Here is a 144,179-nt window from a genome sequence, read left to right on the forward strand (position 1 = left end):
GAGAGCTGTGGTGAGCCACCAAAACAAATGTGGAGGGCCACGTCTGTAGCCCTCGAGCAGTCTTGATGGCCACAGCACGAAACGAGAATCTCCAAGAAATGCCAAAGCCACAAGCACTAAAAAATCTCTTATCCCTGGCAAGGTTTGGATAACCCAGAGCTTGTCCCTGGATTATATACAGGGCTTGTGGTACAGATAAGCACAGTAGAACCCACCCAGCCTTAGATAGACCTCCTGCCTTTCTAATTGATATCCCTGGGTTTCTCATTGGAGATCTTTAACAAGACACATGCCTATGTAATGTGCTGTCTTCAGAGCAGGGGTTTCATGCCTGTCAGCAGTGTGTCCTGAGCCTGGGATAGTGCAGTATTTCTGTAGTAATGTTGACCGTACATTTGCATGATGTTGCCCTCAGGTCGTAGGATACCCTCCGCTGGGTTCCAGTGCGTGAGCTTCCTGCTACTGGCCGAGCAGCACTGCCAACTGCCCACGGCATCCCCTCGTATAAACGTGGTTGGCGACAAGGGGGCAGTTAAAGGTTGATGCCCCCAGCAGCAGCCAGGCTCAGGGTGCTAAGGGAATGAGACCAAGGCGTCCTGGGGCAGTGTCACCACGCACCTTTGTCCCTGCCAAGCCAGGCTGTTTCTGCACTGAAGCGCACGGCGCACAGGTAAAAACACAACATCAACATGTAGGGCGTTAGTTGCTAATTGATTTAAGGATCTGGTCCAACTGTTTCTTGTATGTAGGTGTGTAGTGCTGTAGGTACATCACTGTAGGAGATGGGGAGAGATGGGGAGTGCTGTTTGCACACTAACACAGACACATGGCACTGATATTGACAGAAACACAGCTTGTAGTGAAAGTCATAATGCCAGATAGCAATAACTATCTATCCAAAGACAGTAGAGCAGGAGCAGGCAGCCAGGATCTTGAAATGCTGGTACTGCAAGTGCACTGAAATGCCTGCTTCTCCATCATCTCAACACGTCAGGGAAAGGAAATGCAATTAACCAACAATTAACATTACTAAAGTCAAGTATAAACTGGCTCCATCACTCTGTTCTCCTCCCCACCAATGTCTGATGTGTTGGGAGTGTACTGATGCACTTTGGCTGCTGTTGCATTGTCCAGGTGGGGCTGCACATTGGTGGTGTTGGAGGGGAGTCCCCATTACCTGTAAAGTGTCCATAAAAGCACTATATAAGCATAAGGATTATTATTATTATTATTATTATTATTATTATTATTATTATTATTATTATTATTATTATTATTATTAAGCCCACAATCAGATACGTTCTCATGGTTTGTTAAAAGAAATTGGTTCTCTTCTAAATAAAAAGGTTATTCCTTTTCTCCCGAATTCTCCAACCACGCATAACAGACAACCTGGGCGTATAAAGAACTCTGACTCATTTGCACCTCTTGTCACTTCTGGATACGTCTTGGTGGTGTAATTTATCAAAGCAGCCCAGTGCAGTCTGACAGAGCCGCAGCTGCTAACTGCTGTGAGAAAGTGCTGAAGCCCCAGCTTTTTCCCGATCTGCATACATGACCTGTGAATGAGGTTAAAAGCCAAAATTTCTGCTGCTCTGCAAGGCACTCAATAATAAATTACGGATCTGAATCTGCCTTTGTTCTGCTTAGTAATTCACTATTTACAAAGAATCAGAGGCCAATATCTGTCGGTCACCTCTTAAAATCTATTTGTGTTTTTGTGTATCAGTACCAAAATAATCTAGTTTTGGATCCTTTTTTCAAGTCATAAATCAAAGGAAATGGTCTAATTTATGATAAGGATTTAAAGAATCACTTCATTCAATGCAAGTTTTCTTCTTTTTTTAAGTCTTCCAGCCTATTTTTGCCCTTTAAAGACTGAATCATCGACAATAAGTCTTAGATGTGATAGCAGTACATATGCATGACTGATCTACATCAAAGGGGTGTTCAGAGGACGCTACATGGCAACTATCAATCCAACACCTTCTTCATCACTCTGAATGGGCTGATGAAGGGGTGTGTCAATGTGGAAATAAAATGACTCACAAAACACAAACAGAAGTAGTCTGCTTAATACATGTCATCAGCAAATGCACAGGCATATATATTTTAAAAACTAAAGGCATCTTCGTAGGTGAATATTGTAGGGTTTAATGCAAAACTAGGGACTAAAACTCTGTGATGTGAGCAGATTAGTTTATTACGTTATGCTGTGTTGTTCCATCAGTCTGAAGTTGTATTTCCACTGTACCGTTACGCCATACCCTCTACGCAAATTTTACCGTACCCTGAGGAAATTCATTCTGCTGCGATCCTGTTGTATCATTCCTTGAGAGTTAAAATAGATTCCAGCCTGTGACCTCCAGTATTGAATCTGTCCATGACAAACAGGCAGGAGAGTCTGGCATGGGTGACATTTGCTCGGATTGACAGCAGCTTTCCAAGCCCAGGCAGAGAATATTTAACAGCAGTAATAAATCAAACACACTGCAAAGACCCAAGTGGAAATATAAAGGCTATCAACAGGCTAATGTGCACTGCGGCACGAGCATTTCAACACACTGCAGGCCAGCTTTTTTTTTTCCACTCACTCATTTTTTTGCGGTGCTGTAACGAAGTGCTGCTATGAGGTGGAATGGGTCTGTGAAGTGTTTGGAACTGATGTTAAACCACCTCAGAAAGAGACACCGGTGGGTCGCCGGCCTTCAATTATGAAATGATCTCCAATGTATACAATAAATAAATTGGAATCTGTCGACCTGGAGGACAAGGGTGTCCGAACAGATCATGACTCACCGTGCTGACTGGGCAGGCTGGTGAGGACTGAATCTCTTCTCTCTCAATAGCACTCTACTGAGAAAACTATCCATGGCCTTTACTGTATGAAGACATATGGTTGTGTGCATGAACTGTTCACAAAACTGCAAAGACATCATTATAGAGATTATACAGACCTGGACAATAACCATATAAGGGGATAGGAAAGTGTGCACATGAGAGGAGGCTGTGTGGTCCACCTACAGTAGCTCCTATGTTTGCTAGCAAGTTGATAGAAGTTGATCCAACTGTTTGATCCACCCCAATTATATGGAAAAGCAACTAGTGAGCAAGATACAGCAGACCATTGTGCTCTTTTCCCATTTCAGAGGCAGGTCGGTGAGATATCCTAGTGTTACTTTATACATACAGTACAAGCACATGTTTGAAGTATTTAATATGACAAGAGTGAGGGGGCAAGGAAGATACATTTACAACCAGATTCACCCATAATGTGCAACAAAATGCAAAATGACCAAAACTTCTTTAGTTCTTTCTAAGAACCATCAGCATGACATTGTAGGCTTCAGTGCCATGAAATCATGCTGTTTGAACTGTGTTCTGCTTTTTGGCTGGTACTCAGCCTGGATGAGTGGACGTCCCCGTAAAACCCTATGTGTTACATCTCTGTATATCCATGACTGAGGTCACACAAACTGGGAGCTGCTCCGGGTTCCAGTGAAGCGTAGTAAGGACCCTATGCAGACGGTATAATCCGGAAGTAAGTGGAGAAGGACAACAGGGAAAAGACGTTGAGGATCAGACAGGGGGGTGTGACGATGGTGATTAGGTGCTCGGGAGGCGTGGTGAAGGCAAACAATCCAGACATTCCAAAGGGGGAATCCAGGATGGAGTCCAGAGTCCAGGAACTGGGGGATCCATCTGAGACAGACAAAGTTTAAATCCAGAATGGGATCCAGAACAGGAACAGGGAGTTAAACACAAGATACCGAGGCCAGGCGCTCCGAGCCCAGGGCTCAGATGGTCAGGATGCCGTGATGAAGCCTGTGCTGTCGGGTCTCTCCTGGACCCGCTGGTAGGGGAGCTTCTGGGCGTCCGTCTTCCAATGCAGAGCGGGAAATAGCGGGAGCACCAGGCTTAAATAATAACAAGGGACAGGTGCACATAATCAACTAAAATCCGAAAGGGTTGGAGCGCCTTTAAGAGGAGGGATGACAATCGTGACACAAACCTAAATTACAGTCACTGCCAGGAGCTGACAGAACCAGAACTAATTTGGATATATAATGTTAATGTTCTGTGCTTTGTTAGGAGACAGGGGGTAATTTAAGACCTAAGGAAACAATCAATTGAAGGGAAAATAAATGCAATAATTCAATAAATATAGATGTGACTCTTCTCATTTTTAAGCAAGCCTAGGTCTATTGTGAAGCTCATTTACCAGGGATTGGAGAGGCATGGCATCCTCTTTGCTGACAAAACAGGTTGTGACAATCCAGAAAGTGCCTGAATTGCAGCTCAGGGCAGCAAATAAAATCTGTAATTCCAGAGCGTGGAACGTGACAGGCAGAAAATGTCACAGACAGACAGAGCTTCAGCCCTGCAGTCTGCACACAGCCCAGGGGACCAGCTCTTCAGAACCACTCTGCTAATGTCTGAAACAGGAGGAGAGAGGAAAATACATGACAATTCCAAAACAATGTATATTTTTTTAAACTAAGTGAAAGAATGCCACAGCGCAAAAGGCCTTCAAAGTATTAAGAAAAATAACAAAGCCCAATGCAGGTCCTTGCATTCATTTCCAAATCCCCTAACCCAAAAAAGAAAGCAACCCCCTCTTCATACTGCACATGCCTGGAAGCTATTGTTAACATACAGTACATACGTGTGTACAGTATGTATGGTAATACTCTTCTATAATCATGTTCTTGCATACAGCATAATCTTGCTCTTAATGTTCCATTATTGGACCATTTGTGAAATGGGGCCCGACCCCAAAACTGTTTTTTTTTTTTATTTTGTGATTCCCGCACACTGACGAAATGCAAGAGGAGGAGCATTAAACACACAAAAAATACATTGAAACTAATTGGTGTCGGTGGTGGGGGAACTTCAGACCCAGTTGGGTTTTTTTTAAAACACGTGCATGCGCCCTTTGCTCAGTTGACACCGCTGTCAGGTCTCAGACAAAATAAAATAAAAAAAGCATCGCGGAGAAATCCCGGCGGGGTATTCAGATAGACAGGTTTAACTGAACGACAAACCTAGGCTGACGTGTTTGTCTGCAGGGCGAGGGATTCATTATGGTGTTTTGTCAAGGCCATCTGCGGGAAAGCGGAGCGGAGCGGCGCGGCGCGCTCTCGGCCGGGCGGGCGGGCGTGGGACCGCTTCGCGCACGACGGCGCGGCGGAGCTGCCTGGGCTGGCTCGTCGCGAGGGAAAGGCAAAGCCTTGTCATTAAGCCTCTGAAAAGTGCCTTGTTGGCCTTGTCTTTCCAGCTCGCCGATCGCCAGCCTGCGATGATCCTGAATTGAGCGCCTCAGAATCCCCCCCTTCATCAGCACAACCCCGTTTCTGGCGAGGCAGAAAGTGTTTCTTGATAGCCAGGGAAAGGTCACTGGCTTTATCTGATGGTGTCGTCGAGGGTGATAGCTCACCGCGAAGAAACGCAACAAGGGTTAAAATGCTCCTCCGCATCCCGTGTTTCTGCCAGATTTCTCTCAGAATGGTGATTGTGCATGAAATGTTGTAGTACAGCAGCTACCGCACTCCGTGGCCGTGTGTAAACCGGTTGCCAAAGGTATTTAAAAAGACATTTTTCATACTCGAACTCTCCAGCTTTCGTTCCTCGACGAAAAAAAAAACATACAGTATAAGGGCTGAGAAACTGGAAGATGACTAAATGTCTACCCCCTCTCTTTTTCCATCTGTGCAAATCTACTGCTCATCCAACAGTTCAAATCAACACGTGCAGCGATGTTGCTGTAGCTGGGTCGTAGGAGCCGATGCCGGGATAAGAACGCAACCGTACATCGCCCGTCCGTCAGAAATACCACATGACCGCAGCTTTCCCGTGCGTAGAGGCTAAAGGTAATTAATTGGAAATCTGAAAGGTGCCATGAAGTGCAAAACAGGGTCAGGTTTTGATTTAATATGATCTAGGCCACCAGTCTACGCTGCTCTCCCAGCGACGCTGAGAAACAATTTGCTGGCTGATACAGCACAGCTGCTGCAGGTTGAAGGGCTCATCTCCAGCACTGCAGTGAGACCACGGAAAGACACAGTGAGGTTAAAGAATGCAAATGAGCAGAAGAATTCATTTCCAAACACCCCCAGGGAGGCAGACACCTACAGTATAAATGAGACTGTTTGAGATTTCCTTTATATACGTTTTTTTTTTCCTGCATGTAATAAGAGAAATCGACATTAACACCTGGGGCAGTTTCAAGTCTGGTTATCCATTACTGCTCCTTTCTCTGAGTGCAGGAAAAATAACCCAGCAATTTCGAGCCCTGACCCAGCGACAGTGCTGTGAACACCAACCACCACCTCTCCGGCTCAGGGAGGCTTTCTGAAACGGTGTGCTGCTCTCCAGTGCCCAAGTAGCTGTGAATCATCTTTGTGGAGCGTTTTTTCATGGAGAGAGAAAGCAGCACAGCTACACGGCGGCAGGAAAAAGATCAGTTGCCTTTGTGGTTTGTTTTTATTCGGATTTGTGAAAACACAGGCATAGTCTTCCAACTCCAGCTGCCAGCTACACAGCAGCCATACAGTACAGCACAGGCAGCCTCCAGTCTTCCTGGATTCTAGCAGCGATGACCCTTTAACTACAGTATATTCAGAGCATATTCTGATACTCCAGTGGACTAGTAGCAGGGACACCCTAATAATAATAATAACTTTTATTCCGAGTGCGCCTTTCCAAAAACAGGGAAACTGTACATTGTGAATAAAGGAAAGTCAAACAAGTACAATAAAAAGTAAGTGAAGAAAAAAATAAACAGGAGTATACAGGTTGTTTTTTTTAGGCAGACCTTGGTAAAAAGGTAAGTTTTGAGTTTGGATTTGCAGAGAGTTAAAGAAGCGGTCTCTTGGAGCGTCTGAGGAAGGTCATTTCGTAGCACTGGAGCAGAGACGGAAAAGGCACGGTCACCAACAGTCTGTGATTTAGTCCTGGGTACAGCCTGGACCTGTCACGATCGTCATCCCTCCTTTAGAGTGCACTCACAGCTTGTATTGTTTATTGTCAGTACGCGCACCTGTCCCCTGCTCCCCCTCTTCTTATTGAAGTCTGGTGTCTCCGGTGTTCAGGGTTCTGCACTGTAAGACGGCCGCCTACCAGCGGGTCCAGGAGTGGCCCACCGTCCGGACCACCTGAGTCTGGGGCTCGGCGCGCCTGGCCTCGTTATGGTTTTTAACTTCTGTGCTCCTGTTCCTGGTTCCACGTCCCCGTTCCCTTGTTCCTGTTTTTAACTGTTTTTGTCTTGGATGGATCTTCCGGTACCTGGACCCTGGACTGCGCCCCTGTTTGGACTCGTTCGCCTGCGCTCCCCCCACACACCGGACCACTGTCTTCACCGTCCCCCTGTCCGTCACCCCGTCCAGTCTTTCCTGGTGTCCCTCTCCAGTCACTTCCGGATTATACTGTTCCGCTCTACGGGAGTCAGATCCGGCTCCCCTGACAGGACCAGGACCAGGACCAGGACCAGTCTCGACTCAATGGAGCCCACTGGAGGGAGTGTAAACATGGAGGAGGAGCTCCAGACGTACAATGGAGCCAGATTGTTTAGAGCCTTAAAAGTCAGTAACAAGATCTTATATGATATATGTGACTTTATAGGCAACCAATGCAGAGACTTCAGTGTAGGAGTGTCATGCTGCCATGGTCTGGTGTGAGTCAGTCGTCTAGGTGCAGTTTTGAACACACAGCAACTTGATGAGAAGAGAGTTAGGGAGCCCATAGAGTAAAGTGCTGGAGAAGTCAAGCCCTGGTGTTCTAAATGCATGAATCAGGCTCTTGACATTGGACATTGATCGAAATCAACTAGTGCGGGCAATATTTCTAAGGTGAAAGAAAGATGTCTTAATCAGATTTTTCACAGGTGACTCTAAAGACCAGAGGGGATCAGTGTGACTCCCGGATTCCTGACTATGGCTGACGTGTGAATGGGGATTCACCAGCACTGTGCAACCCTTAGATTTCACAACCCGTGGGCTAATCAATTTGTGTCGTGTTTTTAGCTATGTGAATAGTGAGTGACTATATATAAAATCAGCAGTTACAGTTTTATTTTGACTTTGTTCTGCTTCCCCATTAGAGAGAAAAACAGATAGTGCAAAGCAATGTCAAACCAAGCTCACAGGAAGCTAACATCTAGTGAAGACCACCAGCATGATAAAAGTTTTAAGGTTCATCCTAGAAATTCCTCTTTACCCTTATTTCTTGACTACTGCTCTATCCACGCAATCAATTAAGTACACATGTTCTCTGCATTTAAAGAAGCTTATACAAGGCTACAGTTAAACATTTAGTTCATATTCTAGTTCTATTCAATATCTCATGAGCTGAACATTAAATCATGCAGCCTTCAAAATGTCAAAGTAACTAATGTGAGGTTAAAATGAAAAATGAACTCTCTCCTCTCCTCAAAAACCTTTTCCTTTTTTTTCCAGTTTATTTAGGACGTTTCATACAGATCTCTCACAAAATGGTGTAAGAAGTGGTGTAATAAAATGTAGAAACGTGTATGCTTATTATATTTAATTTTATTTTCCTGTGAAACATTTCTAAATATTTTCTTCCTGTATGAGGTGAAATCAAGGCATTCCATTTTATTTTTCCATGTCAGCTGCAAATCAGAATTCAGAAAGCAAAATCTTCACATTTCTGTCATTTCATCCATAGGGTCGTCCCCTATCATGCACACAAGTTAGAATATGGGTTGCTTTTTAGCGAGGAAGGAAAAACACATTAATCTACAGTTCACTTCCTCGAGAGCAGTCCTATAGAAACTGTTCATTCCCAGCCTTGCTGTCTTACTGTATAAAAAAAAAAAACACCAAAGCCAGTCTGGCACCACACAGAGAAATCAGTTACATTATCAAAGACAGGGACACTTGACAGAATTTGAAGGGATCCCCGCTGTTTTCCAAGTGCAAGTCACGGGATTGTAAGGCACCTCAGCAGCAAAGTCGCACTAAAACCGTACCGCATTGCAACCAGACCGCTGAAGCACAGACAAGTGCGTAAAAGGCCAGCGAGGCAAAAATGAGCCACAGCACATCATTGGTACAAGATTAGAAATGCCTACACATGCTGGTTGCTCCTAGCGAGACTTGCCATATCTGTGGCATCTAGATTGAAAAAATCTTCCCTTTTTATTTACGCGAGTCGAACGCGTCACGTGACCCTGTACTGTACGTGGCTACCAGCGCCTGATTGGAATGTCTGAAAGTTTCAAGACGGAGCTTTTACAGTTGAACGGCACTGGAGCTCCGCTTCGTCTATAGGGTGATGGGAGGTCGTTTCTGACTTAATCTGGCATTAAATTGAAATGTAATGATGTGTAAGGCAGTGAGAGAACACATTTCCTCATCTGCACAGTACACAGTCCTTTCTTGCCCTGATGAACTTTGTGCATTAATTGGCCAGCATATGTCTCTTATTCTTTTAACATTTCAGTGATCAGGAGATTAATCCCATCAGCTATTGCCAGAGAAGTACGAATGCCTAGCTAGGAAACGAAGATGTGCAGGACAAAGTGCTTCACATCTCAGGGCTACAATCCTTAGGTCCAATTTTCTGTACATGGGGGCTTTGATGGAGATAATGCATCTCTCAGAATCCCCGCTGAAAAACACTCCTTGATCGACAAGAAAGAATACTGATTAAATCTGATGACGTGGCTTTAAAAAATCCCTAAGAAATGGTCACAGGCAAAGCACTGCACACTTTCAGGAATAAATTAAATGTCATAAATCTGTTTAAAAAAACTCAGAAGCTCTGACCTTGACGTCATGAAGAATCCAGTGCAGAAAATGTAGATTTATTTTAGACATGCAGTGGCTGCATACATTACCTGAATTCGTTGGGAAATAAATGCTTTTCTGTCCTGACAACTGCTCCTTTTGTATCTTGGTTTCAAGGACACATTTCTACTTCTATCTCCACAAAAACCAATTAGTTATTCACAGCAAAGCCTTCTCTCAAAAACGAGAACACAAATACCTGAACCTCAAACTCCTTTCATTTTATTTCATCGATCCAGACACAGTTATTTAGATTAGCTGAAATGGGACCGAAGATTCTTAATATTGAAGCTTTATTGGCATTTTTTTTTTAATTCTGTTATTATTATTTCTCTCAGCTCTATGCTATTCAGGAAGATTTTGTTTTCTTTAAACTCAATCGATACTCTTCAGACAAAGAAATCCAAGCATGAAGGAAAAAGGCATCATATTATCCAAAGTATTCGTGCAGAATCCCTTTTAGCACAAAAACATGCACTCAACGCAGATTTTGGTTGGCAGTGGAAAGTGGGAGTGGAAAAAGTGGGAAACGCAGGAAAATATTTGTTTTTTTATTTTAAGTCATATTGAGAGTGATGATATAGTGGTGAGGGTGGTTGGTACTGCTGCCAAACAGTTCTTGGGTCCCAGTTTTGTTTCTGACCTGTGTCACTTGCTATAAGGAGCTTACGTTTTTTTCACTTGACCACATGCATCATACCAGGTGCTCGGGTTTCCTGCCACAGTCCAAACACATACTGTATAGGTCAATCGGCATCCTTTAATTGCTTCCTGTATGTACGTCCTCTGTGATGGATTGGCTACACCCATCAAGGGTGTATCCTGCCTTGCTTCCATTGTCTCAGTACTGGATTAAGCACTTACTGAAAACAGATGGATGTCATAATGACTTCCAGCATTCTTACATCACCACACGCTGCATGGCCTTTGCGTAACTAACAACTATAAGAATGTACAAGGTTAAAAACAATCCAAGCGAAAAAATGGTTGTGCCTTTAAAAACAACATCCCAGGTTATTCAATTTCACAAATAATAGCAGTTCTTTCTTATTTATTTGCACATCTTGCTAGGGACGATTATTCATCTTTCGTGTCATTTATCATATTAGTAACAGCCTTTGAGTTTGTCACAGTCTCAGAATCCAGGGGAAAGTCAATAGCCGGTCCCTGTTGGCGTTAAAGACAGCACATCCCATATATAATAACATCAAGAGAAGAGCCATCTGGAAATCTGTGCTTGTTTCAGAAATGCATTATATTTCTGAATGGCATGTTTTCCAGAAACAAGAAGTCACGGAATCGGTTCGAATCCAAGAAAGGACTACAAAATCTAAGAACTGTTAACTAAGCAGGGGGAAATTATCTGGGTATACATTCAGGGAAAGAAAGAAAGAAATCCGATGGAGGTTTTACATGCTGCAAGGCTACAAATTGTGCAGCAAGAAAGAAAAAAGATTTTGATTGCACATGTAATGGCATTGTTTTCCTTTTCCTCGTCAAGCAGCCACTGAAAATAATTTGAACCCGTCAAACTCATCTACTGTAGTGTGCAGAAACAATTTTAAAATTAGACTAACCATGTCTGTATGAAAAACAAGCAGCCCAACCAATCCATGCCCTTTTCTGCACGTCATTGTGCGTGGATGTGGGTGTGATCTGTGGGCAATTACTTTACATATGCTTTACAAATGCTTCACGGGCAAGTCATTATGTCATAAATCTAGGTGAGAGTCCGTGATCAATGGCCACTCTTGTACAGCACGCCTGGCCGGGCCTCTGCATAATCATTGAATATCAGTGGCGTTCTAATTGGCTCCAGGTGTGTTTTCTTCTCACAAACCCCTAGTTTGTGCTTTGCCACAATTGGCCTCCCCTCCACGCGGTTCTCACACAGCTCTTTCTGAGGAAGCTGCAGTGGGCACTTACATCCAGTTCCCCAGCAACAGTGCAATGAATGGTGACTCAAGCAGAGGAATGTTTTTTTTCTTTTTTTTTTCTTCCTTGTTCAATGCCGTCGAATTGTAGTTTACAAGGTGACCAAAACACATTTAACCTACCTTAGAGAGGATTCAGCAACAGAGATCTATTGCTGATGTAGCAACAGGAAACACACCAGCGCAACAGAATATTTAAAGGGGCCTTCCTGTCCCAGAAGGCACCAGTCTGTATTCTGGACTGTGAAGTCCACAGAGAAGGCCTTTCTCAGCATAACTGACCTCACAAGAGACAAGCCTTTTGAGGTGCTGTATGTGGCTTTGGTGCATTACTGGATGCAACACCAGACCTGACTCGGTGTCAACTCATTGTCTCAAGAGTTCACAGGCATTTTTTGGTAACACCAACAGGAAGCACAATTAAGGCTGCAAGCGGTAGCTAAACAGCTACATATATTTTATGCGAAGATGCATCAGCTGCTGTTGCCTGAGTGGTGCCATGTCTCCAGAGACATCTGTGAACATTAAATCGATAATATGCTGCAGATGTAATCACTGCTAGAGGTGGCAAACCTCTAGAGTCAACAATGATGTTCACCGCAAAAATCAAGGCAAAAGGAAGCAGTGTCCAGTATCTCTCCCCAGCCATAAAAATATGTTCCATCATTAAGCTCGTTCCAGGAACTTTCTATTTTGTATTTGTGTTCAGAATTGAGCTTTCCCCCCAGTATGGCCTGACAGCTGAAGCCCTGGAGACATACAGTACTGCTCAGAGCGCTTTCTCAGGTAATGGGAAATACAAATTACTACTGGAACACAAATCCTCCCCAATTCAAGAGGTTAGCTCCCTAGTTTTTCACAGTGGGTGGTTGCTGTCCAGAAGTAGTGTCTTGCACCTCAGTGCACAGAGTTTGGTACACACCTGAATATCTCATGTCCTCCTCCTAGTCCCATAATTCCATCACCAGTGAAACCTGTCTGAGCCATCTCCATAGTAACAGTGCCCACTCAGAGGCAGGGGGGGCTGCTCAGACACTGCTTGTCTTTGAGAGGTCTGGAATGACCCTGATTTAAGAGATTAACATTTGTAATTGAAGGGGAAGATGTGATTTGTCTTATCAGAGCTCTTCTGGAAGAGCGCGAAACTGTAGCACACAAGGAAATCTTACCAAGAAACACAGTTTCATCTTTTATTTATTTAATCATTTAGCTAAACTTTTGATTTCTAAATCAACCGTAATTTTCTTTGGAATTCACAATTGTAATAACCTTGAAACTTAACGCTAACACTGCACAGATCCTCCTCTCTCAATTGGTTTTAAGTCCTTCTCCCGTCTGCATCCACACAATTAAATAATTGCTTTGTGTGGTGGTTTAGCTCAGAAAGCATACTCTTTTGTGAACCGGCTGCTCAAGCTGTTTTCGTATCCTTGTCATTTTCCGAGAGGCTTAGCTTTCACTACTGTAGGCCTAACCTTTGACATAGTAGTCATGGATCAAAAATAAAACCTCTGTAGTATCTTATCTGATTTTCTTAAATGAATCAATAAAAACACCAAAGAGAAGAAGAACTCCAGCAATTCGTTCTCAAAAGATGCAACCTTCTGACGTCTCACCACTCTTGGGGAATCTTGCAGTCTCAGTGTCTCTATTTTACCTTCTTTGAAATAAAAAAAAGATACGGCCTCTTTTATATCCCAAAGGTAAAGGTAAGTAGCCCAGCTCAGGAAATGGGAACCCCAGGCTGTGAAGAAGGATTCCTGCTTAAAAACCTTGCATTTCAAGCATTTACCTTAGGCGGTCTCCTGTTTTCTCATTTCCATCTCACTGCCATAAATCTGCCATCCTACTGCTAAGCAATCTAATAAAGCTGTATTTCTGTTATTGCTCAGGCAGAAGTTCATTTATCAGCATTTGGTTTGTTCACAAAACAGATTTTCTGTTTTCCAAACAGATTTTCTAACTGCTTCTTTACTGTGAAAAGGAAAAAAAAATGGTGAGGGTTTTGCATTATTATGACATTTTTAATTATGCTGATATTGTCATGCAAGATGCATGAAGAAAGTGCACACTGGCAGCAAATGGGATGTGTGCTTGACTCGGAAACTGCCTGCAATTAAAAAAAAAACAGTCAGTGCTGAAATAGAAAAGAGCCTGAGCATTTTTTAGATCCTAGTTTAATTCAATCAGAACTGACTAAACACACTGCTCCTGCCTGATGGACACCTTCAGCAAAACCTGCCCTTCTATCAAACCTCTCATTTGCTGTCTTCTCTGAAGAAAGAACAGTATCACTGAAGGAAATAAGACTACTGGGTTTCATAAGAGAAAGAAAAAGCTTTTCCCCAGCGGTCGTGACAGGCAGCAATTTCTTTTTAAGGAAAAGCTCCACAATACTATGTTTTTTTAAAAAAAAAAACTGCTCTGAAATAATTTTTACTTACTTGACTAAGGCCTGCATTTCAAAGGTTAAGAAACATGAGGAAAAGAAACTAGACTTAATTTGCAGTTCTGGAGCTGAAAGGTAAGTGCAGGCAAAGTACTAGTGAAACTGAGACATAAATTGAGAAAGCAATCCCTTTGATGTGCTACTGGACTAAAAATACTTAACACATAAGGCTAAATTTAATCCTGAAACTGAAAATGATCTGTTATTTGCATTCGCAATGCAGTTAATTCTGTAAAGCAGCTGGAAATCGACAGTTTTTCATTCTTACTTACAGTACCTCCCAGTCCATGCTCTTGTAGAAGATCACAACCGAATGGCCCAGTCAAACCACATGGCTTCCACTAACTGGTGGACCTAGCTCATCCACTGTGAAACAAACCCGATGAGGATTACTGAAATGTTTACAAAGGAAGAATATCCTCTACAGGCATCTACAGGCACTTGCTATGCTAGTAAACATCAGCAAGCAAGAAATTAAATAAAATATGGAGACTGATGAATATAAAACATATATAAAATATAAATATATATATATTTAAATATGAAACAACTCCTGACAGCAGATATTCTACAACAGAAGAACAGCTCCAAAGAACAGATATTCCAGACAGATATTCTAGAACTGTGGGTCTTTACTGCAGCCTATATCTCTTTGGATCTCAAAATCTTTTCTCACACCCCTGATCAAAGATTATTGAAGTAGGTTGGTTCTTTAAACCTAGGATACAGCTAACTAAAGAATGAAAGGGAATGTTTCGCAGTAAAATGAAGAACACATGAAGAAATGCTCTTTTTCAGTTTACCTTCAAAGTACCCAGATGTACAAGTGTGTGCTTAATTTGGTTTCAGCGATCAGGCCTGTCTTACCCCCCCAGAGATGGCATCTCACATGCCCAGGGGCCACATGTCTCCCAGGTCAGGAACCTGCTCTAGAGAATTTTATGTGCTTTTCCACACCTTGTGTTTTCAAATGTGACATCCTGGGTATTCTAGGACATTACAGACAGGTTGCAAACAGGCGGAGCACTGAGGTCCCAATGGATTCTTCTGAGCTGCTTTATAATTCAGCCGCTTTTTAAAAACCCAACAGTAGCTCGCAGCAATGGGCCATCATGCGATACATAATAAAACTCACTTACAAGGGCTGAATTAATTGTAAGAGTCTGTGACAGCTATTTATCCAGAGTGGTAATGGAACTGGAAGGCATGTTTCTGACTGCCTGACTGACACATGCACCAGTAAACAAGATCCAGTGCATTACAGCACACTTAAGGCAGCATCTCTGCATCACTGATAAATGCTAACAGGGCGATTCAGAAAGCTTTTTGTCGCTGTTCAAAGGGATTGAAAAAAAAACAAACAAAGCTTTTGTTTTCTCCACTCAAACAAGAGTTGGGTAATTTTTTCAACAGGTTTTTGAAGTGGGAAAAAGAGAAGTTAATTTTGCTCTGCAACTAAGTTCTTTCCCTGTCACCTCTTAAACAGATTCCATAAGTGTGCTGAACACCAGGTGCTCCTATTTAAAATTCTGCGTACAGCAGGAAACTAATTTGTTTTACAAACAGAGGGAGGATGAGAAAGCACTGCGTAGCTTTCAGGTGTTTTGAGACTGTCACTGCTCTTCCTTTTTGTTTTGTCCATACAGTACAGCTAAATCTTTATAAATTATGATTCGGTTTAAAATGCGGGCATACATTTATAGCTGACGAGTGGCTTTATCTATCAGGGCAGCCAGATGGATAAAGCTCATGGATAAAGAATTACAGATCCCAAAGAGAAAATAAAAACCCGACAATTCCAGATCATGTCTGGAGCGATGATGAACAATTCTCTCGAGATGTCTCCCTGCCACACTCAGGGTTATGAAGCGAGGCGTGGGATGATTTCGTTTTCAGTTTGGGAGATTTAGAAGTATGTTTTTCATGACTGATCTGTGAGACCTCCTTGCTTGGCATATTTGTACACAGTTGTTTCAAGCTGAAATATACCTCCTCAGCAATCTCAGATTTCAGCTTAACCTGTTATCCAGGACTCCAGATGAATTTCAGTATTTATAGTGCACAAGAGCACTGGCGTGTGTGTGTGTGGGGTGAGGGGGTTGTGAGCGCCGTCTGGGTGGTTCATTTAAATGAACCAGTCATTTTCAATAATTACCAGAATTCAATACCACCTCAATCAATTTGCGTGGAGCGTGATCGATCCAAAGCACATTTGCAATAAATCTATAAAGATACAAGGTGCAAAACAATAAAGTGCACGTCGATAGTTCTTCTTCTCAGAGATGGTTCGAAACTCCTTAGCTGAACCTGCACAGCATCAGCAGAAGGATTCCTGCTGAAGTATTTTTATATGTGAGCGCTCAGGCAGACCAGCTCTCTTGTTACCCAGTACAGAGTGTTCCACAGTGTGCCCGTTCCTATCCACATTGTCTGTTGGCAGGAATCTACAATGAGTGCATTTGGTGTTGGAGTTCCCAGGGGCTTGGGGGGGGGAATCTTCTGGCACTGATGTGTTGGATCATCCCACAGTTCATAAGGCCCGCAGCAGGGCAGACATTAGCTGAAGCATGGAGGCTTCTTTAAAGCTCTTGGATTTTTCTAAAAACAGAGTGCATCGTTTGCTTTGAGGAAATTCCCCTTCATATTTCCACACAGTTGTTACGAGCTGAAATACCTCCTGAGTTCTAAATCCTCCATGTTTGGAGGCTGCTAATCAAGAGATGCGGTGCATGGAGTTATTACAAGTATATACTTGCTAATTCTTACTCATTTATTTGCCTGAGGCTTTTATCCAAAGCGACTGACATTTGCGCTCATTTATACTGCTGGTTATTTTCCTGGGACAAATGAGGTGACTGGCTTGCTCAAGGGTACGAAAGCAGCATGTCCCCCAGGTTTTGAACCCACAACCTCCCAGTCACGAGTCCTGTAAATAAGACAGAACATACGAGCAGCAGTTCAGTCAGCTACAGTGTTTTTGCACAATAGATCACTAGTGTTCTCCAAATATAGGGAAAAATGGACGTTAAAAAAAAACCCTCCTGTGAAAAAGAAATCTGCTCACAAGATGCATTCAGATACTCCAGGCAGGTTTTTTTTCAATTTTGCTCCACAATTTATGAGTCTGTGCTTGAGACTATCAACTAATACAGTATAGCGAGTGACAGAGATTGCTGGAGGAGGCTGTGCTCCCCTACGCATAAACATAGGTCAAGGAAATAGTCTAACAGCTGAGACGTGCTGTGCCATGCAGTTGATTGCTTCCCCCGCCTTCACAAAGAGACACATGCAAGGAATGAGGTCTTTCGCGGTTTCCAGTAAAAAAAAACTGGAGATGCTGAAATGCAGCATTCAACATTCAAGCACCGGAGAGCATAATGGGAAAGAGGAGGTTCGAGGGGGAAAAAAAAGCCGAATTAGGGCCTTGGTGGATAAACAGCGCAGTTGAAAGAGCACGGGGGATGTGTGGGAGTTGTTAGGCCTGTCACTGAATAAGAGTGATCTCTGCCTCTCCTTGTTTCTCTCAGAGCCGTGTTGTCGAGTTCTCCTGAATGGCTTGCGGACTTCCAGAGCCATCAATTAGCAAATGTGACAACGTCGGCTTCCTAACACTTCCTTTTCTGTTGTATCAAGATATAATTCAGGGAAATCAAAAGGCAGCTTGTTGTGTTCTAAGCATTGACTTCACAGGCATTTGTGCAAATAAATAGTCTAATTTGGAGAAAATAAAGGTTCCTTACTAATTACCCAACCTCCGAAAAACCATAAATTGCAGCACAGGATGAGAGACATCTCCCGCCCCTGGTTTTTCTTTAGAGCTTTGCTGGAGACAATAATTTTTATGGAGATCCTCTTAAAAAATCTGGAATTAAGCTTCTTAAAATTTAGATAATCTACTGTGCATTCCTGTGTCTGCAGAATTCTTCAATCCCTTTGAAAACATACTGGGTTGCTTAAATGGAGTCTCTACTGTATATCGCCCCTGTGCTCTTGGGTGTGTTTGTGTATTCTGCAAGAAGGGGTGATCCTCCCAAGCTGTAGGGCCAGTATCTGGGAAACACTCCAAATCACCAGCACCAGAACCCTTACCAGCTTCCTGGTATACATACTGTACTGTACAGTAGCGAATGCTTAGTTTCCCTTTTATTCAATTTTTCACCAAGGGTGAAAATTTGGATCTGTGTGCTAAAACTCATTTTCCAGGCAGGAGCTCGAGAGTAATTATTGCCTTTTACAGTCGGTGTTTTCCTCAGTATCTCAACCTACTGCCTCTGGATCACGCCTCTGTAAGACTAGCATCACTGGCCTCTGTAGCCGATTGAATCTATTCATTGCAACCACCAAACTTTAAAATATATCACAAATTGCTGTGGTCTTCTTGTACAGTGCTTTGTTTCAGCCTGTCATTCACGGCCCACAAGACTTGCAAACAGGTGTAATTTAGACCAATTAAGTTGTTATATCATGCAATTAAGTCATTAAAAGGTCAGGCAGGAGAGATGCTAGAAGACTGTGGGCACGTCCGAGAGAGAGTTTCACCTGCAGTAAAGTTTTAAAAACAAAAGCTGAGATTTTTTTTTGTCAGAGGCCTCCTGTACCTTTCAGCCCTTAAGCAATCTCCCCAGTTAGTCCTCGCTGAGCATTTATTCAGGAATAAACCGAAACTAAAAACAGTACAACTGGTGTATTCATCAAACAGACTGCTTATTTGTGTCAGGTGGTTTAATGACATCTTGTAAACGTACAGCGTGACCAGTTAAATCTATAAACACCTTCGACGTAGTGTTAAAGCAATATAAAAAGTCCACACGGGGAGCAACAGATATAGGGGTAGAGAAAGAGAAAGCCCTTCACAAAATCAAACGAGCCACTTCTTGAAAGGAAGAAACAATCAGACTTTTCCTCCAGTATGGAAACTAAGCAAAGGGCAACCAAAATGTCTGCTTACTGTAGGTCTTTTCCAGTTTAGAACAAAACCTGGTACTTTGCTCCTGGATTTGAGTTACTCTCAGATTTACAGCATGTGCAGGATCAGGAGCTGTTATCGGTTTCCTTAGGGTGACTCTTTGAAGTTTCCATCGAAGACTTTTCCACTGGCTGTCTGGCAGATGCAGTAGATATTTCTTACTAGTGCATAAAGAGGAAGGGGAAAAGAGCATCTGCTTCTGAAAACAGTCACCTTTCTAGTAAATCCTATCAATTCCTTTAAACTGCTTAGAAAAACGGAGAGGCAATTTAAATAATAATAATGCTTAGGTCCGTGTTAGCTAAAGACAGCACTGCTTTCAAATGACTTTTATAGCACCTTTGAAGGAATGCACCTTCACAAAGAGATGGGCGGTAAAAAAACATTAAGGAGAATGAAAGACACAACCCACTCATAAAACAAAAAGTGAATTAAAGAACAAATACATTTCAACCTTTCACTGAGCAATTAAGGAGATTTACGGGTGTGATACTTCAATAATTAACAAGTTTAATAGGTTAGGCTTTGGATCTGCAAGCCATTTAAAAGCATTGTCTTTATGTCCTGCCTTCTTACAAACTCGAACAATAATAGAAAGAAATGGCAATTTCGTCAGTGCATTGTGATCTGCCAAGTTTGCTCCAGCGCTGACTTAAGTGTGAACAATATCGCTTGTGATAGGTGTTCCTAGGGGCGTGAAGAAGGAAAAATTAAGTCACCGGAGTGCTGTGTTCTCAGGAATTACAGCAATTCTGTAAATAATAATACGCGCAAGAAGACCGGAAAGCTGCCACAGAGGATGCAGGAATGCAGCAAAGCTGATGAACCGTATGCAAAAAGCAATGAATTTCTAATGAACCCATACGGGCTGTGTAAATTCTGACAAATGCGCAGAAGTAAATATGAACTTGATTTCAATGCGGAACGGGGAGCGGTTGTGACAGTGTGACAGGGTCCACATTAAGCTCCTTTGTAACAACCCCTGACAAACAGCAAAGCTCCGACAGCCCACAGCACATCCCAGTAAACCTCTCAGTAACGCGGTTGGACACCGTAAGGAAGCTCATTAATCATCTCGAAAACGCGGTGCCACAACTCCTATCGGGTGCCATGTAAACACATGTGGATTGGCGATCTTAACTGCCACAACTTCGCCTGTTCTTGGGAGGGGCGAATGAGGCAGGTCCCTCAACAGGCGGGGCTGTAAATGATATTAATTGCTCCACTAGGCTATGACAGCAAGATATCTCATACGTGAGAAAGTCGAGATCACCTTGTCTCAGTGTAATTGCCGACAGATACGGCGTGGGTCTTTCTCCATTAATCATGCTAATTCAATTACTTTTACTGAACCTGCTAATCAAGAAATAGATGTACTTAGGGAAAGTCAGAATGCATGTATTAATGACTTTACAATCTGATAATCTACATGTGAACAAAGTTCACAGCTTCTTCCCACATGTTAATCCATTATTTTACTGTTAAAAATGGATGCACTCTTGGATACATTCCTCTATGTTCTAGCATGCTGCCTATTCCCTGCCCTGCACAACCAGACACTGGCACAGAGCTTTCAGATTTCAGAGAAGAGACTGCACTGTCAGGCCTTCAGTATGAAGTACTTTTTACTTTCAGTCTCATCGGAATTATTGAGGGCGACTCCATATCTCAACAGTGGCTGCCACTGTTCCTAAAGAGCCAAAGGGTGTCTTAGTTTTATTTCCACCTGAAAGTTAATTTTACTTAATTATTTTTTCCCTTTTTTGCTCCTCTCTTACCTTTAGATTATCAGTTCCTCTGCCAGCACAGGAAGTAAGAGTTTATCCACACTTATTGGCAGTGTGGACTCACATCATTCCATCCTGGAATGCAGGGCTACCCCCACTCATGCCGGTACAGAAGGGTGGACAGGAGCAAACAGGAAAAAGCACCTTGTTCAAAGATACAGCAGTCATGTCCACAGTGTGGACCCTCTGGTTCGGAGCCAAAAGGCTAATCCACCCTTCGCCGTTCCCAACACATTGTCAGGCCTTCCTGGTGCTTTATTCAAGGTGAGCCCACACCGTTCACGGGGCACCCAAAGCACGTGAGTGGTGGCTGGTGCCACCCGGGTCACTGTTGCATGGCAAAGTGAGGAGCACTTGAGCTGTATCCAAGCCATTCAACCCTGGTGCTTTGTCTGCAAGGTGTCTGGTGCCACCAGGCAACCCTCACTCCCATAGCCCCAGTGTGAGCCATCATCTACAGCTGGACAATAAGGTCCCACCTTCACTCCCTGTATGTGCAACGCCTTGCCAAGCTACTGGAATCCCTGCTTTTTCAATGCCACTTATTCCGCTCTTTATATAATTTCCTTAAAACGATCCTAGATCATTCCAGATCTTCAGCCACTGCAGGAAGGGCTCCAGGTCTCAATTAGAAAAGGGAATGAATGACTACAGAGGAAATAGAGTCGTTTGACTTCTGTGTTTCTTTTGTTTTGTTTTCGACTAAAAAACAGTGATGAGAGTGGACTGAAAATATATTGCCCTTTGATGAGTTAAGCCAGGCGCAGAAAGGAAAGGAAAAAAAGGCTGTTTCTCTGAGGGGACAGGGGAAAGGGGCAGATTAATGGAAACAGTACTTATAATCTTGCCATTGATTTTACGCACTTTTGAAACTCTCCAAGGCACGGGGCTATAAATGACAGATCCTGATCTTATAATGAGCGAGACACATGCCCATTACTTCATCTTGTGTCCCTTCGTGTTTGCAGCATACCTCACTTCGCACTCCATTGGAGAGCAATGAAGCATTTTGGCTTTCAAAATGAAGAGGCTCTGAAATGCATTTTATGTACATTAGCTGCTGTGTTTTATTCGAAAGTTGATGTTTTTTTTATTAATAAAAGATGTTCCTTTTTACAGAGAGATTGTATTTGCTTTCAGAATCTTTCTTAAACCATGTGTGTTTTGTGTCCCGCATATGAGCTGGTGTGCAACTGTGTATCTTTACAGTGAAACATGAATTGAAATGACACACCAAGAAATAACATATTCTACGTTATTGTCTCCAGGAAGCTGAGGTTTTCTCCTTTTTAACGCAGAGCTGTCTAAACACCTCTCTTCAGTTGAATGTTAAGCATGTTAAGCTCATACGCATAATAATAATCTTCAATTGAAAATGCAAATTTGCAGGTTGGTTGTTACACACAAAAAGGTAACTGACTCTTTCTACTGACAAATGTGTTTTTGACAAAACACCTGATTTTTACATGAAAAGTTGTTAACAACACCTGCCCACTCCATACTAAGTTTTTGTGCTATATTGACAAATGTTTCTGCAGTGTCACAGTCCTGCGTTTCGTGACCTAAAACAAAGGAGAATTTTGGATAGCAATTTGGCAATGTTCAGAAGTCACAACAGCACATGAACTTTGGTTATTCAATGGTACAGTATGTATGATAGAGTTGAAAATCTCACATACATCAAACAACATTAAAAAATGGCAAATCTATTTTTTCATAGGTTCCAGTACCTTAATCTTTTTCTTAAAATGGAACAGCTTTTAAATTAATTTCAAGGAGGACAGACCAATTCTTCTAACGGGTAAAAGTCACATTATTGTTTCAATGACTGGAAAGATGTACAACAATTGTGTTCAAACCAACAAAAATCTAGAAACACTTTGATTTGGAATTCAGAGAGCTATATGTGGCACTAGACAAGTATATTTTCGGACAGTTGACATCAGGATGAAAGGTTTTTTTTCAACAGCCTCTTTGGATTAAAAGTTTTTGTTTAGAAAATATATCAGAGATGATCGAATCCTCCAGCTGTGGGAGTAATTCAAAAGGAAATGTTGTCAAATGTAGGTTTACCTGAAATTTCTGTGAAAATATTCTAGCATTCCAAAGATAGCACCTCAAATACATGATTCAAAACCCCGGTGGGTCTAGAAAATAGTCAAATTAGTATTCAGCTGAAAAAAAAACCTGACATTTTGAGATGGATTTCTATGTGAATGCAGTGTTGCTTCACTTTACCACTTTATTTTAACATCTTTGAGTTGTGTGACAAGTTATTTGTGCACAGAGCATTCTGTACATGGACTTAGGATAATTCTGTAGCTTCATACTGAATGTCTATCAAGATTCACGCTTATTTATAATAAATTTATACTGTGTTACTGCTGCAAACACTTATAAATTCTGGTTATTCCTCAAGCATGAAACAAAATAATGAGATACACATTTCAGTGTTCTTTTAAACCAGTTGGAAGGATCTCATCAACAAAGCACAGTCAATGTGTCCAGCCATTGAAAAAGGAATAAGCAAAGTCTGGAATCACAACCTCCACATAAGACAAAACTAAGATAACAAGTTAAAATCCATAACAGGCTTCCAGAGTCGAACGGGGAAACATAAAGACATCCAGTAGCTGCATGATGTGCAGATACAATCACATGCATCTTTAAAAGTTAATATCTGCTTACATTAAGTTCCCCTATTTACGGAGTAATTACATAGCGATATGTACATATGTACTTCTTATAATTACAATATCATGCAATGGTATTCATTGCATAATACAATATTATGTAATTCATGTTATTCTTGTTGTGTACAGTACATGCAATAACTATAACTACACAACTGCTCTAATGAAAAAACAGAGACAATTGTGGAACTTGCATGTACTGGTAAAAAAAAATTATGCTGCAGCTATTCATAACTGTAATTTTGTCGAGGTACATGTACTGTATAATTATTACAATGTACAGTAATACTTGTATACCTATTGTAAAAAATAAGTATATAGCTAAGGTAACATTTTCTATTTCATTTTCTGAATAGAGCCTAGCCCATCACCATGAATACCACAGCCAAACTACTGATCACATTCTGCATGACATTATGTTTTAAGCACTGATTTTAATGTATATTGATTAAGTGTAGACTGAATGTCATAAATCTCACAAAGAAATAAAAGCGAACATTAATTTATAAACATCTCACAACCTCTGGTCAATATTAAGCATTTTGCCATTGCAAAGCCTTGATGTTCTAATTGCAATGACTTCATGTATGTTCAGACTGCAGTCAAACATTATTGCCTGTTTATGCTGCATTACACCTTGGGCTATCTTCACAAATCAGTTGGATTCCAATGGTTTTGACAGCTCACAGAAAGCCTCATGAGGTTTCTAGACCTCTTAGGATCCAGTTATATAAATAAATGCACAGTAAAGAAACTATTAGAGCTATGCAGCTAAAAAAATTCTATCACACACTTTTTTCATCATATTATTTAACAGCAGAAAATCCTTCAGCATTTTTTATCATTACTACTACCATGGTAACCTTAAACAGATTTTTTCAAGTTACATCTTCAAATTATGTATAATGGGATATACTGTATCTTGTCAAGATTTCTTTTCAAAAAACCAAAACACATAACAATCACCCACGAATGAAGACGTTTTATTATGTTAGCAAAAATGATTTGAAAAAAAAACTGTTTTGCTTCACACCATGTGCAGATTGTTATTTTTTTTATCTCTCAATGAAAATGTATAATTTCGGCAGCGTCCCAGACAACTGACGGGACCCCTTTGCAATGCAATATTTCGGAATAAAGAACATGAACAAACCAGCTCGGATTGCACAGAAACTGACCTGCCACCCCTTCACAAATTCCAAATGTCAATTGATGTCATCTGTCTGATTGCTATTGGTACAGTATCTTATGTCTGTTCAATGGAATACTGTAGCTGGTGAGTACTGGGAGTAAGAATTTTACTGGGGCAGGTGGGTCCGACTTTTTATTGATTCGAGACCTTGTGTTTGTTCAACACCGGGACTCTCAGGACGGATTGACGATTTCTGAATGTTTTTAGGTTTAACCTTTCACTCTGACCAAGAAAAAGGATACGAATGCCAGAGGGAATTGGGATGAATGTCTTATAAGGTAAAGGTTAGGGCGTTTGTTTTTTGTGCAAAAGGTAATTTTAACATTTGACTGACATTTTTTTTTACACAAAAAGGTGAGCTTCACATTTACTCGCTTTTCCCCCTCCCACTTACTTTATCTCTTCGACATTTAAGCTGCGCAAGCCCCTGGCCGTCACGTAATCTTCCCGAAGAAGATCCAACAGCTCCATTTCATTTCACAAGCCTTCTTTAAAAGTGAACCCTATTACAAGACTGGAAACTGTGTGTGTTCTGCCGACAGCAGAACACAGAATATGTACGACATGAGTAACCTGATTACAGCTGAAAAAATGGCAATTCATGTGACAGGGCTATTCTTTTCCTATTTATATCGTGGTTTTGTTTCTAACAATAGTGTTTTTCCTTTGCTCTATGCTAATAAAAATAATAACCTCTCAGGCATTATGGAGTTTGAGAGACTGGCTTCTAATTATATGTGCCATCAGGGGAAGCTATTGTTGATCAATGAGATGGATGGCCGGGGTTTTAAGAAATGGTTTCTCTGCAGGAACAATTACAGTGAAACTCATTCAGGGCTTGTGTTGGTTAATGAACTAAGCTTCTTTTGGCTCTTAAATAGTATCAGAAAGCTCTTTGATCTACCATGCAGACAAAGTGCCAGCTTACTCAAAGTCCGTAATTGGTGAAATTAACAAGCTTTCAAGTAAATTAACTATTTTTTGTAAGCCCACACTATTTGTTTGATAGCAAAGATGTGGGAAGACCTTTTTAAATTCATTCTTATTTGTTTTAATCCACCATTAACCTAATTTTTTCAACCACTCTCGAACGCCTCTCCTCTGTGTGACTCAGAGGCACAGACCCCTGTTATGAAAACATATACCAAACAGGTCACTGTAGAATACCGTCGCTGGCAGACATCCTCCAGATGAAAATGCCAAGGATTTGTAAAAGCAAATGTAAGAACTGCATGTTTGGAAAAAAGATCTTAGGTACAGTAAATACTCAAATGGCAGAGAGCCTCACAAAGGTCACTAGAGGTGGTTTTGTCACAGAACTGGAAAAAGAGAAGAAAGCAGAACACAGTGCCCATGATGTCTCATGTTTTAGAGTGCCTTTTGGTGTGTGTTGCCCCTCTATATTGTACAGTATGCGTGCTTGTATTTGTCTCACAGTAAACAAAGCACAAGAGTAACAATAAAGAGAAAGGAGTCAGAAAAGAAAATTTTGTCCAGGAAGATATTACATTCTGTAAATGAACATAAAAATATCAGGGAACATATTCTTGGAGTTAATTCAATTTTATATCCAAAATATCTCCATCTAGTTAAGCAGAGTATTTTCTTTTAGTTTGTAAGTTCAAGTTCCCATTTATTAGTCATTCCAGCCATATAGTGCCATATCGTGCCATATCGTGCCATATCGTTCCTCCTGGTCCACGGTGCAAATACAGGCAGGACACTGACATAAGCATTGTAGGCAGGATACACATAGTGCAAAGTGCAGATAATGCACATGACAAGGCAATACAGTACATCATACAATCTACACACCACACTGGGGGGATTGAAACCCTGCTTCTGGAATTGGGGTGGGTGCAGGTAGATTCCAGGATGTTGAGGAGCCTGACAGCCTGCGGGATGAAGCTGTTCCAGAGTCTGGTGGAGCTGGCCCGTACACTGTGATATCTTTTCTCAGATGGTAGGAGGGCAAAGAGTTTATGGGAGGGGTGGGAGTGGTCTTCTACTATACTGGAGGCCCTATGTAGGCAGCGTTTGTGATAGGTGACAGAAATGGAAGGGAGGGAGGCTCCAATTATCTTTTCAGCTGTTACCACAATCCGTTGAGGACATGATCTATTTATATTGATTTACTCCTGCAATACACAAGGGTAAGAAAACTATTTCAGCATGGGTCCAGAAATAAATAAAACAGCATAGTGGATGAGGTACAGTGAAAACTACAAGTACATAAATGCATATTAATCCATTCAAAAAGCGTTGCACCACAGAACCAGATACGCTCCAGGGCTCAAGAGGACATCCTGCACTAACAGGCTGAAGGGACTGGACATTCTCAGTCTTGAACTGAAAAGATGATGAGGAGAGCTGACAGAAGTATTCAAAGACCTCAAAATAGTGACAAATTAAATCCAGTTGATGCCTTCATATCCAGTGGTGATACACAAAAGGTTGAGGGAGTATGGCCCAAACTACTCAGCCATGATGTAGAAGTGTTTCTTGTGTTTTGAGGGTTAACAGTACAATATGTGGACAACTTCAAATTAGTCGGTGTCTGTTCTTTTACTTTTATATTTGAAGATGTAGTAGCTGGTACTGGAATTCTTGCTTACTTCCCATTTTGTGCTTTGTGGAATGATCACGATGTTCACATTCTTCTTGTGAAAGGTTTCGTTCTAGTATTTCTATTCCTCCTTTTAGAAAAATCAATGCAAATAAAAAGGCATGAATAAACCTCAGGGGGACATTAGTTTCATATTTTTATTTTCAGACTTCTGACATTCAAAGGTTTAAATATATCTCTCTACCACACAGTTCAATGTGCAATGGGTAACAATGGAAATCGGAAGCTCCAAGCCTTCTCATGGGCTCTGGACTGGAGAGTCCGGTGACGATCACAGTTATCCGAATTAGTCTTGGTGACTCAGGTGCACATTACCTTCCATCTTCTCCATTGTGTGCAAGTCACCTGTTTCCCACATGTTCTCTTTATGCAAAGCACACCTTTGCACATCATTAACTCAGAAAAACACAGTAGAAAGCTCTTATTTTTTGCACGCATAGTGGTTCCCCCTGCCAAACTGTAATAATGGAAATTTGTCATTTTCTTAACTGGGGAGCTTGCAGTTTTTAACACAGTATTGTATTAAAGGATACATCAATACAAAGATTGACTTTCTGAGGAATGGATGCAATGGCAAATATGATTTCTGTTGAATTTTTTAGACATCCATGAGGTTTAGGATGACACAGAGCATTATATTGTTTGTTTTTTATTTTTTTTTAAATTACATTGAGACTGCAAGAAATGTCTGAAGAGTTCACATGTTTCTCAGAACAATGGTCTGATTTAAGATTTCTTGCCATATAACAACAGAAGCAAGGTCTTCTCTCAGGAAGAAAGACAAGAAGGTTCTTCACAGAACATCTCAACTTGGTGATGACCCGTGTATGAACATAAACATGCTTTCTTACATGAGCTGTATAAGAACATGAACATGCTTTCCTACATGAGCTGTGTAAGAAAGTGTATTAATAACTCGCAGGGGTTGTTTTGGCTTATTGAACGCAATATTTAAAGATCTATTTTAAATAGCACAATAAAATGAAAAGAAATGACTCTCAGGACAGAAAAGCTTGCTGAAGAGTTCCCTGTCATCTGCTCACACACTACCAGCCCACTGCTATAGAACAGGAGTAAATGCCATAGACATGTGACACATTGTTCCTGTTGGTCTAGATAGCTAATGCTGGGTAAGGTTTAAAAAAAAACACTGCAGAACTTGTACTAAAATTGAAGTATTTCCTGCACAGTGGCTGTAGAAATTCTGTGTTTTTCATTGTGCATGGATAAAAAGGTGTTTCTTCTGCCCATCTTCCACCAATCACAAGCCAGTCTGCTTCATCCTTACCAGAACATACTGCAGTAGATTGAGAATGAAAATGTCTCTAAACCTAAAACAGCTGACTGCACCTAGCCGACAAGAAAAAACTGAACGTGGATGAATGGATTCAGGCCTGAGGAGCTCCGACGTTCCAAATACACAATTAACATTGAAGTTATTTTACTGATCACCTCCATGTCTTCGGGATTTTGCATTTCTTCTTTTTTATCCCCCTAATTGTTACCTCTAGAGTTTTTTGCTTGTCTTACAGTTTAGTATGGCAAGGATTGCAATTGCAATTACCAGTGCATACAGTAGTTGCAACCCTAATTGCAATTCCAAACATATCACTGCAACACTTGTTCAGATTGAGATTGCAGCTGACAATTGTGCTCCATTTACAATTTAATTATAGCTGACCTCTAGTCTGCACTACACAAGAAGATTAGAAAAGTTAGGAATGAGAGGATGACATTCTGCCCTTTGATTACTGGTCTTATTCCAGCTGAATGATTAAAGAACTGCAGTCGGCTATGTATTTTAATCACTTCCTTACAGTGCCAAAGCACTGCGGTCAGCATACCCGCCATTCTCTGTTTAAAGTACGTCCTATGTTATGTATGAATGTCCTAATTAAATATACACATACTGTACATACAGTAGTGATTTTAAAAAACACATTTTATTCGCCTTTTCAGGATTGGGCAAATGAGATTAATTAAATTTAAAAAGCCCTTTGTTAAATCTTTAAAACAATAGATAAAATGGCTGGCCTTGAAGCTTGGAAATAATTAATCTAATCATCTTCCTAATGCCCCTCTAGGCTCTAATTTCTGCAATTTTATTCTTTCCCACCAGGGGCACTGCTTATGATGCAACGGATAGACTTCCCTGGTATTGTGCATCAATCGCCTGCTTCTCTGTGATTTACAAGCTCGAGCCAGCTTCCAAAAGAGCCAAGAACCTCCCTTCAGTTTGGTCATATGAACGTATTCAAATACAGTGGTTGTTTCTCAATTGATTCCTAAAGGACATGCACAGCTTGATAGAACATTCCAATGCAGTACTGCAAAACTGAAAAAACAATCAACCCAGAACTGAAACACAATTAAAACTATAATTTGAAATCTAACTATGTGCAATTGATAATTAATTGTTCCAAAAAGAAGACCTACACATACAGTATGTCAGGCACTGTCTCTCCTCTCATATTCTACAGATACACTATATCTCTTCTCATATTCTTGGGATCTCGCAACCTGCTCATCAATCCCAGGAACTGTGTGGAGCAGAGCTTCCCACCTGATCTCATTAACGTCTGGGTTTTCGCAGCCGAGCTCTCGGTTAAATTACAGACCTGAACCCTCAGCTGAGTAAACTGTTTGCTTACTTAAAGCTTTTAAATTGTTTTAACGGAGTTCGACAGTGGGGAGTAAACTCATGACAACGCCAGGCAAAGTGGTAATCTGGAGACCGCGTTTCCCAGCAGTCTTTGCCCGCAGCTGTGTCTTCTCCATCCTTATGTGGAGGCAGTATGTGTCCTCAGAGCTACAGTACGCTGTTGTTCCCTCATCCAAGGGGGTTTAATGCCAAATCCAAGTCTCCATACGCTAACCAACTCTAGGGCTCAATACTAGTGTAACTGTATTTAGCTCTGTGCAAAGGTGGTCAAACACTCTGCCTGTAAGGATGGGAACTGGATGGAGACAGATATTCTCTTTTTTTACAGTTTCTTTCTTCAGAGTCACATTTCCACCTGCTGCATTCTGTCTCTCCCTTCCTGATCTTCCGCTTTCCTGGTCACGTTACGTATATACCAGCAGGAAACAAAGAAATGTAGATTAACGTAAACCTACAGTGTACAACAAACAGAGAAAGCTGTATAGCTCGAAATATTTTAAACTGCGTAACTAAATAAAACAGCAGTGACACAGGATGTAAGCTTAGACCAGCTTTAACTAGGAGCTATTACAACCTTTTGAACAGTTGGAGACCTTGAGCCAATCACAAACTTTTATCAAGTAACATGAAATCTGCACTCCTCTAAGATCAGAATGTGGTTTTTGAAAGACCTAAGCAAGCAATGTTCCCAATGTTATTAAGAATGCCATGCTTTTAAGTCAGCAATGTATTTGAACAATTTGGGGTTCAGATAAGTGAGAGCTCAACTGGAAAAAAAGACAAACCGTCATTATTGGGAAGTCCGGGTGCAAAGGTTCTGTCCTGGCAATGGAAAAAAGACATTGTATAAAAGCAAGCAGAACTTTTTTTTTTTTTGCCAAAGCTCCACTTATTCTTTACTCTGAACTAGAATGCGATTTGATACTTAATGCAGGGGAGGCAGAACTGTGAAAATATCTGAACACTAATAAGATATGTAGCATGTAACAGTACAGTAACAGAACAGTAACAATGTTACAGAATGGTAACATTGAGGCAGTGTAAACAAGCTGTTGTTACTTTTTGACGATTTTGCAGATGCAGATGCAGGGGGCCCTGGTGACGATGCTGCAAGCATGAAGCAGAAAGAAGAAGCGAAGCTGAAAAGATACCAGAGTGTCATCTCACTGGCTTGGCCTGTCTGATAGGAAGAGATCACAAGTCAGTTGAACCCATTAACTCCGAGCACTTCTTCATATCTGCCAAGCTGCAGAAAATCACTTGGCACAAATATTCACTGCTCAAGTGTCAAGCACTTTCAGCTAGACAAGGATCATTCTGGTGCCAGCTTCCATTTAAAACCTCTTAAGCTTGGGGTTGTCATTACATAGTGGACTTTTCCCATATGCATTACAACAAAAATTTCCTTAAGTGCTTTCTTCTGGGTGCTCACGTTTCTCAAGCTCCCCCCTCCACAGCAGTATAATTCCACAGGCGGTTCTAGTCCTCTGACATGCTCTCTGCTTGGCATACTGTACCTACAGTAAGTGGAAATTGTTCCAAGTCTGTGTACAGTATTTCTGAAGAATAATTTGCAAACTGATTTGTACTAATCAGATGTGAGGATGTAAGGTAAGAGACACACAAAGGTTTCCACAATTGCTTTTTTATTGAGAATTTTGTCATTTCTGAAACACCTCATTTTGATCCACACCATGCTGTTAAATGACAAAGCATTTTTTGACATTTGTGTTCCACTGTGATGTCAAATGAATTTAAGAAAGGTTAAAATGATCAAGGGATCAAATTTGCCCATTATTTTAAGGTTTCCTTCAAGGGAGCCAGCAGCATGGTTTAGAAGCAGTCCTAGTCACAGGTGCCTCTTGCTCACATTCTTAAGTATGTTTCCTTTGATCTTCCAGTTATGCCTTTGTTTTGTAGCAAATATAATCTATCCCTCACTGCAATGATGTCTTGTCAGCCAGTCTCTCTCAGTCCATCTCATTTTTCTGTTTAACTGAAACACGCTAGCACATTACTGCACAGTCTCACTTTCAATTCAAGAGCCCTACAGTAATTACTGAGTTATAAAAGCCCTGCAAAAATCTGTTCTCTTCAGAGGAGATATGGAATTAAACAAGCTGGATACCTTCTTTAATTTATACAGACAGTTAGCTTAATCATAGGCATTCAGGCAGTTAAGCAGATCGCAAAAGGAAAAGCAGATTAACCGACCGTATCTGTGGCAAGTGTACTTAGCTATTAACTTAAACCTAATATCTTGCATTTTGCTCTATTTTATCATATTTAATGAAATAAAGAATAAATATTTGTGGGGGTGAACCTGAAGTGGAGGAAGGGGTAGGATTTCAATCCCAGGCAATGTCATTTGTTTCTCATAAGGTTCACAGTTCTCAGTGCCAGGGCACAAGGGCACAGTCTTTCTTTAAGTACAGTATAGCAGCAATATATGTTTCAGCACCACGGACAGCTCCCATTGCAGTATCGGCAAACATGCTCAGTACATAATAATAATAATAATTGCTTACACTTATATAGCGCTTTTCTGGACACTCCACTCAGTGCTTTACAGGTAATGGGGTCTCCCCTCCACCACCACCAATGTGCAGCCCCACCTGGATGATGCGACGGCAGCCATAGTGCTCCAGAACGCTCACCACACATCAGCTATCCGTGGGGAGGAGAACAAAGTAATGTAGCCAATTCATAGAGGGGATTATTAGGAGGCCATGATTGGTAAGGGCCAATGGGAAATTTGGCCAGGACGCCGGAGTAAGCAATTACATCTGAAAAATGCACGTGACAAAATACATTTTATTCAGAATAAAGTTCAGTGAACACGCAATGGAATGGTGGTGTACCTTAACCATATTCTCCTCAGACTGGTCAGTCTGATTCTGACCCTTGGTTTCCAGCCCAAACTTGTCATTTAGATGACACTAGTGGCTTGAAGGCAAAACACTATAGATTTGGAATAGCAGGTCCTTCCTGAAGTAGCTATCTGTCCTACCAATACCTGTGACCCCACTGGGATAGTTGCTGTTCTCTTCTTGCCCAGGGTCCAATGGAGACACCCAAGTCTGTACTCTGTACTCTGTTAAGGTACCGGGATGACAAGATCCGTTCTGTTCAGAGTCTGCCCTACTCTGGGTTCTCCTCAACTGTTGCAGTGGGCTGCCTCTACCTCTCTCACCTTCTCTGCTAAGTAACCATGTGACCCTGCAAGACCTCATACTGCTGGGGTCTCCTTCACAACCGCCATTGACAAACCAGTTACTCTTCAATACCCCCAATGAAATGAGGAGCATCCACAAGCATCCAGCCATGATATACTTTTATGTGTCTTTCTATTAAATACAGAAAATGCATTTTATACTTATTTAATCATTTCTTAATGTTTTCATCATCATGTGCATTCGACAGCAACCATGGTAGGCATTTGAAGTTTTATTATTTTAAATGGATTGTGTTTAATTTCAGTATTTAACAAGGTTCAAAAGCAGGTCCGTCTGAGGTTATTAATTGTAGTTAAAGATAAGGGAATCTGGCTGACCAATATTAAGGCAAGCATGGAAGTTGGCAACATGAGGATGAATAGAGATACTGGAAAGAAATCAGTAGATCACTGAACCCTGGGGGACGAAGAGAATCACATTGCATGACAGCTGTAAAGAGTTAAAGGAATTGTGGACAGGAAGGCTTCATTCTTTAGAGACTGGTAGATCTGGACTAAGATTCCAATTAAAGGGTTATCTACTTGGAGGCTCTTGACTATACCATATGAAGGAAGATGATCTGGGAAGGAGGCCAGCACTGCGAGACCTAAAGGTATCGAATTAAAGAAGCAAAATAAGAGCATCTCAAAGAGCTCAGTGCGATTGAAAGCCACAGGACATGACCAGATGTCACTGGAGACACCATCTGCTCCACCTGCCAAAAAGTGCAGTGCCCCCTATAGGCAGATTGGTCAACTACAGGTTTATGGAAGACAGTCGCCCTGTGCAGCAAAAGACTGCCAGTGAATGAATGAAATGTACCAAATGATGTAGGCTACATTCAATTAGCTGGTTTTTAATTGGAAAAAAGAATTACATGCTATGGTGAATTACTGCTTACACAAAGCGAATGCACTTAAACAGAGCTCATACAAAAGAAACAGTCTTTGGAATCAATTACTGTCTTACACATTAATTGGTTTGGGGGTTTGGACAAGTTTCTCTCCAGCTCTGGTCTCAAAGCATGAAACATTCCAGATCTGTGGCCAGCCTTTGTGTCAGGCCAATCAGAGTTTTCCCACCGCAGGCTCTTGACAGCACGAGCAAGAATACGACCGCACATTTTCTGTAAAGTGCTTTCAGGATCTCAGGATTTGTAGATAACTCCATCCCCCCTCAGAAGGCCAACTGGAAGCATTTCAGAGAATGTGTGTGTGTGTGTGGGGGGTGGTACTGCAGCCTGTTTTATATATAAAACTGCTTGAATTAAGCAAATAGCTCAAGCATACAAAGAGCCAGATCACATTCCAATATCATTTATATTGTACATGTAAATTTACAAATGGACATGCAGTCCCATGGGCAAGTCCAATCCCAGCATCTACCTTTAATTAAAATACTCATGTATGGTGTTTATGATATGGCCACTATCCATATTCAGCTTGTTAGTGGTTAGCTTTGACAAACATGCCATGACTCATACTTGGCTCATAAAGACATACATGATATGATAACAGGCGTTAATAAAAATTATTCTTTTTCATTTCTTTTCAATTACCATGCATTTAAGGCTGTAATTAGTATTAACCACGACTGAACACTAAGTCACACAGTATTGCCGCTTAAGGCAGAGGCTGCAGCAGGTACGATATTCACCATGCTCATTATTGTCGTTCTTATTACATTCCACAGTGGTGCTCTATACGGCGCAGGAAAAAAAACAGCTCGTTTTTTTTTTTTTAAACACGTTCCTGGCAAGTTTTCTTTTTTTTCTGTGCACAAATATGGATCAACCAGCGCATTTCAAAAGTACAGTAGAATTTCAGCACACGTGACTGAAAGTGTGCCGATTTATATGCAGATACGAGGGCATCCCCTCCCTCTGCACATCGAGATAATGTCTCTCTCTCCCGCCGTCTTTGGGTACAAGCGCGCAAAACTCGACCTTCGTTTTCGCTAAAAAAAAAATCGAACCCTCTGTTCGTTTATTCAGCGTTTTAATAGACGCCGATGATAGATTCTCAAATACGCATCTGATGGGATGGCTCTGAACTAGCTGGGTGACAGGTTCGCCTGGGAATGGGAGCAGTGCCCCGCAGCGACTGCGGTACAGTGTTATTAGGAGAGGAAAGGAGCGCGAGGCTGGGAGTGCCAGGAGAACTTGCGCGCGCTGAGGTGCTCTTCAGCTAGGCTCGCGCTCGCCTTCCAGGGCTGGTCCGACGGACTGCTGCACATCCTTCCCTCTATCCGCCACAGGCTGCGCTCCTCGGCGAGGAATGACGAGGACCGTCATCGGAAACGTTGCGAGCAGATACGCATAGGCTTCGGTGCCTACTGTACATGGGCTTCGCCTTCTTCTGGGATTAAAGAAAACGGGCGCCGGAGATGCATTTGGTTTACAACACACACTGAAAGAAAGAGCACGTCTTCCCCTGGATCTGCCTTCTAATCAACGAGAAATACACTCTGTCCTCTACGTTTGGACTTACAAAAGTTCAAGGTTAATGTCACGATTTGATGAGAGCCTTATCGGAGACGCTGGGCTGTTGTAGCGTTTAAATTCTTTGAACACCCCTGATTCTCAACTTGCATTTTTTTTTTTAATCTTTGACCGTCCTACCCAATACGGAATATATCTTTGTCCCGCTATGGCACTTTCTGTGGTGATTTCTTAAAAGCATCTTTTTATCGTTGTTCTTAACTAGGAGGAGGGTGACTGGCGAAGCATCGCCCGGTTGCACTGAAGCTACTGGACAAGGACAAGGCAACCCGTCCTAGAGACAGAAATGTTTGCAGTTCTCACGCAGCCTGCCGTGTGCAATGATTAACTGAAGCCGACAGCGAGACACGGCTCGGGCGTACATTGCTTTGCTCCTCGTCTTTTCGGGAAGCGAGTTGTTGTGAGAGGCAAGCCTCCGCGGGCAGGTACAGTACGCGCATTTGAATCCCGCCGTGAATCTCAGCATTGTATGCCTCTACAAACCAACTCCGATGCCAGTCCTTCGCTCGCGCCGCGTTACAGCACCCTGCGCTGCTCCCGGCTGCAGCTCTGAGTGGGTACAGGAGAACCTCTCGCTGTAAGAGACGCGTCTAAACTGGGCGCTGTAAAGCAGCCCTCGCTCGACCTGGGGACAGTCCCTGCAGCACGGAGGATCTTCGGGAGTGGGGTGCGGAAGGTAAGCGGCTTGCTTGATTCACGCTGTGCCTGTCTGCGACCGCCAAACTGCAGAAAGAACTCCGCGCTGGTGCCAGCGCGTCTGTTGTCTGTGGTACGCTGGCCTTAATTTAACTGCCCGCGCTCGGCGCTTCACTTTGTAGGAAACCAAAATCGCAATCACCTTGAAAGAGAGACCCCCCTCTGTATGCATCTGTCCTGCAGTTCGGAACAATATTTGTTTTAATGTATGTAGGTTTGTTTTGCGATACGAAAATGTTACGGTTATCCATAATGTGCCCCGATACATAAAGTACAAAGGAGCTAAGAATGGCTGTTTCACAGCACTTACAATAAAGGTAATGTAGAATATCTCATTTTAACCCTTCTTAGCTAATTTTAATATCTTTCCGTGATAATTTACCCCGGAATTTTGTACAGCGATATATTGTAGCTAATTATGAGCTATCTCAAGGATCATTTTTCATGTTTTCTAAGCATATGCTCACTATCTGCTCAAAAATGATATTAAAAAAACAAACGTTTAGAATAACGGAAATTATTTTCGTATACAGCGATCGATCTATAAAAAGGAGAATCAAACTGAGGATCCGGTAAAGTTTTGATGATTAATTTGAATGTATTCGTTTCTGTTGGGCGAGATTCATACATATTTTAAATACATTTTGTAGACAGTGGGTGCATCTTTGTCTTCTTATAGATGTGTGTAGTGCCCTTTGAGTCTGTCCTTCCTTTTTTTCCAAAAATGGGCAAAATAGTTATCTGTGAATTCATGAATACTTGTATGTGTATATTTGGAGTGTCAACTTACAGTTACGTGGTCTTCTCCTTTCGGCCGTACGGTATAGCATACGAAATGGAAGAGAAACGTTTTAGATCTCTAGAGGAAACATTCAATTGAAATGCGTCTTGGAATCAGCAAGAGGCAATGCCTGAATGAGGATCTGGACTCTGTCAGAGATATTGCAGCATAAGGTTTGAGGTACGGTAGTAAAAAAGTGAAGCACTGCTAGTATTCTCTTCATTGTGGTAGTACAGTTCAGCACCAGAGACAGTTCCCGGTCCAGTTGGTGTCTATGGATGTGTTGGACGTGTGATGCCTGTTTTTGGTTGTCTTTTTTATGTGTTCGGGGTTCTCAGTAGTTAAGGAAACGAATGCCTTCAGACAGCTAAAATGTTTGCGCTGGTTTTCGGCTTTCATGTCTCTGTCGGTACCTTTGGGAGCCACATCCTGACTACGTGACAGAATTCGAAGTGATTCATGAATTTACAGCTCCGTTCTGTTCTCTTAGGTAATAGAAACAGATCGAGACCGAAAAAAAAACCCCAGCACGACCAACGCAAAAAAATAATTAATCTCTTAAAGCTGGTTTTGATTCGATTCTTTGGGTCATTTGGCTGGTTGTTAAGCACAAGCAACTTGAATGAATCAATTGTTATCATCACCGTCAAAGGCAGCAGTTAAAAAAATCCAGAAATATGATCCTTTTCTGTAGGCTAGTGGATAGAAATGTATTTATGTTACAAAGCTGTCAAAATCCGTTATTTTGATCAAGAAAGACATAAATGCCATACATTAATTTATACAGATGTCTGCTGATATATACCTTTGTCAATTACATTCAATCCCAAACACACACAAGGGCAGACACATGCATTGACTCAGACAGGCACAAATATCTTATATATTAATGCAAAAGGGTAGTGTTACATTTGTTCTGTTAAACATGAAAGAATTCAATATTAGCATCAAGCAGTCTCCCGCCGTTTGAATTACTGGTAGGGAGGGTCTGCTACTCGAGAATTCACTGGTTCGATCAAAGAAAATGGGGATCAGGAGACTTTGGGACGACAGTAACAGCAGCTGAGCAATAATTACATAATTCCAACATCCAAGATGGAAAAAATCTGGCAGGAAATGTTTCAGCTTTACAGATGAAAAAAGGGAGAGAGAAGACGTTCCAAATTCCCTGAGCCTGGAATCCGTTTATTTTAGTATTTCTTAAGATCTGATTATGGAGTCTCTGAAAATTATTTATGAACTGCATTTGTGGCGGGCCTGACAGGTGTAATAAGACCCTAAGGGCACACCATGCTCAATAAAGATGAAATTATTGTGAAGATATATTTTTTATCTGTCAAGGCTGATCTGGCTCTGCGCCATGTATCCAATGTAAAGCGTATTATCTTCCCAAAGGAGGGCGAATGTTCCTGACGAATGAGCTATTGACTCTGGAATTATACAGCCATACCCTACTTTGTGGGAATGTCCAGACTCAGCTGCTTCTGAAACAGGGAGGCATCTCAAGTGCAATGTGAGCAACTTGTACATTCAACATTATGACAAGTAAATTACAGTGGTTACTGCATGGCAGTAATCTCAAAATCCAATGCAATCCCAAGGCAAAGTCATTCCCTGATATGCTGTATGACTTCACCAGTATTAAATGTATTTGCTTTTTTATTTGTCAGTCGAATTCGATGCAATATATCTCAGCAGAATGTGTGTGTGTGGGTGGGGTTAAGTAAAACAGTATTCTCATTCCACAGCTACAATTGGAGAAATTGGACCACTTACCTGTTCTGACAGGTTTATATTGATACGTGTTTGAACAGCTGCACAGCTCAGTGCTCTTTACAACCAGACAGCCAGCATGAATCTACAGTCTTTCAACAGCAATGGAACAAAAATTGAGACGCAGGTTTTAAAAATCAGAGAAGCAACACTTTGTCTCCTGGCTAACAAATAAGGCTTTTGGACAGTGCATATTGGGTATGACCCATCGCTACAAATCTTCAGGGTGTTTCTTGCAATCATTGGGTTGCCGTTGCTGAAGACTTCCTGTAATCCACACATCTTCTATGTGTCTGGGGTAGTTATATATCAGGTAGGTGTTGACTGTGACTGGGATTCCCAAGTCATCAGAGCACAACTGGCTGAATGCTGAATTTCCAGGCATGTCCCAATGGGTAGTGATTCAGGATTCATCTCCTGGATGTCCTGGGAACTTTTGGGAATCCCCTAGGGGAAGGAAGAAAAAGATGTCTGGTTCTTACTACTCAAGCCTCACGGACTGCAAATTGAAGGATCAAATCCGATCACATATCCTCAGGCTATTCCTATGGTATTAAACTAAAAATAGCGATTCTCTTTCGAGCCACAACTTGCTTACACAAAGTTTCACATACGGTTGGTTCACCACAGAAGGTATCGTACCTCACTTAGAAAGACTGACAGCTAGTGTTGGTGTGAAATGGATAATTGCACAGCTAAATGAAATAGTGGAGACAAATTAATAAATGATTTCATCCGCAGAAAAATACACGTTTGCTCTTTTAATAGTGGTTGTGTGTTTGGGGTTAATCTGATCCAAACCGCAGCAATAATTTACACAAACATGTAATAGAAAATTAATGGAAGCAGGCCTACTAAGCTTTGTTTTTTTTTCACTTGACAAGAAGCACATCATTGCTGTGAAGCCGCCAGGGTTGTAATCATTGCTGCTAACCTTCTGAGTCTGATACGTAACAAATAGTAACTGTCACATTGTTACATAATAATGCCTCAACAATTAGCAAGTCTCTGTAAGGGTGCAGATGAAAAAAGAATCGAGTCCTTTGAAACACCAAACACTTGTTATGAATGAGCCAGCTGTTCTCTGGCTCGTTTTAATTGTAGTTCAGGAGCCCTGCGAAAAACACATGCATTGATCACTCTAGGACACAGCTGCGTACAGGGTGCTGGGGAGATCTGGGGTTTGAGTGATACAAAGGTTCTGTCACCATGAGGCAGTGGTCCTGTCTAGACAACACAGTTTGCCCATAGTTCTGAAGATTGACTGCAAGACCTTTAGAGTCTTACACGGTCAGGCATCTGTCCATCTCTCTGAGCTAATAGGCCACTGCACTCCAGGGCTCACTCAGTCTCCTGAAAGCACTGACCTTCCCCTGCTCCTGAGCTCTTTACTACTAGTTTCAGAGCATGCTCTTACACTGTTGTCTCTAATTTCCTCTCAAAGGATTTCAGACAGGTTTTTGTCTCTACATCTAAGCTACAAAGTAAGACTGTCTCAGTTTTCACAGCATAGTGATAACAAATTCAGGGCAGGTCTCTGTCTGGAGCTGCAGGTGTATAAGATGTATATTGACAAGCAATAAAACTCAGCAACAGATGCCAGGCTTACATGTTAAACCTAATGTTCTTCTGTTACGTGGACAGATAAATAGTTAATGTATCCATAAAATTAACACAGCAGTCGAATATACTAAAATAAAGTTCAAGAAGGATTCACAGTCAGCTCAGAATGACATCAGACAATCTCATTTCTCAAGGAAGAGAGGCAGTCTCTCAGACCTAACTCTGAAGCCTGCAAATTGCTGAGTGCATTTTATGCATGCAATGCAGTAGTGACCAACACTTTTGTGTCAGGAGGAAAGGATATATTTGGATGGAGAACAGATGATCAGCTAAACCGGTGACCAACTACTCGAGTTGTCAAACAGGTCTCGGGGGTGATGCCCTGGTCATCTTAAATAACCTTTACTGCCTCTGAGTTACACAGAAGAGTGACCACTTCATTGTTAAAGCCTTTTCTCATGGTCCCAACCTGATCTGAGATGTTGTGGGGCTGCTGGGGTGGAATAACTTCCAGCATTGCCCAGGTGGGGGCAGCACTAGACATCCACCGTTGTCTAGCTTGACAGGTAAACCCGACTCCATGGGCTGCTGCTAAAGATGAAGTCAAAATTACAATCCAACCAGATTCTCTGGGCAGTGGAGCGCAGCTGGACGCAGTTCCAGAATGATTGCACACATTCTCAAGTCAAGCCGCTGCACTCTGATAAAGCCTTGTTGATGAACTGGGAAGATGAAACGAGCACAGGCTTACAGTGATGCTAACTTCGGGGGGAAAAAATGTACTGTTAATCTTTCCAAATGCTAATTTATCATAAGGATTAGTTAAATGGTGTAGAACCGTGACAGATGTGCTTTATTAAACTAAACAGAAAATAAATGATCCGATGTTTGACACAGCAATAAGATTTGGTGTTCATTACTCCAGCTTATTGGGATTGTTTATTGTAATTCATGAGTGCATCATTGGAAGGAGTAATAAATCCTTACAAATACTTTACCTTTTCAAATGCCATTCCTCGCTGTATGTTATTTTAAGAAATAGGATGAGCCTTGCTGTGTTTTTCAAGATGTTTCAGAGAGAAATTTCCTCCTGTACTGTCTTGCTGTGTTATTAATTAAAGACACTGTTTGGAAGACGTCCTGGATCATCCTACAGCAGTGGTTTAACAGCAACCCCCTTTCAGACCTTTTCAATAACTTACCAAATTCAAAATGAATTCCAACAGAAGAACAGAGAGTCTGACTGAGTACTTTAAGCACTTTCTCTGATCTACAAAGCCATTATTTTTTACATTTCATTCTGTCAGCACTCTCACACAAGTCTGAGCTTTCATGCTTTAATCATTCATTTGTGTCTCCTCTTCCCACTACATGGCTAGGATTGATAACTTCAAATTCCATCATTTTTGAATAATTTGAAATTCATTACCAAAAGGATTAAAGTTCTTCCAACAAAACATGCAGGAAACCTTTCAACATCAAACTTCATCAGTTGGATGAAACGAAAAAAAGATTAACCCAAAAACTGAACGTGTTGCTCGCTCTTATTGCTGTTTGGGAGCATATGTGCATGGCAATTTGAAATCTTTTAATAACCAATCCTTCAGCAGCTTCTGATTCGATACTGCACATCAGCTAAAGCAATAAAGCTCATCGTATTTCCACGGCTAATTAAAAAGATAGTGCAATTAAATAAACTGTAAATACATGATATTCTCGTCGCTGGTTTTAGAACAGTGGTAATCCCTGTGTCACACTGCGCACAAAAGAATCACTAACAGGACTTGATTCTTTAGCTTATGTGAACTGCATTTCCTGAATGCCTCTGGGCAAAATGCATAAGTTATCAGAGTGTTCTTCATGAATCTTTCATTTGAGTGCAATGGAACAGTGAACAAATGCAGCTCAACTAACTTGCTCAGAACATTAATTGGTTCGATTGATCAAACAGTCATTGTCTAGAATGATCACTGTTTTTATGATGGGTCCCGTTTTTTCCAGTGGTCTCATGCTGATTTGTTATCCTAGTAAGAAAATACCCTTACCTTGCAGAATTTCAGCCTTCATTGATCAAGGTTCCACTGAGCAACGTTTGCTACCTGGCAGTTCAAAACAAACCCTTCCTGCCACAGTGCAGGAAGTGTCTCAGCTGCTCCATTGCTTTCACAATTAAATCTCCATGCATGATGCTGCTGTGTTGCACCCTGGAATTCTGTGCAATGCAACTGAACCATGAGAAGAAAACACTGAAAGGTCAGTGGAAAGGAAAGTTCCTTAGGGCTAAAACAAATGGTGTGTCTGTGTATGTGTGGGGAGGGGTCATACTGGCAGAAATTGTACGGATTTCCAAGGCTTTACAAAGAGCTATATAAAATAACTGCATAGCTCAGTCACAGACACGGTGCAGTGATGTGAAACCCTGCATGCAAAATCGCCATCCTGACACCAATTATTAAAAAGAAAAATATCTGATAAAATTCCTAACTGTCCACAGGAGGAACCTCACACACTGAAGAATTCCTCCCGCCTGTTTTGGTGAGGCCCTCCATAGTGCCGCTCTCTCACGGCTTATTTAATCCTATTAGCTACAGCTTTGCGGTTTGACTCTGGGCGTCAGGGAGCAAGACCAAGCTTCAGTATCGGCCATATGTCAGCCCTCCCGGGTGCCCAGTAGCCCTCCGCAGTGGAAGATGTGCAGCGTGCCTGAGAGCTCATCTGTCAGAGCCTGGCTCCTCGAGCTCGCACAGCAGCCCTTCAGACAGAACAGAGCACCGGGACATTCGTCCGTCTCGATATTCTGTCGAGAACGCGAGCGCTGGAGCCTTAACATTTTAACAAATTGTTTGCAATACATTTCCATATCATTAAAGTTGGCTTAAAGGAAGGAGAGGTTATGCTACACAAACAGTGGCAAATTGAGGATTTCTCTTTCTTTCACGTCTGTAGCTCCTTGCACAAAAATCAATCGCAGTTTAACATTTGCGGTGTGAAGATGCTACTTAATTCAAGTCCATACCGCTACAAGCTCAGAAAGATAAATCTGGATCCATACTTTTTAAACCTTGTAGGTCAACACTAAGTACAGACAGTTCTTTTCCTCATATCCCAATCCACTACCGTATTGTAGGTTGTTCCAGAGCGGTGCGGTACATCAAATTTCTAAAACCTGATTTTTTTCATGCTAAAATTATAGCAGCACACTAAAGCACTCCCTGAAGTTGGGTTCAAACCAGCGACTCAGGGAAATGACTGGAACTGCAATTATCAGATGCAGAAGAACCGAACTTACAATGCAGACGTAAGGAACATAATTAAAGTGCAGTTGAAAAAAAGAATTGAAAGAAAAATGTATCACCAAACATTCTAGTTCTTTCTTTCATTTTCCACCTTCTGGTTTCACTAATGCATTTAAAACCAAGAACAGGAGGCATGTCTTTACACAAAGGGCTGTGGGAGTATGGAACACCCAGATGTACTTTTGAAGCCCATTCCCTGGCTTCTTCCCTGATCCCTGGATCAATTAACCAAGAACCACCAAACAGACTAGATGGACCAAATGGCTACCTTTTGTTTGTGACCTAATGTGATATGTGATGTGTTACATTGCTCAGTATATCATCACTTAAAAATCCTTCAAAAACACAGCCTGAGCTGGAAATATGGACCACCTTTTGAATTTGGTCAAAATCTAAATAAATTCAAGTCTGCACTACTGAAAGCTTATGGATGGATAAGTGAATGACCCTTATGCAGAGGATGCAAATATGCTGCCAGCTTGTACATTTCCTTTCATTTAGAACTCAGGTTTCATTTCTGACATTCCCAGAAAGACAGCTCGTTGGAGATGATCTCAGGAAAGGTGTTTGACCTCGACTATTATAAATACCTCTTCTGGCTTCTGCCAAGTTTCCCTGCAGCTTATTTGCAGTCCAGAAGGGAGGTTCAAATGTAAGAAATAAACAGAGCTTGATTGCAGATTTATAATTACTGTAACAGGAGGTTCTAACTTCTACACTGTGCAATTTCGTTTGACCGTGTTTGACGTTTGTAATCATTTAAAGATTTGATCCAAACCAGGCTGTTTAGAACTCCCATTAATTGTCGATGTTGCCCCTAATGGACCTGGCAGAATTATGCTGTCAGGTGCATATTTGCATATTTATTATTCTCTTGAGATTGATGGTTTGTTTGTGAGACATCGCAATCAGATTAACCAACCCTGTTTAAAATTTCCTAGAGAAGGGTGTAGTGTGAGTGATTAAAAACAAAAATTACAAAAGTTTTCCTTGCTTAGTTAAAATACAGGATTCGATCTCTTCACAGCAGCGGGGACATCCTCTCATTAAGAAGAAACAGTAAGGTAACGCAAGCTGCAACCCAGCAAAGTTCACTCCAGCTGGAACAAATGACAACTTGACTTCTTCGCCTTAACAGAAAAGTACTGACAGAAATCTCCCACTGTTATAATGTGATGTCCAGAATGCAAATACATTACGTCCCCTTTGGTGATCTTGGGAAATTAAATGAACAACGGAAGTGTTGAGGTGGAGCTTTTTTGTTGGTTTGTTTCAATGCATAAATTCTGCAAGGAGGCTCTCCAGTTGTGTCTTTAAGTGTACATCATTGAATTTATCGTACATTCTTCTAGGCTTTTATACCTCACTTCATTCCTGCTTTCAGCTGCCAAATGAACAGTGCCAAAATTGTCTCGGTAACGCACTGTAAGACTGCAAAGTTATATAAGGAACTGCTGGAATGTTAAATGAGACTGGGAAAGAGGTCTGATCCTCATTCCTCATTCCTTTTCATTTGCCTTTGTGATGACAGAGAAAAGACATCCTATCAATTAGCAGAAAATAAAAGAATTCAAGTATCTTGTAAGTGCTGCATGCATCCTAAGGAAAACATAATCTACTTCAAATGAAAAATATATATTTTTTTTGTATTTGGAAATAAATAAATGCTCCATACAATATTGTGTTATATATGAAATGATCAACAAATAAATCATGACTCGTGACGTCATCCCTATAGACATAGATATGATCCAGGGCCACGATCAAAGAGAGTTCATCATTTATTCTAGCTCCCAACCTGACATCGAGTCAAATGTCATAACCTCAAAGACCTCAAAGCTCTGGCCCTCCTTTAACAACCAACAAGGGTTTTAGTTCCCATGACAAGCACACTTCACCTTGTCAGAAAGAAATGTCACATGCATTGACATTGCCTGGCTTCCATGTGCTTCCACAGTACACAAACATCGTTTTGTGCTTGCTCCTGGCTGTGCCTCAAGCACATTCCTGCCAAGCTGGACCAAACTCAGAGTTGAAATTGGATTTGAATTCCTGTGTCTTCTCCAATAACTTCAGGGTGGAGCATTGTTGCTTCTTGGAATGAGCTGCTTTCACATACAGTATGAGCCACGATTTATCCAACAGCACAAGAAGGTGCAAACCAAATGTTTCCCATGGACAGATCTGTAGATCAAGTTTGGTGGGAAGGGGGGTATAACACTGCATCCTTGCTGGCTTCCTGCATTTTTTTCAAAACAAGGCCTTTTTCCATTAGTGTGTCTCGACCACGATGCTCTGACGGGCGCAAGTTTTGAAGCTTTCAAAAGCTTCAAACTAAACCCATCTACAGTATGAAAATTCCGAAACAAAGGAGATGCAGCGGCGATTTCGCTGAAAACAACCGAAAGAAAATTCACTATGGAATCCTTCCAGGCAGCCGCAAAAACAAGAATAGAATTTTCCCCTGTTCTGTCTGACACTAAGAAATCCACTCAATGCAGCCAGAAATAGTGTAGGAGGTGTGGAGAGAAGATGATAAAATCCTTTGCCTTTTCTTCAGTCTCAAGCTCTGGGTTTGCATCCAGCTCGTACACCAAGAAGAAGCAGTCTTTAGTTCTAACCAGCGTGGGTCTTCCTGTTATAAACTGTGACCTCCCACCACCTGTGACTCCTGCGGGATCTCACAGCTTTGAAATCTCCCCTTGGCTGAGCTCGAGCAGGCAGCAGATGGGAAGGCTCAGGTCAGCACAAAGGAGGCTCCAGCAGATCTGCCATCTTCTGTGCATGTGGCTCATACTGTAAACACTCCTTCAGTCACGAGTGCTGCATTCGCTATACTTCACTGTGTTTCACTTTGCAGGAAACCATTGAAAGAAATTGCTCTCATCCTGTGACTAATTGTGATGGTTGGTCTAGCAGGTCCTCAAGGGCTGCAGTCCTGCAGATTTAGTTTAGGGGGTTTTATTAAATTGCCATGTGCTTAATAATCAGGAAACATTTGTTGCATTTGTTCAATTTGGCAAAGAACTGGTTCACTCGAGTGGACAAGAACAGGAGGGGCTGGATAAAAAACTGGTCCCACACAGCTCCCCCTCCTACTGTCGTCCTCCAGGACATAGAGCTGCCCAGCTCTCTGCGGACGTGTTGTTCAATCTCAGGTGCAAATGTCAGTGTCAACGTAAGCAGTATTTCTCCATTTTACCATCCTTTTAAATGTCATGAAGGAAAGGCTTCGATTTCTCTCAGGCGGTACCCTGATAAAAGCTCAGTGTGACAGAAACACAATAGGAGGACAGATAAGACCACATCTAATGGAGTTTCTGATTTTCCAGATGTCCTTAATCCTGTGTCCCCTTCCAGCTGGAAAGGCCTGCAGAGCTTTTTCTTTCGGTCATCTCACCCCTTCCTGCTTTCCCCAAAAAAGAAATACCTATAGTGCCTACAGAAGCCTATCCCCATTCCCATGCAGGAAGACCTACCAGTTGATTTGCAAAATTATTACCTTTCTATAGGTTCCAGCCAAGACAATGTGTGTTGTCACCATGATAAGGCACCATGACAGCTCTGCCCTAAGCATAAAGTGTCTGTGTTGGCACATCTCCTGCATGACAGGAACAGTATTGATAATGACACAAAGGTGCTCTGAAAGAACAGCAGCTCCTCTAGTATTCTGCTGGGATTGCTTTTTTTTTTCTCGTTTTCTCTTTACTTTTTCTGCTTTTTCATTTCCCCAAACACCCCCCCCCCCTTTCCCCCGTCGCCCACCCTCGCAATTGTTCCCTTCGCTTTCTTTAAAAGAGAAGACTGGAGAGGAACAATAAGCCTTTCGGTTCTCAGGAAATGTGAGGATGGCTGGTACCGACAGTAACAGAACTCTTACACACCTGAGATAAACTGGCAACTCTTGGGTAGGTGTCAGCTTTAATAACTTTTTATCCTTCCTGCTCGAGTTAGAGCAGTGCAGTCTTGCAAGGTGTTACCACTTGCCTCTAGGCAGAGTGAGACATAAGAACACAAGAAAATAAAAAAGGGCAATAAAAGACAAGAGGCCATGTGACTCATTCAGCTTGTTTAGTTGCAACAAGGTCAACAAATCCATTATGGTCAAGCAAGCTGAAGCAGTTAAAGACATTTGGAGTGTCACAGGAAGCAATGACCCTCTTTTACAAATTTGCCAGTGAGAGTGGTTTGAGCTGGGTGGTTTCACAACACCTCTACTCAGCACCTACAAAGAGTTGCGCATATCGTCTCCAAAATTGTAGGATTCCACCATCCTTGTATGGACTCACTCTCTGGACTGGAACACAAAGCTCCAGCATAAACATGTACTGTACATTGTTGGTGGCTAGTAGCTAGCTGTTCAGGGCATCTCATCCAGCTGTTCCTTGACAGAAGCAATGGTATCGGCTTTGATGACACACTTGGGTAGATTGTTCCAGACCCCACCACCCTCGGCGTAAAACCTGCCTCCTGTTCTCAGTTTTAAATGCCTTTGGCTGTGCCCTCTGGTTCTTTATTCAAAAGTAAAGAGCTTCAATTAGCCTGTCAGGGTAGGACTTTCCTTTGAGCCTCTGAATATAGCTGGTTGCTCTTTTTGTGGACCAAGAACAGCAATATTCAATCGAAACTAGTGAAACTGTCCAATTTGAATACAATGTCCCTTGACTTAAATTCCAAAATATTTCTGTTACTGTATTTTAGCCTCCATTGCATATGTTCCAAGCTCTCTCAGCCATTCTTTCCTTCTCGGCTGTGCTTGCAGTTCAGTAAACTCTGCTTTCCAACCTTTGATTGTCTTTCTTTTCGGATGCAAATCTGCTTATCCCAACAGCGGTGAAGGGTGAAGTGGGGAGCAGCCTCTGTCACTGTGAAGTGCTGATAAACAGCAGGAGCACAGAGAGCAGAGAACCTCCTTGAACTGACAGGGGGCACCGGCGCCCTCCTGCCTCTCAGGACACATACGAAGAGCGCTAAATACCTCCTGTCCTCGTGTTACTGTCGCACAATCCGTAACTCGTATTGTAATTTGCAATTGTTTAATTTATTGCATCCTAATGTTGATCTAATCCCTGTAAATTCTCATCTTTCTACTCTTCTATCCCTCTTAACGAGCACGCGGACAAAGCACTTCATTGCCAACAACACCGTTGTCTGCTGTACTTGATTGATTGATTGGTTGGTTGATTGATTAGTTGATTGATCAGTTGATTGATTGACATGAGGACAGAGTACAGGGTCCACTGCCCCGGAGTCCCGGGTTCTTTAAGTCATGAGCAGACCTCTGGGAAAAAAAAGCTGGTCCAGTCAAGGTAATAATTACCTCCGTCATTTTGATGGAAAAAAACCTACGGACAATCCATGCTCACACCACTAGTCTATAAACTGTAAAAAAATCAAAATCTTATCTACTTCATGACCACAATAGGTATCTCTAATAGCAAAAAATATACGACAATCAAAAAGTCTTCACATTATTACAATAAGGCCATTACTGAACACAATCCCTCTCTCAAATCCCCAAACGCCTGGAAATTACATTTGGTTTTTGCTATGGAATACTTCAAGAAGTACCCAAGCATGTCCGAACGAGGGTTTTATTCTCCAAAAAAAAATGTAATTTATTATTTCTGAATAATTGCCAGTCAGAGCTGAAGGACTTCTTTGATGGTCCTGGTTTTTAATTTCAACTGTTGTCATCCATTCCATTTGTGTGATAATACATCCTTCATAATTTATGAAAGGCCATTTACTTGGTCATGTTGGAGATTTGCAGCCGATGGTATCTGATAAAGCCTGTCAATTCTCTTGCACTGTTTGCCTCAAATTCATTTTCCCTGGTTTAATTTACACTGAGATCAAACGTGAGAGGGGAAGCTGAAGAGTCTTTGCCTGCTGAGTGAGGAAAAGAGACGGGGAGAACTAAAGACATACTGTACAAGTTTAAACTGACAACCTGCCCTTTCCCTCTCTCCTCTCGTGGAGAACTTACACTTCATGTAGAAACAGCAGAAACTGACACGAACTTGTTCCATACCAGGGATCAGGAAGCACGCAGTACAGACACCCACGTGGATAAATTTGGCAAAAAATACATGCAAGCATTTTGTGTTCATAGCTCCAAAGACGCAGGCTCTCAGCCCCCACTAAATGCAAAGGAAAGTGCAGGACGGGCGAAGTTTTTCTGGTTAAAAATAAATGAAGCGCATTCAAAACGCCTGTTTTCTTCCAGAAGGCTTCTCACTGTGCCGATTGTGTTGGAAATGCTGGGATCGCATCAAAAGCACGTTTGAACCAACACCTGCGATGCGGGCTTCTCTGCTACGCTGTAGGTATTTCAAAAGTTTGAAAATATCAAATAGCTGTAACTTGGATTCATCCCCTTAAAAAAAAGCTCTATCGCTCTCTAATGAAGCAAGTGCTTAAAAACTAGAAACGGGGAGTCTGCCTTGGCAGGTGTTTACTGCTTTACTAAGTTTAAAAGCTAAAGATTGGGAGAGAAGACAACCTCAAATCCCATTATTTACCGAAATCCCCCCCCCAATACTCAACACTTTCTAACCCCCTGAGCTCCCTATCGCCTGACTCTCATCCCCCTCCTCCATCTGCATCGTATAGGGGACTTTGAATAATCTAAGACAGTGGAAAAGTTACAATTGAGAGGAAGCTATTTGGCCCATCTTGCTTGTTTCATAGTTAGTAGTTAAGTGTTCCCAGGATCTCATCCAGCTGTTTTTTAAAAGAAGCCAGGGTATGGTTTCAAGAATATAGCTGGGTAGCCAGTTCCACACTCCTGCAACTCTTTGGGTAAAGAAGTGCCTCAAGTTCTCAGGTTTAAATCCACTAGGGCTCTCTAGTTCGTGGTTCTCAGTGGATCTGAGCCACAGGCATGTCTGCAACTAACTCCTGTGCATTCAGCTGTGTGGTATTGTCTGAATCTCCTAAATCCGCAATAAAATATAAGTATAAAACTCATCCATTCAGATTTGTGCTCTGACCTGTCACTTTCAAAGATAAATGAATGTAGAGCTCTGACAAGACACAGGATAAATATGCAGAGACGATTTTATTCAAGCACTGAGAGGAAAAAAGGCCTGACTCTTGACAATATCTGTATTTATTTACTAGTGTTCTCATTTGAAGGCTAAGAAAATACAATTCATTAGCATTAAAGCTGATGCCACACTTTCCACTTCTATTTTTTACCAAAGATGTTTCTAAAACATCCACTTTCATTGGGAAATGACAGGAGTCTAAAGTATGTTTTTATTGGCCACAGATTTTTATCTGCTTTTTTTAGTTCCTATTAAGATGGTATCAAAGAGAACAAAGGTCCAAGATTTCAGATGATATATATATATATGCTTGATCATTTTAAAACATCAAAGATGTTTGTCTTCTCTAAGAATAGTATCTAAATCTTTTGGATTCTTTAATCCGTCACATTTTCAAAATCCATCTGGCTATGGCTATGAAACTCATTAATGGGATTAATGCAAAGGCGTCCATTTTTTGTTATCCAACAAGAAATGAATTTTTACTGTTTGACTTTCAGCAGTGCTGCTGACAAATGGTACAACACAGCAGTTTTAAAGAGTGTTCTGGCGCTCAGGAAGAAAGGTTAAAGGCATGATTGAGTGACATTCTGGTTACTCATTCATTTGGAGTCTGGACTTTATCAAGTGGGAACTATTTAGACGGTGTCAAAATACACTCTGGGGCTACTTCTAATGCACAGGCCACATTTCTTCCTTTTAATTTATTTACATTTACTTGCATGTGCTTGTGATATTTATGAAGCTGACAGAAGAAGGACCTCAAGACTGACTGATGGTTGCACAAGCTGCACAAGGCCACACACTAATCTTCACTACAAAAAACATTATACAGGATGACATCATAGACTTGTACAAGAAATGCCGAAATAATACACATCACACATCAGCTCGCAGCGGGGAGGAGAAGAGATTAATGAGGTCAATTCTTAGATGGGTATTATTAGGAAGCCATGATTGGGAAAGGCCAGCAGGAAATATTGTGCTGTATTGGGACTTACATTACTAGGGGCATGGTGGTATTTAATTACACACCACAAAGCTGTTGTGGCAGCTTTCACTGTGTTTACAAATCCTCCTATTTTTGGTATCTCTGAGAATTTCACTAGTTTACTAACTATGGCAGAAACTAGACCATTGATATAAATTAGGAAGGGCAGTGGTCTCAATACGGATCCCTGAGGTACTCCGCTAATTACTTCCCCCCTAACCTGTACTCACAATTTTCTATCCATTAATCAGTTCTTAATCTAAATAAATTTCCATGAATGCCTACTGCCCTTAATTCAAGAATTAAGTCTAATGAGGACATTTATCAAAGCCTTCTAAAAAACATAGACCATATTGGATGCTGTTTATATCTATTACTTCTGCTGCTTGTTCAGAGAGCTTTAAACCGTTAATCAAGACCTACCATTTCTACCCTACTAAGTATCCCCTAGTGCCATGCACTGGCCAAAATATTGGAAAGTGTCACCTGAAGAACATGTTCAGTCTCCATGATCAGTGTGAACAGCTTGCACAGGAAAAGGATAAGCATTTGCAAGCCTGTTTTGTTTTGAGGATGACACTAGGCTGTGGTTGGGATAATGTTTTGTAAAGGAGCTGTGGGTTCTGTTGTTTTCAAACAGAATTGAGATCCAGAGATTGCTGTGGACTGGAAGGGTGGTAAAGGCCTGCATTGTGCACCTCAAATTAATCACTACAGTCTAACTAAACTGTTCTGGACCCAGGACAGTGCATTCTTTTGATATGGGGTTACTACTATTTTAACCAGTGCATCATACCTGGAATCCATCTTATGGTAGCAGTCTCACTGAATGGTTTATTATCAGTTAATATGGAAACCTTGGAAGTAGATGAGGTTGAATCCAAAATACAAAATCATCCTTTTGTCCTGCTTGTTCCGGCTGGAAAAGCCAGGAAAATGTTTAATATTCCTTGGCTTCTCCACTGGCCAAAAGCAAATTAGGGTAACATACTGTATAAAATAATTCAAATAATACAAATAATGAGCTGAACTCACAGCTACAGGACACACAGCCTACTTCCCCAACATCCTTTATTCATTCATGTTATTAACCTCAATATGGCTTTTGGGTTTTGCCATTCTTCCATCTTTTAGCAGTTCAATATTGATGCATTAAAGTGTCTACTTATTCTTATATATATTCATGTCATACAATTGCTATAGGAATTGAATAGCATTATGCACAGTGGAAAATATAATGTATTTAAAAGTGTCATTCCGTAAATCTGACAGATCTTTGGTGGAAGAGCTCATCATCTGCAATTCACAGACACTCAATCATCCTGTCATTGGTAATAGGAGAGATAAAATAAAGGGAATGTCATCTCCACAGAGAGGGACGTTTCCATACTCACTGTATACATACTGTACAGCTCAGACAGTTCATCTCAAAGATAGAAGTCAGCCCCTTTTTAAGTCTTAATGTAAAGGAAGATTTTAGTATAAAATCCTAAACCATTCTATTTATGGAAGGCTCTGTTTTGGTACCCAAATCATACACTTGTTTTCATAGTCTGTTTTGTTTTTGTAATTAATGACATCACTTTTGTCCTCTATTGTGAAACACTGGATTGTTACAAATTCATCTATTACAAGTCTTTATTGAACATCAATTGAAGCCTAAAAAGGCTAACCTCAAAATGTTGCACAATATTTAAAAATATTAGTGCACTGCAATGGTGCTAGTAAAATCAGGCGGGTTTAAGTAACTGGCAAAAGGTTATACCTCACACGACAGTGTGACCGTGTTTAAAACTGTGCTTTTCTATTGCTCTTTTGCTGCATTATTGCCAAAAATACTGTCCCAGTGCAACCTAAACCTTGCGAAATATTCAAGGCCCAGAAAACACTCCACTTTATCCCAGTGCAAACTGTATATCAGTAAAAACAAGGAGTGGAATATGGAACATTCAAGGCATGACATTTTTTTTTCTCATCTCTCTAGATTTTGCAGTAACAATCCCAAATTTTCAATGCATGAGGATTTTCAAAGACAGCATGCCTGAGTAGGAATTCAATCCCTGGAACATGAGACTATCAGAGCCTGGCGTACTGCACTTTAAGAGGTCAAGGGTACAGTTTGAATAAAAGATTGTTACCATATTGTTCTTCAAACCTTCACAAGCAGGTCAGACAAGTATACACTCAGTGCTTAATAGCTAGATTTACACCCATACTCTTATCTGTGGAGACATTCAGTAGGTCAAGCACAAAGCTCTACGCTTTTGAATTTTTAAAAAGATTGCATCCATTAAGAATGACCACAGAACTTCCCTTTGAAAGGTCAGCCAGAAAACAGCTTCAAAACAGACAAGCACTGTCAGACACTCTCTAAGAGGGGGTGTGCCCATTACTCAGCTTTTTACCTTCGAAACACAAAATCAAGAAATGCAGCAAGATGAAAAAGAAAAAGATCAATAAAAAGTGAGAGATGGATTTTTTTTCTGTGCTCTAAAAAGTAATCATGTTTTTAGTACATAGTTAAAACCAAAAGTCAGCAGAATTTCGGGCTCAAACCTACAGGCTCTTCAAGCTAGAAGGTTTGTGTCTGACAGTATGTGACTCCCTTCTAGATGGAAACTGGTCTGTGTCAGGACTGCAGAGCCTTCAGCAGTGCTGTTACTCATGTATACACAGGGGTTGGGCTGGAGCAATTCATAAGCAACCACTCTACACTGCCCCTGTAATACAAAAAATAAAAATCCATCCATGAATTTTCTAACCACTTCTTCCAATTTGGGGTTGCAGGGGAGCTGGAAACTATCCCAGCAAACAACAGGCACGAGGCAGGATACACCCTGGACAGGACGTTGGTCCATCTTAGGGCGGACATAGACACAAACACAGACACACTCACAGCAGGGCCAGTTTTCCCAGTTAACCTACCAGCATATCTTTGGGAGGAAACCTTAGGAAACTCATGCAAACACAGGGAGAACATACTGTACAAACGCCACTCAGACAACCCCCCAGTGATGATGACCACTGCAATTACAATTACAACAATAAAAATTGCAACTGCTTAAGAAGATATGATGCATTATTATCTGGATCCTCCTTCTGCAGCTCCACAGGGTGAGTAGTGGTTAGGGCCCCGGACTGTGGACGCATTGTAGATCATGTTACTGTAGTTCCCCGGTGGGCCAGGCACCCTTGAGCAAGGAAGCTATGATTCCTTTTGCTCTGGGAAAGGCCCTGCTGTAGGACCTGGTCTCCTGGTCGTATTGGAATTGCACATGTGTTCTCAGTTGACATTGGTCAGCTCATTCAACAAGGGATTATAAAACAGATGCTGGTGCATAAGAATGCACAGGGGTTTGACTGCAGTATAGTATCATTTCAATTTTGAGTGGAAATAAACATGGCTTAGCTGAGGCATTAGAGGAAAAAAGGAAAAAGTGATTCGAGAGGCCCTGTTTTAATGTGAATATCAATAATCTGATGAGTTGTTAATATCAGGATTGTCCTTGTCCAGTTTGTTCTCTTACTACCTGGATGTGAGGAGATGTAAGGACATTAGCGACATAATCCCTCAGCACTTACTGCATTCAATTGATTTTATCGTCCATTTTTTATTGTTTTCTGTGGCTGTTAACGAATGAAAAAACCCAGATACATTCTCTTCCATTCCCTACACAGTGCAAGCACAAGCGCTTTTACACTTCCAGAGATTGCAAGTGAAGACCTAGAATAAAAAATGCATGAATCTATCTATATCAAAGCAGGGGCATGCTGTTGATTACTCAGGGATTATATTGCACCACCATCATGTCTCCATTAAAAAAGATCTCCTGGGCATTTATACAGCCAAAAAAAGTATTTTAGAAATTGCCAGTTATGTTTTTGCCTTACACTTCTCACTAAAAGAAAATTGGGTACTATTGGCATGAAACAGTTATAATTCTTTATACCATTGCAATTTCGGCACAACAAACATAAATCCCAAGACTCTAGGGCGTAGTTTGTAATTTTTTTTTCCTAAGTCCACAGTCCTATCTCTCTTGATTACAAATTTGTAAGTCATTTGTAAATCCCAACCCCCGGCTTCCAGTTTGGCAGCGGTTTTTCTCCCAAAGGACATAATGAAAGACAGTTTTGTTCTTACATTATCTTTTGAACAAGGGGATCGTTTTGTTTTTAGAGCCTGAAGTTCGACAAGACAAGACAAAGGAAGAAGAGCTGTTTGTGGAGCAATCTAAAATTGTGTTCTACATGGAATATACAGTATAAATAATAATAAACTTGATATGCTATAGTGACACATGGCAGCCATCCTGCACTGCCAACCCCCCTGTACACCAGCTCAGATCAAGATGTGAGGATTAAGGGGGAACTGTAGGAAGGCCAGATTGTGCGAGAGCAGAGTGGAATTCAGCCAGCACACCAGGCCTAACACTCCTACTCTTATAAACAGGGTCAAGGCATGTTGAATGACCCATCAGCCAGTCCCTCAGTTGGACATCTCCTGCAGCACAGTGTGCCTTTGGTGTGAAAATTCTGCCTAATGCTGGATGAGATATTAAACAGAAGTTCTGACTCTTTGGTCATTAAGCATCCCATGGGAAATTTGGACTTACACAATCTGGTCACCCTAAATGTCTCCTTTAATACAAGAGGTGAAATAATTTCTCACGTCTTCACTGGTACAGAATGGTTTCTACCCATGAACCAGGTTGGGGCTACACTTGAAGTGATGGCTAAAGTGGATCTCATGCTATATATACAGCTTTGGGGATCCTTTGGGGATGAAGAGGATCCTTTGGGACCCTTTTGCTGTCGAATCCAGGTTCCCAGATGGGTGCTTCCTATCATTACTCTTTCAAGACGCTTGGCTACTTTCTGTTGTGAGCGACTCAGGGGAACAGCTCAGGATCACCATGTTTTCCAACTCCTTCTCCTTGGACAGTGGAGAGCATTCAATTGGCAAATTCTTTAGATACTGTATAAATCTGCAAAGCAGCTGCCACCAATTCTGCATATTCACGAAACATTCATGAAACCTGCAAATATGAGTACAAAAACTAACTTTGGCCAACTCATTCTTTTACCCCACGGCTTTGCTTGATTCATTCAGGCACCCTGTGCATTTAGAACACACCTTCCAGATTCATGCTGCAATTTCTGTTCAAGCAACACACCTGTCGCACTGAAACATACAAAGCCCATCTGTTGCACCGTGTTAAACAAGGAACCCTGGAGCTGGGAACCAATGGGTGTTAAGATTGTGTAAATTAATGACCCAAGTAAAAAAGCTCACCAAGCTTACAATGTGGGTTTAAGATTATAAGAACTGTATTATGATCATCCCGAGGAAAAATAAAAGGGTTGCTATGGAGCAGAGAGATGCCAAGCAATCCGCCTCAACCTGTCAGTTTTATTACTTTTCATTCTCGCCCACCTTCCTCAGGTCTTTGGAACCTCATAACAGCTGTCTCCTTCCCAGCTTTCGCGTGCAATGGCTTTTGGATTATGCAAACAAACAAATTCATTATAATGAGACACTCAGGGTAAAATTGTCCAGGGTTTCTATTCTGAATGGTTAACTATAGGCAGGACCAACAAAAGCAAAATTAATTTGTAACGAGATTCATCAGAAAACCAACCAGAATCATTCTTTTTATTTTCAGAAATTTCTCTTTATTAGGTAGTTTTGCCTTTCAAAACAAAAGCACTTTGAACATCTATTCAAACTTCTGTTTTTTTGCTACCAAATAGGATTGCTGGTAGGTGGTATGAGCAACAGAGCAGTTTTCCCTCTTAAACATTTCGAAGATCAGCTTACAGCAGGAGCAGCCTTGAACTAAGGAAAGTCCACTCCTGCTTACTAACCCTGTTGGCATCACCTGGCGCGCTGGGCTTGTTTAGATAAACTGCCACAGTTACAAGACACGGATTCTCTCAGAACTCACACGGAGAGCAGAATTTCTGGCTGTGCTCTGAAGGCTTTTTTGGAAGGAAAATAACCTGATGCTGATTCACCTCATCATGCTTCAGCCATCCCTAACCGAGTCAGAGCACAGTTGGGACAGTTACACCTCGCAGGAGGCTTGACAAGACAGAAATCTGCCTTCTACCTCGCTTTGGTCACAGAGTGGCAAGCTGCAGCTTGGACAGGAAGGGATCACTGTGTGTAAAATACCAAGGGAACCCAGGGAGTAGAAGGGAAAAGGTTCACCTCAGGCTGGAGTTCAGGGGACAAGAGGATCAAACTTCAGTGTTCTGCAAGAGCACCAGGTTCAGCTTTGTAAATCCACTGCTTATGAGCAAAACAGTCAGAAATACCGATTATACTGAACAGATATCATACCGAGCTGGAATTGTAGGAACAGAATTTGATGGTGGGATGGATAACCCGCTCAAAAGCAGCTCTGTAAAATGGTAGGCTCCTGATACCCCATGTCTTCTGTTTGCCTGCTTCAGTTTCTCGTGACTGGTCTTTCCTGGAGGGTGAAAGAGGTAGCCAGACAGGCTTCCTGGGTGAAACCCCATTGAAAGGCAGTGGATGACCACTGTGCCACCACATCTTGCTTCGTACCCGGCTCATTAAAGACGAGTGCAAATCTAGACAATGTGGAGGCGGAGCAAGCTGAGGAAACAGAAAGGAGGGTGGAGGGTACCAGGTTCACTTCAAGCATCTTATTTGCTGTATCTGGATCTCCAAACCTGTGACAGCATAATGTTTCTTGGCAGCTTTTGTTCAGTAATAAATTAGAAATTATTTACTGTACAGTCTCAAGAGAGGACTGTACAGTTTGGCCGTTAAGTGGCCAAGGGGAACACAACTCTGTAACCACATCCCCTTCTTTCAGATTCCAAATAAATCCAAAGTTAGTTTTGTAGCAGGTACAACCACAATTATCGTGTATTTTCAATTTGTTGTTTTGTTTGTTTTCTGCCCATCTGAAATGAAAAGAAATTCCCAAATCAAATATATAGTATCTAAATATAAAATATGGCAAACATATGGACACCAGTAATACTGTACTTTGATTAGTCACTGTTATAAAAATTACAACAGTAGTGTTATACCACTTTAATTATAACAAGTTGTAACACTACATATTATCTCTCAACATACATTTGGTGTGAGACTGTGGTGTGATATAATTAAATGTGTTTCATAAACACATACAGTTACAGAAACTAAGCTTGGAACTGTACAGACTTTACCCATTTGAATGCAGTGTGGATAGGCATTTTGAATGCATGTCTCAATTACTTTGGGAACTAGGTGATGCATTCAATTTTGATTTTAATCTTTTTAACAGTTAAGGACTTTTCTGCATGGAAAGACAAAAAAGAAAAAAATGACTTCAGTTTTCAAACAGTTCGAATCCTGAAATACTCCCATCCACATAAGTAGTAGCGTCAGTTAGGTAGCGTAGTGTGCCAGCCAACTTCCACAGTGGTGTACATGGCTCCTGCCAATTACTCTTGTCTGATTTTTGCAATGTGCAGCACAGTGATATTCTTGTATTCGGAATGCCAGGGCAGATCTTGCACAGAAAAACTAACCCGTATATGTTCTACAAAATCTAACAGGCAAAATCCCTGGCTGTCAGGGAGTCACTGAGACTTAAGGGCCATTGATGCGGGAGAGCTCTGGCCCTGAGCCTCAGCAACAACTGCCTTCTCAGAAAGCCCTTCCTCAGTGCAAAAACACTTTATCCTCTCACAGCACATTGACTTGTGAGAGTGAGTGACAGGACATTTGGAGCAGTAGACCTTGGTAGATTTTCAAAAGGGTTGTTTTTAAAAGAAGGGCAAAAATCAGAAGCTGATTCCGTGCTACTACTGTACCTTGGTAGGTTTCACATTTAGCTGAAAAATAAAGCCTTTCTGTAATATACAAGCTTCACAGTTTGGAACGAATTCGGCACAGCCACTAATAACTTACACTGGTGTTAACACAGTACGCACGGCAAAATGAAAAGAATGCCATTTGCAAATTGAGTGCATGCTAATTTCTTTGTACTCCCATAAATAATTAGAGGTGAAAGGCATTCCATATCCCGTTCTCATTTAAGAGGGATGTTGAGTGCCTGTAATCCCCATTTGATTTCAAAAACTGTCAGAGTTTCTTTTTAACATTTTCAGCTGGTACGAATTTAATCCACAAATAATATTGCTTGTCATGTCAAAGATGTTATGAGCTGTATAATCCCACGTTAATCACATTACCTTCCTTTCTGCTGCTTTTCCGCCACAAGGCACCTGTAGCTTTTTTTCGAATAGGAGCCACTGTAAACAACCTTTTACAGCCGTGCTTTAAAACTTCAAATTTAGTCTCCCAATAAATACAGGTAATGGGGGACCAGAGTGTCATTGAAAAGAGGAGAGGAAAATGGCTTAGCGGTTAATTGATTTCTTTGCCGTTAGCTAAAACAAATTTGGAGAGGACATATGCTTTTATTTTTAATGAGATTTGATATTGCAGTGTTAAAAAAACAGTCAGTCAGTCAGCTGGAAGGCAAGTAAGGCAGAGTCGTATTACTGGAAAGAGGTTTGCTGCCATGCGAGAGAGAGATTGTGGCTTTCAAAAGTGGGTGAAGGGCTTGACTGCTGCACCCGGGAGCAGGTTGTGTGCTGTGATAAAGGGGTTGCGGGTCCGAACGCTTTGCTGCTGTGCGGACACAGAGAGGTGGAAGGTGGATTTCTGTCTTGGTAAAACTCTTGAGAGGAGGAGAGCTGCACAAGTGGGAGAGGAGAGAACTCTAATAATAATAATAATTCCTCACACTTATATAGCGCTTTTCTGGACACTCCATTCTAAGTGCTTTACGGGTAATGGGGTTCCCCCCCACCACCACCAGTGTGCAGCCCCACCTGGATGATGCAGCAGTACACTCCCCACACACCAGCTCCCAGTGGGGAGGAGAGCAGAGTGATGAAGTCAGTTCAGAGATGGGGATTATTAGGAGGCCATGATTGGTAAGGGCCAATGGGAAATTTGGCCAGGATGCCAGGGTAACACCTCTACTCTTTTCGAGAAACACCCTGGGATTTTGGACAGAGAGTCAAGACCTCGGTTTTACATCTAATCTGAAGGATGGTGCCTTTTTACAGCATAGTGTCCCACACAAAAGCAGGGTGAGTGCCCCCTACTGGCTCCACTAAGACCTCTTATTGAAGTCAATTTAGCATTCCTAGAAGGTCTCCCATACAGGTACTGGCCAGGCTCACACCTGCTGAGCTTCAGTGGGCTGCCAGCTGTGAGTTGTAGGGTGATGTAGCTGCTGGCATAGTTGGCAGGTTAGCGGAGCTGTCAGTGAAGGGACAAGCCTCTCCTCCAATCAGCCCCCTGTGGTGCAGGACTGCGGTGTCTGTAACATGCTAGAAGACAGGTGGTCTGAATGCTCTTCCTCATTGTCTCCCATATGAGGTTGCAAAGTTGGTAGCTGTGAAGCCAGACATGATAAATACGCCTGCCCATTCCAAAGTCAGGTGGCTGTAAACCAGAATTTTGAAAAAAAGCTTGGCCTCCTCACTCCCACGCCTGGCTCATCTTTAAGGTTAATTCTAAACATTGAAACATTCCGATCTCACTAGCGATCAGTGTTACTGATCAGTAGGAGTTTAGAGGATGGCAGTGATCAGCAGCACTAATTCTGAGTTTATATTTTCGGGTGGCTGGTTGAGAACCATTCTTTTTCCATAACATCTCATTTTATTTTCTAAAGCCGCCAACGGTTCTGTTTCTTGTGATCAGGTGACTACAAAAATCAGTTTTTAGTTTCAAGCGTGTTGTCACACGTACCTGAGTACAATGAAATGCTTACTTGTATATTTCCTCACCTTACAAATGACCACACAAATTGTTGGAGATGACAACAACATAGTGGAAAGAAGTACTGAAAGTACAAGTAGTATATATAAACTTATAGTTAGCAGCAATATACATGAGATTAGTATGGAATACAATGGTATAGATTAGAAGAGTTTATGTTCTACACTTTGAGAACTGCACAGGCAGACGTTATATTGGGTCACAAGTTCACAAGCAATGCAGCAGAGACTGACAAGCTTAAAAGGTATTAACATTTAGGTCTCAGATCAGAATCTCAGAACAGAAATAAATTGAAAAGCAGGATGCTTGTATTGGATTTGGAAAACAAGCAAAGCCTTGTTTTAGATATTTGAGAGAGTATTGTTTTTTTTAAGATAAAGGAAATGAAATCACATTCAGGACAGGTCTGTATTTTTTAATGAAATATATCATCATCATTAGAAAAGCAGATTAGTAATTTCAACTCCAAAATTGCTACAAGACCTTTCTAAGAATCTAATTAGTATCAACAATTGCATAATTACTTGACTCCTGATCTGGTTTTCCTTTGATCGCTCTCACTGAGGTATGGCATCATCAAAGAAGAGTAACAAAATTTTACATTTGATCCGCACTCTCATGAAAACGTTCAGACTGCATAGTATTACAGTGATAAGGAATAATGAGTCTATTATTGTGAGAATGAAAAGCTATATTAACTAAAGTGCAGATGAAGCGAGTGACAAGAACAACCTCTGTGACTGGATTGAACACAAAAGCAGACATCTGTTTTTTTTTTTCCGAACTACATGAAGCGTCTCTCCTAGTGCAAAGTAAGGCGAGAAATAAAGGTCAACTGTTTGATTAAAATGGTCCGTGTTTCAAAACACTCTCAACCGATTTCTTGCATGTATTAGAAAGTAAATCATTAAAGTGGAGTGGTGGATTTAAAAAAAAACAGATTCGGTGGGTTCTGAGGATTTCAGCAAAATCAAAACCTACTCACACCAAAAGAAAAAAAAAAAGCTGGAGTTACATTCGTTGCAACAACAACAGATGAACAGGCAGCTGTAATTAATGTGTGTTCATTTTCTTGTTTTAATGCACGCTATTTATTTACTCATCACTACCTTTCCAGCTACACAACCTCACTATTCTAGGGGACAGAAATCAACAGGGTGTCCTCCTTTTGCACCAGCTGATCCAATCTTTTTTACACCTGCGTGGCCTGTGTAGCAGACACACCATGCGAATAACAAGAGAAACTAAGTCACAGCAGCTTGGCGACACAACTTAAACACACAGCCCTGAAAAAAAGTCAACATCGTACTGGAGCTGTGTGACTCAGTTACTGCTTCTCCTGCAGAATGAAACTCTTATATTTATTTCCTTAAATTAAAGACATGAAAGGGGGCCTTTAGACTGTCAGAACACAGTAACAAGACAAGTGATCTCATTTGCACAGTGTAAGTGCTCTCTGAAGGGCCTTGTTTTGTTTTTTTTTGCTCCTCTAAGACTAAGCATTATGCAGAGAAAACACAGTCTGGTTTCAAATCAAGGCCAAGGTATTCAGAAATGAAATGTTGCCCTACGAGCTGAAGATGACCGCTCCTTGTTTAATTTCCAATTCTGCTCCTACTCCCTGTAGGATACAAACCTGTAAGCTATGTGAGAGGTCTGTTTCCTTTCCATTTCCCTTTGGAGATAATGAGGGCCTGATAGGGACCAGACGAGTAACTGCAGGAGACAGATAAAGTCTTATCAATCACCCTCTACCCCTGAAGCTCTTGAAGTGAATGCTTAAAAGATGCCGGTTACTTTGTGCAAGCAATATGCTTTGAGTCAAGAATGGTTAACCAGACGTCATCACTTGGAGAAGTCTGAGTTAATAATGTGCCTCAGAGAGTCACCCACCCCCACCTCCCAGTTCTCCAAGGATGAACTGTAGTTCAGACAGCAGACAGTGGTTGTATCAGTGACTATAAGTTTAGAGTGGAAATATCCTTCTCTGAGAATGGAAAGTGTAGAGAAAGGTGCACTTCGCTCTCTAATGATGCTATGACTAAAGATTCCATTTTATTTTGTCTGGGTTCACATCTGAATTGCAGGATGCACTGTTCAGTTGAGAAGCAGTTACTCAGATGTGTGCAGACCTTGTTATTTATGTTAAGAGCACCATTCTAGATAGTGAAATGGCCCGGTGATCTTTTGTATGGATGGGGTTACAAATACAAGACATATGAACTGTGTGATCCTGCGTGGGTTGTGTGCTTTTTGTACAGCACATCATGTCCAGATAATAACCCTGATTTTGGCTTCTCTATGGAACTGGTATGTGACTTGTTTTATAAAAGTTGGAAAGGAAAGTGAACGCTTTTTGGTGATTCTACCATCTTCCATGTCCCAGATTGTTTTTTGTAAGTCTAAGACAGCAGACAGCTCAGAAACACAAAAGTCTCCATCAACAGAAGGCACTCTGATCAAGGCAAAGTGTGTTACAGGAAGCTGAAATACGCATTTCAACTGATTGCAGAGAGGTTTGCGTACTCTGAGATACAGAAAAAAATGTAGTTGGCAAGATTAAACATTTCCCTTCAAAAACACACACTCTTTCCCCCATGTTAAATTTCTATGGACACCTGCAGGCTCCTGTCACTTTTTATTTCAACACTCACAAATGTAGTCCAATGAAAATGAACTGCAGATTAAGAGCCTATTTTTGTATCAGTAACTGTACATCACTGTTGTCACTGATAATTCTCCCAGATGAAAGCTCAAAGGTCTAAAATGCATGTTTTCCTTTTATTTCCCTTCGTGTCTGTTCGATTACTATCATGATAATGTGATTTTTAAAACATTTTTCTCCCCAGCTATCTTGCTACTGCCTGTGCCTAAAGAGGGGTTGTTGTAATTCTGTCAGTCTCCAGTATTCTCAGTATTCTAGTTTTTTCTGTTGAACAGAAAGAGAAAGCTAGTTAACCGAGTCCTGGGCTGAATGGCTAGCAGAACAGTGGCTTCTGTTGTCTTGGGAGACCCGTGAATTAGTGCTTCCAAGTGGTAAGTGTCAGCAGGTATGGGGAAGCCTGCACAGAAATTCTGCACTACGTTCTTTTACTGAATTGACCCCACACATAGAGTGTCAATATAGATTTACTCCATTGTGCAGCCTAGAGGCTCAACAAAGATGAGCTATCTAAAGCTCTCGGCACTACCAATCTGTCTCGGGGGTCATACATGCAGAGGGGGTAGCAAACACACAAGGAGAATGGAAAGCAGACACAGAGCATGAGTGATAACAAGAAACTGGCACCAGCCAGATTATTAAACAACTATTTCCGAGGTGCAGCAGGAGCACATCATTCTAGGTGGAAGGGCATTCGTATATTTGATGTCCATGCAATGGTCGAACCTGCGACACTGCAGTGGTAATCGGTGCCACTCATTACAACACCCACAACTCCAGACACCTTCCCTGACCGAGTCTCCTGGCCAGGTGGAAAACGCCCAAACTGAGACTCGATCCGGACTGGTGAAGAGCCCAACAACGCATAATGCCATAAAAAACAGATCAGTGTCCCAAGATATGCATATCTAACTCTATGTCCAATGAGTTGTTTCCTTTGCTGTTAAGAATATTTTTTGGGGGGGAGGGGTATCATTAATAAAAGATGCAAAGGAAGAAGTAAAGGTTTATTCCATGCTGAAAAGTTAAGAAAAGAAACACAATGTTTTGGCTGTGGAGCCTCAGTTCAAGCCTTCTTGACAGCCGAAGAAGGCTCTACAGCAGAAACGTTGTGTTTCTTTTCTTCTCTTTTCAGCATGGGGCGAACCTTTACTGTACTTGTTCCTTTGCAGTCTACTCATGCTGACACAGCTCCCTACTTGAACTACTAATTTTTAAGTTGTCAGACTTAGTATGGACCAACTGCAGATAGTCTAAGATGTCAAACTTGAAATGCTCACTAACAGGGCCACAGCTAATTCTACTTTGGTTGTCTGACCTTTAACATTAAACAAACAACCTCCTACAGGGACTATGGGGCAAAAGATGAAATACAAGAACCAAGATGGAATTCTCAGAAGTCAGATAATTTAAACATTTTCAGTGGAAAGGCAAAAAAATGCTCCATGCTTGTTCCATGCAGGCCCAGACATATTTCCCTGAATGACACTGTAGGCTCCTTCTTCCTTGACATCTTTCACACTAATTGATTAAGTTCCCTTGGATCGTGAAACATCCCTTGTCTCAGTCAGGAGCTTATGAGAAACACTTCTTTGAGTGTGAAGTGCTTAAATTTGCTTTCATGTAAATTAATAAAATTATATCAAATGCTTTTGATTATGTGCTTAAGGGTGCAAACGAATAAGTAAATTAGATATAAATCATGCTAAATTCTTTAAATCTTTGAAGCCTGTCTGTTTCTATTAATGTAGTAAAATGCAAATAAACTTGATTTTTTTTCCTTCTCTCCCCCCTCTTCAAAAGCTTTGGAATCACGCTCATTAAAATTCACGCCATTGGCATTGCTAAAATGATCCAGGAAACGCCAATATCCTTAATTAAGCCGTGTTAAACAAATTTCAACTTGAATAGCAGAGGACGGTAGATGAATAACAAGTGCTCTCTTTGTGAAGGTGAGGATTTCCGTTTCAGATAACCTCTTAGGTTTCTAAAACAAGCACACTGCTTGGAGACCAGAAGGGATCAGAGAAAAGTTAAAATGCAAACAGGAGGCAGCCAATGAGCTAAAGATAAACTATTGGGTTTTCATCCAGACTAATTCAACAACTGAAGTAGACCTTACACCACTATTCCTCTGCAGCAGGGGAATATTATTATTCAAACGCTCTGAATAGAAGACATGTTTGTTGTCCTTTGTTTTACTTAATTGGAAACCAGCAATAATCCAGGTGGGTCAAGAGTAACTACTGTAGGTAATAGGGATTACTGAAGCTATAACCTGGTCTTCCTCTGCTTGACGCCTTGTAACCAAGATCTGTATTAGTAAAAGTGTAGTATGCTTATACACCTTATAAGCATGCAGGATGTATACAATTATTTATGAAATTATGCATGCACAAACAACAGAATGTAGAGTGTTACTGCGTGCATTCAACATTAGTAAGACAGAACTGATGAAATGGGTACATTTTTGCCAACACAGGAAATAACGATTCAGTGTCTTGATATAGAGCCGGCAGCCTGCTCAATTATTCATGAAAAGTAGCCCGAGCTTAATGAAAGCCTCAAATTCATTGCAAGCCATCACATTTCTTAAGGCTTTAGAATTCCTACTTTTAATCAGCTCACATTTGTTTTTCTGTAGTCTACATGTATGTTTGGAGCTGTAACTTCTCTTTACCAGTGAGTCACCAATGGTTGGGTGCATTTCTAGATGAATTAAAACAGATGATCGGAGAATACCTTCCCCCAGGTGGCTGGCCCGATAAACCAGATTGAGGTGGGAAGTTGGCTCCCACAGGTGGGAGCATCGGAAATTTAGTTCCCCGAGCACCAGCAACTCCCATCCCACCCCAGGAATTCAGACCCCCATTTCTACTAAGGCATTGCAGACTGAGACTTTCCCGATCTACCTCTCTGGTTCATTTCAGGAACAGACAAGTCCATAGTGGGGAAAAAGGCTCAGGTACAGTATGCCAAAATTTACCACACAGTCCAGGAGTGGTTGGTATTGGAAACCAAGTTAAATACATGAGAATCTGGCTGTCAGAAATCTAATGTATCTTGACATTCAGCACAAGTCTGGATGTGAGGCAGGTGAGAGAGTGGAACTGCAGAAAATGAATAATAATAATAATAATAATAATAATAATAATAATAATAATAATAATAACAACCAATGTAGATTAAATGAAATGTCTGTCCTTAACTGATCCATACAGATCTCATGAACAGTTATTGTGTTACAGTTAATGTGTTATTTCCAAGGAAGATATATTTAATAATAACAATTAATAATTCCTAACACTTATATAGCGCTTTTCTGGACATTAGGGATTATTAGGAGGCCATGATTGGTAAAGGCCAGGGAGAAATCTGGCCAGGACACCAGGGTAACACCCCTACTGATCACAGACGCTCACAGACAGAGGAGGATCACGTCCTCCTCCGAACCTCTGCCTCTCCCGCAGGCCTTGGCTTCATGAGTCCACAGACCAGGGTCGGCTGTAATCCTCTGCACAAAAGAGGCCGCTCTACAGAAGAAGAAATAGATAGGGTACAGTAAATTACAAGGTGATAACTGCAGCAGGGCGCTCTGCTGACATGACCAACCCCCAGAGCACAGCTCCTGTTGTGTATGATTAAGCTGCCAGAACTCAGAGAGGCAGCCTTAACTTTTGAAATGTAAAGCACCTCTTTCTCTTGTGCAGCATAAAAACCCACCCCTGAACAGCTGATCTCTTGTGCTGTTCTGCTGCACATTCTCCCACCTGAGGGAATTTGAATTTCATGTCTTTCCTCTCATCCTTCTTATTCAAAATAACCTAGCAATTAGCCATTTCTTCCCATGCAAGATATTTACGTGAGAGATAAACACCTCATAAAGCACATAAATGTGAAGTAATTGTGTTTGGGCTGCATCTGCCTTGTTTTTTTTTTAAATCAAATCAGCTTGCATCGCTGTGGAGTTTTGTTCCCAAACGAGTGGAAAATCAAATAAAACAAGATGGTTTAACCTCCTGAAAAGAAAAAAGGCTTTCTTATATTAATTGACTGCTTTCAGGCTTGGACATGCACTGCTTGTGAAGGTGGAGCCCTCATGCTGACCCTCATCTGACTGTTTTTGCTTCGTTTTGCTTGCTTTTTCATACACGCCAAAGCTGTCAATTGGACAGTTCCTGTGGAACTGCTTCAGACACTAGAAGCTTCCCTGGGGCAAGACTAGATGCGTTAGAAGAAGAATATGCGTGTTTCTATAGGGATAATACCATTTATTATCTTTCTTTCATTTTAAGGTCCATTTTCATTCTTTACTCTAACCTGAATATAACAAATGTGGCCTGATTTCATTGCATAGGACCACAAAGCATTATAGTTCTATTGCTTGCACAACAAAAGTTTTTTACTTATAACCAGTATTTTGTAAAAGGACTTTAGAGGTGCCGTCAACAAAGGGTTTATTAGGGTTTATTATCTGCCGGGACAGGGACAAGTGCAACTCCACCAGGTTCAGTGTTGTGGCAGGTATCTATTTGATCCTTTAAAGTAAGTTAAAAAACAGTGTTCTTTATTTACACAGTGAGGGGAACAGATACAAAAACCCTAGCTCGTATTTGACCTGTCTCTGCACTTCTCACATATCCTATGAATATGCTATGGCAGCAAAACGTGTCTTTCTCACAAAACCAAGAATTATCTTAGGCCAAAACTCTCAAGCCTTTCTGAAATGCCTTTTCCACATGCTCATCAGACAGTCATTGAAAAAGTTTCTTTTCCCTCTGGTGCAGCACATATCTGAGTCTCTGCTCTCTTTCTACACTGCGGAGGTTGACAGCCATTGGAATCCTCCACTTCCTGGTTTCAAATATCACCCAACCAATTGTCTTCTTTCAATTGGTCAGGTGACTGAGGGCAGCGGGGCATCCCCCCCACAGCTTTCTGGGGAATGTAGTTCAGACAAGAGATGCCATCTTGTCTGAACCCACTGCCCTTTCACAACAGCCAATTAGACCTGTACGTTTGGGGTGGAAAACCAGAGTTCCCATGCAAACACAGGAAACACATACAAACTCAACACAGAAACACTAAGTAAGAACATAAGAAAGGATACAAACAGGGCCATTTGGCCCGTCTAGTCCATTTGGTAGATAATTGATCTGAGGATATATAGTGCATAGTTAAGCAATCATCATATTTCGTTTTTTCTTGCATTTTTACCCAGAAAAGTGTTGGGTCTGAACATGAATATTGAATGGCTCATAACTGTTTCCAACCAGTGCACAAGAAACCATATATAAGAAAAACGGATGATTTCCCAGTGAAATAATGATGTTTTAATAGCACATATTCGTAATTTTTCAGCATGTAATTAATCTTTATTTGCTCCTCTGTAGCCAATGCATGCTGGCGCAGCTCCCCACTTGAAACCTATTCATAACTGTCCTGCTTTTTTGAGTGTATTTCATTGCTTGAAGGAAGCCCCCTTCTGTTCATAACTCAGTGCTGCTCTTCTTAGTGTGTTCTGAAAGGAGTGCCTCCTTTCCATGATTAATGAATTCCAGACAGCCCTGGCTTGAGAGAACAGCAGAATTAAAATGCACAGGGCTTTTCTGCAGAGCACGTGAACCCTACTGTTTGACCTTATTTTTCCAATTTCTCTCTGCTCCCTCTGCTTCAAGACTGTGTTGAAATCTCCCTGCTGAATATTTAATTGCCGTTAATACGATCAGATATGAGCCTTCTTGGCAAGAAGCAATGTAATTATTGATAAATACATAGTGTAAATTTTCACTGCACCATTAAGGTTCAAATCCCCATGGCCTATGAAAAGAATCTCTCATTTAGACAATCAAGACCAGGCCAGACTGCGTATGCATTTCCAGTTTCACCAGCGGCTCATGCTGGAGCCTCGATAGTTTGTTTTGACTCCACAGATATGGGCTCGCATTTCAATTGCTCAGCTTTGCCACACGAGTCAGTCAAAATGTTTTTATTTTTTTACGTAGGAAGTAAATCCCACATGCCAGGCAGGAACTTTCTTTCTCCGTACAGAGGCCTACATACCGTTTTAGCCAACACCGTAATCACACTAATGCCAAATCAAGCTTTTGATTTGATTGCATCGATTTTAACTAAATCATTTTGCTTTATTTTGATATAGCTTTTTATCTCCCGGTTTTTCATAGTGACTTCAAGAGGTTCCCGAAATAGTCACAAGGCTGTTTGTTAAAAGTTTTCCTGTCTTGCGGTCTTTTTAAAAGTAAGATTATACAGCAAATAATGCAAATGTAATCGCTCCCTCAGGCCATGTCCAAGGTGTTCCATGCTCATTATGCAAATGCAATGCTTTTCATTACCATGAAAACAACTGGGTGGAACATAAAGCATGTGGAAAAGCTTCTGGTGGCCTCGGTTAAGAAACATTGCATAAGTCTTTTCTTGACTTTAACTTTATGAAGCTGTCTGCTCAATTCTGAAGTGATAGTGGGGACACAGGTCCGGTCTGACACCACATTACCTTCACTGAACTCTCTGCACTTGTACTTCCGTCTGTGGGATACCGAATGGGCTCCCCACTTGTGTCTGCTTTTACGACGTCATTTTTCTTATGCTTCACACACATTTCCACTGGGCTTGAAGCCCAGGGAAGGAAAAAAAAACCTACTGCGCCAAAACATAAATCTGTAAACCTTTTACAGTTCAAATATAATCAATGCAGCCCAGGATAAAATAAAAACCTGGAGTCGCTGACAAACAACAAATTACAAATCCAATATTTAATAGTGCATTTCTTGTGCATATAAAGAGGACAAGCTGTCAAATACTTTTTTTTTTATTTGCAATTGCTGGGCAAACACAGCCGCCAATTCTTGGATATATTCTAAGACAAATCTCAGACGTTCAGTCTAGTCGACTAGATCTACTTTTTTCTCTAAATGTTTTACAGAAAAATAGCATTTTTCCGTCACATATGTGTGGAGAGAAACAAATGATGGGAATAATGAGTAACAATGAGACTGAATTGTCAATTAAATATGACTGATAAATGAGATGGAGTAGACACTATGATGCTTCACAAAGGTTGCTCAGCTTAACCTGAGCTGAGATCAGAATTTACAAGTTTATAATCAACCTGATTGATTATAATAGACTGTATATAATGAGTGGCAATCCAGACCCTGAAAAGGGACCTGTCCATTTCAAATATACACACACATGCATTAAGGGATAAATTAGAGGCACAAATCAAACTAAAAGTCCAAGAATGTCTTTGGAAGGTGGTAGGAAACCCATGAGAACAAAGGGAGAACATGCAAACTCCACCGAGAGGGAGCCCAAGTCTAGAATCCTACCCAGGTTCACCATATTACCCATGCCCACCTTCTGTGTATACATTGCTAATTCCCACATTATAAATAGATATTCCTCACATTATTTCTGTCAAACTGTCAGGAATGATCATTCAATTGTCTCTAATGGCCGCAGATTTAACTCACATGATCTCCGCTATCTTCTGATGCTGTGGCAAAACCGCAGCCAGAAGAAAGCCAGAGAGATAGAGATGTCAGTGACAGAGGAGTACAGAGGAATTGGCTAACAACCAGTGCTTTACAACAAGATCCCGACTTCTTCACTTATTGCCTTAGCCCGAGATTAAATCACAAGCTCGACTCACCCATCAGGAATTGTCATACTGTGCTCCTGGAGGGGCCTGGTGACTTCTAGCCAGGCGCTCAAATGCTTAATTGCTCGAATCAACTAATTAACTGGATAAGTGGGATATCTCTCCCTCCAGGGTGAAAAAGCTTCCGTACTTTATAACATGACTCAGTTGCATCTTTGGAGCTATTAACAATACAAAAAAACATCCAAACAAGTAAGCACATGTAAAATTGAAATAATAAGCCTTACTGGGAAGTTAATTAAATCGATGAAGTACTTAGCTGACGTTTAAGCTGGTTTAAGAAAAACCAACAGACAGTGTGTCTCTCACGGAATCAAGTTTAAAATCTCAGGGTTTGTCGGAAGAGCTGCAGTGTCTGATAAACAGAACCATTACCATTAAGTATTTGGGTTTTAACATGTGAGTAGTGAGGGAAATACCTTGCTCTATTGATCGATTTCAACATTTTTGGAAATGATTTTTTAAGTCACATTTGGGAATATACTTTAAAAACCAGTTGAAACTTTACTAAACATCCATGCACTTGACTTATATATGGTAACTCCTCCTGAAACCTGCATGCATTTGGTCATGTGGTAAATATTTCCTGTGATATAGATAAAACCCCTTGAAGCAGTTATAAACACTTCAATGGAGTAATTTAACAAACAGAGACTTGTCCTCCTCAGTTCAGTGTTACGATCAGGAGGCTTTATTTTCTTCTTCGATTTAACAAAGGAGGTGAAGTGCTAGCTGATTTCCCCAGGATCCTGCCATAATTCAGAACAATCCCACTCTGATTAAAGCCCTTGCTCTGTAACATTGTACACAGCAGATGTGCGGCATCTACAGGCCCTAACTCGTCAAGTAAGCGTTCACTCAGCCGGGGTTCAGATGAAGACTCGTGAAGGGGAACAGCAGGTGATGGAGTGGAAGAGAGCAGACTGACCTTGATGTGATGAAGCTACTGTAACTAGGCTACTTTCTCTTTCTTCACCTTTCTACATCTCAGAAACAACTCATCTTTAAGATCACTTTACTTTATCACTTTATTAGCCATATACAATTTCTTGCATTAGGAATTTGTCTTTTCACATACCCCAGCTTGCTCTCCATGAGAGACACAGGCACACAGACAGGGAGAGAGAAGCTGGGGGTCAGAGCGCAGGGTCAGCCATTTATACAGCTGGGGAGCAGCTGGGGTTAAGAGCCTTGCTCAGGAGCCCAACAGAGTAGGATTTCTCTGATACAAACTGGCAACCTTCCAGCCACAGGCACAGATCCTGAGCCACAGTGCCATTGCTCATGTGACACATCTCCTTTTTCAATTCCGTGACTACGTCTCATCCATCCATTAATATAGGTGTAGGACATTTGTGAATTTACTGGGACAATTTATTAATTGTAACAGTAAATCACGTGGCGGTTCTTTTAGCTTTTGGGAATCAATCGTCAGAATAATCAGCGATACACACACACACACACAGGTTCAAATACACGAAATACAGTAATACACCACATTGTGCATATAAAAACATATAACAGTCTGCATGGACACAGACGGCAGATCTTATTGTGAGGGTTGCCAAGATACAGAATATATCACAATCGTGAAGAGATACAAATCAAAGAAATATGCATTTAGTATACCATTAGGCTACGCTATCTCGTTAATCAGTCTCATTAATACAGATTCTAAATTAGATACTCATAAGTAAATGCGTTACTCATACGAATTAAATTGATATCAACCTGTATTGAGATAACATTTGAATTCTTGAGATCGGTAATGTAGGATATTGGATATTTACTCATGCGGTATGGATTTGTATCTCCCAGCACGGGCAGGGAATGAACAGCTGACAGGCTCTGTCGAAGCGGTATCCAATCTGTAGCCTCCTGGCTCGATGCTGAACCAGTCCTGGTGCGGCTCGGAGTCGCGTGGAGAAGGAGAGAGAGTTCCTCTGTCGGCTTCACGCTGGACAGTTGTTCCTCTCCAGGGACCTGCTAGTTATCCTCCTGCTGAACTAGTGGATCTGTCCACAGAGGTGACTGAGCGGTCAGAGCAAATAGTCACTCTTTGGGGGGAAGAAACTGGGTTTGCTTCCGGCATAGCGGCTACCTCTGAATAAAAGTATTCGGAGGTCGACAAAAGTCTAACCGTATTGCTCCGTTGATCAGGTGGATACAGCAGTGGTTGCTAATGTAACGTTATTTTGTGTTTCTAGTTCGTCCCTCACTGCTTGAGCGTGAACCCGGGTCTCTAGCTTCATGCAACAGGGAACTTGCCGGCTGAGCTAAAGGACACCTGCACCAGCCCGGGCAGCTGAGATCCCTGTTATACACAAGGGGTGCATTCGTTACACTAGCGGTTCACGAAGTCTTGCTGCAGGCTTGGCGTCGGCAGAATTCTGTCTTTACATACGGGTTATCTCTGGCTGGGCATTTGGGAAAAAGTTACAAGTCCCAACACTCAGACTACAGCACTGGCTCATGTGATTGTCAGACAGCCAAGGAGTGCGAGGGTGCATGGAGAAGCAATCTCGGAGCTCTGTGCAATGCCTTTTAACTGGAGAACAATACGGTGGGTGATTGATCAAGAGGTTGCCGGGCAGTTGGGGTTTCCAGGCCCTGCAGGTTCCTGATTGGCTGGTCAACTTGAGGAATGATTGATCATGACCTCTGACTCTAGGACCACAATCCAGATGTGCTTAGAGTCTCACTAGACAACCAGGCGCCAAGAGTGAGCATCCATCATGAGAGCTGGTTGCATCCCAATCCTGAGAACTGTTCCTTATCAAGAAGACAGACATCCCTAAATCAGTACACCAACATAAATGTCTTCTCTGTGGCTTGGAACCGACAATAACGTGATTACATGGTTATGCACTAGCCTAGCCTAGAGGAAGACAATGCTTCATCTGCTGGTATGCAGTATGTAGGAGGAGGTACAGTGGAGGTGTTACTACAGAGAAGGATTAATGACTTTGTCTTTGCACATAGGCAGAAATATGGGTCAGTGGGCTTGGCTTGGAGCTGTATTCACACCATACCCTTTGTCTGAACATGGAGAGCTATGAGGAAATTTGTTAAAAACACATCGCAGTGGCATCTTAGCATCTTTAGCATCTCTGAGGAAAAACATAACTTTCAGATACGTGCATTCAATTCAGCAGGATTGCACTGTGAATAATACATAAATACAGCTGATTAAAAGCTCACAGAGAGACGGATAGTCTAAACATCCATTTCAGATCAAATCGGTATATTAATTGTACAATTCAGTTCAGGACTTTTTTTCATTCAGGTATTTCCCTGTAGAACACATTCCCTTTAATGATGTGAATGAAATAAGAGCTTTTAAAATCCTTCAGGTGGGCTGGGGCGAGTTTTCAAACACCATGTACGTGACCCACATTAACCGTGTTTGTATACAATACCAGGATGCACTGCAATTAGTCATTTTGATTCAAGTTGTTTAAGCAGATCCCAGAAGCCAGACGAGACTGGTCAGTACTGGGATGGGGGAGATCTGAGACTTGGTTCCAGTGTGCTCTGGTTGTTGTTCTAAGCTGAAGACTAAATTGAACAATGAAACAAAGTGTTTTTTATTATCTGTATTCATGGTACAGCTACACAGAAAACCCCTCAGAGCCCCTCAGAGTATCACAATAAGAATGCCAGTGACAAGCTTTAATAGAAATTACTACTGCTGCAAGTAATTCTAGGAAAAGAATATCACCCCTGCTCAAGGAAATTTAGGCTGTTGCTGTAAGTGGTAAGTGGTGTTGGTGGACCAGGAGATGGTACTCTTCTCTCTGGGCCAGAATTTCCCACCAGTGCCCCAATATGGTGAATTTCCAAACCAGTGCCCCATTATGGTGACTGGGGACTCATGCATGATGTGCCAATCTTAGGAAGAGACGTTACACCAAGGTCCTGACAAGTTTGAATATTAAATCAATGCACTAGCACTAATTGTAAATATGGGGGGATTAAACTCCTGGCCTTAAATTTAGTGAAACAACTTCTCACTTCTCACAGCAGATGTGCCCTATCTGCTGTGCAGTGGGACTGCTGTACTGTATGTCACCTGGGTGGATGCTACACTCAGCATTAGATGGAGTGGGCTCTCTACTACAAGTAGTGTTTTAAGATCTTTTGTAATAGAAAACACAATTATTTAATAGATTTTACAGAATAAAAGCCAATAGCAGTAGTAATGTTCAACTGGTGCAGGCTATTCTTCTGTACATGATAAAAATATGTAAAAGAATACAATCTGACAGCTATAAAATGTTGTATCTGGAATAGAAGATTAAAGCATGTTACTTGTAGGATCTCTATTTGATTCTTTGGAAGTGGTAAGAGGAGAATAAATTGTGGGAGACTGTAACTATTGGAATGTAAATTCATGCCCAAAAAATCAATACACTGCTGTAAAGGGAATTATTTTCTGCAAGCACATCAAAAAAGACCCTCTTTTGGCCTAGATAGCATATTGTGAGATTTGCTCTGACTTATAGTTAGGTGTTCTTCAATTCTCCAGTTACTTACAAAAGCTTAAGTGTATTATACTTTATGTGTGGCAGTACAGCATATCAGCAGGAAGCAGTACATTTACAATAGCATTGTTACATTTTAGAATGCTAATAAGCTTATTTCATTTCATTCTTTAAGGGCAAGATGTAAATCAGCAAGGTCAGACAGCTATCAAATGACTGCATTTCTCTTCATCAAAAGATACACTAACATATATAATTCATGCCACACTCTAAACAGAGTCTAGGAATACAAATGATTAACATTTGATTGTTCTGTAAAACTTGAAAGGATGTGATGGTTTTAGTGTTCTATAGATTACTGCAAATAATCAAATGGATCTGGGCAGTATTGTATTTTGTGGGCTTAACAAACCATTCTTTTCTCTGAACGGCGTATTCACATTGAAAGGAAATGGAAAGTATTTTTATTATAGACACAGGCCTTCCATAAGGAGAGAGGGCATTAAAGAACAGGTTCACTGCGCAGCTTTGCCACCCCACAAATTTAACTGTATGTATTCATTTTTTTACTTATTACATTATTTGTAATTAGTATAATCAGTATAACGATTAAGGAGCTGAGTACACTGCTGCACCAAAACAGAGAGGACCAAAAGAGTAGAGTAGACCCTGCTCTAAATAACTACAGTTTTTTTGCAGTCCAGAATAATTGTGGGAACATCTGTTCTTACACACTGATATCTACTGTACGTAAGCCAGCTCTGGTTTGAGGTTTAACAACGCAACCTGCCCAAGCCATACTTACAATCTGAAGCTATTACTTTCCTGTATGAGCTGATACATACAAGTCTTGCAATTATATGACACAATGAAGAGTCTGTTTTCACAAGGGGCTAATGATGACTTGGCAGAGTATCCTTTTGGCCTTAACAGCACTGAGGACAAATTGTATGTTTTGAAGTGACTTTTGAATTAAGGAGTTGTATACATCTACAGTTACATTTAAGTAATTCAAAACCTGGCTTTAATGTCAAACAAGATTGATAGTAGCAATTTAAACTGCCTGTGTATGCTGCACTCATTATTGGGGTGATCTTTTCTTGCTGTCTTGAAGAAATCAGCCCAAATTATATAATTACACTGCAGAGGTCAAAAGGGATACAGTAAATGAGTAGGTTATTCTGAATGTATCTGAGATGGGGTGGATGAAATACTGCTTTGTAAGTCACTCGGGTATTATCTGATAATTTAATTACTCTTTTATATACAATGAAACCCTAACCCTGTGGGAAAGGATGCTGACTCAATTTGCAGCTGCATCCATGTAAAAGCAACCACAAAAAAACACACATTACTCACAAACACAGGAAGAAACAGACACATGGTCTTTGTACATATCTATAATATCACCTATCAACACTATCGACACCTGCTGCTGCCCGATGTGATGAGCACAGCTCTCCTTGCCTGTGCAGGGATTCAAGCCAAGCAAAACTGGGACCACTATTCCCTAGACAGTGGATATCTCCCCCATGGGGATTTCAGTGGGGAGATATCAATTCAGAAAGAGGTTCAAGTCATGAGCACTGTTACCCAGGGCCACAAACATTTAAACTCTGAATCTTCATTTAGACTTTTATCTAATGTCAGGTCACAAGCACAGCAGTCTCAGGAACTGCACTCAGAATCACGACACATTGGTCAGTTGCAGGGGTTACATTGACACCTGGTACCAGCCAACCAACATAAAAAGTCAGAATAGGATCTCCAAAATGTTGTTGGAAGGTTGTAGCTCGCTTCTGTTAGACTAGACAAAATGTTTGAGCAAGGTTTTAACTCAATTACAGAGGCAGTCCCTGAAGCAGTAGCCACAATTCACACACTCAAGACAAGTATGTTATACAGTATATTTTTATAAGACATTACTTGAGCATGTTCTATACACATGAATATTACATCAGTGTGTTTCAAAATCCCAGCCAACATTATAGCAGGAAACGGTTAATATTATATTTTGGTCGTGGTAGCACGATAAAGAATGTTTCAAAAACCTTCACTAGAAATGTACACGGCCACAATATTTCTGTACCATGTACCAATATTTCTGTACCATGATGTTGCTAGACAGAAAGCCCTTTGCCTAACCCACTAAACCACTTAGCCTCAAATGCTATTTACAACTCGAGCAGCCTTTTGAGTATTGTACGTTCATCTTTAGTTTGCAGATGTTTTTTTGCTGCTTAACAACATGAATATTAGATGTCAGGACCTTAACATTAGTAATATTAAAAAGAATATTGTTGTTTCTGTTTTCTCCCCTCTCTGAGGGGAGAATGAAATATGCTTAAAAATCCGGAGGAAGATCAGATTTTTCTTATAAAGTCAGAGTTTAAATTGATCATTCACTACGTGGTACCACTTGCTTTCCCTTCTAGCTGTTGAGAAGTCACAATTAGGAATCTGCAGACCTAACCTTGTGCTAAAAATATGGTTCAGACATTTCTGTTTTTCTATCCCCTAGACTCAATGAACTTTTCTGAGTCACTGAACTGTTGATTGATGGACAGTAATGCAGTACCATCAGTGGTGAAGTGAAGTACTGTTCCTCTTTCCTCAAGGTCATTTTGCAAAACTGTAGAGGCTCACAATCTTCCACCATTCCCACAGCCCACACCAACTCACAGTGTATGGCGATTCTTTTATCAAGCCCTTATCTGAAACAGAAATGGACATGGGCGCGTCTGATGATAACCCAATGTGCTAGCTAGTAGAAAAGACGAATCAAAATGCTTTTGAAATGGCATTTAAACATTACATGGTATCTACACAGATTCCTTCCTTACAGAAGTAATTATTAAGTCTCCTTTTTTTATTCCCATGCTGCATATACAGTATACATCTCTAGAACAGGCCTGCTTCACTCAAGGGTCTGTAGTTCAGCTCTCGAAGCATAAATGCTACCAAATGAATAGTCTTTCATGCAACTACTCTGAAAAGGGGTCACGTAATTAGAAGAAAAAAACAAGAGTCCAGTGGGAAATAAGAGCCACTGAAGCGATCGGCATTGATTTCTATAATCTGTATGGCCACTCCTTTGTAAAGTAAGACTCGTATAAACCAAGAAGGCGCTGTCCGCATGTTAATAATCTTGGAGGTTTATTATTAAAGTACCTCCTATTAGAAGCAAATTTTCAGAACAATGCTTTTTGTTCTTTTAAAGCATGAATAGTGACCACAGCTGTAAATATCACATTCTCAGTACAAAGAAATACCCCTCTATACATTGTCACCCCCAGTTAAAAAAAAACTGGCACTAAAGTCCAATCAGTACAAGTCTTCCTACCACTAGTAGTTATTATAATTACTGATTTATTTATCTTCAGCCATGACATAATCACAGACAATGGGGTGTAAGATTGCAATGCATCAAACTTAACATGTAGCTGAGCTGAGATTAAATAAGGGGAAGCATTAGAATTGTGCACAATTGTGGTCACTGCGCTACAAATAAAGTTTCTTTACACAAATAGTTGTGGGAGGATGGAACAAGTTAACAAACTATGTTCGTGAAGTTGATAACCAGTTGATCACTGGATGTGATCCTCCAGTCAGGTCAGGAGGCACTTCTTTACACAAAAGGCTGGATGAGATCTATTGATCAATTACCTACTACCTATCAAAAGGGCTAGATGGGCCTAATGCCCTCCTGTCATTCATGGTCTTTCCTATGTCCTTAAGTTCTAAAGAAAAACAAGACTTTTAACAAAATGTCCAGTTAAAAGTCAACTATGACATGGTTGAGATATGATCCTCCATAGAGAGCAGGGATGAAAGGCAATGTAGGAAATAGCTATTACTTCTGTAATGATGACAGAGATAGCACAGAAGGAGTGATTGTGGCACCTACAGATGCCTTTTGAATAGGTGGTCTTGAGGTGGAAATAAATCCTTCTCTACAGGAATGGTGTATTTCACCGATGTGACAATCCACCAGCATGATGGTGCCCGCTGGTGCAGAACTAGAAACCAAAACAATTCAATGGGGGCCTTGATAATGCACTAATACCTTTAAAAGGACCGGTGACAGTAAAACACTTCTCCCCAGGTGCAAATCAGACTGTCAGAGTTATGAAAAGAGCCGGTTGTTTGGTTTGGAAAAAAGCCTTTCACTCACTTTTTTTTTTCTGGATTGCAGCGCAGATGCAGGGAGAAATGTTTTTCTGACACTGGGGATACTGGATGTCTAAAACGTCCAAATCATGAAGGATTCTTCTTCCGAAAGTCAATAGTATTCACCTGACCTTTTCTGGACAGTGTTAGCCGGGGCCTAAACATTGTTCACATTCAGGCAGCTTCATTTTGTCTGGAGCACAGGCTGAAGGAAGAGGGCAGCTGCTATATTTATATAGGACCGGACACTGATTACTGTTATTGTCTACCACATGTTGTCCCCCCCCATTGTCATCTGGAGCACAGCAGTATCCAGTTGAATATCAGTAATACGGTTCCAATTGACTGCTCACCCAGCAGGGTTCACTTACTGCTTGAATTCTTCATCTTATTCATTTATTTTCCAACAGCATGGGCACTCTCAATTGTATTTAAATGGGTGCTTTCCATAGCCTGTCACTTCCGCCGAATGCTTTTATTTACTTCTGAACCAAATGACAGAGGCTCACCACTGGTCTCTGGTACTGCAGCTCGTCTTCCGTGCAGTAAAGCTAGAACTGTTGTTTCGAAGACAGTCCCTTGATGCTGGGGAGGCTTCATCAAAATCTCAAGAATTTAATAATAATAATAATTACTTACACTTATATAGCGCTTTTCTGGACACTCCACTCAAAGCGCTTTACAGGTAATGGGGATCCCCCATGGGGAGCAGTGTTATTTGGGACCTATAATCCATTGGTTGCTAGTTCCAATTTCGGCTGTGTCATTAGACACCAGTAACCAGGGTACCACAACCAGGGTTGCACATCTGCCAACACTACTGGGGTTGGGAAATTGTGAGACATCAGTGACTTGGTTAGCCAGGCACCCACAAGATAATGGGGTGTCACAGGTAAAAATTACTTTTTTCCCCTACAACATACCCTGGCACTGGCAGGCTCAGTGAGTGACTAAGAATAGAAAGATGTGACAACTGCGTATTTCACAGATGTAAATAGACCTACAGTACCGTGTCTTCACCTCTCTGTTGGAGAAAAGAGAGCTACAGTACAGTAGTCAGCTGGGATTAATGTGGGGGGAGGGATACAGTATATACATACTTTGTTATTTTAAATGAAACAGAAAAAGAGTTCCTTTGCCAAAGCCTACTAGGTTGTGCAGGTAACAAAACACTAGTTTATCACTATATCATAATGTCAGTCATGGAAAGTTACTGAAAGAAACTGATCCAATTAAAGCCTGACTGGACCAAATTATAGCTTCTGCACAGCCTTCGGCTGTTGATAAAGGGCCATGAAAGACCTGTGGGATTCATAGTTGGGAGCCACTTGTTGGATAATTTTTTCCGCTTCCCCTTAAAGGACAGTCAGGAGTCTGTCTCAGAAGGCAAAATAAGTTTTTATGTCATGCACATGGATGCTAAACACACGCTAGGTGTATTTTTCTCAAAGTGATTAAATAAGAACAGTCCTTAAATACTTTTCTATTACCTATCATGTTTTCCTGTGCTTATCAGATTGGCAGCATTGCAGAATCACACTCATCTTCCTCTTCTCTATTTTCCAAAGGTAACTTATTTTAATGCAATTGGTTACTTCGTTTTATAGCATGCATTTCTATATAATACAGTGTAGAATTACAGTTCAGTATGTCCACCTTATGAAATACCGCTGCATCAGCAGGAAAAGTATGTACAGAGTTCACAAAGATCCTCTAAACACTCTGCTTGTTCTTACTTTGCTCAAATATATCTGCTGTAAGTCAGGCAAAAAATTATGCTTATCATACAGAAAAAGGTATTGTTTCTTTTTTCTTATGCAAGACAATAATACCATATGTAAAAAAGATCCAATATGTGTGGCTGACCAGGCCATCAAAAAGCTGACAGTACTATCAATGTGCTGTTAGTCATCTGCTGTGCCGCTGGGATTTCTACGGCTGCTATCCTGACCACACTGGACAGCTGATCCTGGCCAATATCCCATCAAGGGAATCAGTGAGGCAGAAACAGCTCCTGACCAAGCTCCAGGTGAGGTCAGGCAGGCAGGGCAGTGCTCTGCTCTTCACAGCTCAATAACGCAGGTCTCATCTCGTTTGCAGAAGAAATCGTTCACGAATGAGTTACAAACCCACAGAAGATACTACCAGCAGTTCCATTTTACACCCTGAAAAAATATGTCACCTTACATAAAACGCATGCAGAACCATTTCAAAACAGGAAGGCACAAAACTAAAAGGTATGTGACAGAACATCTAAATGTGTTCAGGGAAGACAAAAACCACTGTTTTAAGAGGCTTTTTACAACATGCAGAGCTCAATGCACAAGCTAAAACAGAGCGATGAGGAACCTTCTGACACAACAATGATCCTGAACACAAAGCCAAACCAAAGAAAACAGCAGATCCTCGACGGTTTTACAAAGGCTGATGCGCTGCTTTCACCAGTGACTAGAACTTTACATTTGCAGCCTCTGTCACATGATGAAGTTTGAGAACCAACAACAACTGAAACAAATTCATTATGCTTCTGAAATGATGAAAACAAATGCATTGAAAAGCAACACCCAGAGTACACTATGTGCAGCTGTAACTCCAAACCATGAGGAGGTGGCGTGATAAGAAAAATCTTATATATATAACATCATAATGCTGAAAAATGTGCAGATCACTTGATTTATCTTGATCATGATTTATCTTGCTTTGTAACAGCTAGCATTCATTTTCAGATGCCTTAATAAGATCACGGTTTAGAATTTGCTTAGAATTCATGGAAAATTAAAAGACCTTTGGACAGACATTTCTTTCTACGGGCGTTCTTGGTGCAGGCAAGGTGACCCTCTTCAATCAGTGGCTGACAGATATGTGTGCTATCTGTCTTCCCATGTCTCTTACTGTGTGGCACAGTAAGGTGTAGCATGGGACATAATGTGATGTAATATATCTCTTATTACAGAGCCATAAAATGGCCCCTTGACCATTAAAAATGCAGAAGATAAATGTTTAATTCTGCTTCCATTAAAAATGTATGATCTGAACTTCTTAGTTAAACACCTTCGCTTCTTACCGCCAAAGACGGCTTTTGCTGACCCTGGCAAATCATTATCTAGATTTCACACGTGACGAAGATTAAAAGTCGGAGAAGAGGAGAGAGCAAACAAACAAGAGGCTACATACGTGTTAAAACTCGGCAATTCGGTGTGGGTGAATGACCTTTCGATCTGTTAACAATGTCAGAATAATCCATTGATATGTGCGCTACATCCTTAAAATGTACTGTAGTTGCGTATTGTATCCCTTTAAGGTGCGAATGCACTGAACGGCCGAAACAGAGAGCAATAATTCGTGTGTTGCCATTGATTTTGCTGGGGGAAAAAAATCTATATAATAGGTCATGTTTCCCCCTGGGTGCCTTGGTGTGGATTTTACACGGTTAATTTAGCTGATCTGGTGCAGATTTTAGAGTATGCAATTCAAGGCGCTGTGCAAGCTCTCTAATGGGAGGAGTGAAGGGGACTAATTGAACTGTTCGTCTTAATTAGACGGGCAGAGCGATCATCTTAACTTCACATTAAATTTCGGCAAGCGATAACAGTACAGCGGTTTTGCGGGTTCTGAATCTCAATGCAGGGACAGCAGCTTGAAAGTTTGGAAGGTCCTGTGCTTGCATTTCGTAATTTCTATTGAGATACCGTAGATCCGCACAGCCAAAACGAATTCACAAATGAAAATGTAACCTTGCCTTGTTTTTTTTTAAAGGGGAACTGGACTTCAAGGTGTATCCTGTTTGATGAACTATTTTGACCATCAGGTGATATGATGGTATTGTGTAAAATGTTATGCAAATGCAAATTTCATTTATGAAATTATTGAAAGCCTGCAATATATTATAATAATATAAATACAGTGTTTTTACATTGTAGCCCATCTCTATGGAAAATAGAATGTTCTCATACTGTACATAAACTCAACGAAAATTCATAGTTAAGCATCACTTACTCATTATATGTCTATGATGTTTGTTCTTTGTGACCCCCTAAAAACAGCCATGTCCAATCCTGAACTAGGAAAACATCACTCCAGGAGATTTCAAACTTTACCGTTAAAGCACCCATTTCAAAATTCTAGAGTTTTCTCTTTTTTCTTCTATCTTTTTCTCAATCAATTAAGAAATCATTTGGAACAAAAATCTCCCATAATTGTAAAACAATTGACTTACTGAATTGATCAATAGTCATAATAATGATAATAATTCCTTACACTTATATAGCACTTTCCTGGACACTCCTCTCAAAGCATCCTAGAGGTAATGAGGATCCCCTCCTCCACCACACAAGTGATGAAGCCAGTTCAGAGATGAGGATTATTAGGAGGCCATGATTGGTAAAGGCCAATGGGAAATTTGGCCACCCCTACTCTTTTTGAGAAACGTGCTGGGATTTTTAATTACCACAGTGAGTCAGAATATTTGACATATCATCTGAAGGACGATGAAGGACAGATCTTTTTACACTATAGTGTCCCCATCACTGTACTGGGGCATTAGGACCCACACAGACCACAGGGTGAGCACCCCCTACTGGGCCCACTAACACCTCTTCCAGCTGCAGCCTTAGCTTTCCCAGGAGCTCTCCCATCCAGGTACTGGCCAGGCTCATACTGCTAAACTTCAGTGGGCTGCATGCTGTGAGCTGCAGGGTGATACAGCTGCTGGTGTGCCACTTTTCCCAGTCTTTAAAAACAGGTGTAAGGAAGCTTACAGGATCCAGAACATCTTTGCCTCTAGAGATGAAGTAGCAGGGTTTTGGTGCAAGAACCATTTAGCGCCACACAGATCACATGGGTGCTCGATGACTGTGTGATTGATCTCACTCTGACTAACAACCTCACAAGAACGCAACTGAAAACAGTCTGACGACACTCAACCACATGATTATTAGACACATACTTAATCCATGCGATGAATCATGAGAGATTCATCACACATTTCTAGCAGGAGTGTGTTGTGTGTTTTATTGATTCAGGAATTGCTACAGACACTTTTATTTCATGAACAGTAATATCACTGCTCTACGGCATTGCTGGCTCTGAATTGTGAAGCCCGTATTAATGAGCTTGTCTATGGATTTCAAAAGGAATCTAGTTGTCACTCAGTTAAGATTAATTCCAAATAATGAACCCTGGCTTCAAATTCTAATGTGAGAGATGGCAGCCACAGGATGAATGCCTGAAAAGCATTCTCTGTAGTTTAACTGCTCTTGCTCTGATGGTTGAGTTCCTGTGGCATCAAATGTTCACTGATTTCACTGCTTGCTGGCATGATTGTGGTGACTTCACCTGAAATTGGGTGTAGCCTTCAGAATTCCAGATTCCTAGAAAAAAGATTTTAATCATTTTCTTGGCATGGATTGTTGCTCAGACCATTCTATGTGTTCGGTACATTATTTATTTACAGACAGTTTGGCAGTTAGTTACAGTGGCTGATGACAGACATTGTCCAAAAACCCCGAGACAGATGCTGTAAAGCATCGACAGGAGCTGATGAAAACCTACATGATGCTAAAATAGTAATAGAGCTCCCTATATACCTACTACAGGTTTAATTTAAAAAGGAAATAACTAGCACTTCCTGGGAAGGCATTGAGTAAAGGCTTTTCTGCAAACTCCTGTCCCACCCACATTGCACAATGCAAATGCCTGTCTTCGTTGAGCTCAGGACAGAAACCGGAGATCAGCCTCTCAAACTCCAGTCCTTCAGGACAGTGGAGAGACTTGACTTTCCATTTGCAACATATGCTCTCAATGACCCAATCAACCCATTTATTTTGTCAACTAGACATATTTAAATTATTTTTCTCCCCATGGTCTCCCATGGCAGCTTGTTTAAAAAGAGGTGCTTGATTCGACATGCATGGCGTGTTCAAGGCCTGGAATAAAATATTCAATTGGTCCAAATAGATCAAAACACTGAGACAGCTCAAGAAAGGGAGAACACGTGATCCACCTCCTGGATCTGATCAGTACAAAACAGCATTTAAGAAATGATCTCCTACTATAAAACCAGTAACACAACTGAGCAACAGGAAATTCCTGGCCACCAGTTCCTGAGACAGATAAGAATGAGCTACAGATATAAAGAGAGGCATAAAAAATAAATGTGCCTTGTGCATGAGTTAAAATGTATGATCTTACTAACTACTCATTAAATATTTCTTCATGCCGATGTTTGGCTGAGGAGGAGCTTTACAAAATTGCAGCATCCTTTCCAAAAAAAGGTTTTGGGCTGCAGTCAAACACTGCACAGTGGCCTTGAATGAAATACATGGCAATGCAGAAAACTCACGTTGCAGAGTCGTGGTTGTGAAAGGCTGGCTCCCATTCAGCTGGATAAGAGTTGGCACCTTTGTTCCTCTTCTGCAATAAAGACAGGCTGACCAAGCATCATCCGAGCCAAGGGAGGGGTGAGTGTATCAGCACATCACATCCACTCCTTCTCCTGAACAGAGATTGTGTTAAATTTGTTCAATGAAAAGGCTCAAATCTAACTGTGCAGGAAATGGGGATAAAAAATGCCAAGGACATTATCATGCATCCCAGACTTTAAAGACAAGAGACTGGATGGTTTAAAAGATGAAACATATAGAGCACAACTCTGTAGCCCAGCTACAAGCCTGTAGTATAGAAGCAGAGATGTGTATCCATCTGCCAATGAAAACATCTGTGGTATGAATGCAAGCCAAGCATCTGGTATTTTGCTGTGTAATGGGAGAGGAGTAAAGACAGATGTAAGCACCATGAACCCAGGGACACCAGCTGTTAACAACATCCTTAGCCAGGCATTTGGTCACTACATGTGGCTTCCAGCATCAGTTCATTTGTGGACACTGCAGGACAATCTGTGGCAACGTGCAACACCTTGTTAGAGGTCTAGTGAGGTATTTAATTTGTTTTCAGTACAGGTCTGTTTCACCGAAGCTGGGATGTGCCACACCTTTCTTTAAAAACTAACAGAGGAGCAGAAAGAAAAATTATATTTTTCTTGTAGAAAAGAATATGTATGAATGTTAATCTGCTCAAATAAGAGCAGGGTTTCACTTAGCAGAATCTTGTATGTCGAGCTTTTTTTGACAGTATTATGAACCTGAAAGTCTCAAAATGTCTTAGCTGTTGTGGAGCAGGAACATTGAAACGTTTTACTGATAGCCCTCCCCAAAGGCAAGCTTCCACTTATTAAAAAAATATAGCACAGCTGCTGCAAAATTTGAAAGGTAGTCAGTCTAGAAAACCCAGCAATGTCAAAACACTTACAGTCTGAGAAAGCAGCCATCCAGAATACTTCAACTTACATGCCGAAGTGCCATGTTTGTGTGCAAGATTACGTGCTCAGATTTGATGTTTTGTTGGTAAGTACACCATGCATATATGTATGTATTGATTAGGAGTTTCTATCTATCGATCAATCTAAGCCTGCAACTCTTACTTAATTCCAAGTGCAGAGAGGTGCCAGTGATTAATGATGTGCTGTCAAGCTACTTTCCTAAAGTATACATACTGTATATACTAAATAACTTGCATACAGTATAGACCCCTACCTGTTTCTACGAATGTTTTTCTAATGAAAATTAGATACTACGAAGCATGTGAATTGTTACCCACATTTAGAATAACAAGGCCAACTTCAAAACTATGAAGAACCGCAACACAGAAACACATGAAGTTGAGTGAAGAGGAAGGCGTCTTATATCGTTTCATGTTGAGTGTCTGCATCACATTCCTCTAACTAGTCTAGGTGAGAGCTGGCACAGAGCACTATGGGATGGCAGGAGAGACGTGTGATATAGTTCACCGCATCTTGCTGAGTACGTTGTTCTCTATTGTTTCCACCTTATCATAGACCCTAAAGGTGTGAAGAAAATGAAAATGGTGAGTGTGTGGGTGTAGTTACACAAAAAGCAAGTGACGTGGTTACTGTACAGTACTGTACTGAGGTATGATTAATGATTTCTAACTAGGTACGCAGGTTTCTTTGTTACTTAAAACACGAACCACAGTATGAAAATTAGTCATTAGTCGTTCCTTTTGTCCGTTTCTGGTGAAAAAAATAAAAGTAGGGGTGACATGTTTGGGTCCGGAACAGGTCATAATGTTTCCCCACAAGAAGTAATGGAAATGGGTTTTTCTTTTAATGAATTTTTGGTATACGAAAGGATTTCGTAAAAAGAGGGACAGGTGTATACTGTTTACATATAAAGGTGTATATGCAGAGCCTCCTGCAGAATTATCTTGTGTGTGTTTCTAAGCCTTTTGACTGATCTCCTGGTACCAAATCTTTGCTCCTGCCTTTTGACCACGCCTTTTGGATTTTGTCTTTGGATTGTCTTTTGGATTTCCCTGGTTACCGGACTCATTGCCTCCTCAATTAGACCCAGCCCCTGGATTTCGTCTTTTGGATTGTGCCTGTGCTTTTGTGCATTCTGTGGGATTCACGGTTCCACATAAGGATCCTCCTATTCTACCAATTGGTTTCCTGACATGTATATTCCATACACCCCACCCCTGGGTCCTTGCTCAACCCAGTGGGTTGCAGGCTGAAGGCTCCCTGTCCGTGCTGGACTAGGTTAATTTCTCTGCACCGTTCCAGAGCACAGGACAAGCGCTGTTGCATTTCCTGGCACTCACCCTTCCTCCTGTAGCAAACAGCCACCAACACAGCATGAAAAGCTTCCTCAAAATACGGCATTTTAAACTTCAGCCCTTTCACCAGTCTAAACACATTTTTTAATGTTTGTAGAATTTGACTTCTTTAAGAGCCTGCTGACATCCTAATTGAGTTAAATGCGACCGGTGTATTGCTGAGATTTCGTTTTCTTACCTTTAAAAGGCTGCTGGCCTGCGGAATAAATTTCTGAGCCCTCCCTTTTCCTTGCTTGGATGGAAATAAGCACGGGCACACAAGCACCTCAATATCCAGTTCTGTTCAGAGATCAGCTAAGCCTGGCTCACTGTGTCTGCCATCTGTTCAATTCAGCTGCTGCAGTAGGGCATTTTCCTTCACGTGTTTCTGGAGTCCCTGTGTATTGAGTGCTAAGGTCTAGCAACCTAGAGTGTCACAGAGGCCCATGCAATACATAACTCAGGGAAATTGCACCCCATAACTGTGTCAATGTGCAATAAAATTTTGCACTACAGAGGAACTGTTTTGGCATTATTTTTTTTTCTCTCTCCTTCAACTTGGCCTAAATTTCCAAACCTATGGAGGCTGGGTCACTCCAGCAGACAAGCTCTGACTCCACTGCAAATCCCTCAACTACTGGCACACAGGGCACACGTTGAGCTAAACAAAGAAGACCTCCAGAAATCTTTCTTTAAAAATACTCTCTTTTAATCAGTATTCATGAAGCATCGACTGTTTGAGCATAATTGCCACGGCAGGGAACTGCGAAGCCGTCTCGGCCGTGAAGAAGGTAAAGCACATATCAAATGTGTTTCTTCACAAGACGATGAGCGTGTGAGTAATACATTTTAACCTCATGGGCTGCACGGTTCTGTTAGGACAGCTCAGTACACTTTGAGTACGGCTACAAGAAAGGGTTATTAACAGCTTGCAGAAGCAGTTTCTAACATACACGAGAATTAAAAAATAAATCCACTGCACAGTACATGCCTCAGGAGTTTTCTGAAAAATATGGGTTGCCATTAACTCGCAGTCAAATCCAGGCTTTAACACATCCTGCTACAGCTAGAACTGGCATCAATTTATTCAGTTCCTCCTTTTCGGGAGATGGAAAGAGGCCATCTCACTGAGCAACTAGAAAAAAAAGCAACTCTGAAATGGAGGGGGAAAAAAAACGTTTCCAACCTATTTGTGTTTTCCAAAGAATCTGACCCGAACTTGGTCTATACTTCTGCCAAAGCGCGCGCTTTGCACCCACATCATTCTCTCGGGGGAATCAGTGTCTTGTTATGACTTCAGGAGAGATGGCTCTGCCTTAGACAAGCTCATATTGACACAGTCCCACTCCCATGCTGGAGCGCCAACAGGAGAATGTGACTCCAAATAACTCAATTCTACTGCAGCTTGTCTTCAGTCTACGAGAATTAAACCATCTTGTGCTAAAGAAAGTCAAACTTCAGAATGATATTTGTGATATTTAGGCAGGCAGGTACCTGACTGGCAGCAGGGGATGGAGTTTACTCCCAGCCTGCCCCGACAGTCCACAATCCAGGAAATTATGCAGCCTGAAAACCAGCTCACACTGCAGCATGGATACAAATCGAATACCCAGTCCAGCGTGGATGAAAGGACAGACAGACAGGACTGACAGATATTTACATTCATTAAGAGGGCATTTATATTTTCTGGTATTTTTTTTTGCGTACAGTATATGTGTATGTGAATATGTACAGTGTTATTGCATATGGGAAAGTTTGTTAAAAACATATGCTTGAAGCTGACTATGAAATCTTTTTGACTTCCTCTTTCAACTGTCCTTCACAAAAAGCTGCCGCTGCCCTAAATAATCAATGAGTCAAGTGCTGCTGGGTGAGGGAGAGATTTCAGCAAGGAGAGTTCTAAGCACATAAACCAGCGTCTGGTTCAGATGTTTGAACAGCACTACATCAGTGTCGGATGTGAATGAGCATGAACACAGTGTACATATTTAAAACACTGTGCAATATAAATAGACACCATGTTGACTTATGTCAGTGTGACCAATGTTAACAGTATGTGTCCTGTTGAAAGTGAATATTAATGGTGTTTCTGGGATCTTGAGTCCCCTAAGACACGTATGATGTTCTTTGCTTCTCATATAGACACAACCATCTGTTAAATAGCCTCACTCTCAATGTCTACAGAATGAAATGAGTGAATTACTGCAGAGCTCTCAGATTCTTGAATTATCAGTACAGTGTTCACTTGCAAAATAACAAAAGGCACAAAAGGTGAAATGCTTGTTCAAACTGTGGTCCTGGATTTTGTTTGCCTTTATTGCAAGAATCCCGTAAATGCAGGCTTGCCTTTGAAAGAACTGCCTCGAGGAATGAAATTAAATATTTTTCTTTACACAAAGAGCAGTGGGTGTATCGGCGATATTTGTTGAAGCAAACTTTCAAAACGAGGTGGTTGCATGAAGGCTAGGCTTCTACAAAGAACAGGATGAATGGGCTCTCGAAAACGAACCATCTTACCCTCTGATGGTCTGCCAATCTCTTAACCCCAGTGTCCTGGCTAAATTCCATTCAGGGCTTGCACAATCTGGCCTAGCTAAAGCTCACCCTTAATTCATTTGGTGAAGCCATTTTTTGTCTCTCCCCCTGATCTGCTGTGTACTGTTCCTGCTGACACAAAGGCTATGACACATCTACCGGTTGGGTACTGCATCCAGTTCTGGATGAGTGGGACTCTCCTCCAATATGTGAAGTGCATGCAGGTCCCTTGGGATAAAAAGCACTACATAAATACAAAAAGTGCTATTCTAAACTGCATACAGGTAGACATTGTGGAAACAACCCCCACCCCCCATCAGCTAACATTATTAAGGCCCTTGATCTGAATTTGTCTCAATAGGCTTGGTGACTGTTATGGATGGGCAATTCAGAAAATCATTAAATCCAAACTTGTCATCATTACTGTTTTCATGTTTATTTGCATGTTTGTTTAAAGAAGAAAATTAATTTGCTAGGCAGGTAATTAAATGCATGAGGTGCTTGGTAACATAACACTGTGTAAGTCCAGTATTGTGACTTTGAAAGGCACTTTTTTGTATTATTGTAGATAATGTCCTATTTTTGGAGTAAGTAGGATTGTGTTTTCCCAGTCAATGTTCTGCAGTTTTCACTGCTAAGAGTTTTGTAATTCATTCTTTTGTTGGCAATAAACCTTTTTGGTTTGTTTTGTTCTAAGGTCACAGCTAAGAGACGAACCTTTCCATTAATAATGAGAAGAGACAATGTAGCCCATCATAGCATCATTCTGCTCCACTCGAAGTGATTGGGAAGTAGTTCCTGTGACAGGAGGATATTTTTTATGGGTGTGGATAGAGATGTATTAAAGGGTGTTTGCAGAAGTGTGAGATTGAGGGGTTAATGGTTCTGAACATTGCTAAAACGTCTCTCAGGCAATTTGCCCACCAGCATAGTTTTGGTCATTACGTTATCCTTGAAATCTGAGTCCTTTCTTTTGCAGATGTTTAGCTCTAAATCAGGATCATCGTGACCTGACGCATCAATGCCATGTATTAGCAAGACAGATAACAAGTACCCTTCTTTTCTGAAACATGTTCAGTCTTCATCTCAGTGTTAAAGCCCAATTCACAACAGAATATCTCATTTGATATGGGATGAACTGAGTCTAATACAGTATGTGTTTTACAACACTTCTGTACAATTACTACCTCTTCCAACCACAGCTCTTAATCCAGAATTGTTTTTCTTTTTAACACTTTCTACAAATGGATTGATTCCCATCTCATTTGCAAACCATTTCCAGATCTGAGGTTTCTGCAATGATCAATAAAGCGCTGAAGTCCTGAGGTATAAATTAAAAGGTCAATTATCTATTTAGGAAACATTGCACCACTTTTTGTTTTTGCTGATACACAGGAAAAAAAAGGGAAAGATTTAGAAGGAAAAACGAAACATTCAACAATAATTTAATTTGGAACCTGGCCCAATTTTCTTTGCTTGTCAAAAAAATAACAAATTGCTTTAAATATCCAATTGTGAGTGGGAGTAAAAACCTTTAATGTTTCAACATTAATGGATTGCCCCATTTGTATACTCCAGCTTACTGACTGCAAACTGCTGTGTGCTTTATAGAATCCAAAAACACAAAGGAGCAACACCCTCAGTCCAGCACAATTCTTTAATCCAACATGACTGTGCAATGTGTAATTGAACCCCATTACATGTCCACTCAGGCCTTGAAAAAGTTATTAGTATCATTACAGCAGGGCTACACAGTTATTGCTATCACTGATCTATTCAAAAGTAATACAATTCATTCTCAAATATAATTATGAAATTCTAATGTGTCACTACTGCATTATGTTCCAAGACAACAATGACGGCACCGTTTTTCTTTAAATCTCCAAAACCGACGTTGAAACATGAGCCTATATACCAAGAGAATAATGTGCAAAGCAGCATTTGGATCAATTCGCCTGCCACATTCAAAGCCGGGGGGGAAAAAAAATGAAGAAAAGATTGTTCCTTTGCAGGCTTCCAACACCTCAAAAAGGAAAATTAATTTGCTGTATCCCATCTGCTGTATGATAGAGCCAAAGTACTGTGACATTATAACCCGCATCGCTTCAGGGTGAGCAGGAGAAAAGAGCAAGCTGGGAATTGGCCTTCTGGCTAGCATCTGAACACCGCCATGCAGAACTGAAGAGCACAGCATCAACTACAAAAACTCGAGCATCCAAGTTATTGTCTTTCCTTCCACAGTAGACAGAACAGGGAGTTCTCACGGCTCTATGGGAGAGTTCTACGTGCGTAGCTGCAAACGGGTAACACTCCAGGGCTTTCAACCATCACTAGATGGCAATACGATGGACGTCAGCCCTAAGACTGCAATCAGTTTTTTAGTCTTCGTTTTGTCAGAAGGCAAATATAGGAACAGGAGATATGGACCCAACGCGAGGCAGTAGGTGGAATGTCTCCGAGATTATTCCGTACCAAAACCCAAATGCGTGGCAAAGCCAAAATCTAGGAGTCGAGTTAGGGATTCTAGAGCCGAGTGTGCAAGTATTTCCGGAAGGTAACCAAATCCAAACGGGAAGCGAAGCCGTGGTCCGGGAGCAGAGCTGGGGAAAACTAGAGCCGAGAGAGACGAGGAAGGTTTCAAAGGGAAAAGGCCAAAAGGACATTTACGGGTGAGCTCGGTGAGGAGTGGAGTGGGAGGGGATAAATAGAGTGGGGTGTGTGGCATGGAAATCGATTAATTAGTATGTAAGCGTTTGCGGGGAGAGGTGCTCGTGAGAGTGCGGTAACATTTAATTGTATGCCTGCAGTTTGTGACAAGTTTTAGGATTAGATTAAATTAAGCTTCTTTCCTTAACTGACCCAAACAGTTCCCATGACCACTCAGAGCGCTTTACAGGTAATGGGGATCCCCTCCACCACCACCAGTGTGTACCCCCACCTGGATGATGCGATGGTAGCCATAGTGCACCAGTCCTCTCCCCACACACCAGCTCTCAGTGGGGAGGAGAACAGAGTGATGAAGCCAGTTCAGAGATAGGGATTATTAGGAGGACATGACTGGTAAAGACCAATGGGAAATTTGGAGGGAAAATGGGAAAAGGGCCATGGAGGAAATTTGGCCTAGACACTGGGGTTACACCCCTTCTCTATTCAAGAAACACCCTGGGATCATGGAGAGGTACAACCTCGGTTTTACATCTCATCCAAAGGATGACACTTTTTTTTACTGTATAGTGTCCACATCACTCTACTAGGGTATTAGGACCACACAGACCACAGGATGAGCGCCCCCTACTGGTTCCACTAACACCTTTTCCAGCTGCAACCTTAGCTTTCCCATCTAGGTAGTGGCCAGGCTCACACCTGCTGAGTTCTAGTGGGCTGCTAGTTGTGGGTTGCACATAGCTGCTGCATTAGGAAAGCCTCATTGCTAATAGTGAGAACACCTTGGCAAATGTACTTAAGAAAGAGAAAGAGAGAAATCTAACAAGATTGATTTACATATCTACAATAACTAGGGGGATGTCCTGAGGTTGGTCAATACCTCAGGTTCTGCACACAATCCCCCCTACCCTTCTCCTTGAGATTTTCCTAGCATCCGATCAAAATACAGCGAACACAAAGCACAGCCCATTCATAGCTGCTCTCCAAGGAAAGGGAACACAGACGATGACTTTGAAATGCTCGAATCCAGAATCCCAAGGAGCTCCACCTGGGACCCATCCCTGAAGACGACTGGTGTCCATTAGTCAGGGAGTCCTTTGCTGACTCCCGGGGGTGATGAGCAGGAAGCATAACTTCTTGCTGCAGTGACACCATTTTCAACGCCAGGAGCTTAACGTGAAGTAAATATACAGTAAACAGCTGAGCCTTAAAAAGAAAGGTAGTCATGATGATGATGATGATGATGATGATGTGCAATCGCATGCAGCAACATTAGAAGGAGTGACAAGTCATTTTGCTGCTGAGGCACAGCAGCTGTGGGGCAGTACAAACTTGACTTCTTCTACCGGTCTCTTGCTATTTTTAGCCGACAGTATTAGTCATTAGTTATTGCTTGGAATGAGTTTCTAAAAGGTTGCCTCATGTTAAGTGCAACAGAGAGCTGATGTTATTTCCATATAGATGGGGGAGGGGTGAGTTTGTCAGAGCCTGGCACTTACTGACATGTCTGGGAGTAGAAGGATTCCTCTACAAAATGTCTTAATTCATTACGCTTTGAGCCGAGAGCCATGCATTGAGCGGAGCAAATTTTGTCATGATTATTTTACTCCTTTTTTTTTTTAGTTGCCCTTCTCCAGCTGCACCGTGTCAAATAAGGGTTCCTTGAGACGAGCTGAATTCAAGTCACATCTGCGCACGCCTGTATATCATTATTACGGTGAGCTGCCCTGTTCCTTCTGAGATTCTGTCATCAGAATCCCAATGGGGTCAGAATTCGAAGCAATAAGATAGCAGCAAAGTTATTTCATTTCCCTGCTGCTGTTCCTCAGCCCCAGTTACTTGAAGCCACACACACACACGCCCACACACACACACACACACACACACACACACACACACACACACACACACACACACACACACACACACACACACACACACACACACAACCTGGTGTTTAGAGGTGGGTTTTGGATGCACAAAACAAACTTTGTAAATATCGTATTCAATTAATATTCCTTTGGCTCATAATTCAGGTTCATTCAGCTAAAGGCATCCACGGCATAAATCCCAGGGCAGCAATCTATTTTTGAAAGTTTGGGGTCAATTTGTTGTGTATTGTGTATCACTTGGCCAAAAAAAACAGTGAAATCTGTAACAACTGGCAATTTAAATGTTTAAAAAAAGAATGCCTGGAGCAACGGTGATGTTTTTGAAGCAGAACTCTAGGTTTAAAGAATACAAAATTCTAACTGTGTGCTAACCCAAGCCAAATACAGGCATGAGTGTCAGACTTTTACATTCAATTTCGGGATAAAAGGAAAAACCTTACATTAAAAACTTGGATCTGATTTTATTTGCCTTCAGTGTCTATTTGAGGTTCTGCTCCTTTAGGTGTTACAACACTGCAGGCAGTTAATTTAGAATTTTAAACATTTAATTAGCAAGCCTGGCGCAGAAGGTAAAAGAACCAACAGACACGACACCGACCGATCTAGAAAGGTTTACTCTCCGGTCTGCTGTGGAGAATTAAGAAAATTAACTTGCCTTCTAGCTGACTGGTTCGTGCACTGATGTAGAATAGTCACGCACAGCAAGCAGGCACCACTACACACCGCTGTGTGCACATTTTTCAAAATGCCAGTAACACAGTGAGAGTAAAACACTGACACCTACATTACAAACACACGGATATTGCTTTTCCAACATCAGAAAATGATTGATAAGCACTCATGCGATGCAAATATTAGAAAATAAATATTGCAGTTCAGCACCTTTCCAAGCACTTAGTAATTGTAATACTTTAGGCTTTTTTAAAAAAAGGTTGAGCTATTTTGCATTAGGCGGGCTGTTTTTCAGGGGGATAATGTAGCAGGAGCAAGGCATACCCCCATCCACAATTTCTCACAGTCTTTCTGCATTGTAGACACTGAGTGGGCGGAATTGCCTTAGATCACAGCTCAGAGAAAAGAAGGAATCGCAGAGTTTGCATAGTGTGTTTGTTTCAGCGGTTCACCATCAGTGTCAAAGAGAACTCAATATAATTCAGTAATACAGCACAGTAATACAGTAATCCTTAGTACAGAAGTGTGTACCCCAAAACACAATGGGCATGCCCCTCATCCACACTAGCAGTATAAAATATCAGTTTTCTTATTGTCTACATAAGGCCAAGCTTACCAGATACTACTGTCTTTGGGTGCACTCAGCTTTGTGCTTGGAGATACGTGCTTAAATGTGTTACTTTCCTTGTTAACCCTTCTAAATGTTCATGCTCATGTGCTATGAAAAGCACAGAAAAGTGTCAAAAAGACCAGTGAAATCTAAGTTTAAACAGAGCTCCGATGAGGCCCGGGGCAATTTCACATTGTGAGGCCCCGTCATTGTTTGGGAAGAGGGGTAAAAAATATTTGAATGTAAAGAATGGCATGATGGGAAGATTAAGGCGGCCATTTTGAAACTCCTAAAGAAGGGTAGATTCAGCACTGAAAGGGGGACGTTTTTTCACAGCCGTGGAGATTAGTCCAGAATCGCAGTAGGTGGTAAAAGTTCCACATTCGACTCAAGTCGAGAAACACAGCCAGAGGGTTGAAGTGGGGGACCACGCACCCTTGGCTGAGGTGAGGCCCCCCTGTGAGGTGAGGCCCAGGCCAAATGGCCCCGCTGGCCCCCCTCTCGTAGGGCCTGAGTATAAACCTGCTAATACTGTATGTGGCACAAATTCACTGAAAAACATGACACATTGAAGTGAATACACCGGCTAAACATGGTAAAATCAATTAAAACAAAACTAAAACTGGGGTTTTACTACATAAAATGGTCTGAATGTCTATCATGTTCTTATAATGTACTTTGAAAGTTGTGCCAAAGCACCATGTGCCACGCTAGTCTATTATTACCCTCTGAACTCCCTGAGCAAAATCCAGAGGGAACCTATGACTTACTGTACCTGACTGACCTGACAAAACAAAAACAAACCTAAGAGACACAGCTAAGAGTGGTTAACGAAATAAGACATATTTATTCCATTTTTTTCTGTCACAGAGCAGGATCACACAAATAAGAGCAGAGTTCTTTTGGGTCTCAAGTCAGAAGAGATGTTGATGATGATCCTGTGTTGAACCCTCTTGTTAGGAAAGTGCAGACAGGAGGAGGGAGCTGGTAAATGGACAAAGAAGAGTCTCTGTCTCCACTAATACAGAGAGAGGCAGCTAAGATCTAAAGCTGGCGTGTGATAGCAGTGCCCTTCAACACCCCTCATCCTTCCTCCTCCTCGCCTCTCAGGAGAGAGTGAAGAAAGGCTTTCTGGCTTGCAGGTGTGCAGGCTCCAGTAATTGTAAATCAAGCAGAGAAGGAAATTGTTTTGGGCTCAGCGCATGTACGGCATGTGTGTGTGTCCGCGGTTCGGTTGATTGTTTTCTGTGTGGGTGGAGCTGTAATGTACTCACTGGGGATGGTGTGGAGGATAAGAGGCAGACAGAAATGACACTGCCGGGTCTGCGCCACCTCCCTGTCTGTTCTCACTGGAGCTGGGACGATGGAGTCGGGCTACACCCCCGAGCCAGGCAGCAAACTGTGATGTGTCTTGGCACCTTAAGGAATGTTTCCCTCAGGTGTTTAGTATGGGGGAAAACACAACAGGTTAAGGAAAAACATTAAATAATATTAGTGTAGAAGAGGTAGAAGTGTTTATCACTTCTACTTCTTCTACACTAATATTATTTAATGTTTTTCCTAGGAACTAGAGGTACCTAGAAAACAGAACCCAGTGGGATCTACTTAAGGAAACAAGACATTACTTAGAGACAAGTAATAGGTTTATCCCATGCTGGAAAAAAGAAGAAAGAAAACACAACATTGCGGCATTTCAGGTGTGAGGCCTTCTTCAGGTGTCACACCTAAAGAAGGCTCCACGGCCCGAAACGTTGTTTTCTTTCTTCTTTTTTTCAGCATGGAATAAACCTATTACTTGTTCCTTTGCAGCCTACGCATGCTGATGCAGCTCCCCACCTGAACTATTACTTAGAGACTATTAGTAAAACTCGATCAGCAGAAACTCAAACAGGGGTTAATACCCATTGACTGGAAAACTGATCATGCTGCACCAATCCACAAGACAGGCAAGAAAACTGAACCAAGTAAATATTGATCAAGAAGGCGTGCTTCCATCACATGAAAAGCTATGGAATTAAACAGGAATTAACTCACATGGATTTAGAAAAGGCAGGTCTTGTTGAACTCGCTTGTTGGAGTTTTTTTGAACAAGCCACAGTAGTAATGGATAGAAACAGAGCACACGATCTGGTGTATTACGCTTTTTTAGCAGGCAAATCACTCAAATGCCAGCAATTCTCATTCAATTAAATCAGTACAACACAGCGATGAAAAGGTCTGGTTTGCTGTTACTTTGCAACCTCACAAGAATCAGACTTTAGGTCAGTGTATAGAATTGGAGCTTATGTCTCCTCTGATTTCAAAATATCAAAGCAAGAGCATTATTTATGAATATAAAACGTTAAAGAAAATGGCGGCTTTTTTCCCACGTGTACACAAACTTTGATCACCTGCGTGACAGAATCCGTAGAATGTAATTGCCATTTTTTTTAATTACCCTGCCTAAGCTTGATGACTAAAGCAAGTCGAAACAAAGAAAAAAAAGACATTTCAGTACTTCATGAAAAGTGCTCCGATTCAAATGTTAGATTACTTTGCCTCATTTACATATTGTATACATGCCTGATCAAACGCAATAAAAACAACACTAATGCAGCGAGCTGGAGGTACCACCCCTGACCAGAATGCAATTAAGGGGAAGGATTTAAGAGCTAAAAGGCAGGGGAGTTTCAGTCTGCTGTTGTGTTTATGCAAGGGGGGGAAGAGAAGCTACAGTCTGATGCCGAGACCCTATTAATATACTGCGTGCTTGTGCCCTGGGCTGTCTGCGCTCCGATACTGCTGTGAATTGCAGATGCCAGCGCACACATCTGGAGAGGCGCTCTGCGATCACGAGACGCAACCATAACGCGGCGGTGGCGAGAGTCACGCGGACGCGAGGCGAGCCTAGTGCTCTGTCAGCGCTCATTTAGTTTGGGTTAATTGAAACCGAGCGAGAGGGGAGTCGGAGTGAGGGGGAGCCTGTCCAGGATAAGGCGAAAGGGGACTGAGAAACAAGGTCATGACAGGACATAATCACAGCTGTCAAACTCGTTAACTGCTTTGATGCCGAAAATTTACGGAAGTTACTGAATCTTGAAAAGTTTTTACACTTCATTTGTTCATCTTATTAACTCCCTCCAAGAGCACGCATGCATTTCCATAAATTATCTATTGGGCTGCGAGAGAAGAGGTGGCTGCAGTGGGTTTTTTTTTTTTCTGAAATCATCTGAACATGAAAAAGTAATAACGAAATGATTCCCTGCACAATCGTACCCCCGTCTTGGCGGGGACGCGTGTTTATTACTTTGTCAAGTAAATGTCGACATTTTTAAGAGATTTCTCGGATTTTTGTCAGCACTGTTGACAGATTTAAACAATTTCCTCCCGTGGGGCTCTTTGCAGAAAATAACAGTAACTGTAATCAAATAATGGATCGGCCGTGCTTGCTAGTTTTCACACACCGACTTTGCAACACATTTCACAGGCCCAGTCGATTTTGTTTAATGTAAGAGACAATTACACAAGTACTTATTTTTCGGCACTTGTAAGCATTTAAAAAATCCCAGCTTTTGAACTAATAAGGTGGTTTCGCTTTTATTTTTTCACTTTTAACACCATAAACCAAACCCTACAACTTCACAAAAGACAAGTACACAATAAATATGTAATACTGTACTTTACAGTAACAAAGGCAGCACAAAAATCTGTTCTCTTTTTTTCTAGTAACAAGATAGGGTGACCTCTCCCTTCAATTAGGCAGTATGATCATCTTCAGGAATGTTTCTTGATTTTTAAAGTTGTATAGTTTTGTAATGTTTTATTCTTTTCGCGTTGTGCAAAATGCCTTAATGAAATTCCTCCTCTGTGGCTGAATTCATTAATTTTCCACTGACTTCAAAATCTGATTGTTCAAACTCCAGCTGAATACACTTCACAGGAGCCCTGAACCAACGCAAACTCTTTAATATGCATTACTTGTCAAATTGAATAGACGCGTAACCATACCTGCAGGCAACACAAATAGGACGAGCCGCGCGACTGTGTCAGGTGATCTCTGGCATGGAGAAATATGGGGAGCGCAACAAACTGGGATGGAGTGATAGCAAGATTCAAAAGCCCACTGCAACCTGGCGAAAGTGTTCTTCGAGCAGGCTCAACCAGCAAGGCGAGGGGCTTTGTCTCTCCAGCGGGTGTGTAACATGGCTTCACCTGCCGGGGGAGACAGTGTGAGAAAGGAAGAGGCTAGAGCAACACAGAAACAAACCGCAGTTCAGCTCCATGGATCAGTAACAGTCCCCACCCATCCTTCACAGCAACCACACACAGAGCATTATCATCGAGCAGGAATCCCACTGATTTGGCCAGTCAGTGTGAAGTGTGCGCGTGCGTGCATGGACTAAGAATTGTGAAGGACACAATGCTACACAATATTCCTGCTAAACCCTCTTATAATGAGGCTGCTGTGAGGAAATCTGCTGGTATCAATAGTCTTGTTTTTTTGGGGGGAAGACATTGAAAATGTGTAAGACTCAGAAAAACTCACCTAACTGGGCCCAGGGGACGTTTTAAATCGCAGTGAGCAAATGTTTTACTGGTTACGTGATGCACATCCAGTATTTTCCACATACAGGAAAATTAAAATAAAAAAGCTGGATGTCTGGATTCCCACTGCAGCTTGCTTCTGCCTTAGCTCTGGAGGCATGCTGGTGGACAGGAACGTCTGCAGTACATAACAAGTCTGAGTTAGGTGACACAAAACGTCAGGAGCATTTTCTTCTCAAATAGCTGTTCTTTTAGCTGTTAGCTGTTCCAGCTTCGGTGGTGAGCAACTAATTATTTCACGTTAATGAGAGTCCCCGAAACCAGCACAATAGACTCACAGCCAGAACCCAAAGGGAAATGCGGGAATCTGTTCAATTGCCACACTACTGGACTTCATTAGAACTGGCTGATTCACACACCTGTAGATTGCTCCACAGCCAACACACAGTTCTTTCCTTTCTTACTCTTCAGCATGGAATGAAACCTCTTCTTGTCCCTTGGCAGCCCCCTGCTCTAATCTCTGCACATGTACTGATGTATTTTGCACTTTGGAGATCCAAGTTGTTTGATAAATTATGATGCCATGAATGCCTCTTAATGTCTCCCACACCATACCACTTGAGAAAGGCGTTGGATTGATCCAGATATGCTACCGAATAAGAGCTTAGGTGGAATGAAAACCTGCTGCATTAATATTGTACCACTGAATAAGAATAAGTAGTTTCCACTTCCTGCATATGGACCAGTGGAGTGATGACATTGTAATACATTACAATAGGAATCATGATAATCAACTCTGCGACATTACAGCAAGACTAAACGAAAGTGGTTGTACTAATGTTGTTTCAGTCAAAGCCAAGATTTATTTGCTAGCAGTGCCCACTCACACAGGCCAAGCAGTCCATCCCATTGGTCCCTCCTGAAATGTGAAATGAACAGGTTTCCTCCTAACTTGAAAGCCAGCAGTGGGCTGTCAATTTTCAGACCCGTCAATAGCTGCCAGTTTTCCAATAAGCTTAAACAACACGCTACTACATCCTTGGAAACACATTCATTACACTGGCCACCGCTTAATAACAATCCTGAATCCCACAGAAGGAAACAGTTTACAGATTGCATAATTTTAGGGAAAGAGTTATGGACCATACAGTACTTTAAGATTTGTCAGGGTGTCGGTCCTTGGTAGCACGTTCTTTGCTAAAACATGCATCGCTCGCATATTTACAGATAACCCAATCAACTGCCCTCCAAAAACAGCTTCCCATACCCAGACTCTCTCTTATTCTGCCTCCTCGCTCACTCCTATTGACAAACCTGAGCTTGAAAGAGGTGCTTTGCTTGGCAGGGGGTTTGCTGCCTGGAACTGGGAGCAGTAGGTCCGGGCATGTTGCTCAGGAGAAATGTTTACCTGCTTACACAAACTGATATTTGAACCACTCGATTTTTCTCTGCAGCCAGTTTGGGGTTTAAATGCTCATTACCTTTGGGACCTCAACCTATCCCTCTTCTTCACCTTCACTGGCTATTATTATCTGCAAAGAATACACACATTTGGAACTGGCAAAGCTGGTTCCCAGTCAGAAATCCCCCACTCTTTTGCAGTATCTGCTGCACAACATGCCTAATCTAATACTTCACAGTGCATCTGCAGTCGACACCCGAAATCACTGTGTGGGTTTTAGATCTTTAAATTCTGCTTATTAGACAAATGCAGGTACCACTCTTTAACTGGCATGTCAATTTTTAAAACATCAGAACCGCAACTCATTGTGCTTCAACTGGCCTGTTCCTTCATTACCCTTATCACCACTTCAATATTTAATCAATTAATTCGTGTCTTTTGTATCATTTTATTAATCTACTGTTAATGTGATCTGTATATTCTGCCTTATCGGTCAAATTAGCAATTCGTTTAAGATAAAGCTAAATAAAATGAATTTCTATCAAAAATTGGATGTCTCTTTCTTCCTCATTTGGTTATAGGGTTTTTAAGCAAACTTACTAAGTTGAAACAAATTGCAATTAAAAAAAACCACACAAAGCATGCCATCAAGTTTGTAATCAAAGAAAACAAAATGGAAGTACAGCTTTAGTACAGCTACTTACTAGCATAATCATAGCAAGCAATGGTCCTATGTTTGATACTTGCAATTTAAAGAAAAAACAAAACATTTATCAAACCCCAATTTTCCCTGTGGACAAAATGCCACTGAATTCATTTGCTACAGTTTGGGCAGATTGCCCAGAGTGAAAATAATGGCATATATATTTACTATATGTAGTATTGTAAACCTTAATCTGTATAATTAATTTGGAAATCCCCTGCTAACCTTTACTCACCATTACTGTATTAACATTGTGTTTCTTTTGTTCACCATCATGAAATGACACTCTGTAGTACAAGAAAGCATTAAGAAACTAAATACCATTCATATACAAATCTGTCACATTAAGACAAGCATATCTGCTGCTAATATTACAAAGTGATACAATTCCATTGTGTTTTGGAGGGTTGCTTATTTGATAATAATGTGCGCTGCACAGCACTTATTTAGCACAATTAAAATGGCAGGTGTATGAGTGTCTGAAGGTATTCTTCAGAGACCACACTAATTAGACTATTAAGAAACAGGGATTTCACCAATGTGCCTTCCTGTTTTGGTATCACAGCTGTGCTGACAACTTTGAGAAGTCCAAATATTTTTTCATATTGGTTCATTACAATAAGATCAAGTGTCATCCCAGTCACCGTAATGTGGGTATGGACATATAAGAGAGAGGGTGTGTGATAAATAATGAGCCTGGACTCTCTCCTTCCTCCTTTCATTTGTTTGAGAATACTGCCTTCTCCTGGACTCCAGCTGTAATAGCACTACAACGACAGTGTGTGCCAAGATTTTGATTTTACTGCTTTCGTCAAATGAGTGAGTTTTCCTTTCTTAAAAAATGTACTGTTCTCTACGATGACAAAAATGGCAAAAAATGGCAGTAATTATGAGGCATTTTATTTTTATTATCATAAGTAGCTTTGTCTAGAGAACGTAGTATGCACCATGTTATTTCTCGTGTTACAGCATTCAGTACAAGACGTGTGTGAAGTCCTCGCTTGCAGGCAGTACCAGTGACCATTATTCTGAAACAGAGAGGCAAGCAGGCTCTGGCTTGGAAGCATAACATACACAATGTGACAGATCCCAAAGCCACTGTCTCAACTTAAGAGATTTTTTTTTCTTACTCTCTGTATTGCTTTCTCACCACATCTCCTCTCTGTTTGTCCAGGAAGCTAGCAATGGAGAGACTGCTCATCTGCTTGGTCATGCTCAGCGCCCCAGCCTCTGCCATGCTCTGCCCAAAGAGATGCATGTGTCAGAACCTCATGCCTTCCTACACTGTGCTCTGTGCCAAGACTGGGCTCCTCTTCGTGCCGCCCACCATCGACAAGAGGACAGCGGAGCTGCGGCTCATGGACAATTTCATCACCACTCTGAGGAGAAAGGACTTTGCCAACATGACCAGCCTCATCCACCTGACCCTTTCCAGGAACACCATTAGCCAAATAATTCCCTACACCTTCTCTGACCTCCAGGAGCTACACGCGTTGCACCTGGACAGCAACCGCTTGACCACCCTCAATGACAGCCACTTCCAAGGACTCATCAACCTGCGCCACCTGATCCTCAGCAACAACCAGTTACAGTCCATTGCCGAGGGCTCTTTTGAGGACTTCCTGGAGACCCTGGAAGACTTGGATCTGTCCTACAACAACCTGGTGGACATTCCCTGGGATACCATCAGCAGGCTGGTCAGTGTCAACACCCTCAGCCTGGATCACAACCTCATTGAGTTCGTCCCCGAGGGGATCTTCTCCAACCTCCACAAGCTGGCCCGCTTGGACATGACCTCCAACAAGCTCAAGAAGATTCCTCCCGATCCCCTCTTCCTCAGGATTCCCGTTTACGCCAAAACAAAGGGATCCCCCCTGTCTGCTCTGGTGCTCAGCTTCGGGGGGAATCCTTTGCACTGCAACTGCGAGCTGGTGTGGCTCCGGAGGCTGACCAGGGAAGACGACCTGGAGACTTGCGCCTCGCCGCAGGAGCTGATGGGGAAATACTTCTGGACCATCAAGGAGGAGGAGTTCATCTGCGAACCACCCATGATAACCAGGCACACCTCCAAGATGTTTGTCATGGAAGGCCAGGAGGTGAGTCTGAGGTGCAAATCCATTGGGGACCCAGAGCCGACCATTCACTGGGTCAGTCCCGAAGGCAAGCTGATTGCCAACACCACCAGGACCACCTGCTACGAGAACGGGACCCTGGACATCCTCACCACCACCATCAAGGACTCCGGCATCTTCACCTGCATTGCCTCCAACGCGGCCGGAGAGTCCACTGCCCCCGTGGAGCTCATCGTCAACCCTTTTCCCTATTTCAACCCCAAAATCGAACCTGAGCCGGGACCCTCAGACTTCCCCACATCCATTAAATCCAATGTGACCAACTCCAGGCAGGACCAGAGGGTCATGGTGACCGAGGTGACGTCTTCGTCAGCCACCATCAAGTGGAACCCCCAGAACCACATTCCAGGGATACGGATGTATCAGATTCAGTACAATAGCTCCTTAGACCGAATCCTCATCTACAGGTGAGACAGCTCTTCATCATTTGGACAGAAGTGAACAGATGAACAAAGGTTGACTGGAGAGCATTGGTGCACTAAGTTTCCTGTGCATGCACTGTTGGGTTACAGCAACCACGTGACACTAGAGAGGTTCTGATCACAACAAAAAAGTAACTGCCAAAAAGTCAATATTTTGTTCCATTTTCTCCCAAGAAGTACTAATAAGTCAAAACAAACTCACAACTTTTGCTTCTCATTCCGTTGTAACTTTTCCCCGAGTAAACATCCTTCATTTGAACACTGAATAATTCTAATGCAGAGTTTTTAGCAGTTTTAGTGAGAGTGTAAACTCCTAATACTATATCCTAGACATAGGCCTCAAGCACTGCTGCAGGGAGAGAAATGCACTCTGTTGCTTTGCAGGTGAAAAGTTTGGAATAAATAAGTGAGCATACTACAGACTGACAAGGTATTCTGAGTCCAACCAGAATGTTACTGGAATTCAGAGATCATCTGTATTCAAGTTAGGACACCAGACAGTCAAAAACATCAAACACTTGAGTCATCTTTGGTATGTGTTGCCTTTCAGTCAAAATTCAAGGGCTCTTTTTCAATTCTCTTTGCTTTAGCGGGCATACAGCTTTTCAGTGTCGTGGGTTACCATAACAATCTGATCCTGCTATAGCCCCTGCTATGAGTTTAATGTAGAGGAAAAAAGGGCCAGCGTACCACTTTCATTACTGTCATTATTCATACTGACACGATATTACAGAACAAATGCACGCTCGCTGTAATACCTGACATCTGTTCTGGGTCCAAATGTTCACTAACGTGTAGGAAGATAGGAAGAGCATAAAAAAGACTACAAAAGAGAGGAATTCACTCCTGCACGTTTGATCAGACGTGACTTGCTGATGTGAGCCATTTCGCGAAAGATTCAAAGAGACTAATCTTCAACAGCATGGCAGGGTATTTGTTTTTTCCAGACATCTGCAACCCTTTGTGTAAAGCAATGTCTCATTATTAAATGTCTTAAATGGGGAATGAACATTTATCTAAACACAAACCTAAAAAATCTAAACACAAACCCAAAGATCGTTAAAATCCTATCGTAAAAGAAACAGAAATACACATTTCTTCAACCACAGCAGCCCTGTTGTTTCTCTCCCAGAGCTGCGACAGTCTTGAAAAGCAAGGAACTGTATCCTCATTCTGTTGCCTCTCCCCTCCACACAGCCGTTATACAGAAATGTTTAAAAATACCCTTCAGGTCACACAGCTCCACCTGGGATCTGGAAAAAGACCTTGTCTTTTTTTTATTTTCCAGCGAGGGGGTGGACTGCAGGCAGTTGAATACATCACATGAAGTTAGGCTTGAGCATTTCAGATTAGACAAATCCCTCTTCCTCTTTGTGATTCTGACATTTTTGAAAGCAGTTAATTAACTTGCTGCAAAAGTAGTCAACTTGTCCACTTTTTCATTCTGGGGGAGCTGTAGAATTGATCTCAGACCTGTTGTACTGATTGCATTCGCTACTTTCAGAAAACAGAAAAAAAGGTACTTATCCATCTTTCAATTAAAGACAATAAGAAATAGTACTGTTGCAATTCTACACTACTACAGACTGTAATAATATAATTATCCTCCAGCTTATCCCCAAGGGCAATCTAAAACAGCCACTTAAGAAATCTAATTTCCTTTAATTATGCTAAAAGCAGCACACAAAAGTCAAAAGGATTCGTTTGAGGAAATTAATGCAATCAAAACTGTGCTTCATAATCAATTAAAAATATATACAATCCTTAGAGGCTGTTGGATACCAGAAAAGGCCACTGCTGTTTATTTTTTGTTGTTAGAGAAGCTTGGAGAGGAAAGCTTGTCCCTGACAGATATACCCAAACCAGCCTACATCTTTCTTTTGCTCACAGTGAGCAGCAAATTAATTAGCTCTTTGCCTCTATGTTCCAAGCTACCCATTGGTGACAAGCTAGTGAGCAGTAGTAATTATGCCCCCGCCACTAACTCTGCTAGACAGCTGGATGGCTGATTGCAAAAAGTTCCTTGACACCATGTGACAGCTTCCACAGTGCAGCAACACTGATCTGAAGAGCTGCCACACTCAGGGTCAAGGCGAAACGTGTCAGGCCCCCGCACTCCTCTACAAGCATGCCTTCATTAAGTTATTTTTTGGTTCAATCTTAAAATGCTGTTAATAGGGGGTTCAATACAAGCCGACCCTGAAGCTGCACTGAAGTCCAAAAGCTTTCTGCAGCACTAGCTGGAATATGATCAGTCTTGCCCACAGCTAATTGATTAACTGATTGATCAAACCAGCCGTAGGCCATGTCAGATGCTGCATCTTTGAGATTGTTCTCTTCCACTCATGTCAGACTTAACCTAGCGGCTGCAGGGAGGCGTCACAGAAAAGTTCACATAGGGATCTACTACCATGAAAATATGCAGCTGGCCAAAAAGTCAGGATCTGTGCCATCAGCTACTGTATATTTACACTGTCACCAGACGAAGGACTGCTGAGCTGTCACTTACTTGCTGAGGAAGAGTTTGAAGAGCCCAAAAAATCAATCTTGGCTCACAGGGAAGGCTGTGAAAAGATAGGGCCACTCATCAAAGTGTACTGAAAACCAGGTCTGTGGCCTGCTATCATACAGTGACCCACAGTGAAAAGTTTACACCAGCAAAGTTCAATGTTCGAGTTCAATTTCACTCAACGTGGGTGATAACGTTCCTTCTTATTGCTAACATGTTCGGTCTGGGGTACCCAGACACAGGAGAGGAAGAAAACTCTCCAGCAAAATGTATTCACTGCAGGAGATCTCAAGCAAAAGCCGGATTTCTTATTGTGAAGTCTGTGCAAACACATTCCACCACTAAATAGATGTGCTTTCTCATGAGGCTTCCATTGAACAGACAGTGGAGGTGAGAAACGACAGCTGTCAGATACTATATTGGTTCTTTGTTTACATGAAAGTGAAACCGGCTAAAATCTTTGAAGAATAAAGAATGGTACATTAACCCCTATTTCTCTTTTCTTGTTTTTAGACCATGGTCCAACTTAGATAATAATTTTCATGTTCTTGAATACTTTGCCAAATATTGAGGAGTCTGCCTACTGAGATTTCTGATTCTGCCTGTTTTCTATAACCGCCTTGCCATTTACTTTCAAAGTGTTGATAAATAAGGCCCGTTGAACTTCAGGGACCAGAAAAGCAAACAGGGAAAACAACTGCTGTAGGCTGCAGAAAGCATATCAACAGTTCACGTGCCAAGTCCCCTGGGTAAGACGCAGCAAACACAGCACACAGCACACAGCACACAGCCTCAGGTGGATGTCTTGTGAGGATCAAGCCAGAAGAGCCTCCCACTACATGATCAGCAAGTCAGACTTGCTAAAACCCTGAATGAGCAAACAAAGCACGTTTTCAGGCAATGAATCATGCATTCCTTCACCTGCTTAATAATCCAATAGAAAACTCCTCCTGCTGGTCACTTATGAAAGTTCACCACGGTAAACTTGCTCCACATTGTTTGCAGTTTTCTCAAGGTTTTAACCCACACATTTAGTTTGCTTCAGCACCGTTAGTCATGGTTTGCATCAAGATTTACCATGTATTTCCCATGCTTTCACTGTGTTTAACTGAACATTACTCTGTTTTTACCTTAACGGCTTCTTAGAGTACAGCTTCTTTATGTTCTAACCATGCCGCTCCTAATATTCCAAAGTCTGCTTTGCTTTTCTCAAGTCCAGAAGCTCTGGGCATTCGCCATAGATCCTAGATCCACATCTGTATGCAGCCAAAGCACCTTGGGTTGCAATGTGCCTTTCTAGAGGCCAAGAAGTCTCGTCTCTAGTCTTTGCATAAGAACAGTGTGGGTGATTTCCCACCAGCTCAGAGCTGCTTTTTCTTGCAAGAATCAATTTTTGTCTATTTTTTATTTAGTTATAATCTATTTTTATTTTAGTTTGCATGAATCACCTTATGTATCTGTATCCAGGGTGGACCAACCTGGGCCTCAGAGAGCCACAGCAGCATGTTTTGGGGTCGCTCTTATATCATCAGTTTTTAAGAATTTGGATCTGTTTCATTTCTGCCCATTCAAGCCCTACGAAGTACTGTAGATGGCGTGAAATGAAAATACCACCATCCTGTCCTTCTCAGGGAGCACAGATGGACAATCCTGACGTAACTGAATCATTTGACTTCCTCAATTGATCAAAGCTCACTTGCACCAGGTTCTTACAAACTGATGATAGAAGAGGGATCATAACACATGCTGGAAATCCAGGACCAGGTGTGGTGACCTCCAATCTGGGGAAAGTGTAAACTCGGGTATTGACTGACCGTTGCCTTGCTCTTTTGCTCAGAATGATCCCTGCCTCCGGCAATCTGTTCCTGCTCAGTGACCTGGCCTCCTCGCGGGACTACGATCTGTGCGTGCTGGCCGTGTACGACGACGGGATCACCTCCCTGACCGCCACCAAGCTGGTTGGCTGTGTGGCCTTCACCACTGAGAAGGAGTACAGGCAGTGCCGCTCCATCCATGACCAGTTCCTGGGCGGCACCATGATCATCATCATTGGGGGCATCATCGTGGCCTCTGTGCTGGTCTTTATCTTCATCCTGCTCATGAAGTACAAGGTGTACAACAACCACTACAAGCAGAAGCAGGCCAAGGTCAGCAACGTCTGCTCCCAGACCAACGGCAGCCATGGGGGAGGGTCCTCCTCTTCCTCGGGCAAACTGGCGGAGAAATATGACGTTCAGACTCAGGAGAGCTACGGCGGCACCCTCAAAGGCACCACGGTGGTGGACTTGAACCCCAATTACGGGAAAGCAGTTACTGAGGACGACGACGTATCTCAATAACACAAGGAGATCTGTTGGTGCTCAGTTTCCTGCTGCCTTACGAAGGATTATCGGGTGTCCAAGGTGAGGTCTGTGCTGACGCAAGACTTTTGAAAGACCGAGAGCCGAGCTCACATGCTGACCTGTAAATGAAACAGATCAGAGCGGGAATCGGTTTTGCATCCTCCACAAGGGACAGCTCCCACAGAAGAAACAAGCAACAGCCCTATTTCCATGCTCCATCAGTCTTGTAACATGAGACGAAGGGAATGGTCCCAGGACACAATCTCTGTGTGATTTAGTTATTCAAATCTGCCAAGTGATTGAAATAGTAACAAAATATTAGTTGATTTTCCATCAGATCAAAATAATTCAGATTCTGCTAGGTTGCTCTCCTGGGAGAGATGATTCGCCCTGCACTGACAATGCACAGCTGCAGTGATTCATCCCAGAGGTGTCTCTTAAGTCTTTTAACATTGATTTGCCTGAAAAATTGTAGCATCCTGCTTTGGGCTCTTCAAGCACTATAAAAGGGTGGATTATATAAATGACGATAAATGAAGGCATAATCAGGTATTCTACTGAATTCTAAAAATTCTGTTTTTTTCTTTAAATATGAGTCATGTCAAGCCTGAAGTGAATTTTGAAGATCGGCCCTTGCCGAGTTTACCAACACTTCACGAGGCAGGACAAATGCACATCTATTTCTGCATACTGTCGTTCCAAAGCTTTTCCACCAAAGCAAGAGCTTTTATGCTCTGCAATAACATTTTTTAAAGCATCAGGCATAAGAAGAGCTCCTCTCTACTTGGGATATCTAAAAATAAAAAAGTTTTTTTTTAAATCCAGCAACTGTTCCTCAGTTAATGTATCCAAAACCACTTCAGTCCTTTCAACAGGTTCATCTTGCAGTGTGACCAACAGTGATGCTGGTACATAAGATACTGTTTCTGTTTCCTAATAGGAATGAAACTCAGGCTTGCTCCCTAAATTCATGAATCTTGTGATTTTACTTTTTTAAGAGGTAATAATTTCCCTATTGTTAAAAGGGAGTGAAACCCTGCTGTAATGGGGAGTCAAAAAAGACAACTATAAAAGATAAAAAGCTATTTATTTATAAAGCTATTTGCCATATCGCCCTGCCACTCACAGCTGGCAACCCACTCAAGCTCAGCAGGTGTGAGCCTGGTCAGTACCTGGTTGGGAGGCCTCCTGGGAAAAACCAAGGTTGCTGCTGGAAGAGGTGTTAGTGGGGCCAGCAGGGGGCGCTCAGTCTGCAGTCTGGGTGGGTCCTGATGCTCCAGTACTGTAAAAAGGTGTTGTCTTCTGGATTAGATGTAAAACCAAGGTCCTCACTGCACTCATTAAGAATCCCAGGGCCTTTTTCAAAAAGAGTAGGAGTGTAACCCCGGCATCCTGACCAAGTTTCCCCCTGACCTTTACCGGTCACGGCCTCCTAATAATCCCCATCTTTGAATTGGATCCATCACTCTGCTCTCCTCCCCACTGAGATCTCATGAAATTTAGCACTGAGTCTCTGAATGCAAGGGATGTCACACATGACATATCCTTTGTGACAGTGGGGGAAAAAAAACTTTTCCAAAAAAGTACTGTGACACATGAGAGAAAGCTGCAGATCTGAAAAGCAAATTTGTTTCCAAGTGTGAAAGAAAGGGGAAACAGAAAAGACTAGAACAAGGTGAGAGAATACATTAAATCAGACTCCTTTCTCAAACTCCTGCATTCTGCTGAATCAATAAGTTGAGATATAGCATCAAATTCAGTTAGTGCATAATTGTCATAAAGGAGTGATGTTATGATTAGTTTAAGTACTTATTATTGCAAATATCCAAATGCAGGATAAAAATATCTATCTTTTGATCTGATCTCTATCTTTGATCTATATCTTCCATCCATTCATTTTCTAACCACTTCTTCCAGTACATGGTTGTGTGGGAGCCTGAGTCTATCCCAGCAAGCAATGGGCTAAGACAAGGTACACACTGGACGGGACACCAGTCCATCCCAGGGCAGACACGCACACCGAAACTTAATCTTCCCTTTTATTAATTAGTTAATTACAGAGTTACTTAAGCGTATGTCATTGTTGAAGCTGACTTAAGTTCATAACAGTTGCAGAACTGTTCAAATATGTTGTGGAAGTTATATAGGGTAGAGTGGTACAAAAAGGGTTTTAAGTGCAACACGCTGCAAATGTTGACAAGGATATATATTGTGGCGGCATTATAGTCCCTTATTATAATTTCAAATAGTGCTTTTAACAGCAATCAATTCAAAGTGCTTTACAAAACTTACAAAGCATAATGCACACAATGAAACTGAAGAAAGCCAATGTAGATACAGAAGATAAACATCAAAAGGAGCGTCTGAAAAGGGTTTCAGGCTGCTGAATTTAAAAGAACCCAGTGCTGGCCCAGATGAGCGAGGCTCATATGCAGAGAAGTAATCATGTAACTTCGCCATACAGGACAGCCAAGCCAAGCAGCACCTTGAATGTGAGCACTAACTATTTGAACATCACCTCGAAACTTGACTATGACACAATAAGGGGATCCTAGGCAGGCATGATATCATCTCTTTCCCCCAAACCAGACAGGACTCAAGATCCTGAATTCTGAGTATATTTTAACTAGATGTGCAGTAGAAACCTCTTACAAGCAATGGCTGCACAGTAGTCAATCGTCAAACAAAAGAGGTTGACATGCAAGTATTAGATGACTGACAGACAAGTTGGTTTTTCAGCTACAGACACAGACAACACAGGACACAGCCTGGCCATTTTTCTCACACCGAAAAACAATGTCTTGACGAACCTCTGCGCACAAAGGTCAAAAGTTAAACCAGTAAAATTCTTCATCAGGGCCATTAATTGACAAGGTTCCTGCTCTGGTACTTATGTTACTAAACTCCTCCGAACTGTACAAGACCCCATCCTTATCACGAATAAGATGCATCAAAATGAAAACTGTATCAGCCCAGTCTTTATATGAAAACTGAAACTGCTATCTGGAGTTTAGTATTTAACCTGCCTAGAAAAGGTAATGCAGACCAAGCATTTTTAGCATTCAGAATTCGATTGTGTGGTTGGTGCTCACTTCGATATCAGGGCTGAAGGCCTTTGTGTTTTGTCTGTTTGTTTCTTTCAGATCCTCATGCAACTCAGCCAAGTTGACTGAGCTCACAGAAGTGAAGATGAAGCGGTAGGTGTGAATATAGAGTGGGGTGGAATGCGCTTGTGTTACTAAAATATTGGGACCATGCACATTACCTGCTATAAAGTATTAGAAAAAAAAATCACAGAAATAGTACTCCAGAGAGCGGGGCTCTGTTCTTGAGTGGTCTGTAACAGCACTTGCCATTTACAGTTAACAGCATCCAGCTAAATATTAATCTATAAAATCTAATGGAATAGGAGTTTGGCTAAAACTGCACCAGCATTGATTATTCCATTGCCTGGACTAAACTGTAGAGGACTGCATCTCAATCGTCATGCAATTGTGTAGATTTAATAAAAGAATTGTAACAGAATGAATAGCAGCTAAACGTAGGTTCAGGTATTATCAAAACATTGATCCGCATAGCAACCACAAATTAGAAACAAATGGGTGTCACACCCTCTGCAGCCAGAGGGCGCTCCTTCTCTGTCCTGTCCCTAGTTTCCGGTCTGTTGTCCTTCCGGTCCCTCTCTTTCCCTTGGGCTATATATTTCCGGGTTTTGCACTCTGTCCTCGCTCAGCATTGACGTTCGGATGTCCTGAGACCCGCCTAGCACCAGGGCGCCCCATGTCCGCTCCCTGAGGGCATAGGTTTCTATACGGCATTCCTGAACTCTTTGCACTAATGAGCCCGGGCCTTTTTCCCGTCTCGCCGCTACGCATATGGGTCTTTTCCGCTCTCCTGCTCCCCACGGTTAGTCCCTTTGGACGTCCGTGACAATGGGTTGATTTTCATTGGTTAGATGTCTAACGAAATAGGATTCCTAATTAAAAGCTGGTATCTAGTTTTATGGTGGGCAAGTTGTAACTGGCAGGTGGATCGAAGTTTTGAATGAATTCCAGCCTTCGTGTTTTTGAGACCTATTTAATCTGATGACATCCAAAAAGTTAAAGAACAAATGTTTGTCTGTCCCCAGGTGAGAGTCCTGGAAAGGATAAAGAAGATTGCAGGATGAGAATAAAACGTTTCTTCCGGACCTCTGGGTTAGAGACAGAGGCTGTCTTACCCCACACACCCCTGCCTTCTGCTCTCATGAAACTCCTCCACCCCTACAGATGCGGCAACCCAACACATCACCAATGTTCCGGTGACTGCCGATCTTTTCCACTGCATTCCAAACACAAGCAGCAAAAAATAAAGAAAAGCATCCCACCTTCAGGAATACACCTCCTTCTCATCTCTCTGTCCGCGCTGAGGAAGACGTAGATGGAATAGGATATAGTTTTGATGCTGGTCTGGGCTGGCCTGGCTGGAGTCCTTCTGTTGTCAAGCCATTATGCAAAGGCTACAAACTGAATGCCAACCCAAGAACAGCTAAGAGCTGTGGATCAGGATAACTAACTTGGCCAAGAAAAGGATCTAAAATCTACTTGTGAATCACATTCAAGTGCACATGCACTGAAGAGGCTCTGGAAGAGCATTTTACAGTGTTGCACAAAGTGAATTTAGGGCACTTTATATGGTTTGATTGTTTTTTGTCAAGGTCGCTATCACACAAACAGAAGAAAGGAATAATAAAGGTTTCTGTGGGGCAAATGGTTTTGAGCAGCTCCACCCCAGACTTATAAATGTGGAACATGTATGAAGTTTCATCTGAAGTGCGGCTGTCGAAAAAAAAAAGTCCCACAGCTTTGTTTACCAACCAACCAACAAAGACTTTTTTTGTGAAAATGAACAATTGGACCCAAGCACTTTGTGAAACAAGCAGAAATGTACATACAGGGGCACCGGACTGGGGCATTAAACTGTGTTGCTTGTTCTGACTTTGAATTGTCAGTCTGACCCTTTTACAAGAAGCCACAGATGCAAATGTAACAAAAAACACAATTTTCTACATACTGACAGGCAACCAGATACAATATGGACAGAAGACAGTGACATTTTTTAAGACATTGACTGTGTAAGTATGTGGATGTGAATTACACCTTTGACCATTTCTGATTTGGTACAGTATCTGTATTTTTTCTTTCAATTATAAAACAATAACAATCACAGATTGAATTTTATGCTTTCATAGGTATAAGATGTGGATTTATATAGAATAAAATATTTTTCTATAGCCGAGTTGTTACAAGCCTGCTTTGCTTTGATGTCGTGATCAGGGAAAGAAGGTGACAGACACGCGCGGGTGCATTTTAGGCCTTCACGCTTGCGCTGTCTGCAAACTAAGCAGCCACGCATTTGAGATCAGGACTTGCTGGAGTTGCTTTATCTCTTTACAGTGTAGGGTAAAAATCCACTGGAGACCTTTTTGCTGAGCAGAAAAGGAGTTTATTGCATATTTGGCCAAAGGGAAGCAACCTCCTTGAGATTAGGAAGATGGTTCCAACTAGAAAGGTTACAGCTGCCCTTTTATACACTGACTTGATAAGGAATATAAAGAGCTTAAGTCTCAAAAAAGAAATTCCTTCAGTCTTAATTAATTTCTATTGGTTAAGCAAACTTCTGCGTTAATCCGAAGATGTCTACGTAACTAAGCTATATCGGCGTTTTCTTCAAACAGGTAGTTATAATTGGCCTTCTACGCAATATAATTCTTTGGGTTTCTTAAAACAAGCATTATTTGTGTCTGCAGGCCCCTAGGCTTATCAGCAGCAGATACTGAAATGTTGCAGCTGGCATTTTTGCTGAGCAGAGACAGAATTTTGAACCCTTCACAGCATATGAAGATAGGTAAATAATAATATTAATAATTCACTCAAAGCACTTTGCAGGTAATGAGGACTTCCTCCACCACTGTCAGTGTGTAGCATCACCTGGACTAGGCGACAGCAGCCAAAGGGCACCAGTACTCTCCCCACACACCAGCTCTCAGTGGGAGGAGAGCAGAGTGATGAAGCCAGTTCAGAGATGGGGGTTATTAGAAGGCCATGACTGGTAAAGGCCAGGGGGAAATTTGGCCAGGGCACCAGGGTAACACCCCTACTCTTTTCAAGGAATGCCCTGGGATTTTCAATGGCCAAGGAGAGTCAGGACCTCATTTTACATCTAATCTGAAGGATGGCACCTTTTTACAGTATAGTGTCCCCATTACTATAATGGACCACACATGCCACTGGGTGAGCTCCCCCTGTTGGTCCCACTAACCTCTTCCAGAGGAACCTCAACTTTCCCAGGAGCTCCCCTACCATGAAGCTGCCAGCAAGGCTAACACCTGCTGAGCTTCAGTCGGCTGCCAGCTCTGAAATGCATGTCAGCCTCCTTAGCACTAGAATTCGCAATAACAGGGAAATGCCCCAATGAAGAAACAAGGTAAAAATAAAAAGTACACCTGTTTAAAATTCTGAAATATCAGTGGTGCCCTGGATTTCGTTGGCATAAGCAAATTTTATACAATACATTAAGGACATATGAAATAAAAAGCTTGTACATTTATGATAGAAATGCAGGAACAGTTTTGACTGCAAAAAATAGGAACAATTTTGATTTTTTTAAAATATTTGAAAAGATCCAAAAGCATTAGTATATATATATATATTTCTCATATAATACTTTTGAGCTGAAAAAACATAATTGGTCGTTTAATAGTACTTCGGTATTAATGGACACACGTTTCCGCTTTATTAGTCAATTAAACAAGGAGTTTAGTGTAGTTGATTACGTTTGCTGCTCCAGAAAAAAAACTGATTAAAATTATTGCAATCGCCTAGTCTATCCACTAGATGGCGACAGTGGCTTTACAGAGAGCCGGCAGCTCCACAGCGCAACACCTATGTGACCGATCCGCCCAACGCAGCAGTATTTGAGGGAAGTGCTCGTGTTGAACAGATGCAAAAAGAAGAACCGAATGGGTGTACTGTGATTTTCGTGGATGCAAGCTCTTATTTTGTAAAGACAAATTTGGACAATTAGAACACCGCCTAAAATGCATAACAGATAGAATTGCATACATTAGAAAATAAATCTTAAATAAAAGCGTCTTGCGCGGATCTGAATGAAGGTGCCCAGCCATACCGCCGAAGCAGACACCCTTAGCTAATTTCAAGAAACCTGATGAGATCACCGGATAGGCTCCTTTAGGTTCTTCAACTCCGAGAGATCCAGGCGTACGTTTCAGTCTGATGTCCTGCTGTTTGCAGTCATAGCATAAGCGCCGAAGTGACGAGGGGAATGTTTGCATATTAATGTTAAACGGCAAGGCTCCGACTTTTAAGAAATACATTTTATTAATAAAAATGTTTTTTCGCCGGCTGTATCAGAACATTGGTCCATTTGTGCAATCCTAGAGAAGAGCAGGTCTTTACACCTGATGGCAGAGACGCAGCACATCTGACATCAGTATTTCACCCCTGAGTAATTCAGTGCTCCAGTGCTGAGGGCTTCACAGCAGCAGATGGCAGTGGAATGCATCCCGTCTGCAGAGCTTTCACCTGTCGTGCACTTTAGAGATCAGCAACTTATGGAGAAGAAGAGACCAAGTTTCTTTTTTTTCCCAGAATGTGATAAACAAATGACTAGAAACAAATACACTACTGTGATGCCGGTAATTATAAAGCCATGACAATTTTCCCATTGTGAACTCTGCAGCAGGGATTCCCCTAGTACTTTCTTAGGTACTTGTGGAATGCTTGAAAGCCAATTCTTCTTTCTCCTGAAAAGTCCAGACTGACAACAAGGCAGAAAAGACAAAACCATGTCACTGGTGCATAGAGCTCTGCTGCTCGGCTACAGAGGGATCAGCTCCAGACCTGCATCTGATGGGGGAAATCTCTTACTTGCCATTTCCTGAGTCAGCAAATCCTCACAACTCCACAAATTAAAACCAAAAAGAAAGTGAAAGATTCGTCTGGGAATGAGCTTTTGGATTTACCACACCAGGCGGGAGCCAGGTCATGTGTGATCCATCGCACATGAATTGAATTGAGTCACCAGCAGTCCGTTCCTGCACCTGGAATTTATCAAGGGAAAAAAAACTAGCAACGACGATGACTCTCACCATGAAATAAAGACACTGAGACCGTGCACTAGTGCTTTAGGAGTAGTTATATAATACTCTTCCAGCAGGTTGGCACCTTGTTAACAACTAAATATTGTTAAAACCATATAACACTAGGATCATCTAATCCTTGGCTTTAAAGAACACGCTGTTCCCAGTAGCTGGTAGAACTAAATCTTTTTAGTCTCAAACACGCAGAAAATTGCAGAAGACCTTCGCCTGTGAACTTCTTTAAAATAAACAGTGAAACACGAACCAGGGCACACAACTGGAAAGTACGAGGAAGTGCTGTTAAAACTGAGAACAGCAGGCACTTTTGTACGCAAAGGGCTGTGGGAGTGTGGAACAAGCAACCTTGTGACATTGTCAGAGCTCATGTCCTGACGTCTTTCCAAACCCAGCTAGGTGAGACCTTAAATTAGCTACTAGTAACCAAACGATCTAGTAAGGCAAAAGAGCTTGCACTCATCTTGAGTCATTATGATTTCACAGGGAAACATGGTTTTAAGTCTTTGCAAATGTATCATGTAACAAAATCGGGTGTTTACAAGTACCAGTAATTCACTGTATTTTATTTACTGACAGTTCTATTTAGAGAAAGAAACAATGAAAAATAAAAACTCTTTTTAATGCTATTGCAAATGTTAAAAAAGTCAACCAAAGACTGGATTAGTGTACTGCACAAGCTGGGGGGGTCTAAATATTCTACATACTATGAAATGTGCAGCCTACAGGGAAGATACATTTACACACATGCCGGATGCTTTCATTTTAACACTGAACCATGTAAGGCCTTCACACTCGAGACAAGCATACTAACCCAGCAGAGATGATCTGCACCTTTTCCCACGGGGAAAATCCGACATTGTGATCAACACTTCACTGAACCTGCCAAACAGAAGACAGCAGGATGTGAAAAATGCCCCCAAACGCTGGGACACAGAGCCCTACTGCGACTAGCAGGCCTGAAGAATTGCTGTGAAATTCCAAGAACAAGATGGAGGTGATACATTTGCAATTCTATTCCGTTGCCTGTCTTGGTGCATGACTGCGGGCCCAAGGCTGAACGTCTATTGCCATAGCTACACACCTCCAGCTTAGCATTTTGATCCGGAGGGGCGCAACGTCTTCTAGAAACCCTCTTCTAAGAACTCAAACTCTCTCATAATTAAAAAAGACAAAAAAGAGGAATTGAAGTGACCAGAGTGTAATGAAGGCCAGGGGCAGGTCCAGAAATAATTACCAGGCGGGTTTAACATGCGAGGCATGGATGACACAGTGGATATTGCGGTTCAGCATGTTCTGATGCTTGCTTCTCAATCCACTGATGTAGATAATCCTTGAATTAAGTGTTGTAGAATTTTAAATAGCAACACAGGTTGTCAAGAGGAACTATAAAGTCTGCAAACAATGGAGTCTCTTAAGCTTCCACCAGGTCTAAGGATTTAACCACCCACTGCTGAAATCCACCTGTGCATAATATCCTTCATTTGTAATATTTCAGGTTTCTTTGGTCTCCAAGGCGAGATCAGTGATTTCATTCACCTGATTTCCTTCTCAGCCTAGGAAAACATCTCTACATAACATAAAACACAAATAACATCAAGGCGGAAGCCTAAATCTGGAAATCAAAGGGTTAATGATGACAAACACACTATTTTCAGACTGAAAACAGCTGCATGACAGTATAGAATCAACACCAGCCATGGTGGGAGAATTTTGTACAGGATGATTTTATTTTTGCTGTACAAAACCTGCTGTAATGAAGACTGAAGGCTCTTAAGAGCATTTCCTGTAATATTTAACCTTTGACCTCCGAGGGTCAGAGCCTTCATAAAGGTGGCTGGCTGGCTTCTCTATTGCCATAAAGTGTGTGGGTCAAGTCATTCCTACAGTGCGTCGTAATTATTTCCTGAATGCTCCCTCGTGACCCTGTATTGGAAAAAGCAGTTAGAAGATTGGTGAGTGGATGTTGTGAGCAGGAATGGGGGAGATAAAGTTAGCTTCCTTATTTTATTTTCCCCAACGCACATCCCAGGTTTATTGGATATCTTTTGACATTCGCCAGAGAACTCAATCTGCCTGTTCGGGATGTTCCACTGGCGGGCAGTGAAGGCAGAATCTGTAGGTTAGTTGTAAAAGACAGTATCACCCTGCAGATCACAGCTGGCAGCCCACTGGAGCCCAGCAGGTGTGAGCCTGGCCAGTACCTGCATGGGAGACTACTGGGAAAGCTGAGGCTGTTGCTGGAAGAGGTGTTAGTGAGGCCAGTAGGGGGCGCTCACTCTGTGGTATGTGTGGGTCCTAATGCCCCAGTATAGTTACAGGAATACTTAACTTAACTAATACTTAAAACCGAGGTCCTGACTGTCTGTGGGCATTAAAAATCCCAGGACGTTTCTCGAAAAACAGTAGGGGTGTTACCCCGGTGTTCTGGCCAAATTTCCCATTGGCCTTTACCAACCGTGGCCTCCTAATCATCCCCATCTCTGAACTGGCTTCATTACACTGCTCTCCTCCCCACTGAGAGCTGGTGTGTGGCACACTCTGGCTGCCATCATATCATCCAGGTGGGCCTGCACACTGGTGGTGGAGGGGAGTCCCATTACCTGTAAAGTGCCTTGAGTAGAGTTTCTAGAAAAGTGCTATATAAGTGTGAGGAATTATTATTATTATTATTATTATTATTATTATTATTATTATTATTATTATTATTATTATTAAAGTTGGCATAACATGGGATGGCAGAAACCTACCTGGGCGGCTCTTCACTGGGAAGCCGCCAGGATCTTTCAGAAAAGGGGAGAGAAATAAAAGAAAAGAGCAGTAGGTGTACCGTTTCCTCGTGGTTTCCTTTCAAACCGCTCGTAGCCACTGTCGTTTGAGAACAAGTTCCAACATTAACATTTCATTTCACCTTTCGGTCTTTCAGATTGTCTGGCTGTCTAGCTGGCCTCAAACCAGTTTTCCTTTAATGCTGAAAAACAGCCACACGTGGTTGGACCACTTGCAGTGTTGATGAATTAATTGCAGAGCCGTTTGGATTCTGCAGCCGGTAGCAAAGATGGGGCTTTTAAAGCTGGGAAAGGAGCCTCTTGAACATCAAAAAAGAAACCTGTTGATTAACACAATGCAGATTTGGTCAGAAATGGAAAAAACGCAGCATTGTAGAACTCCCTTCTTCAGCATTTCCCTATAGCCAGTGTCTGCAACAGTTCCAGGCTCACTAAAGCAGGCGGTGAAACAGCAGCAGAGCTCCCGTTTTTATCACCCGATTTTCCACTAATGCAGATGGTGTTTCTTTAGAGGTTGTTAGAATGACTGACTGGGGTGTTTAACACTTAAACAATTGGACAAACACTTGTCATGATCCCTGGAAAGAAGAGAGAAGCTAGAAAAGAGAGCAGAACGCAGTCACTCACTAACACCCAGGATCTGAGGTTGCATTTGTTGGTCCTTATTAACTAAACAAAGTGGAATGACTGGACAACTAAGACGTAGGGGAATCAATACACAACCTCTTCCAAGTCAATCACTTCTTGAGCTTCCCCTAGAAAACTAATCCCAAATGGGTGAATGATCACGTCCCATACTTAGATAATTGCTTTCTGTGAGTATTATTAAAGTTTAAGGAACCCTACGAGACAGTTTACAAGACAATATTGGTAGCACAGAAGACGACGAAGTATTTCAATAGCCCCGAGAGCAGATTTAGGTTATTTGCCTGCGAAAACTCAAACTGGAATTCAATAAATCCATGTCTCGTTTCCTTTGTGCTCCAGGGAAAAACGTTATTGTCAGTAACTCTGAGGATGCCTCCAGCTTTTACTCCATATTGGTTTTAACCCAATATATCAGCATGCCTTTCTGCTTCAGTCACAGTCTTTAATAATTAAATGCATATTTGTCGCATGCTTACTGCCAATACATCCAGTCTATCTGAGCCCACTGCCCACCATATGATCTGACAATGAATCATTCTCACGGAGATTCCTGTTGCCAATGAATGTGTTTTTGACCATGTATTCAAACTGTAGCAAAACTATTTGCTGTAATTCTCACTCACTCAACTTAAAGGGTTGTGTGTTTTGGGCACTCACTACTTCTAGCACAGGTGAAAACTGAAGCCCGCTTGGAATTCCCACATTTTGATCTACTGGCAAACGCCCGGCACCCGAATGAGATTTGTATCAAGACCGGACCTCACTTATTTGACTACAGGAATGAATTGTCTGCATGAAGTGAGGATCCACTCAGGATCGAAAGATGAAAGATGCTTTCCTGCAGCAGAAAACCCCTGATGTTGTGCAACGTCTCTGCACTTTGTGAAAATATGCTTCTAGTTATTGAGATGAGATTACTCGGCTCTTGAAAGTGCAGAATGCCAGTGCAGGGTTTCTAAACTAGGGGTCACTGCCACTCTGACTGCCAGTGTTACCCATATGTTTGAACCTCCTGGTCCATACCCCCTGCACTTAAAAGCACCAGAAATGAAACATGGACTTTTGTTTGGTTGCTCAGCAGCAACTTGATCCAAGGACCAAGACCACCTATTTCTTGAAGAATCCAAGGGGGATCTGTTTCAAAAGCATGGCTGGGCAATTTGTTGTGGAGCTTAGCCACTCCTTGTGCAAAGAAGCACTTCAGTCGTGATTGTACCCCTTCTTATAACCCATTGTTTGCATTCGCTGTTGTTTCTCACTTGCTCACTCCACAAATAGTCAGATTTTCAAATCTGTCTTCTCTGCTCTGGTTTTTCCAAAGTACAAAGGAAACCTACAGTAAAAGGCCTCCTCTGCCAAAGCCGTGCCTCTTTTTATTGCCTTTTTTTTGCTATTGATTGTACCCCACCACCCCCTGGATAAATGAGTACAGAAATAGTCTACAGATATATTTTCCCTAATAATTGCGAATCTTGTCTTGCCCCATAGTTTTACAGAACAAAGTGGCTAACACAGGGAAAAAAAAGTATTGCTCCCCTTGTAAAAGAAAATTGATGGCCCATATTTAAAAGAAGATAAAAAGCCATTTTGACACACCATTTTTAAGCATAGGCTTACCCAACTGGTATCAAAGAGACTTTTGGCAATGTGTAATCTTTTCCCTGGCAGATGTCCCAGTTTCTAGGCAAGGCTTTTTGGCACGACTATATTTATGTTCTTTTGCTGCCATGTTACTCAGTTTTATGGATGAACTCTGACCCAGGATATGGAAACATGTTGGTTTTGCATCACTTCCTGCGGATAGTTTGCATACACGCAAGTTAACTTGCATACACGTTGGTTGAGCACGCTGGAGACATGGATTTGCATTCTGATTGATAAAATATTCCATAGAGCAAGCATGGACGACAAAGGGGAAGATAAATCCCCAGAAAGCATTTAACCTCAGGCCCTTTTATCAGAGCTGATCGTGGTCTATTTTAAGGTCTGTGGACTTCCCCTGTCTCTTGTTTTTATTGTTTGTATTCCCCTGTCTCTCCAAACCACAGACAACATCAGACCACACTGCCGAGCTATCATAAAGTCATTGTATGCAGGACTGCACAGCAATCATGTCCAGACCTGTCCAGATCTGGCAGCACAGTTTTATCCAAATGCATTCTAAAACAGCCCTCGTCTGTTTTTTCAGAGGAATTTAAAAGAGTTGGCAGAAGTCATTCCAAACCACAGCACACTGAGTACCAAGAGATTAAGCCTCCCACCTGTACCCCAGATGCACGGCACCTTCCATTTGTTTTTCACAGTGAATAATTCATCACCTACATTTTCATGAGAGTTGCATGTCGTCTCTTTCACTGTATGTTTACCATCAATTTGAAACCGAAACAATTAGGCTGTGGAAGAGTGTTTTTATAAAATTAGCTTTCTAGTTTCCACCAGCGGGGTGTTTTTTTGGTACTTTTGTGAAGCACACAGAGTTTTTTGTTCGATAGGATTGTAGATCAACACCTTCTGTACTTCACGAGACAGAAGCACAGAGTGCAGTATGCGATTTACCCAAGCACCCCTACTCCCTGACTAGTCCTGTAGTGTTTCACTGCTGCTACACAGCACACTCCTATCAGTCTGTCAAAAACTACACGCTTTGTAGAAGAAACCAGCATACAAACTGCTCTTTGGTAATGTTAGGCAGGAGGCGAAAGAAGTACAGGATGAGGAAATGGACTTTAAGGACCGTATAGAGAATATAAACAGTATAACTAACAACTTCTGCATCATCAGCTACTTTCTGCGGTTCTATTATTAGATGAGATTTGCAGTAAGTGCTGATTCATTAACACTCTTCTCCAAAGAAGAGGTTGCAAAATCTCGACAGTTACAGACACTTGCTCTCAGAATGACTCCGCTTTGGGAATTTTTCTTACCATCGCGTAGAGTTACAGTACATTTTTACGGGTGTTTTGCGAGTGTTTATGCCTTCAGGCCCCGAAAAAAGGCAACGTTCGGAGAAGGTTCCAGGTCTCGTTACCTTTTTGCCTCCAGAGAACCATCGCTGTAGACGAACAGAAGTGCACGAGGGCAGCCGGCGCTCTAAGAGCCGAAATGAAAGGTAATTACGTCCATTTGGTCCCATTCAATGCCTAATCAGGGGCGACAGTGACACAGCCTCCACTGAGGGCCAAATTAGTTTCCCCCAGGCATGACTGACCAAACGTCCATATCCTGATATCGACTGCAAAGACATTTTGCACAGAGCCCTGCCTGGGAATGTTCACGGGGGTGGGTGGGGAGGGTGAGGGTACTCATTCCACTCCCTTTGATCCCCCTGCCTTTGAGTCCTGTCAACCGTTTTACGAGCTTAAGACCCTTCCACACTGACCAACATCTGTCACGTCTTCTCCCCGGCTGGGAAGGGAAAACTAGTGGGAGTCGGGACAGGGGTAAAAGAGGAGATGGAGGTGGGGTGGTGCTGCTGTGGAGGGGGGGGGGTCTCTTACAGTTCATTACCCCCTTTTCCTTGCTTCCCCTCATTTCAAGGGGAATTCATCCTTTCAGAGGGACCCCTGCCTCCTTCAGCACAAAGGAGAGATTAGATCTGCTTTTGCCAAGTCATCAGCTTTAAGCTGTTTTTATTTATCTTTTTGTACCGATTCCTCATGTGCAACGGGGAGGGAAACGTTTTCCGTGAGGATAGATGCAGGGAGGTAGAGGGGGTTCCATCATAAAAAACCTGACATTTCCGTCGAGCAGGATTCGAATTTAGCTGAGGGGTGAAAAACGGTGCCCACTGCTTCATGAAAGAAGCAGGAACATTGACCAGCTTTTGCAGTTGGGTGGCGCTGTTAATTCCTGGTTCGGTTAGCAGTCGGTTTAGCGGCGGTTGTTTTTAGGCATATCCCAAAGAAGCTCAAGGCTAACCCACGGCAGGTAGACCCCAGCTGAGTGAAGAGTAAGAAAGCAAGGAGCAGGACCTGCCCAGCTGCATGACAATGACAGGCATGCAGCAAGCAAGATCATGTGGATCATTGAACAAAGGTAAATGTTTTTCAATGTGTCCCACCCCCTTTTAAACCCTGACCTTTTTTATATGGGCTCTGATGGAGCTGCAATACGCCCCCCTAAAGGCAGGGGCTGCTTAAGACAGCTTTCCAGTTCTAAACAAAAAACACTAAAAACTATCCATCGGTCCTATAATAATAATAATAATAATAATAATTGCTTACACTTATATAGCGCTTTTCTGGACACTCCACTCAAAGCGCTTTACAGGTAATGGGGATCCCCTCCACCACACCAATGTGCAGCATCCTAAAAGAAACTACAGCGACTGCTGTATTCCACTTTGAAATAATTCTCCCAAACACATCCATTTAGTTACACGGAAAACTACTCAAAAGTGTGAGTGCTACATTAAAGGCAGGCTGTAAGTTTTAAAGAGTTTTCTAAGACTCAATGTGTACAGAATTCTGCAAAGCCAAAACCCACTCATAGTGGTTCCCCTTGCTCTTGTGAATATAACACTGATAATTGCTTTCCGCACACGTTATACATTGTCACGTTGTAATTAATTATGAGTTTTCCCTGCTGCTTAGTATTTAATAGCTGTGAGGTGGGTGAATTGAATATGCGAAGAAAAGTAGTTTGATTGCTCTGAGCGGCTCGATAATAAATCTCCCGCAGCCAGCTCTGGATTTTTGAACACTCCCCCCTAGTCACTTCCTTTCGGCTGGAGGGTTTTCTCTCGGTGCCCAGTACCACCCCTCTTCTTCAATGCCTCCCCACTTTTATTCCTGTGTCTGGGACTTGAGGAACAGATGAGGAAGAGGAGGATATAGGTGGCAAGTGCCCGGTAGAAACAGGAACACTGAAAGCTGACTTTGTCAGCAAACTTTCCATCCACCATCCACATTTTCTCTGACATCCAGCCCTTACTCCCCCCTCCTTCATCGTCTTAGAATAACGTTTCCACGCAGGACAAACCTAAAAAAACCAAAATAAAAAGAAAGTGCGAAATTCGCCCAAAAAAACGAGCTTTTCTGCTCCCAAAGTCCTGTATTTTTTCAGAGCAGCGTCCTCAGTTCATTCTGCGCCCCCGACAGGTTCTGCCTTAAAAAGCAATAAGCAACAAGCTCATTCTGTTTTTCGTAGAACCTCCTGGAAAAAACAAAAACACAAAACTGCGAGTTATTTTTGTTGGTCTGTCCTTGTCCCCGAAGCTGGCATTGCTGATGTTGATTACGAGAATGAATGAGCACAGTGAAATGAGCAAAGCAAAAACAGAAAAGCAACTAAGTAGCTATTAACTTCCTTTTTTTTTAACCAAATGCAATTAGTGCTGTTGACAGCGAGCGTCTCAGCACTGGAGGCATGATGTATGTGCAGGCCTGGGGCTGGGGCCTTTGTGCCCTGCTATTGGAGCTCGCAGGCCAGCTGAAGCCCATGAAAAGACTGGCTGCTCACACTGGCGCGCTGGCGGGCCGGGAGAGAGCCAGAGATCCGGGGGGACAGATGGAGCGAGTGAAAGGGATTGGCGAGCGATTCACTTTCCCACCGGCTGCCTCCCTCACTACTGGAAATAAACAATGCGTCCCTACGGTTCTCTGCCTGACCTGCCCTCCACCTCCAACGCCACCCCTTCGCCGTTCAGCAAACAGGAGTCCCTTTCTCTTTTACCGCGAGAATAGGGGAATTAAGCAAACAACACCCTAATTAATGCCGTAAATCCCGATTCTGTTTATTTCCAATCCGTTAACGCAATCCATTAGCAGCATTTCCATAATGGCTCATTTAAAAAGTCTTTTTCTCCGTCATTGAAAGATCCAGCCGGGCTAGTTCTGTAAAGAGAAAAAGATATTCTTCTAGAACAAAGAACGGAGGAAAGGCATTGTGATTAGCAAGTGTTGCAACAGGGTTGGCACCCCAACCCATTCAGCTGGCTGGGAGATGTTGCTTGTCTATTCACAGCAAGGCCATTGCCACTTTGCAGCTGAGATGTACCTTACGTCTATGGGTAACGAGGTAAACTTAAAATCACTGCCAGGCCATAGGAAAGCTGCAGAAACTACGCCAAATCCCTGCGGCAAGGCTTCATAACAGCATGCTTCAGACAGAATTGTTTCAAAGCCATGAGTCAGTTTGGAGGCAACCCAAACTTTGAACCAAAGTTGCCAGGGCTGATATAATCTTCCAGCTCTTCTGATGCAGTTCTGATGAAGCAATCAGAACGGGATCTTGAACAGTTCTTTAACCGTAGTGCAGGCACGCAGCTTTTGCTCATGTTTCTAGGCCCCAGGCCTCAATGTTGAATCAAGTCGGGGGCAACTCGTTGCTCTCAGGTTAGTGAGGGCAGACTGGGAGGAAGCACACAACCGAATCCAGATATCAGCCAGAAACGTACCTCGATAAAAGATACAAACCATTTGGGGAAATACTGATGGGAGTGTTGACTATCTACTAGCTACCTAGGTGTTAATTTCTGTCTTTCAATATGACATTGAATTTTTAATTACTGAAGCAAAACAATCGAAACACAGAATTTATCATCCCACACTCTCCACCATCAGCGCAGGCCTGTCTCTCACCTGCAACTTGCTTGATCTTCAGTTTAAATCAGGTTTATACCCTTGCCTTCTTCAGTGCACAGTGCGGTGCTCATCTATCATTATGAAGGATCACAACAGTGACTTTTGACGGTATATAAGAAATCACAGTAAAATAAATCAGTATATATATATAAAAGATCTCAGTGTGATCTGACATTTGTGAAGTTTTCCTTTGGTTACAAAATAACTTTGTTACTCTTTGGTACACTGGAGCTTGGCAAATATAAAATGTTTAATATGAATTTTATAAGAATGTTTACTTATGTATATTGAAAAGCAAAGTCAAGGCAAGTTAAAGCTTGGAAACCTAAAACAGATTAGATTAGGATGGACAGACAAGCAGATGGGTGGGAATGCAGTGAGTTCACAGAATATTATGCAAATACGCAGTAGATAGAGTACTCTAGATATCTATTATATCTATATGTGTCAGTGAAAATCTGGAATGACTGGAGTCCTTAATCACAACGTGTTCCTGTATATACTGTTTAAATAAAATCAGTAGAGCTTATATCACAATCCCCCTACAGGCAAAGCGAGATTTTGCACACCGTTGATCAGATACTTCTACACGTACAGTATCGACCTACATATCTGTTGCAGGCATGCAAAATTTTAAAGTGCATTTCTCTTTTTAAATTATACAAACCTCTGCAATACACATACAGATCAGCACTGCTGCAGAATGATACAGGGAGTGACTAGAAAGCACCGTTCAGCTGTATGAAAACCAGGTTGTGGTGCAAAGGTGAAGCAGAGTTTATTTTGATCAGTGGTGTGTGCAAGATTTACCTCCATTGTGGTTTAATTATCATTAACGATTTGATGCCAAGAAGGGGCACCACGGTGGAGGGCGGCCACTGCCAAAACCAATTTGGCTTATGCCTTCTAATGAGAGGGCAAAGCAGGCCCTAATGAGTTAAAGGAGTTTTAGTGGGGATTAGCGCTCATTCCAATCAGCTTGTTAGCTCCAGGAAAGTTAAAGATCAATGGCGGAATGATTTGAACATCAGCAGAAAAACTAAATCAGGACTGAAGACTGTCTCTTCAAGTCAGATCATTTCCTAAATCAACTGGTCCAGCGGGGAACCTGCCTCCCGGCCGCCTGAAGGGCTACATGCCATTAGTGGTCAGGGCCTTAAAAAGACCTGGATGCTGCGCTACCTGCAGTGAGCCTCACCTGACACAGTGGTACATCCAGCAACCAAACACAGACAGGGCTTGCAAGCTGAAATAGGTTATTTTCTTAGGGGTCCAACAGTCACATTCTCCTGAATGTGAGAAAACCGATCTGCAGTGGCTGTTTTTTCATTTCTCATCCTTGTTGGCCACAACCCCTGTGCCACTCGGACAGGCCACACACCAACAGACACGCTCTTCTGACCTGTCCGCGTTTCTGTTGTGCCCACTGGCAGGCCTAGTCCTAGTTTGGTCTTCAGCCAAACCTTCAGAGCCCTTCGATTGACACAAAAAGGATGTCCATTATCAGAAAACCACGTCTTCCTGGTAAGGGTCAGGGCAACTTGGAAGCATCTTGAAAGCATAGGGTACTGGGGAGGAAAACCAGGACAAATAGATAAGAGCATGCAAGCTCCACTCAGAAGGTGCCATGTCAGGAAGTAAACAAAAAACCCAGGACTTGTGAGGCAACAGTCATAACAGCCACAAAACCAAAAAATGTCATATTGACATTGACGTGCTGTTTTACATGCACATTTGTTTGGACTCAAGACCTTTGCATTCATATTAAGTATATTTAAAATCACCCTCATAATTCTTGCCAACTGTCAACTCAACCAGACACTTGGTGAGTTTGGACAGTTAATTGCTCAAGTAATTAACAGGGAACTCCCAGAGGGGCATGCAGATCTGCCAGAGCTGGGCTGGAACCCTCTGCTACACATGTGCAGCTATTTCACTTCATTGTTATGATAATTAGCAAGTCACAGCAAAGATACAGAATCATTTTTTAAAGAAAAACATTTCATTCCTTTTCCTGCCTTGTTACAAAATCAAGAAAGCAACAGTTTTCACGGGTCAAAATTCTGCCACCTGGATGAAAATGATAAGATGGATGAGTTATGCATTCGATGCCATTTTCAGAAGATACTGCCCTGAATTTGTATACAGAAAGACAGAAGAAGAGGACAGAAACCCTTGAAAACCAAAGAAAACCAATAAGGTCACACTCCACCTAACTTATACAGGGAGTCGGACAGGAGGAAAAAACATATCGCCTACTGTATGTGTTTTTAGAGCCATTTAATAATCTGCAAAGGCACCACTGAAGCAGAGGGAAAAGTTTAAATTCTGCTTTTGCTATGCCCATGTGCCTGCGTTACATTTGACTCAGTACATGTCATTCAGGGTTTAAAGGAAAGAGCCTCCTTTCTCCATCATGCTCATTTATGAGTTTCTCTTTCTCCTGCTGAGAAGCAGCTTGCACAAACGCGGAGGGGGGGACCATGTGAGCCAGCTAGCGCCACACTCTGAAAAGTAGAATGAAGAAGCGTTTCGGCTGTGAAGCCTTCTTTGGGGGCAGAAACTTGCAAAAGGAAAAAAAAAACAGGGCAGAATACATCTGTGCTGGGACTCCAGGTTTGGATTCATCCCAATTCATTTATTCTCCTGTCCCACCAGCATTTAAACTTAAAAGCTCGAGCAGCGCGGGTTTGTCCAGCTCGACAGCAGCAGATGCAAGTGTGCCCTCAGTATTTCTTCTGCCCAGTTTGGATCGATCCTCGGTGCACCTCATTACGGAGATGCAGGGAGAATAAAGGGGGAAAAAGGGTGGGAGAGTGGAAGGGAGGGGGGGTAGATAGTGCCCAGGGTTGAATAGCAGCCAAAAAAACAAAACAACACAAAAAAATGTCCTCCCGATTATTGATCGCATTCTCCTAATCCCGGGGCTGAGACATGGGAATGCAGGCCGCACGGCTGAATCCGAACATCTGTTCCCGAAACCGTCACAGAAACCTGGGGGCGGGCAGCCCGGGGACAGAGAGGGAGCAGTCACAAGAAAAACAAGGAAGGAGGCAAGTGGGGAGGGGGAGAGCCGGAGAAGTGGGAGGGAAGAAAAAGAGGGAGGGGGTTGGAAGAAGGGGGCATTTCCAAATATCACCCATTGCATCACAGGCTCCAAGCTGCGTGAGAATCTTTTGCCCTGCTTTGTTGTGGAAATGAAATTGAAATGGGGGACAGGACATCAGGGAATTGGAACACAGGCTGCTGTAGTGTGTTAGGGGCTGCTCTATTGTTTGCATAGTAGTCCCTGGAGGGCACCAGCGGCAACGCTTCAATAGCCCAGCTCATCTCCCTTCAAACAAGGAGTACATTAGCCAGCTCGCACACGTGTGAGAGTGGAGGAATACTCCGGGTTAGAGGAGGTGTGCGGCCAGGAGCCTGAAAAGGGCTTTGCATTGTACACCAGGTTTAAATGGCTAAAATCACCCTTGTTTCAGGACGCCGTGGATAAAAAAGTCTTTCTTCAGCGGTTAGGATGGGACTGGAACCAATCTGTCCGTCGATCTGGTGTCTTTTTCAGTCTTGTTAGGTGCAAAAGAGAAAGAGGAGTGGACGTGCATAAGAAAAACAAAAAAAGACCAGCCTATTGTACGTATGCAAGAAAGGAAAGAATTGGGAAGCTTAAAAAGAAAAGAATTGTGAAAGCCAAAAAGAAGCACAAGGCACTCAAGGAGGATGAGCACAGAAAAACCGAAGAAGCACAGAAAAATTGAAAATAAACCAGAATAATTCAAATAAACTTTAAAAAGTATTCAGATTGCCTTTATTTCTTAGTGTATCTCCAGATGTCAAATTCAATTAATTCTTCTGGCAAGTTATTTTCAGTGCAGATAATCTCTTGTCACAGCTCGCTACTTTCGAGATCGGGAAAGTGTCCATAAATGAACCTTGGAAACTCCAGGCAGAGCACTCCAAAGACGAGGAAGAAGCCTTCTGAAAGGCGGCACTGAAACACAGGTTGTTTTCTGTTGGATGGGTGATCTTGCTTTGCCTATTCAAATCCTGTTGCTGTTCTGAAATTTCTGCTGATGTCATATGAGCATTACTCCATTCTGGGGGGCTCTACCCCAAGTAATTCTCACCATCAGCCTCGCGGTTTAAAGAAAGCAGGCCACCGAGAAGAAAGGGTGATTTGTGGGAGATATAGGACTGCAGCAAAGCAGCTGCCAAAGGTCAGAGGTGACAGTCCCCGGAGCTCTCATCTGCCCTGCCTTCCACCATTGTGCCGCCACTCAATGAAACTGCACACAGCGATGGAGAGACAGGCCAATCGAGACTGTGCTGTAGACAAGATCGGGCAGAGATCAGAAAGGAAGGCTCTCGGGAGAAGCTGGATTCTGTATGTGGGAAATCAATCTCCCCCCCCCACACACGCCCTGCACCCCCACGGAGTCCACCAGGGGGAATTTCCAGGTGTTGTGCTCTCCAGAGCAACTTTCATGTCTAACTCTAGAGCTGTCAAAGCCCACCAGCAGTCCTTGCTCAGCAGCAGTACTTCAACCCTGTGTTAAATGAAGACAAGTAAAAATCCAAGAGGAAGCAATCAGGTTTTGAGATATGTCATTCCTATCTGCCGCTTTACACTGTGTGAGTTTTCAAAACTAGTGTTAAATCAAAATTAGCAAGTGGCTCATCTTACAAGCCAGTCCCACCATGTCAGCTGTAACTTTGGTAGTTAGGGAAAATGGAAAACTGCAAAAGGAACGGACACATTCAGTCTTGGGGCTAACATAAAAGCCCAAAACCTTGTTCCTTTGTGTACCCTACTGCCCATCTGCAGCAATCATTGGTCACTGTGTGTTTCCAAATCAATTAGGTCTCTGCACAGACAGCTAATGGGAAAACAGCCGTGTTGGCGCAGTGAGGAACTAAGTACAGGGTGTGAAAGCAAACAGGAAACATGCCCAGACAATCTGTCAGCAGCCATATCACCCTGCAACTCACAGCTGACAGCCCACTGAAGCTCAGCAGGTGTGAGCCTGGTCAGTACCTGGATGGGAGGCCTCCTGGGAAAAACTAAGGTTGCTGCTGGAAGAGGTGTTAGTGGGGCCAGCAGGGGGCGCTCACCCTGCGGTCTATGTGGGTCCTGATGCCCCAGCATAGTGACAGGGACACTATACTGTAAACAGGCGCCGTCCTTCGGATGAGACGTAAAACCGAGGTCCTGACTCTCTGTGGTCATTAAAAATCCCAGGGTGTTTCTCGAAAAGACTAGGGGTGTTACCCCGGCATCCTGGCCAAATTTCCCATTGGCCCTTACCAATCATGGCTTCCTAATAATCCCCCTCTATGAATTGGCTTCACTACTCTGCTCTCCTCCCACTAATAGCTGATGTGTGGTGAGCGTTCTGGTGCACTATGGCTGTCGTCGCATCATCCAGGTGGAGCTGCAGATTGGTGGTGGTGGAGGGGATCCCCATTACCTGTAAAGCACTTTGAGTGGAGTGTCCAGAAAAGCGCTATGTAAGTGTAAGCAATTATTATTAATTATTATTATTATCTACTGATACCAAAACAGAACTCACACGCTGAACTACAGCATGTCCTGGAAAAGCTGGGCAAAACAACAGCGATTCTCACAATTTCACATTTTTCACTCCCATATTTCTTTCCTGCCAGTTCGGAGGTTGACATTTCAGATTCCAAAAACACACAGGGCACTACGTTTGAAACCCCTTGCACTTCCGAATCTCGCAAGGAAAACAGTTGGAATTTAAGTGCAAAAGTGTAACGTGAATTTAAAAAAACTGTCAAGCTATTCGCACCACAGAGACAGAAACCCTAAACGGCGGGAATTTGAAAACGGGAGAAATTAGGAAGTCATTCAGCTCCAATCCCATGTGGCAGCCAGTAATACTAGGCAGTAATTATTTTTGCTATTATAGAACCCCTAAAAGATTTTCCAGATAAAACATATCTCAAAATATATGAAAAAAGAGTCCTCACAAAAAGCTCTTCTAAATATGTTGTTGAAATGCTAGACAGCAGCACAAGTGGCACCTTGCTGCTTCTCAGCTATTCCCTCAAACTCCCACCTTTCCTTTGTTGAGCCTCTTTGTCAGATCAAGGTATTCGTCAGTACCTTGACAAGGCAGCAGCTTTCCTGTACCAGGTCTTTCAGACTGCAAAGATGCTGGTGGGGGTATGTGTGAGAGTATCTGTGCTTAAACGCCTCCTTTATCCCTCCGACGATGCGGCCTTTCAAAGGGGTGGCAGCTCAGGAGTGCATGTGGTGTTTTCTGTGGCATAATGACACATTCAGAGAAGCGTCAGACCTCTGGGTGAGCAGGCCCTTGAAACAGGCTTGTTCCCTCAAAATACCCACAAAACAAATGAGAAAATCTAGTCTGGAAGAGTGCTCATTACCGCTGATGTCTGAAACACGACAGAGCTTGGCTGGTGGTGGAGTGGGCCTTTTAACTGGAAATTAAAGAACTTTCTTTCCTCGGTGTTGCTGCCTGGCTTTGAACTACAGCAGTCTGTAATGGAGTAGCAGCCCCTGCTAGCTGGAAAGGCAGCTAAGTAAGTTGAAAGCAAGAGCCCAGCATAGTGCTATTTAACAAAAGACAGATGTCAACTGATCAGCAGCTAAGGCACATGTTGCTGCCAGACAAAACTTTCCCATATTCCCCAGAACATTTTATCTAAATACGGAATAAAAGTAGCACAAAATACTCTTGATTTAAATAAAGGCTATACAGCGTTAATACTAAAAACACACTGCAGTATGCATAACCGATTTTTACAGCTCTATTACAATCCATTAGCATTAAATCCCATACCACCACAGCTGCCGCAGATATAAGTAACAACACCAATAATAAACTATGAAACTACTGCGATCGCAGAGGAGGCATTTAATGATGTTCAGATTGCAACATTAGAAAAAGAGCAAAATGCTGTATAATCCTTGAATGCTTAACTAAATGTATTTTTAAAAAATGTATTTCTTACAACTGATATGCATGCATAATGCAGCACTTCTGTAGTATTCTCAACATGCCTAGGAATCTTTAATCATCTGGAACTGGATATTTTGCTGAATCATGATTTCATGTTCTCCTCTTAAAAAAGGCTATTAATCTTAATAGTGCAGTCATCCACATAGGGAAACAGAAAATATGAAATTTGCTTTGCAAGTATTAAGAATACAATGGGAGTGACTACAGCCATAACAATGATGTGCATGTGCATTCCTGCACCTCTGTTTGGCACAACATGCAACTCCTTCTGAACATAATCATTCCAGTACTGACAGCCCGCATAAAAGTATTACCCATGAGAACCCACAGCGGTTGATATTCATCTTTTTTTTCTTTTTTGGTCAAGGGAGGAAGCATTTTCAATTCTTGACTTTGTGCTCGATTGTGGTAGTTTCGTTTTGTATATGCACTTGGCACAATTAAGTGGCATGGGAAGTTATTGGCCTCACATCAAGTTAGTACGCTGGTGTCCTGGTAACAGGTGGCAGAGAAGATGACAAAATATGATGAATGTTGGGATTTTGTGAGGCAGAAGCATCACATGAACAATAATAGCCTCCACGTACTGTATGTATTTTCAAATTCACATCTTAAAACATATTTAAATACTTCGTTGGGGGTGTGCACCCCTCTAGTACTGTACTCGGTGTAGGCTAATTCAGTCCATTCATCCTTTTTCTAACTACTTTGTTCAATTCAGGGCCATGGGGGAGCCCGAGCCTAACCCAGCAAGCAATGGGCACATGGCAGCTTACACCCTGGACGGGACGCCAGTCCATCGCAGGGCACACACGGACACCAACACAAACACCCACACATTCTCACACCAGGGCCAGTTTCCCAGAAGCCAATTAACCTACAGTACCAGTATGTTTTTACATTGTGGTAGGAAACTGGGGCGCACAGAGTCAAGCCACACAAACACAGGGAAATCATGCAAACTCCACACTGAAGGAATTCATTGAATTCATTCTGGACACATGGCTTTATTTCACAGGATTTTTACAGGATGACACCGTCCAATATTTTATTTTGCATGCTCCACAGAAAACCCTTTGAAACCTATGGACATTCTGCTATGTTTGCAAGTCCTAGGGGCTCAAGAGAATTTGGTACTTTTTCTCAAAAATCCTGCAGGAAGGGTTTTCCATTTGGCCCATGTTGCACCACAATGCTGATTTTGTAGATCAGATTTTGTAGTTTTCCCAAATGCACGAAGGTGAACCCAGAACGAGAAGAAAGGGAAAAATATTGCATCCCTTGCTTTCAATAAGTCCTTCGGGTAAACAGGTAGTCCGAAATCAGAACGGTGAAAGTTATCGTTTGCTGTGATGACCTCATACGTTTTGATCATTTGAAGTTGGGGAGGGGATCGCCGAGGCTGGTTCTCAGCCTCTCCAACACTTAGCATGCACCTCAGCAGGGAAGTCAGAAGCAGAAGCTCACATACAGTACTGCAGTATATAGACACTTTATTGCAACCCAAAAGAGGTTAAAGCTGAAAAAAAAAATAGAACTGAAAGCCAGCAGACCAGTTCAAGCTGGTTTTCTATGGGCAAACATGGCTTCATAAATCATATAAAAAAGATTTTAATTTCCTAACGCATGTGGCTTAAAATTTGTCGTTTCAATTCCCCATTTTTACTCAGACTCCACAGAGATGTCTAACACAGAGCATATTGCTAGAAAGCACGACTTGGTATCCAACTCCGATATCCCAAGTTAACTCCCCCATTCATTGCAAATACTTTCACAAAACACATAATTACTAAGTAACAAAGGACACCTTCCCCTCCCCCCCCCCCCCCAAGCCCTGACCTATCTTACTTTCTGTGAAGTATTTGTCCGGCACAACGAAAGACACCCATAAATTACTCCAGGACGCACTGTGGCAAAAGAAAACGTGGCTTTTGTAGGAGCAAAAACTGGGCGGGTGAGGCGGGAGTTTGGGGTATCGCAGAAGAGGATGCAGGCGAGCGAGTTTAAGAAACCCTAGCTGAATAGCGAGCAGAGGCCTACGGGCCTGTTGCTAGGGTGGTGAAGATTCTGCAGCCTCGAGTCCTCTGCGCACACAAACGGCGATTGTCTGCCCTTGTCCTCACATCATTAGGAGGCAGCCTGGAGAGAAAGCCGGCTCCGAAATTTTGGTGGGAAAAGCCGTACCCATGGGGGCAGGCTTCTGATTACGACAGACAAGGGGAGGAGGGCCTGGGGGACCCCAGAGCTGTAAACACATCACTGTGGAAGGGCTACCCCTCTCTGGTCCCCTGGGGTAAGGCTTAAGGCTCGCTTTTTCGACTTCCTTCCAATCTTTCGAATTAACGACACTTGTTAGAGATGGCTGATTTCAAGATCTATATGAAGTCGTTTTTTTTTTTTTTTGGCTCAGGAAGGCATTTGCAAATTCTCAAGGCCTGGGGTAATTAAAAATCAGATAATTGACTTCATTCTCACTGAGCTATCAACAGGAGCCTTCTTGTTCTGGCGTTCTGTTAGGAGGTCTGGGACGAGGCACAGAAAGAGAGACAGTGCTCAGAGTTTCCTTTAACCTTTTTTTTCCCCCTCTGTTTATGCCTAAAGAGCAAAGTTAAAAGCACAGAGAGATGTAGCGCTAGTTTCTTTTTTCAGCTGCTCCCCCAAGGGCCTGGGGTCTCACATTCTCGAAGATCAGAAAGCATGACATCCCCTTTGAAATGAACCTTCTCTTTTTAATCGCCTTTTTGATAAATACCTTGACAACACCCTCCCCCCACCCCTCCAAAAAACACATTTAACCCTTCTTCTGCCAACGGATGTCTCTCCTTTACAGAAGGGCAGCCTGACTTCACGCAGCTCCAGGTCGACGTGCAGAAATAGCCATGCAGCCCTCTCAGGCCCTTATTTCTGACGCCTGTTTCCTTGTTTGCATTCACGTGCAAATGGCCAGCTGGCGCAATTGCGCATTTAACCACAAAGTCAGGGCCGACAGAGAAAGGCTGAAGTGAGGGGCAACAATAAGATCTCTGACAATGACCACAGAGGCTGCGCTCCTAAGCCAAAAAAGAAAAAGGAAAACAGTGCAGAACAAAGCCAAGACCATCTACATAACACATGACAAAGGAGATGCCACCTCTACCCACCCCCAGTATCCCCGCCACATAGCAGAGCTAGAATTCACCATGTGAATTGCTCCTGAATTGATGCATCTGATCGATTCTATTTGACACGGGCAACACACTGCTGGAGAAATTCAAGAACTTTGTTGAGAAAAATCGCAAAAAAGCATGAAAGTGTCTGGGAAATTAGCAGTTTTTAAAAAGATGGACTGGGAAAATGCTGAAGCATTTTAAATTTTGCAACAAAAAATGTTTTTTTTAAATTCAGCCCCCCCCCGTCCATTGAAACTATTTGAAACTCCGACAGCCCGAGTCAAACACACAGCCTTCCTGTCCGACATGACCGAGACACTTTATATTTCTGTCGTATTTTTAAACTGAAACGGCCTGCTTTCTGGTTGTCCCCCGAGCTGCTCACACAGAGCAAGACGGTACGCTAGCTGCCGGGTTGTTCTGTGGTTTTCTCTCCTACACCCACCCGTGCAAAGGCCTGGGTCACGTCAAGTGTGATGAGCAGCTTTTTTCACTGGCGACAGGCTGCTTATTTAACCATTCGTGGTTGGGCCCTTATTTAAGTTGCCTTGACAGGTACACCACCCCATCCCCAGGCGCACGAGGTAAGCCGGCCAGACAGAGATCAAACAGCGCTGCACCCAGATGACCGGACCCCACCACCTCCGGGAAGTTCGGAATTCTTTGGGGAGACCCGGAGGAGTGACTTCATGGGCTCTCTGCCTGCTGTGTAGCCCCGTGACCCTTCCTCAAGCGAACAACCTGAGGTAGAAACAAGTGCAGCCAAAACTGAAAGGGCACCAGCTTATCGTTATGAATTTGCATTTTTCATTTTGAGCCACATCCCGAGTTTTACAGCGTTAACCAATGCACTCGGCCTCTTTGGAGTCTTGTGTACACCAGTGAGACTAGACCAGTCAGCTGAGGCCTGCCTGTATCATAACTTCGACTGAAAGCACGCTAGCTGCCATAAGTCTCCTCCTCGACACAGAGCAAAAGAAGGTTCACAGTCAGCCACCCCCCCCCCACACACACACACACACAACCTCTCTTTTACACAGAAGCACTTCATGTGTAGTTGGAGTGCAGGGGGTTGTGCAATCACCCAGCCTTTAACAGCTGGTGCCCTCAGCAGAGGCATTTGGGGATGTGCTGCTGTTAACTGAAGACTGGGCAGTTACAACAGACTCTACATAAAGGAAGTTTGTGCAATTTGATACTTAAAAAAAAATGTCTGGTTTAGCAACTGTGGGAAGTCAGGCCTGAGTCAAACACAGACTAAAGCAATGAGTGTAATATGATTAGGGGCCAGACCATGAACTGTGCAAATGGCACTTCTCTAAGTCTGCACTCCAACACTTTTCTGAAAAACAATGTAATCCAACAGCTTCCATCCACTAATTTAGCTGTTTAAAGATAATGGCTATTTGTGCAGACCATAGCCGCATCATGATTTTAGACTCACAGACAGTTGATTCTTATTACTGTTGGGTACTGCATACCAGTCAAAACTGTAGCTTCCTATATCAAAACCTAGAATAGAGCCGTGTTCAGCCACGCTTTAACAGGCCAAACTAACTTTCCGTTAAAAAGCTAGAGCGAGAGGGAATTTTAAATCAGCGAAAACCAGCAGCAGTTATGGGTTTATCAAAAGCAAACTGCTCCGGTTTATGAAGTTCACTGCTAAATATAAACTGGAAGACAGTTGTGAAACAATATGACAATGACCTATGTGTGATTCCATATTCCTGAAACATTGACAGTTTTCTTTCTGCTTTTCACAGCACTGGATGTGTTTATTCTGTTTAAAGAAGAGGGCAGGGCAGTGAAAACACTTCATGAAGATAGACTCCTATGCCTGACGAAGGCTCCACAGCAGAAACTTTGTGTGTTTTCTTCTCTTTTCAGCATGGAATAAACCTTTACTTGTTCTTTTGTAGCTTCCTATTTGTAATATGAGATAGATATCAACTTTATGGCATTCAACTTGCGCAAGACCCTATTATTGTTGGGCAATATTTCCTGATGTTGGCTATGTGCTTTATGGTATGTGAGGGGTTTCTCATCAAAGCAGAGGCAGGTTATGGAAGCCCCAGGTCAGACCCTGCGCACCAACACCATGGAACTCTGCGAAGAATTCCTTCTGTTCTTCGCACCTCTCAAACTTCAAGCACTCTCCTTTAGCAGAACAGAAATGTACTGTAGCTAGATCTAGAAGGAAACATTATACCTCCCAAGAGGATCGGGCACCCTCCATTCACCCGAACATCGACAGTAACAATCCCTCACACTACATCTGCATGCTTTCGGCTTCATTTCCTGACGCGCTCCGTTTTTCTGTCACGTAATTGTGCTACAGACTGGCATCAAGGACTATAAGGATTTCAATCCACCACGTTTCCCAAAGGTCTTCTGTATCAGAGGCTTAAAGAATTCCCAGTTTCTTTGGCTCCAGCTCAGCACATCACACCCTGTCGCTTTGGGGTTAATCAAGTCGCAAACGGACTGGGGAGTTTATCCAGGAGTACGCTGTTCTTGACCAGCACTGCTGCAGAACTGAAAAATTGAAGACAGACATTATGGTGTGGGTTGCCATCCAGAATTTTGATTAGCAATCAGACCTTCCTAAATGATTGTATTGCTTTCCGAAAACAACCCGATAGTCCCTTTTTTTCAGTAACAACTTACCAATTTAATTCATTCCTGGCAGCAGTTAAGATATAACTCAACACAATGTCCCCACATCACAATAACCAAGTGTCTTAAAAATGGTACCAAATCCCCCTACCATCCAGAAAAAGTGGTCATAAAAACAATTGCCTTCATGGTACGGCTTACATAATAGACAGATCTTTTTTTCATTTCTATTTTGTAATGATCTACGCTTTCACGTGAAATTATCGTCTTCTACAGTTACAATCCATGAAAGCAAGCCAATTGAGGAAACTACACTTTCAGTAATGATGTTATTGACACAACTGAATGCGGTTGTAACCGTCTGTCCTGATATGAGCGCACGTTAGTTATGGTCTAACCACAACATCTTGCACAGTAGTTATCAATATAAATGTGATGGAAGTGGGTACAGAAAGCAGCAGTGTAAAACAGCACCTTATCAGCAAGCTGGGGGCTACATTTTACACCACAGTGCCTCTGTCTGGGTACTTCAATTCTTCTGGATCCCCTTCGGAGGGGTAACAATTTCTAACACTTAAAAACTGGGGCAACTGCGTGCAGCAATCCAACAGCCGCCGTTCAGGAAACATTTTTCTTTCTGAAATAGTGAAAATGAAGGGTGGAAATCAACAAGTACAGAGAAGACAAACAAATAAAGCACTGGGCTTACAAAAAAAAATGACCTTTACAACTGGAGCAAAACGCTTTTGCAGGTCTTGCTTTTGTAAATATGTGGTGACCGTGTGCATTTTTATATGACTTCCATAATATCAATAACGTTATTACTGGAAATGACCACGGGATTAATGTTTTCTGCAAAGGGCAGTTGTTAGGAACAGAAAATGAAGGCAAGGCAATAAATTCAAGGCTGACACAGACTGACACTTTTTTATTTGTCAGGTTACACACGCTCATGCACACGTACATAATTGCATTATTCTTATTAAATGAGGTAAGGCATCGGCGGGCTGTTTATTTGGGTTTTTCCAGTGCGCTGTTTTCCTGGCTGATGGAATGCTCGTTTCGCCTCTGGGAATGGGCACAGGCAGGTTACTGTGAGCGCTCTTCTCAGGTTAACCACAGGCCCGAGCACTGCTTCCCTTCAGTTAGCACTCCCTGTGCTGCTGGCTCCTGTCAGGATAATGCAGCGCTCGCCCTCCCCGGGTAACGCAAACCCTATCTGCAGGCTATCAGGCACGGGAGGGCTGGAAAGGACTTGGAGCCCTGTACAGGGACTGAGGTGGAAAATCCTGTTCCCTGAGCTCCTGCTCCGCAGTTTCAGAGCTGGGACAGGGAAATGGACAAAA

General features: G+C 42.1%; 1 protein-coding gene and 1 long non-coding RNA gene across 2 annotated transcripts; one reads left to right on the forward strand and one right to left on the reverse strand.

Moving 5' to 3' along the window:
• Positions 1–35,221: 35,221 nt before the first annotated feature.
• On the forward strand, positions 35,222–117,160 carry LOC148672167 (leucine-rich repeat and fibronectin type III domain-containing protein 1-like protein). The gene is made up of 5 exons (XM_088627626.1): positions 35,222–36,509; positions 105,658–107,022; positions 111,384–111,948; positions 115,032–115,085; positions 116,018–117,160. Exons 2-3 carry the CDS (start codon positions 105,668–105,670, stop codon positions 111,883–111,885), a joined length of 1,857 nt encoding a protein of 618 aa, XP_088483752.1. The 5' UTR covers positions 35,222–36,509; positions 105,658–105,667; the 3' UTR covers positions 111,886–111,948; positions 115,032–115,085; positions 116,018–117,160.
• Positions 117,161–119,248: 2,088 nt separating this feature from the next.
• LOC148672168 (uncharacterized) lies at positions 119,249–122,727 on the reverse strand. The gene is made up of 2 exons (XR_015935687.1): positions 120,858–122,727; positions 119,249–119,989 (listed from the first exon to the last, which is right to left on the reverse strand). It is a non-coding gene; the product is annotated as an uncharacterized LOC148672168 (long non-coding RNA).
• Between the last annotated feature and the right edge of the window lie 21,452 nt (positions 122,728–144,179).

This window comes from Lepisosteus platostomus, chromosome 4, assembly GCF_059453375.1.
Source record: "Lepisosteus platostomus isolate fLepPlt1 chromosome 4, fLepPlt1.hap1, whole genome shotgun sequence".
NCBI lineage: Eukaryota > Metazoa > Chordata > Actinopteri > Semionotiformes > Lepisosteidae > Lepisosteus > Lepisosteus platostomus.

Excerpts from the sequence above, each read along its gene's own strand:
- LOC148672167 (XM_088627626.1), top strand. The coding sequence starts at position 105,668 with ATGGAGAGACTGCTCATCTGCTTGGTCATGCTCAGCGCCCCAGCCTCT. Across the intron at positions 107,023-111,383 it reads GACCGAATCCTCATCTACAG|AATGATCCCTGCCTCCGGCA; the intron begins GTGAGACAGCTC and ends TCTTTTGCTCAG.